This window comes from Larus michahellis, chromosome 1 (assembly GCF_964199755.1).
Source record: "Larus michahellis chromosome 1, bLarMic1.1, whole genome shotgun sequence".
In the NCBI taxonomy this organism is placed as follows: domain Eukaryota; kingdom Metazoa; phylum Chordata; class Aves; order Charadriiformes; family Laridae; genus Larus; species Larus michahellis.
The window spans coordinates 1,973,490-2,099,138 of NC_133896.1; the positions used below are offsets into that span (position 1 = coordinate 1,973,490).

The 125,649-nt window shown below is 52.2% G+C and overlaps 5 protein-coding genes across 14 annotated transcripts in view; 2 read left to right on the forward strand and 3 right to left on the reverse strand.

Moving 5' to 3' along the window:
* The first annotated feature begins 3,236 nt into the window (after positions 1 to 3,236).
* GDI2 (GDP dissociation inhibitor 2) lies at positions 3,237 to 20,076 on the forward strand. Of its 2 annotated transcripts, XR_012585290.1 has the most exons (12): positions 3,297 to 3,487; positions 11,635 to 11,742; positions 12,656 to 12,755; positions 14,012 to 14,146; positions 15,420 to 15,618; positions 15,987 to 16,118; positions 16,690 to 16,789; positions 17,815 to 17,986; positions 18,699 to 18,843; positions 19,090 to 19,144; positions 19,221 to 19,558; positions 19,863 to 20,076. XR_012585290.1 is itself a non-coding variant. In XM_074573177.1 (11 exons), exons 1-11 carry the CDS (start codon positions 3,443 to 3,445, stop codon positions 19,374 to 19,376), a joined length of 1,347 nt encoding a protein of 448 aa, XP_074429278.1. In that variant the 5' UTR covers positions 3,237 to 3,442; the 3' UTR covers positions 19,377 to 20,076. The 2 variants fall into 2 exon arrangements, 1 of the variants encoding a protein (XP_074429278.1); XM_074573177.1 differs by having other exon boundaries at positions 3,237 to 3,487; positions 19,221 to 20,076.
* TASOR2 (transcription activation suppressor family member 2) lies at positions 19,678 to 71,675 on the reverse strand. Of its 7 annotated transcripts, none has more exons than XR_012585289.1 (25): positions 70,806 to 70,981; positions 59,812 to 59,957; positions 57,308 to 57,403; positions 55,658 to 55,730; positions 54,271 to 54,362; positions 53,465 to 53,602; positions 53,216 to 53,340; positions 53,096 to 53,115; positions 52,897 to 52,996; positions 52,039 to 52,139; positions 50,308 to 50,411; positions 48,172 to 48,244; positions 47,985 to 48,059; positions 42,970 to 43,743; positions 41,178 to 41,348; positions 34,667 to 35,591; positions 33,029 to 33,563; positions 27,841 to 31,437; positions 26,839 to 26,967; positions 26,149 to 26,302; positions 25,422 to 25,527; positions 23,193 to 23,374; positions 22,661 to 22,775; positions 22,193 to 22,328; positions 19,678 to 21,174 (listed from the first exon to the last, which is right to left on the reverse strand). XR_012585289.1 is itself a non-coding variant. In XM_074573176.1 (25 exons), exons 4-25 carry the CDS (start codon positions 55,677 to 55,679, stop codon positions 22,325 to 22,327), a joined length of 7,278 nt encoding a protein of 2,425 aa, XP_074429277.1. In that variant the 5' UTR covers positions 55,680 to 55,730; positions 57,308 to 57,403; positions 59,812 to 59,957; positions 71,302 to 71,675; the 3' UTR covers positions 21,526 to 22,324. The 7 variants fall into 7 exon arrangements, 6 of the variants coding, with proteins under 6 accessions (XP_074429277.1, XP_074429274.1, XP_074429275.1 ...); XM_074573176.1 differs by lacking the exons at positions 19,678 to 21,174; positions 70,806 to 70,981 and adding an exon at positions 71,302 to 71,675 and having other exon boundaries at positions 21,526 to 22,328; positions 42,970 to 43,336; positions 43,601 to 43,743; XM_074573173.1 differs by lacking the exon at positions 19,678 to 21,174 and having other exon boundaries at positions 21,526 to 22,328; positions 42,970 to 43,336; positions 43,601 to 43,743.
* Positions 71,676 to 87,070: 15,395 nt separating this feature from the next.
* On the forward strand, positions 87,071 to 101,744 carry ASB13 (ankyrin repeat and SOCS box containing 13). 2 transcript variants are annotated; one of them, XM_074573180.1, is made up of 7 exons: positions 87,071 to 87,180; positions 91,113 to 91,300; positions 92,929 to 93,079; positions 95,229 to 95,363; positions 97,492 to 97,683; positions 99,421 to 99,559; positions 99,946 to 101,744. In XM_074573180.1, the coding sequence occupies exons 1-6, from the start codon at positions 87,138 to 87,140 to the stop codon at positions 99,546 to 99,548; spliced, it is 837 nt and encodes a 278-aa protein (XP_074429281.1). In that variant the 5' UTR covers positions 87,071 to 87,137; the 3' UTR covers positions 99,549 to 99,559; positions 99,946 to 101,744. The 2 variants fall into 2 exon arrangements, with proteins under 2 accessions (XP_074429281.1, XP_074429279.1); XM_074573178.1 differs by having other exon boundaries at positions 99,421 to 101,740.
* An 11,599-nt stretch (positions 101,745 to 113,343) lies between these two features.
* On the reverse strand, positions 113,344 to 113,793 carry LOC141737664 (calmodulin, striated muscle). Its single transcript, XM_074572603.1, has one exon. It carries the CDS (start codon positions 113,791 to 113,793, stop codon positions 113,344 to 113,346), a length of 450 nt encoding a protein of 149 aa, XP_074428704.1.
* A 5,607-nt stretch (positions 113,794 to 119,400) lies between these two features.
* Positions 119,401 to 125,649, reverse strand: part of NET1 (neuroepithelial cell transforming 1) — a 12,000-nt gene continuing 5,751 nt past the window's right edge. For both annotated transcript variants that reach the window (XM_074573181.1, XM_074573182.1), the window contains 8 exons: positions 125,581 to 125,649; positions 124,740 to 124,802; positions 124,205 to 124,301; positions 124,009 to 124,085; positions 123,254 to 123,511; positions 122,830 to 123,000; positions 121,753 to 121,939; positions 119,401 to 121,364 (listed from right to left, as the gene is read on the reverse strand). The exon at positions 125,581 to 125,649 is cut by the window's right edge and continues 99 nt beyond it. In XM_074573181.1, coding sequence (XP_074429282.1) covers positions 120,964 to 121,364; positions 121,753 to 121,939; positions 122,830 to 123,000; positions 123,254 to 123,511; positions 124,009 to 124,085; positions 124,205 to 124,301; positions 124,740 to 124,802; positions 125,581 to 125,649 — 1,323 coding nt within the window. In that variant the 3' untranslated portion in view covers positions 119,401 to 120,963. The remainder of the gene's footprint in view (positions 121,365 to 121,752; positions 121,940 to 122,829; positions 123,001 to 123,253; positions 123,512 to 124,008; positions 124,086 to 124,204; positions 124,302 to 124,739; positions 124,803 to 125,580) is intronic.

Consider the following 125,649-nt stretch of genomic DNA (forward strand, 5'->3'; position numbering starts at 1 on the left):
CCACCCTGTCCCCATCCTCTGTGAGTGATGAGGATTCACTCTTGGGCTGTTGTCTCTCGGCCCTGGTGTCCCAACTAGCTGCTGGTAGGCACGAGTCAAGGTCTTGAGGATCTGCTCACCATGGTGCATCACCACCAGCTGTTTCGCTGTCTCTTCTCCTGCCTTCTGCTGCTTCCACAGCCAGACCTTCCTGCTCATCCTCCATCCAGGTCAGTCTCAATATTCTCACTGTGAGTACATCCGTATGGATGTTGCTCCAGTCCTCCAGCCAACAAGGCTGTCTGTCCCATCCCAAGCTGAGTGTGCGTTGGTGACTTGTCCGATGGAGATTCGTGGTGGTGACTCATGCAGATCACCAGTTGTCCGATGCTCATGGCTGTTGGAGAGGAGGTAGAAAACCTGTACCTGCCGCTTGGGCACCGGAAACAAGCGTCCCTGAAGGGCCCAATGCTGCCACCCGCTCACGGGTGTTTCTGTGCACACCTGGTGCAGATTTGTCCCGGTTCCTGGATAGATAATGTCACCACCTTGCTGCCTGGCTTGCTGCTGGCATTGCTCGCTCCCTGTGTGCTCTCCCACCACTCTGCACCACTGAGCCTTCACCAACACCCTGTAAATGAAGATTTTAATTATATTTTTTCTTACCCAAAAGAATAGTTCCTGTGAATGAACTTGGTGCAAGATGCAGAGCCCAGCTGTGCCCAGGTGAAGCAGGAAACATACAGTCCATTGATGAGCAGCGTTCACCCGCGGCACCTCGGGGCTGGCAGGTCTCATCCCCCCCAGAGGCTCTGCAGCCGTGTTCATCTCTCCAGCTCCTCCAAATATTAAAGCAGTTTGAAAGGATCCGCTCTGCTCTCCGTCTGAACCACCATGGCAGGCTTTTATAGAATCATAGAGTGGTCAGAGGTGGAAAGGACCTTAAAGATCATCCAGTCCCACCCTCTGCCTGGGCAAGGACACCTCCCACCAGCCCAGGGTGCTCCAAGCCCTGTCTAACCTGGCCTTGAACCCCTCCAGGGATGGGGCAGCCACAGCTTCTCTGGGCAACCTGGCCCAGGGGCTCACCACCCTCACAGCCAAGAATTTCTTCCTTAGATATAATGTAAATCTCCCCTCTTTCAGTGTAAAACCCTTCCTCCTCATCCCATGGCTCCCCTCCCTGCTCCAGAGTCCCTCCCCAGCTTTCCTGGAGCCCCTTTAGGGACTGGAAGGGGCTGGAAGGTCTCCCCGGCGCCTTCTCTTCTCCAGGCTGAACCCCCCCAGCTCTCTCAGCCTGTCCCCACAGCAGAGGGGCTCCAGCCCTCCCAGCATCTCCGGGGCCTCCTCTGGCCCCGCTCCAACAGCTCCGTGTCTCTCCTGTGCTGAGGCCCCAGCGCTGGAGGCAGCACTGCAGGGGGGTCTCCCCGAGCGGAGCAGAGGGGCAGAATCCCCCCCTCGCCCTGCTGCCCACGCTGCTGGGGATGCAGCCCAGGCTGCGGGGGGTTTCTGGGCTGCCAGTGCACGTTGCCGGCTCGTGTTGAGCTTCTCGTCCACCAACACCCCCAAGTCCTTCTCCTCAGGGCTGCTCTCCAGCCATTCTCCGTCCAGCCTGGATTTTAGCCGTGTGATGGAGCTTTGCCCGGTTCTCCATCAGCCCCGCCATGTTGCCCTCCACGTTGCGTGTCCTGGTAGATAGGGGGGATGCAGCCGTATGATCAAATTAAGATGTCTTAAGCCCTGCGGGTGTCTAATCCACACTGGTGGCCCTGAGCCATGTAAGCAGCTTTGCCGCTGCCTACGTGCTCCCTCCCCGGCTCGCTCCTCTTCCGTGGGATGCAGATCCACGGGGCGTTAGAACCAGCCGGGAAATTCCTGCCTCGCTTCAAGGAAGCGGTGGGTGGCAGAGACTGGGTAGCGACGAGGATTAAAAAACGCACTCTTAAATCCATAAAAAAGAAAAAAGTTCAAATCTTCTCGAGAACGCGCCGGCTCCTTTGCGTCACTGCTGTGGTTTGGCCATGGACGCGGGGGATTCGCTGCACCCAGCATGATCCTGAAGCAGAGCAAAAACTCTTCTTCGCGTGTTCTGGGGTGAGAAGGGGGAAATGTGAGAGGTGTCATGTGCCAGAAGTGAAATCTGCGTTTGGGAAGTAGAAATACACCATAATTATCCTTGTTTGTGTTGCCGTAATTAACAAAGTGCTGCGCTTAAACGTGGAAAAGCACCGCAGGGGGGTGATGGCTGGGTCCTGCTGCGTGGGCACCATGCGGGGCACCCGTGGGTGCTCTCCTTGCACCCGCTCTCCTTGCACCCTGTGACACCCCAGGGTCCCTTGCACGTGGATGCACACACACTTTGCACACGCATGTGCCCGTTGCACAGGGATGCGAGTTCCCGGTGCGCACCCAACGCACCCTGTGCACACCCGTTGCACAGGCGTGGACATGCGTGTTGCGCACAAGCACGTGCCTGTCACATGCGCACAGCCCGCGGCACAGTCGTGTGCGCGCACAGGGCGCTGGCACACGCGTGCACCCATTGCACGCACGTGTGGCTGCCGTATGGGGGCACGGGGAGGCCACGGGGAGCAGGCACAGGGCTGCCATGGGGTAGGGGACACAGGTGCCATGGGGGGACACCATGGGGAGGGGGCATGGGTGCCACGGGGAGGGGACATGGGTGGCATGGGGGACACCGTGGCCAGGCAGGGGTAGGGTGGGGAAGGGGCATGGGTGGCCAGGGGTGACATGGGGAGGGGGCGTAGGGGACACCATGGCCAGGGGTGGCATAGGGAGGGGACATGGGTGCCATGGAGGACACCGTGGCCAGGGGTGGCGTGGGGAGGGGACATGGGTGCCAGGGGTGGACACCGTGGCCAGGGGTGGCATGGGGAGACACCGTGGCCACGGGTGGCATGGGGGACACTGTGGTCAGGGGTGGCATGGGGAGGGGGAACAGGAGAGGGGACATGGGTGCCATGGGGGGATACCATGGGGAGGGGGCACAGGGAGGGGACGTGGGTGCCATGTGGCCAGGGGTGGCATGGAGAGGGGGGCACCGGAAGGGGACACGGGTGCCATGGGTGCGTGTCCACTGAGGACCCGGAGGGGCAGAGGGAGGAAGGCGGGGGGGGGGAAGCGCGGCGCAGCCCCGCGCATGCGCACCGCGCCCCCACCACGGTGGCAGCGCCGTCGGCCCGGCGCAGCGCCCGCCCCCTCTAGCGACGGCGCTGCGAGCCAATGGCGGGCGGCGCGGGGCGGTGATTGACAGGCGGGCGGGAGGGGCGGGGGCGGTGCGGCTCCGCCCCCTCCCGGCGCGGTCTCCTCACGGCGGCGGCGGCGGCTCCATTTTCTCCCGCTCCCGCGGCCCCGCAGCGCCCGGCTCGCCTCAGCCCCGGCCGGCGGAGAGAGACCCGAGAGACGCCCCCCCGCACCCCGCTCTTCCCTCCCCCGCGCCGCCATGAATGAGGAGTACGACGTGATCGTGCTGGGCACCGGCCTCACGGTGAGGAGGAGCCGCCGCCCGCCCGCTTGGGCCTCGGGCCTGCCGCGGGCGGCCGCCGCCCTGCCGGGCCCCGCCGCACCCCCCGGCCCCCCCTCGGTGCTTGGGTCCCTCCCTATCGCTCACCCCCAGTATCCATCCCCGCTCCCCCCGGGCGCTGGTGTCCTTTTGCCCGTCTATCACCTAATTATCATTAACCCCCCCCCCCGACCTGGGGGCTGCTCCCTTTGCTTCCCCCTCCCGCCTCCCCCCCCCGCCCCGGGCACCCGGGTCCTGGTTCCCTCCTCTGGATGTCGGGATCTGTTCCCCAATATCTCACCCCCCCACGCCCCGCTGGGACCTTGCGGTCCTCTCCCTCATGTGTCACCTCACTATCGTGCCCCCCCCCCTTCCCAGCCCCGTTAGGGTGCCTCGATTCCCGCTTCCCCCCCTAAATATTACCCGGGGGTGCCTGGGTTCTGGTCCCCTGTCCCCCCCTCCCCGCCACCTGCGTCCCTTCCCCCGTCTCTCGTCTAATTATCATAGCACCCCCCATCATTAACACAGACACCACCACCACCACCCCCCCCCCCGGGCATTGATTCTTCCCCACCCCCGGCTCGCCTACTTGCGTCCTTTTCCCCCGTCTCTAACCGCCCCCCCGGGCTGGGTTCTGCTTTTATATGACTACCACGGAGCCCCCTGTTTGGGTGTCCCCCCCGTACCCCCCTCCAGACTCCAGGGGGTGTGGGGGGGGGCCCTCCCTCCGCCGCGCTGCCCGTGGGAGGCCCCAGGAAATGCAGTTGTTTAGCGGAGAGAGGGCGGGGGGGACGAGGGACAATAAAGCGCTAACGGGGATTTATTGCCTGTTTTTTAATTTTATTTATATATTTTTTTTTTTTTTAATTATTTGATTTTTCCCTTCACCCATCCCGAACCTGAGGTGGCTGCAGGTCCATCGAGCCCTTTCCCCGGAGCCCAGCCCGGCTTAGGGTGGAGGCAGACCTGGTTCTTCCCCCCCCACACACACCCCCCTCCTCCTCTCCCCGCTCCGCCTTTGCAGCCTTCGGCTCCATCCAGCCCTGACTGCAGCAGGAGGGGGATGGGGAGGCGGGCGAGCCCTGCACGCCTGTCAAATTTGCCTGATTCCCCCCCCCCCAAATCCCCCCCCCCCAAAAAAAAAAATCTCCTCTCTGGCATTGTCGCTTCCCCATGGTCGTCCCTGAGGAAAGCTGACAGCTGATGGCACTTGGGGGTGCGGCGGAGGGAGGAGGATGAGCCGTCGTGAGGCTTTGTCCTATTGTGGAGGATGCAGCCCGCGCTGCAGGCTGCCGAAAGGGGAGGAAAAAAAAAAATGGCAGTGCTGCTGCCCGTGAGGTTTGCTGGAGGATTTCTCCTGGCTCCTGCCTTCCTTCAAACCGGGGAGATGCCTGGGGCCACTGTTAGCTTATCCGCTGCGGGTTTAATAAGGGCTGAAGGGTGGATTGCAGGTTACAAACGAGAGGCATTGTTTGAAGAAGGGGGGAAGAAAATCCAACATGGTGGAGAGGAGGTTTTCCTTGCTGTTGAATGGCCTTTCCTGCTTTTGTTTCCTGCTGTTAATGGGGAGAGAGATGGCTACACAAAGAGAGATCTTTGGGGCTGGCCGTGAGGGATTTCCCCCACTTCCCCTCTTGATGATAATTGTAAATAGAAATACATGCACTTCCTACTGTGGCTTTGGGGCTGTGATTGACGGGGCTGCCACAGTGGCGAAGGCGTCATGTCTGCTGACAGACTGGGGCACAGCCACTCAAGGCAGATCTGGTTTGTCATCCCCCTGTTTTGAGTATGGGGATAATGGTAACAAAACCAGGATGCGGCACAAAGAAAAATGTGCAAAGTGTGGGAGCGTCTTCCCAGCTGCTGCTGTAGGGTAAACCCAACTTTCCTGGTTGCTTTCATTCCTTTCTCTCAAGGCTGTTCCTTTGAGGTAGCAGGAATGACTTAGGAGGCAAAAACTTCTTCCCTTTGATAGGGAAAGCTGCAGCTTGTCCTAAAAACCTGTCTCTGGCTCACCAAACCAGGGAAACGCACTTCTGGGGAGGTGAAATATAATGAGCTTCTAGTGAAGGGGCCTCCAATAGATCTGAGCTCCATTAAAATGTTAATTTATGCTTTAGAGTGAGCTGTGGTATCAAGTTGGTAAGCACCGTGCTTAATCTCAAACTGACAAATGCCAATGTAAATTTGACAAAAGGCCTCTTGTGAAATCACTTTTAAGACAAGCTAATGCTAATGATCACCAGTTGAGTTAAAAGGAATAAATTATGGCCGTATTTTAAGGTGTGATGACCAAACTCCAGACCCTGAGAGCGTGCAGGAGCGCTTATTTTGCTGCTGATGTGCAGGCTTTACCTCTGAAATACCAATTAGAGCAGGATGGACTTCACCTCAACTTGAGCAGCTGGTGCGGAAAAGCAAGTGAATGGAAACCAGAGGTCCTGGTGCAGCCAGCATGTTCCCGATCCTAAAATGCAAGATTTTGGCTCAACTGTTGTGGCTGGCAAGTAGTGTCAGAGCGGAGCCTGATTCAGGCTGGGCTACAGGACTCTTTCTGCAGTCAGATGAGGCATCAAACTGCAAGCTTGAAGGTTGCTCCTCCAACTTTGGTCTGGTACCAGTGCTGGCAGAGTCAGGCTTCCTGAGGAAAAGGAACTGGAAAACGCGCTGCGTATACACATTGTTTCTTTCCTTTTCCAAAGAGCCTTGAACTGTCGTGAAACTTCAGATGATGTTTTCAACCAGCCTTTTCTTAAAGCTGGCCCTTGCAGAAATGGTGTGTTGGAGTCCCACCAGGCAACTGCTGTAGCTGAGTGAGTTTGTGTCTCCTCTCTTGAAAAGCCTGGCTTGCACCTCAAGTATTGATCTCGATGCTGCCTGAACAAAAGAAGATTAACTGGGGGTCCTGTTTCCTGGGTACTGGACCACTGTGCCACTCTGCCAGGCTACCTGTGGGCTGTGCCCATCTTGTGTCTCGTCCCATGAGAGTTGATGGTTGACTTGTCCCAGTGTTCATCTCTAGGACTTTTACAAAGCCCATAAAATATCTGTAATCCAGACCATCTGGGAGAGGCAGTGAGCAGCTGCTGATCTGGGGGGATTTTTCTTTCTCTTCCCAAAGTGAAAGTTCGGTTGTTGGTTTAAAGAGAAAAAAATAAATCGGCGGAGCCTTTGTAAAAGAGCTGCAAATGCATCTGTCGCAGTGGTTGTTCTGGTTGGGTCTGCAGGGCCACCTCTACGTAAGCACACAAGAGCACGTGTAGAGATACCACTTTTGATTGAGCTGAAATTCGGAACATGAATATTTCAGGTGCTGATCTCTTCTTCAAGCAGTAATGCAAAACTAAGGCAGCTTTAGGACTGGGATTACCGGCACTCAAAATATTTCAGTTTTTCCCTTATGGATGCTAATTGGAGACCCCGTTGCAGTGCCAAGCTTGTAAAGCTTTGTTTTAGCAGTATGGGGAAAAAATAATCCCAGTGCGTTTTTAATCCTGAATTAATGCTGATACGACAGACTCAAACCTAACATGAGGTATAACTAACTCATACGAGAGTGCTACGTTCCTCCCGATCCCTCTGTGCATCGAGCGGTGGTGAAGTGTCAGGCCGTGTGTGGTAACTACAGGGCAGGTATCTGCACAGTGCTGGTGGGTCTGGCTGTCCCAGCACGAGAGCTGGTAGATCTTCTAGCTACCGCATCCTGGAGGTGCTGGTGGAAATGGCTTCTCCAAGTTACTCAAGGTTTAATAGCTTTAAGATCCTTGGCTTAGGCTTGCTAGGTGCATCGTGCATTGCAGATTAGGCAGCATCTTTCTCCAGACTTACTGCACAAACTCGTTTTTAATCTGGTGCAGTAATCGGCAGGCTGGAGAACACCTAGTGTTTTTATTTTCAGACTTGTCTTTTCAGTTCACCTTAATTTATACCTCTCTGGTCTGGAAATGGCTCGGTACTTGTTTACCAGGATGTTCAGGAGTGGAATGTTGTGCCCTCTGACAGGAGTTCGTTCCCTGCTTTCTGTGCTCCAGACAGCCTGGGTTATTTGACGTGAATGTTGGGCATAATTAAACTACCCTGTTCAGCCCCGGTAGATGGACACCATGTTCCTGCTGGGTTTTGTCTCATTGCAGGCGCCAGTGGGTTGAACTAAGCTTCTTACCTGCCAGCTGCCTCACCGCGTTAAAGCTATATAAATCCATTGCAAAGATACACGTTCACTTTCTGTAGGAGCAGAGTAGCCAAGACTGTTTGGTTCAAGATATATTTAATCGTATAGACACAGGCCTTATTACTTAAAGTGCCTAAAAAACATCCAAGTGACTGCGAGGACCAAGTGGAGTGTCGCTGTCCCTTGCATCATCCCCTGGTAGCTGAGGGGATTGCTCAAGTGCCATGAGTAATTGCTTTTGCAAAGTAGAGCTTTGAGCGTTGCTTGCCAGAGTCTGGTGTGGTAGACACGGCCAGCATATGTTAGAGGTGGAATAGCCTGGGCGACGCTAACGAGCTGTGTGTAACTACTTGCACAGCCCTGTCTTTCTAAGAAAGAGCTCTTGCTGTGCCAGAACCCCTTGTTGAAGATGAAGGGATCTTGCTAAATGTTTTGTGTGGAATCCTCCCCTCGGTGCTGTTAGATGGACCGACGCTGGCTCAAGTTTCCATCGGTCTGTCTGAGTCTTTCTGAACTGCCGCCCTACTTGGAGAAAATCCATGTAAAGCGACTTGCTTCCCTCCATTCCTGAAGGCTTCTGTGTGCAGAAGGTCTATTCCTGAGCAGTTTGTGCAAGCGAGGGAAGAGCTGACGGTCTTAAGCAAGCATGGAAATGCCAATACCTCCAAGTTACCTATTATTCCTTTTTTTTTTTTTTTTTTCATGGATTTGTATTGGATGTGCTATCTCCACGTTTCTGGTGCGCCTTGTGCTCTGGTTCTGTGCTCTCCGGCCATTTGAAGCGGCCAAGCAGTGCCGCAGACAACATCAATCGCTGTAAGACTTGCTCTGTCATTCATTCGACAGCACAATGCGACCTCTTGGGAGCCTGTCGTAACCTGAACTGGCTGAAGCGGTGGATTATAGTAGCACAGCGTGACTGTAATTTGCAGGAAGGTTGTGTTCGACCCCAGCTGGATACCTGAAGCTTTCCCTGCTGTGTCTTGGTGCCCCTTTTTGCTGTCAACAGCTGCTCGGTTTTATCCATTTGCACAGGGTTGATGTTTTTAATATGGTCAGAAAGCCACAGATTTGAACTCTGACGCTTCCCCTTCTTTATTTGCAGTCTAAACTGTCTCCAGCCCTTCCCTTATCGGTACAGGCTGTTTGTTTTCCTCGCTCCCTGACCCGAACGACAGAATGACATATCAAGCGGTTCCTAGACGCGGACTAGCGCGCCCGTGGATGGCTCTAGCCAGCGGCCAGCCAGTGCAGCCGTCGAAAGGAATTGCTGAGCTGGGAGGATAAATCTATTGTGCCTCTCGTGTTTTATGACCGTGCTGTTGCCTCATCGGCTGCGAAGGGAAGCGACAGCGAAAAGCCTGCGCGGGATTTCAACACTTGGGGCTCTGCAGGAGCCTGGGTGACATTACAAACCTGTTAAATGAGCCTTGGATAAAATAGTGTCATAATACCTCCACCTCGATGCCCATATCGGTGTTTAATGGGTATGAAATAAGATTGAAAAGGTACTTAAGACCTCTTACATCTTCTGCTGGTACCCAAATTTGCCTAGGGGGGATGCTGCCAGTTTGGACAGGCAACCTGTTGAAGGGATACATGCTAACTGGGAAGTGATGGATGTGCTGCTCTGAGAAGAGAGAGCAAGAAATGCTTTGAAGTTTCCTTGAATGGAGGAAGGAAATCAGCTGACAACCACGGAGCGTAGCTTCTGCAGATTTTACTGTAACTCCATCCCTCCAATTGATACTTATTTTGTTTTGAAATCCTGGTTGGCTTCTTCGTGGCTCAGCTCCAGCATGGACGCTGGCCATCCTCTACCTCCATCTGGCAGAGCTGGTGAGCCAGGGTTTTGGAAGATGTTCCAGGGGGGATAAAATCACAGGACAGAGCAAAGAATCAAAGCAGAGCCCTTATGTAGAGCTCCAGGAATTTGGTTTAACTGAGATCACACTGGCTAGTGGTGATGCATTTGGTGTGATAGTCCCACGTTGCATGTGGTAAATCATTAGTGATTTAACTGACACCATAAAAGCCATCTGTACTTGTGCGGTTCCTCGGCCTTGTAGGGCTTATGGCGCTCTCGAGTAGGGTCTTAACACAGGGTTTGGTGCAGGAGCGTCTGTTGGCAGGGTCTCTGCATGCTTCAGCCTGGCTGGAAAAAGTAGAGGCGTCTTGTAGGACGTGGGAGATCTGGAGTCTGTGGAGGATGGTATGGTGCTGGAAGGAGCAGCTGATGGATCATAGGGAGGTTTTGTGGGAAGTACTGCAGCTAATTCTGTTCACCATCCACGTGATGACCGTCAAACTTTGAAATCACCCACAGCTTGGAGTGGCCCATTCTTGCCACGCACCAGGGAGCAGCTCTAGCTTTGCTCTCTGGGGCCTTGGCTGAAGTGCCTCGCTCTTCCAGCAGAAAAGATTTGCCCATTGCCACCTGGAAGCACCAGAACAGCAAGTCCCAACACCAGCGATCCCTGCCAGCCATCCACGCAGCTACAGGTGTTGGGACACTTTGGAACAAAATAAGCCCCTCCTTTACCGTGGGCGTTGGTTTTTGGCTGGTGAAGTTGAAGATGGTTTTAAAAGCTTCCTTTACACCGAGGATTAACAGAGTTATGATCTGCAAGTCACATAAACGATATACGGTGGGAGACTTCTTGTGTTATTACTGTGGTTTGGCTGAGTTAACCGATACCCATATTGGCCAGTGTTGTCATAACATAGTTTGAAATAAGCCTCCTACACGCTGCAGCAGGGGGGAAGTGACACACGAGGAGAGTCCTGAGCGCTCCGTGGGGCAGGAGGCAGGTGGCGTAAACACAAAGGACCTCACGGAGACACAGGTCTCTCCCAGGAGGACCAAGCTGCTGGTGTTCTTGAATGAACCGCTCCTGGGCGTGAGGATGTGCAGCGGTGGCATCTCTCGGCAGCTGGATGTGGGGTTTTACAGGCTGAATAAAAGATAATGTGAAATGTGGCTGGGAACTACAAATTAGATAATGTTGATGGTGAATGAGAGCCCAGTTGCAGATGTAATTCTGCCTGTGGAGAGAGTTGAGGCAGAGCGGGGAAAAGTCAGTGAAATCTCCACAATAAGCGTGCAAGTATTCAAGGTTTGTTTTTTTTTTTAAGCTCTTTGGCTTGTGAGTGCCAGAGCTGGTGACCGAGTTAGTTGCAACGTTGTGTTTTAATGGGGATTTAGCCGTGCAAGTCTTCAGCTGGTTCTGCAAGCTGCAACTTGTGTCCCTCTGCAATTAGTCTCGGCCTCTTGGTGTTGCGTTCAAACATGGCAGCCGATCTGCTGCTCAAAGTAATCTTGGTGTTTTTAATCTCAGTGAGCACATAGCAAGGATATCCAAGTGTCTACTGAGATGATAAAGCTCCCAAATGGCTTAATTTATTGTTTATGCTTCCTCTGTCCTCTAAGAGTAGCTGTTGACTCTATTGTGTGTCCCAGTGTGGCAAATATCAACGGTTAAGGTTTTGAGGAGACTTAACTGATGTCTCGGTAAGACTTCATGCTCCCGCTGTCACCTATAAATGACAGCGCGGCCTCTCTGTGGACATCCTGAAATTGGTAGCTGGTGGTTTAGGAGTATAGATTTTCCTAATCTAGCCCAAATGCACGAAATTCACAGAAACTTCCTCAGGGGAGCCCTGGTAGGTGGTGGTCGTGTGGTCAAAACATCTTGGTTGGCTTGCCCAGAGCAGACAGCGAACCTAGTAAGGGGTTAATCTGTCTCAAATAAGTCTTTCAGCATGTGTATCTTAATTTTGGAGTGAGGCAACTGGTGTGTTTGTTTTCAAAGGACTGTGCCGGTATGGTACCTTCAGATCCAGGCATGCAGTAGGCTGTCTGAACACGCTCTTTGAGAGAGCATCGCTAGGAAAAGCGGAAGGAGGCTCAAATGCAACTAACATGTCCTTTGCATCCTTTCCTTTCCTCTCTCCGTAGGAATGCATCCTCTCCGGGATTATGTCAGTGAATGGAAAGAAAGTCCTTCACATGGATCGTAACTCTTACTATGGAGGGGAAAGCGCATCCATTACACCCCTGGAGGATGTAAGTACGGAGGCTGACACCCGCCTATTGTGTCCTCCCCAGGCACATAAAAGGGGGCTTTATTTCGAGCTATCCTAGGGGTGGATTCGAAGTAATTACTCTTAAGGGTTTCCTTTGAGTAAGAATGTTTTATGGCACTTCCACAGCAGATAATAGCGGGGAGAGAAACCAGTGTGTATGTTTATACTTGGTAGATAGCACTTGTTTTCTGTAGTTCCCAGCCAAGATTCAAGCACGCAGTGATTGAGCGATGGTTCAGAGGTATAACGCCCGACAGCTAGATGTTAAAACTCTTCGGATAAATCGTTGCTGCTGCACTTGCCGGCAAATGTTGGCCTAAGAAATGCTGCGTGCTCTTTGTGCCTTGACGTTACACTTGGTCCTTGGTCTGCGAGCGCTTCCAGCTAAAAGGCACCATCTCATTGGGTTACTGCTTGCACCCTGCGATTGTGAAGCCCCTAAAGCTGTTAGTTTGGCTGATCAGTTTGATGTCAGGAAATCTCTGCTCTCCTTGCTGCTTAACTGGGTTAAATATTAATATTGGGGGATCTGATTTAAGTATATGGAGGAGCCCACCCTCTCCCGAAGCAGGCATTTTGATCAGATTACCTTTAGCTATGTTAAATGGTATTTCAGTTCAGCAGGTCATAAATTCCCAAGCTTTAAGCCTTGGAGAAAGAAAGACTGAATGAGCAAAATAATACTGTCTGATTCCTACTTTAAGAATTTACTGGATGTGAATTGTGTATTGCATCCAAAGTCAAATTCGAGCTAAAACACTAGCCAAAAGCTTGATGTGAAGAGCTTATGTTCAGCTGGGGGGATGTGGGGGTGGAAAGTGTGTACATGTGTGGGAGAAATTATACCCAGAGATATTTCCTCTAGTATAATAAGTTTTGTATTCTCTCCGAAGCTCTACAAAAGGTTTAATCTACCAGGAACTCCACCAGAATCTATGGGGCGAGGAAGAGACTGGAACGTGGACCTAATTCCAAAATTCCTTATGGCTAACGGTAAGCGATACTGAGCTCCCGAGTCTGCCTCGTAAGCTGGGTTGGTATTCAGTGCTGGGATCGAATAAACAGCCCTTCAGCCATCTCGTCGTGAGCTTGCGGAAGCATTAATCAAAGAGCTGCAGAAAGCTCGCTCGAGCGGATCCACACGCGTTTATGCCAGAAGCACCACAGCTTCTGCTCCGTGACTCCTTCTGGCTGTGGACCTTTCGCACTCGGGAGATGGCTTCAGCTTGGAGCGTGCAGCAGTGGCACATCTGGAGGGTTTGAACGGCCGTTTTCCAGCATCCTCTCTTAAAGCGTTTGTATTTCTAGCCAGAGTTAATGCCATGAATTTGTGGGTTGTTATTCTTCCGTGGCTTAGGAAGAAACTGTTGATTCCATGGTGACTGTTAATTCCCTTTGTTCCTATTTTTGTGGCTTGCAGACTCTCTCATCCCTTATTGATGTTACAAATCCTCATTCTTTAATCTGTGTTCCAGTACTGGGACGGGTCTTCTGGACCAAACCCACTATTGCGGAAGTGCTTATCAATGCAAACGAGTTCAGGCACAACTCATTTTGCCAAATAGCAACCGCTTGCTACTGAAATACCTTGTCCCTGAAGCAGGAGGGGATAGATGTATGGTGTAGTGCCAGTCTTGCTCAAGGTTAATGCGGTGGAAGACTTGATTCCAGTCAAGGTTTGGTCACTTGAGTCTCAGCGCGCACATTGTGGCGTGTTTCTAAGGGACATCATCCCTCTGTGGGGATGTGACAGTGGGTGGGGACAGGTCAGTGGGGGACAGCTCGGCATTAGCTGCGTGCAAGCCAGGGGAAGTTGGTGGGACAGCCAATAGGCAGGCTGTGCTACATCGGAATAGTGAGGATGAGGAGCTGCTGTCACCCAAAGACGTGACCACTTTTGTCATGTTGAGTGTGAATGAACCACAAGGAGCAAAAAGCAGCCGTGTTCTGCAGGGAATTAACATGCTGCGGGATGGCTTTTAGTCAGAGGACTGATGGAAGCTGGAGTAATGACAAGGAAGCTCTTAATTGCCTGTAAGAAAGCCTTAAAACTGCCTGATAATTGCAGTAGTGAGTGTCTGCCGCACCCCGTCTGTTAGACAAAGGTGTAAGAGCTGTGTGGGTTGAACGCGGTGCTGCCGTTGAAGGGTTTGCTGTGTTGGAAGAACTGTCTGCCTTGTGAGAAGCGCTGTTCTCTTGGCTTCTGGCTACAGACCAGCTGGTTGACTTGTGCCAAACTTCTTTTCCAGGTCAGTTGGTAAAGATGCTGCTCTACACAGAAGTCACTCGCTACTTAGACTTCAAGGTGATCGAGGGGAGCTTCGTCTACAAGGGAGGAAAGATCTACAAAGTTCCTTCCACTGAGGCAGAAGCCTTGGCATCCAGTGAGTAGTCGCACCTTGCTTTGTGTCCTCCCGGGGCCACCATCTCTAAACAAAGGCCAGACAGGTCTCTGCCACCCACATCTTGGGATATTCTGTGCTCGTGTAGAAAAGAAATCTGGATGCTCCTCAGGTGGAGCTACTCCATCTCAGTAACAAGCTGTGCTTAGCGTAGGATTCTTCTGCATCTCATTTGACTTCAAATGCCACTTGCAGTGTGAGTCTTGGGCTTCCTGAGCCTTGAGTTACTGTTTTCTTGGAGCTTTCAGATGGAGCCGGTCAAGCTGCCTGTTCTGTGGCTCATCTGGTGAGAATTTGGCTCCAGAGGTTACATTTGGGGCTTATGCTCCCAGCTCTGCCATAAATATTTAATGTTGGGTCCTTGTTGGATGGAATTGCGTGTGTGAAAAATGTTGCGTTTTGTCAGCAGAAAAACTGGAATCACTAATTCCGTCGTGTGGTACCTGGCTTAATCTTAATTGTTGTCTACTTAAATTCCACTCCTCAGATAAAACAACTGATCATTCGTAATAGTGTAGTGAAATACGGTGGGAGCTGGCAGAGGGCTGTCCGTTAGCTTCAGATTCAGGGTGTGTGAGTGGCGTATCAGTCATTCCTTCAGTTTTGGCCCCATTGTTGACCCTGAAGTAGTCTCTTAAGAGACTCATGCTGGCAGAAGTAGGAGGTGCTTTTGGTGCTGTCTCTGCCTTCGTGTTTCATCAAACCCAGTCTTGTTTCTGCAATTTGTAGAAAATTAAAACACATAAATGGTGCCTTGTCCAATCTGGTGTTTGAAATTTTGACCCTCGCAGCACTTGCTGGTTCCTTTGTGAGGCTGCAGGAGAGCCCAGCACCGCTTTGATGGAGCTTTAATCGCCGCTTTTTGACAATGCCAAGTCTGGTAGATACCAAACGCAGGTCTGTGCTTATGGAAGCTCAGGTTGGGCTTTACACCAGGCCAAGTGGAAACTGCTCTCCAGGCTTTCCCCCAGCTGGAAGTAGTGTAGAAGACCGGCCTCCAGCCATGCCTTGAGGAAAATTGGCTGCTCCACCTCTTGAGGTCCGGTGCAGCGGGACAGCTGCCAGTGTGGACCGGTATGGCAGATTTTGGTGTCTCCTGCTTGAACAGAGCGCCTTGGTTAGCCCTCGAGGTCAAATTCCACGTTAGCAAGTGATGTTTGAAACACTCGGTGGTTCTTCCCCGCTTCTGATACACTGGCAATGGAAAAGCCATTTAGTAGCTGTGTGAGTTCTGACAAAAATACCTTGGTTTTAGGCTTAATGGGCTTGTTTGAGAAACGCCGGTTCAGGAAATTCCTAGTCTATGTTGCCAACTTCGATGAGAACGACCCCCGAACTTTTGAAGGCGTTGATCCCAAGAAGACCACCATGCGCGATGTGTATAAGAAGTTTGACCTGGGGCAAGATGTTATAGACTTCACGGGCCATGCCCTCGCGCTCTACAGGACTGACGAGTAAGTCTGGGTTCAGTTGCTCCCCCAGATCAGCTGGGGTGCTGGGCGCGTATCCGGATTGAGGGTGGGACGTCTCGCAGAGCGTGTCTGTCCCCGATGCTGCGTGAATTTTAAAATACCGTGTCCTCTGCTGATGGGGTATTTAAACTTGTGGGTTCTTGGGGTTAATGAAGCATCTCCTTCCTGAATAAACCCCCCTGTGACACTTAAGTGCTTCTAAAAGGGAACTTCCAGGGAATTACTTGCCAGGAGCAGCTGGAGGGTGGAGAAGGAAACTTCACAAGAAGCAAATGTTTTGCTCTCTGTGTCTATCCTGCTGTAAGTCTTGGTCTGTGAAATGTTGCAAATCACGTAACTGCCTTCTCCAGCTATCTAGATCAACCATGCCAAGAAACAATCAACAGGATTAAGCTCTACAGCGAGTCACTGGCTAGATACGGCAAAAGCCCGTACCTTTATCCCCTCTATGGCCTTGGAGAGCTGCCCCAGGGATTTGCAAGGTGAGAACTTGGGTTGGGACTCCAGTGTTTGCTCAATGCAGCTGTAGTACCTGGTGGGGGGGGTCAGATATGTGGAGTCAGTCATCAGGCTTCCAAAAGGTGATGCCGCATAAAAATACTGCGGTCGTTAACAGCTCTCTTGCTGTCTTAATCAAGAAGCAATTCCTCCATGTGAGATTGTTTTTTTCTGGGCTTGTTTACTGCGATTCCTCTTAGCAGTGGTAGTTCGGGGTTTGCGCAGAGATACCATTTGCGGCATCTTGTATATCCAAGAGGTCGGATTTGTCTACATGGTGTAGCCTACAGCACTGTAGGACTGTCTGGGTTGCACCAAGCAGATTCTTTCTAGCCGGATGTAATCGCACCTATGACTTGCTCCAAATACCGGCTGATGCCTCGCAGAAAGAAGAGCAGAGAGCATCTGCTGCCTGCAGGTTTGAGCAGTGTATTTTGAAGAGGTTTAAGTCCAATGTGGGGTTTGCCCAAGTGAAACAGAAACAAGGGGCTGAAAGGGCTGTTAAAAACCAATCGTGCACCTGTGGAACACACTGAAGTGGTTTTACTCTTGCAGGTTAAGTGCTATATACGGAGGCACCTACATGCTGAACAAGCCCATTGAAGAGATTGTGATAGAAAATGGCAAAGTGGTTGGTGTGAAGTCTGAAGGGGAGGTACGGTACCTTCCGATTCTTTCCTTACTCCCCGCTCCCCATCTGGCCTCTCCAAACTGGGGCTGTTGGTCATCGATCTGAACAAATGCAGTAGAAGAACCCTCATCAGGGCCCTCGGACCAAAACTGCTTGGCTGGTGATGTTTTGCCCTGCGCTAGCTCGCTTAAGACACGATGTTTTCCTGGCGAGGAGCACGGCGCAGTGCAGTAGTCCTGCTCCAGGAGCTGGAATGTGGTCTCCATGGGCTGGCAAGGTTGTCTTCTGAATAAATCAGGCTGGCTGAACCGGCGAGGAGCTGTTGCTTGTGTCTGACCTGGGTATGGACTCAGCTCTGCCCTTGACGTTCAGTCTTAGCTGCTCAGGCAGCTGGCACGTGGCTTTTCTGCAGCTTTTTCTCCACCTGGCAATATAGAGCGAGCGAGAGTGCTGCGAGCTGCTTGGAAGCTATAAATGTGCTCCCAACTGGAGCGGGAGCTTCGCAGGACAGCTTAGCGTAGGATAGGTTTGCTGGTAGGGTAATGTGTCCTTCCCGGGTAGGGGATGATGTGTCCTGGCTAGCAGCGGAGGTGATAATCCATGCTACGGACTGATGTGCCCAAGTGCAGGCAGCCTGGAGGCTTCAAATTGCTCAAATAGTAAACTATTACTGTAAAAACGAGTCCTGACGCCAACTGGTCAATTCTTACCTGTTTGGTTCAGCCTTGACCACAGCAAGTTATGGTCCTGGACTGCAAGGACTGGGCTCTGTAGTGGTTAGAGCTTAACGGTGTAGTCAATGACAAGGGGAAGACGTGATTGATCACGCAGCTATACGTAGGCTTAATTTTAAGAGTAACGCACTGAGATTTGGATGGCCCGAGCTGAAGCGTGCTGCTGGCAGGGAGATAAGAACCTGACGCAGGAACAACCACCTTGAATTGCTCTTTCCCCCCCCCCCCCCCCCCCCCAAATTGGCTGGTTCCTCACCTCTGGCTGTGTACGCGCCTCTGCGCAGTGGTCACCTGAGGTCTCTCTTGCCTCTGCAGGTTGCTCGCTGCAAACAGCTCATCTGCGACCCCAGCTACGTCTCGGACCGCGTCACGAAGGTCGGCCAAGTGATTCGGGTAATCTGCATCTTGAGCCACCCGATCAAGAATACAAACGATGCCAACTCCTGCCAGATCATCATTCCACAGAATCAGGTCAACCGAAAATCAGGTGCGTGGAGAGCGGGGAGTGCCGGGGGTGTGCGTGGGTCTCGTCGCGCTTCGGTTGAGGCTGGGTGGTCGTTAAAACGGCCTCGCACCAAACATGTGCTCCCATGGTCCGGTGAGATGTGGATCAAACAGGAAAATGCAGACTGTGGCAGACTTCATGTCCTTGTCCGAAAATCAAGGACAAGATTTTTTTAGGCCCCAGCGAGGCTGTGCTTTAGAGCAGCAGTAGGGCAAGCCGGGGCGGGGGTGGGGGGGCACCTGTGGTCGGAAAACCGTGTGAGGAACCCGCCGAAGGAAGTGCCCCAGCCTGGGAGAAGTGGGTGAGGAGCACAGGGTGGGGACCTGGGAGCGGGGTGAGGGCTCTGTGCCGGAGGGGAAATGCTTCCTCGCCCTCAGACAGAGGGGTGGGCTGGCTGCCGGGGACCCCGCTGGCTTTCGGGAGCCTTCACAGCCCCAGGAAACTGGATTTTGGAGATGGCACGGGGCTGCTCGTGTCCAGGCCCATCAGCCAAGAGACCGAGAGCACGTAGGACTGCAGGGCAAGGACGGAACTCGTTCAAGCGTGGTCTTAAACAAGACAAGAAGTGTCAGGGGAGCAGGAGGAAGCGCATGAGTGTGCAAGTTAGAGGTGGCTTTTTGGATGGGGCAGGCCTGACCCGGGCTGTTGGCTCTCCTGGCGCGTCCTGACCTGCTGCTGTGATGTGCTTCCCCAGACATCTACGTCTGCATGATCTCCTCTGCACACAACGTGGCGGCGCAGGGGAAGTACATCGCCATTGCCAGCACTACTGTGGAAACCGCGGACCCAGAGAAGGAAATCAAGCCGGCCTTGGACCTCTTGGAGCCCATCGAGCAGAAGTAAGGCCTTGACAAGCCCCCTCTGCCCCTTATCTCTCTGCTGCAAGCGTTCGGGCCTGAGGCATGCAGGCAGAGGGGATCTGAAGGTCATTTGGCTGCGCAGAGGTGTTGAAACTCTGGATTTCCTCTGCACCTGCCTATGCGCTGGGCAGAGTCTTTAATTCAACCGTTCTCGCACCCACAGCGGTGCTCTAGAACCATTCTGAAGCTTTATGATTTTTTATTTTTTTTTTCCCCTCCTTCCAGGTTCGTTAGCATCAGTGACCTGTTTGCACCGACCGACTTGGGAACCGAAAGCCAGGTTAGTTCAGGGCCGCGCTCGTGTTTGAGGGGGTGAGGAGAGAGGCTGGGTGTTAAACGGCTGCTGCTCTTTCCAGATCTTCATTTCTCGCACCTACGACGCCACTACTCACTTTGAGACGACGTGCGATGACATCAAAGATATTTATAAGAGGATGATGGGATCAGAGTTTGACTTCGAGGAGATGAAACGCAAGAAAAACGATATCTATGGGGAGGAGGAGCTGCAGTAATGAGAATCTCTAATTAGGAGAAATTTAAATCGGCTAATATGAATATATAAGGAACTTAATGAACACTGTATGAAATTCAATATTGTAAGGCCTGCTTTTGTAATCCCATCTCTGAGAGATTGAAGAGTACTGCACTGGTAATGTTCCCCTTTTGGATATCATGTGTTAATTATTTCATTCTAGTAGGGCTGCTGTCCAGAATCTGGCAAATTACTGACTGATTTAACGACTAACCTCGTAAGCGAAAGGCAGACTGAACCTTTTTTTTTTCTTTTTCTTTTTTTTTTTTTTTTTTTTTTTTGCAGACGTAGATGTTGGTGCAGATTTGAAATAACTCATTGACAGCTGTGTCTTACCTTGTCTTTTTAATCATTTGTAAACATCCTTCACAATTATGTGCTTCTGGTGAGCTAGTAGCCGTGACGGCTGTCACCCAAACCTGATATCAAGGAAAATAGAAACTGAGCACTCCATTATTGTGGACAGCATCCCTAAAGTCTCTTCCCATCAATCTAACTCTGTGGCAAGTTGTATTATGGACAAAGCCCACATCTATTGTAGCAGCAAATGTTGGCTTCGTTCTGGGCACAGAACTTAACCTCCACTTAAGCTTCTAAAACTGTTTACATCGGTTGGGACACAGCTGTGCCTAAGGCTCCTTTGTGTTTTAATCTTAATAAAATTGAGAGAACAAATTACAGAGCAGGCAAGATGTGGAAGTATTTTCTGTACCCCTGGTGGCTTCTCGGATGGACCAAACGGCACTGCGGTATCGGTATGACAGAGCCTGTGCTTCTCGTGTCTCCTGAAGGCTCCAAATGACTTCTGTACTGCGAAGTAAAGCCAAATTCTGGAAACCAGTCCTGTGCTCTGGTCTGATTCACTTCAGTGGTACGAGCAGCACCTCCTTTCTGAGATCCCTTGGATCTCTGCCCGCCTGCCAGGCCTGAAACGTGAGTGGTTGCGGAGCATTTCCTCCTAGAAATAATCGGGCTCAGGCTTCCTTGGTTGGGCTTCCTGGCCCCAGCTGCTCTCGGGGCTGCTTTTTGGCAGGGGAGAAGATGCTGCGGCACGAGGCCTGTCACCGTGCCTCTGGGCGCCAGCCTTCTCGCTCCCTGCAGCCACCCCCTACTGCCTGCATCCAGAAATAGCACTTCCTTGAAGCAGCATGAAATAATTCTTGCTCTTACGGCTCCTCTGCAGGGCACTGATCTCTCTCTCTCGCTCTAAGTGATGCTCCTCTTCGGCGTGAGCCTGAGCCATCCCACGGCACAGATTTTGCAGCCTGCAGCAACCCCGCTGTTGGGGGGGCAGGTGTGGAGCGAGGAGCAGGGCTTGTGTTTATACACAGTGAGGCCAAGGGCCAGAAAAAAAAAAAGAAAAAAAAAAAAAAAAGAGAAAAATGCCTTTGGAACAGCTTTCTCCCAGGCAGGGGCGCTGGTGAAGGCTTCAGCCCTCCCTTCCGCTGTAGCCGTGCTGCTCTTGTGCCGCTGCTGAAGAGGAACCGGGGCTTTGACCACATCTCGTTCATAAACCGGTGCTGGGCTAAGCCTGGCTCCAGCTGCCCCTTTCCTTCCTCCCTCCCTGCGCTTCGGGGCTTTCGGCACTTCCTCTCCCTGGGCCCTGGTTCCAGGAACCGCCTTTCCAGTTGAAGCCGCTGGGAGCCGGGTAGTGGCAGAGCGAGGTGCCCAGCTGTGGCCGGTGAAGTTCTCCCTGGCCTCGCGCTTCCTCTCTTGAGCTGCTTCAGTGCTCGGTGGCAACAAGCTGAGCCTTTTCAGAGGCAAGACAGACCTAACGCCTGTGGAAAAACGGGCTCTTGTCACCCCTCGCTGCTGGGACCTGGTTACTCCTCGGGGAAGGAGGAGGGTGTTCGTCCTGCAGCCCCGCGTCTCCACGAGCCCACCACCGTTAGAGCCAAGCCATCTTGCTTGCTCTTTCCTTCCCTTGTGGGCTTCAACGTGGAGGGTTAGCGCAGAACAAAGCTGGTTTCTGATCTCTGCGTGAGCTGGGAAAGCTGCTCTCCTCCCACCTGCTGCCAGGAGAGGCCGGGGGCTGAGCGGGAACCCCTCTCCAGAGAGCCAGCGGTGGGCGAGATTTAGTTTTTAGATTTTATTACTCAAACTCTCTACAAAAGTCATCCAGCACATAATGTTCTTGCATTCTTTTATTAAAAAAAAAAAAAAAAGAAACGAGGACAACCCTGTCCTCCAGATCCATAGGTAGGGGATCTTACACAGGTCTGAACTGCGGCATTTTGTCGTCGTCCCCCCCCCGGCATGTTTGTCAGAGCTACCATAAATAAAGAGCTTTTTTGTTCCTGGCTCCTGTTGTCTGGCTATTTACAAGACTTTCCACGTGCTGCAACGCGCTCGGGTCCCAGCAGTGAACCGGTACCAAGAGGCAACAGGGGCGACTTGGAACGTAGTGTGGAGCGGCGGCCGCGGGCTCGCTGGCACTCGGGCGACGGTGGCCAACACCTGTTAAAAATGTACACCCACCCCCGCGGCTAACGCAGGCGGCCTGTACAGCGTGTACAGCAACAGCCCCATGGAAAATGCTTTTATCATTGTGGACTCGTACCGTTCCTAACCTTCAAGTAAACGGCTTTTTTTTTTTTTTTTTAAAATCTATTGTTCCTGTTTTTTCCAATGTCAGCTGCACTAAGCACTTGAAAAAAACTCCAATAATTTAAAACTGTGTAACGTTAAAATAACCTCCGTCCTATACGCAAGTCGATGGCAGGGAGTAAATCCCCGGGAGGATTTGCATTAGCCATCGTTAAATAATTTCTACATACATACAGAACTAGAGCCAACCTTCCCCTGCGCACGGCTCCTGTGTGCGGCACCGGGAATCCACTGGGATGTCGGGGCCGTCCCGCAGAGGACCGGGATGCCCAAACCGGCGCCGCGGGGCCCGGGGAGGAGCTGTGCTGCGGTTTCGCTTCGTCACCTGCAACAGAGAGACGCGGCGCAGGTTATTGCTCTGCTCCCCTCCTTGCTCTGGGCAGTGCCGATGTCTGGCGGAGCTTCCCCAGGGCAAGTGCCGGAGTGTTTCCCGTTGCCGGCAGTGCCGAGTGTGGCTCTGCTGAGCACGGGCCATCAGGACGGCTTCAGGAGTCGGCCCTGAGCAGATCCTGCAGCCAGTCCCGGGGAAAGGTCCCCGCTCGGCTGCGGGAGCCGCTGGACTCCAGCTCCCCGCCTGCTGCCCCGCAGACAATCCGGGAGCTGCTCCCAGACTTTTTGGGGGAGAAGGGGTCGATCCCAAGCTCCCCCCCTGCTTACCAGTAGCTTCTTCTAAACGGGGAAGCCACTTTCTGCATCGTCCTAAGGAAGGTGTTGACATCAGCCACGAGGATTCCTTTGCTTTCGAGGACCTCCCTGCTGACGCTGGACTTCTCTGCGAAGGAAGGAGGGGAACCGTAATTCAAGGTTGTTCTGAAACCTACAGAAAATATCCCCAAATCCCACTGCAGTTATCCTGTTTTGCAAATGGGAGCAGATGAACGACGCTGAACAGCCTCAGCCCAGCAAGGCCAGAATTAGAGCGTGACGTAAAGCCATCCGCAGGCTCGAAAAATTGCCGGAATTTAGCAGAGCTCCGAAAAAATCTGTTCGTTTTGCCTTTTACTGCACCGACTTGCAATGAATCAGCTCCCACCTTACCCGCACCTCAAATAAGTGATTCTAGGAGAAATGGGAGCAAAATGGGGTGGGTTTTTTTGTACTTCCTCCATCACCTCCCAGGCCGATTTCGGAAGGTGCTCGTGGGGGTTGAGGGCACCAGCACAGGGCAGCGCCCGGAGCCCGTCCTCACCTGTGAGATACACGGCGAACCTGGCGCTGACGCGCTGAACCTGCAGGTTCAACAAGCAGTTGACGGACTGGGATTCGGGGGAGGACCCGGAGTCGCAGGCGTGGTAATGCAGCACCTCGATGAGATCAGCCCCTTGGCACGATTTGAGGATTAAGCGCTTCTTGCGGGCGTTGGCGTCCACCCTGGTGGGAGAGGGCCAAGGTGAAGTGGCGGAGGGGCTTCACCCCTCTCTCCCCTCCCAGGGAAGGAGCAGGTACGATGGGACCTGCCTTCCCCAGGCGTGTTTCTTTCAGCCTCATGGGTGCTTTTACGCTTGTTACCCTGCACTAAATGGAGACGGCAGGAGCAAGCGTCGCTGTACAGCTCGCACGTGCGGCAAGAAAACAAAATGACCCCTTGCTCCAGGCAGCTCCGACAGACCATGGCTCATGATCCCACCACAGAGTCAAGAGACGCTACACGAGTGCCAGCGATGGAGCATAAGGAAACCACTTGCGGCACAGAATCACAGAATGGTTTGGGTTGGAAGGGACCTTAAAAATCATCCAGTGCCACCCCCTGCCCTGGGCAGGGACACCTCCCACCAGCCCAGGTTGCTCCAAGCCCCGTCCAACCTGGCCTTGAACCCCTCCAGGGATGGGGCAGCCACAGCTTCTCTGGGCAACCTGGGCCAGGGGCTCACCCCCCTCACAGCAAAGGATTTCTTCCTGACTTCTAATAGAAATCTCCCCTCTTCCAGTTTAAAACCCTTCCCCCTCATCCCATGGCTCCCCTCCCTGCTCCAGAGTCCCTCCCCAGCTTTCCTGGAACCCCTTTAGGGACTGGCAGGGGCTGGAAGGTCTCCCCGGCGCCTTCTCTTCTCCAGGCTGAACCCCCCCAGCTCTCTCAGCCTGTCCCCACAGCAGAGGGGCTCCAGCCCTCCCAGCATCTCCGGGGCCTCCTCTGGCCCCGCTCCAACAGCTCCGTGTCCTTCTGCTGTTGGTGGCCCCAGCGCTGGAGGCAGCACTGCAGGGGAGTCTCCCCGAGCGGAGCAGAGGGGGCTGAATCCTCATCCCACAGACTACGATGAAATACCCGACCCTGAGCTTCTGTGACACCTCACCGCTCCCGGACTGAAAACCAGGTCTTCAAACTGATTGCTTTGTGCTATCACCGTGAAGGAGAGGATCTGAGATTTCTCCCCATTTGTAGCTTTTTCTGCTCCGACAGAACAGACCGGTTTCCTCTTTATTCGCAGGTCGTTACTAGAAAGCCATCCCTTGTGGCCCATGGTCTGGCGCTGACAAAGGCAGCCTGCCCCATAAAAACATCCCTCTCTGAGTTCAAACGTGATAAAAGCAGGACATTTCAATGGATACTATGCGCTGCCTTACTTCTCTTTTTCTGATTGCATCATTTAAGTACACGTCGTTGCAAACAACCTCCAATAAGTAGCAAATAGCAACAGGAGAAGTTCTGCTTTTCCCAGCTGGGTTTGATTTTACGCACGCCCCACGACACCCCGGTTCCTCTCCATGTCATAAACTCAGAGCTCCTCATCACTCCCCCAAATCCCACGCGTGATGAGACGGAAAAAAAGAAACGGCAAAGAGACGGCGGGGGCAGAGAGAGCCCCGGGAAGGTGCCCCGAGCTCCCAGGGCGTGTGTGTGCGGGAGCTGGGGTGAGCTGGTGGGAAGGGAGCGTCTACAGGGGCAGCTTTCGGAGTGTGCGGCTCCTCAAATGAGGTTTGTGCCGTTCCTCAAGCCCCTTGGCAGGCTGTTAACGCTCAGAGAGGGCGTCGCTGCCAGCGCGATGGGGGAAACCGCCTTATGGAGATACAGCGGGGTGCACGGAGCAGCTGCCAGAGCTCTGCCTCATCCAGGATCACGTGCAAGACACGTTTCAGGCCATCTGATCCTCTCCAGGTCCCATGTCCTGCTGCTCCATCTCATATAGGTACAAAAAAAGAAAAAAAAAAATCTATGGCACTTTACTTGCTAGCAAGCAAATGCTGGCCTCTGGCCGTTCCAGCCAGCACACGCTCTCTCGCTGATAAGAGAAGTTCTTATTTGACCAAAAATCTTCAAGTTCATCTTGTAAGAGGCCTAAACCCAACAGAGGCACCTAACTCCCCCCGTGTCCCTGCACTGAGAGTAAAAAGGGACACCAAACTCCACCACGGTGGGTACGTCCTTGCTGCGGTGACGAGGACAGCAGGGACAAGGGAGCCGCCACCGCTGAGCCGTTACCTGACGTCTTCTCTGAGCTTCTTGCTCTCCTTGTAGTGAAGGAGCCACTTCCACCTCCCGCTTCTGTTCAGCTTCTCCAGCACCTTCACCACCTCTTTCAGTTGGCCTGGGGAGACAGCAAGAGCCAGAGGGTAACCAAGGGTGGAAGAGGGGGACCTGGGGGTGTCTCTGGCCCAAGCCCTGCTCAAAGTTGGGCCACCTGAGGTTGCCCAGGGCTTTGTCCAGGTGAGGTTTGAATATCTCCAAGGATGGAGACTCACAACCTAGGTTGTGAAACTGGGCTCCTGTCCTGGTGTTTGAACACACTTGCTGTCGATTTTCCCCCCTAATTATCTAAAAAAGAGAAGTGCAACTTGTCCCTGTCACCTCTTGCCCCATCCCGGCGCATCTCCAGGAGCTCTGTGGCTCCGTTTTCTCTGCCCCTTCCCATTAGTGAGCCGAAGACAGCGACAAGGTCTCCCCTTTGCCCTCCCTTCTCCAGGCTGAATGTCCTTGTACAACCCCTCCTCCAGCACCTGACCATCTCGGTGGCCCCTGCTGTACTTGGATGTTTTGGGGAGCCCTGACCTGGACTCACTACCCAGATGAGGTCTCAAATGTCAAATAGAGGGAAAGAATTGCCCCCCGCTAAAGCAGGAGCAGAGGACGCCAACGGCAAGTTTTTGGACGGTGTGGGCAAAACAGCGAACAAAGAACGTCTGCGTGTCTGCATTCAAGCGAGACTCACCCAGCGTTACCGTTTCCAACACCTCCTCGTCCGACACCACGAAGCCACCGGCATGAAACAGCTCCTGGTACGTGTGAGCTGTTACATCTTCGGGGCTGTCCACTCCGGCAAACACCACGTTCGGACACTGCTTTAGCTTCAGCAAGCACGGGACCTGCCCAAGGCAGAGATGCTTTAGCACACGCAGCCGAGTTTCAACAGCATTTGCACCTCTCCGCAACTCACCCCCGCTCCCAGAGACCGGGGGAACCCACCCCCTCCTCTTCTGCATCACCCCGACGCTGGTGTCTCCACCGCCCGACCCCAAAGCCGTGGCCAGCAATACAGGGAGCTACAGGCAGGTTCACTGCAACGTTCACTGGAATCCAGGAGCCAAAGCCCGGCTGAGCCGCTCCGTTACAGAAGATAAGCCCAGCCTGACCCCTTTGGGCTGGGCTACTCCAAGCGATGTTATTTGGTGATCAGAAACGGAGACAGAAGAAAAGCAGAGCTGACAGGCTTCATGTTTTTCAAATAACTTGTTTTTAAAGAGCTCTTCATGAAGCACCGTTCTCCCAGTGAACAGCGCGTCTGCGGAGACTGACAATTAAATCTACAGCTATACGTAGCCTAACATTTCAAATCTTTAAAATGGATCCTGATATTCAAAAATGGTGCTGGGTAGAAAAAAAGGACGGACTCGGGCCTTACGTTGTGGATGTGGGAGGAAATGTCCTTGTTCCTGATGACGACAAGCAGCCTGTCGTCGTCCGCTTCGTGTTTCGCTTCGCAGAATCTCGGAGGTTTGATCTCCACGCAACCGTCTTTCTTCAGCAAGGTCTGAAACGGAAATCGTGTTAAGACGGTTTGTACGGAGACTGTCTTCACAACAGTGGTGCCACGCTCCCGGCACACACGTGTCTGGGGACAAGGAGAGGGGACGGAGACAGCGACCCTAACCAGGCACCCTGGTGTCAAGGGCACCCTAACGGTGTCCCTCTGTCAAAGGCACTGCGCGCTCCGGGCTGGGGCTCCATCCAGAGGGAGAAGCAGCAGCCATTTACCTTAGCTGGCAAAAACCTTTTAGAAAACCACCTTGACCATCTCACCACACCGTGCATCGGGCCTCCTTGCTATTTTGGAGCAGCAAATCTTCCCGTGCAATCACCTTCCTGAAGTTTCCAACCCTTTAAGGAGAGCTCAAGCCAAAGCCACCTCGCGGGGGTTGAGTTTGGGCTGCTCCTGCCTGAATTCCAATTGTTTCGGTCCAGGGGGATGTTGCCAAGTGTTAGGACAAGAAGAAATAGCCTCAAGTTGCACCAGGGGAGGATTAGATTGGATATTAAGAACAAATTCACCGAGAGGGTTGTCAAGCCTTGGAACAGGCTGCCCAGGGCAGTGGTGGAGTCACCATCCCTCCAGATATTTGAAAGACACGTAGACATGGTGCTGAGGGACATGGTTTAGTGGTGGACTTGGCAGTGCTAGGTTTATGGTTGGACTCGATGATCTTAAGGGTCTTTTCCAACCTAAATAATTCTATGATTTCTAATTTCTGGCGGTGATGAAATGGTAGAGGCAGCTCCTGGCATAAGGGAACCACACGCCACCCATCCTGGGTTCAGCAAGCTTGACCTGCCCCTGCTTCTGCTGCCCTCAGCTCTCACCCCAGGGCCACCCGTCCCCGTCCAAGCCGGCAGGACTGGCTGTTACCTTCACTCTTGCAAAGAAAGGGTCCTTGTCCGTCTCCACCAGGTAGAACATGCCGGCGCGGCTGCAGGCCTCCTTGGCCACGCTGCGCAGGCGAAAATGCAGCGTGCTGCACAGGTCGGCGATCATCTCCTCGAAGGCGGCCATCCTCCCAGGGAGGGACGCGCACGTCCACTCGCTCGTGGCCTCCCCGGGCGCTGGGACTGTCCCTCCGCCCTCGCTCCCCGTGTCAGCCCTGCTCAGCATCACCCTGTGGAACTCGGCGTACTCGTCGAGGATGACGGCGATGTCCCCCCGTGAGTCCTTTAGCTTATTACCGTATTTGAGCTTGTTGAGGTGGAAGGGAGCCGCGTGGCCCTGGCTCGCGGTTCGGGATCTGGCCCTGCTCCTCTCGTGGCAGAGGGTGTCCTGCCATGGGGCAGATGGGTCCCCATGCCGGCCGCTCTGCCGGTGCCAGCCGAGCCCGCTCGGCCACGCGTCGGAGGGCAGGATCGTCACCTGCAAAGGGCTCCTGCTCCGCAGGGAGAATGGGGCAGGAGCTTCTCGCCTAGGCAACGTCTCAGACATCACCTGGGGAGAAAAGTCTTTTGGAAAGATGCTTTTGGAGGTAGAAAAGGGTGGTTTCCTATTCCTTAGGATTTGTTTTAGCTTATAACGGAAACGGAGACACTCCATGTCCAAAGTGTGCTGGGTGATTTCCTCAAAACCCCTCCAAGTCCCCATCAGTGACCTTAACAAATGAGACTGCCCCGCACCGTGGCTGCACCTCTTTGAAGACTGCAAATTTTCCATCCTCTCCTGGCACTTTTTAGTGACCACAAAGTTCCGGTAGTCCTTGGCGATCCCCTGGCTGTCCCTAATATTGACGTATGGTGGAACGCGCCTGCTGCTGGCTTCCCCCGGGCCGATCGACCAGCCACGCTCAGCCCGTGAGCCCCCCTCCATGCCCAGGGAGCCCCAGTCCTCACTGCACCCCTCCGTGTGCACCGAGCTCGGAGAGGAGGAGTCGCAGTTAGTCCTTGTGCCTGCAGCATCCACGGATCTCGTGCCGTAGGAACCCGTGGCTGTAAACAGGGACTGTGAAGTCCCCCCGAAACATTCCTGGTCTGAGTCGCCAGAGAAAAACTCAAACAGATCTTCAGAGGTCGAGCCCACACGTCTGTCTCTGCTGGGGAGCTGCTTTGCCCTCGGGAGCAAGTCCGAAATATCCTCAGTGTCACTGAGCTCCAGGCTCTCTCCGGAGATTTCCCTGTGTGCGCATAACGGCAACATCGGGAAGGGGAGAGTGGGGATTTCTCCCTCTCCCACCTCCATGCCGGCATGCTGCAGATCAGCAAACGCATCGGATCCCTCGGCCTCGTGCTTGCTCCGGTTGCACATAAACTGGGGCTCGCACAGAGGCGTGAGCAACTCCCCTGCTGAAAAAGACGCAGGACTGGGAAGAGGGATGCTGCTTCCTCCTTCCGAATCCTCATGCAGGATGGGTTCCTTCTCATGGCTCCCTACCACGTCCCCAGGGCTGGCACACCCGGAGCCGGTGCCCGGTGGCAGTTGTCCCATGCAGCAGGACCTTGGGGCACCGTCCGGGGCCAGACTCACGCTGGGGGAGCACGTCTCAGGGTGCAAACTGAGGACCGAGTCTGGCTCGACGCTGTGCAGAGCTGCCTTGTGGCTGTGAGAAGGAGGCGTCGATCTCGGGCTACCTGGCACAAGCGCATCCGCAGGGGAGCTCTCTGCCGGCTCTGCATAGCAGGGACCTGTGTCTTTTTTCACCTCTTCCGCACATCTGGGCTTTAGGGAACCATCCAGGCTCTCGGCAGCCAACTCTGCAGCACCTACTCGCTTGTAGGGCTTCCCATTTTGGCACAGGACTGACCCCAACTCGCTTTGCTCTAACAAGTGTGGGGGGGGGTTTGCGTCTCCGCCACGGGGGAGAGGGTCCTGCTGGGGGGGAGAAGCAGGAGCCGAGTCTGTGTGGACAGGTGGGGACAGGCCATCTGGGGAGCTCTGCTGCTGCCTGGGGTGCTCCTTCACGGCAGACACTCCCTCTCCCACCGAGGAGGAGGGCTCTGATTCCACGAGGTGATGAAGAGAGGTCTCTGGCTCCTGCAGTGCATTAGCCACCATCGCTGGGTTCCTTTTGTCGCTCCCGGGGAACTTATCTGCGCCGAGGAACACATGATCGCTCTCCCCAGCTTCGGAGCCCCCTGCTAAGGCTGTACAGTCGAAGGCAAAGCCCTGGCCATCACCTGCTCCCCAGGACGCATCCAGCACATCTGCGCGGTTGGCAGGAGGGCTGCTACGCACTTCTTCCACCAAAACCTTGTTCCCTTCTTGGTTTGATTCACCAGCGCTCAGCGAAGTGAGGTCAACATAAACGTCGCCTCCGCACCTTTGGGAAAGGCAGCTGCTCCCTCTCAGGCCACTCTGCGATGGAGACTGGATGCTTGCCATGGTCTCCTGGTCCTCTGGAACAGCCCCTGGATCTGTTGCTCCATCGAGAGATGTCACGCAGGCAGAGCTGGAGTCAGGGGACAAGGCTAGCGACAGTCCCTGGCCACATGGTGACTCGAGGCCAGCTGTGCCAGCAGCTTTGCTCCCAGCAGGCGCCCACCTGTCTGCAGAGGGCGAGCGATCCTTGTCTTTCTGCTCCAAGGCGTCTCGGAGCATCTCTCCAGCAGGTCCCAAGTTGCCTGTAATGCTGCCTGGCTGTGCCCCACACACCAGCCTCGGATCAGATGGTAACGGCAGCATCAACCCGCTGTCACAGGGCGACCCCATATGAGCTGGACTGGCTGCATGCGCCAGACCAACACCATTTGTCTCTGTGTCTGGGGTGGCCAAAGCCTCCCAGGGCTCTTGCAGCGTGTCCAGGCTTGGCGCCATCTCACCAGGGAGCCCCTCAGGGCCAGTCTCAGTCCCAGTCCCATCTGACAGCACTGGCGTTGATCTGCCTGGGCAGGGGGACGCTAAAGCAGCAGGGCTGGGCACAGAGCCCTCTCCAGGAATGTCAAAGTCCTTCAGACATGCCGAATTCACTGGCTTCTGCTCGCTGTGTTCATGCTCCACGTCAGCATCACCGCTTTCGGAAAACGCTGAATCAACAGGCCCCAGGACTGTGCTTTCATATTCAGGGTCCTCTTTCTCTTTTTTTCCCTCCTCCACCTCTTCCTCCTCTTTTTCTGGACGTTCAAAGGGGTCTTGTGATTCCTTCCCTTCCCCACTGGCTCCATCAGGCTTTGCACTTCTGGGATGTGCTTCTAAGGGCATGGAATCACAGGCACGTTGCAGTCCATTGCTGGTGGCCCAGCTGCCGTCCTCACCCTCCGTACAGCGCCCACCGTCTCCCATGCTCTCCCTGTCCTTGGGAGGGCTGGGGCCACCTCCTGACCCTGGTGCCCACCCCCTCTTCTCCTGCTGCTCTCCACGTCCACGCAGCGCACTCGGTGCATCACTCCAGAGAGCTGTACTGGAATTCAGGGCTTGGTTGCAGAGGTTTTCCTTGCTTAGTGCAGCTGGGGGCTTGCCAGCATCACCAAGCTCATCGGAAGGGCTGGGGGCGATCGTAGCGTCCGACAGTCCTTCCTTGGGCGGCTCCTCCTGAAACAAGACAATTCAGAGTTTAATCTTCAAGAGAGGCAAACGCAGGAGCTGAGACACCCGTGCAGGAGGACACGGATATTTTAAACCCTCCAACTTTGTGAGTACAACCATCCCAACAGCAACCAGGGAGATTAGTTTGAGTTTGTCTCTAAAATAAGCCCAGGTTGAATCCCTACCCTGTGTGAGCCGCTGCCATCCCCACTGCAGCCGGCAAGCAGAGTCCCACAGACAGCCAGGGAAAGGTTCTGAAACTTTCTACCTTCTCTACACCATGAAATGGCTTAAAAATAGGCCAACCTGTGTAGGGGCCACCAGCCAGTGCCCAGAAGTAATGTATGCAGCAGCATCCTCTTATTTCTACTGAGTTTATCTGTCCGAGCAAGCTATATGGACACTACGGACAGTGATCCCACATTTCCTCCCAAAGCACTTCTGCCTGCTCCGCAGCACTAAACCCAGGTGGTAAAAAACACTGGGATATTTTTTCCTTCACGCGAAACAGATGCAGCTCTACGGCAGCTGCCTGTTTATTCAGAGCGGCAGTTTTAAAGGAATTATTTTAGTTCAAGAATTCAGGCTTGAAAAATATCAGCCGATAGCCATGTTTTATACTTACCCGAGTACCTCCACTCCTGACCATCTGCAGACCATAGAAACTGTAAAAAATAATTTAAAAAAACCCTACCCGGAATGGAATATTAACTAACTTCAGCAGAGGGGCAAGGGAAATGCTGCGAAGCACTGCACTGCCATCCGTGTGTGGGGAAACCTCTCCGAGCCAGCAAACCTCAGCCCTCCCAAACCAGCAGAGGAAAGGCTGCGCCGTGTCCCCGTCTGGGCTACTGCGACCACGGGCAGGCAAATGTGGTCCACAGGAGGCTTTTGAGGCCGGGTGTCTGGGGTGTTTGCGCTTCCTCTCCTCCCTCAGTTACGTGTAGGTCTGAGACCTCGTCCAAGCTCACACAGCTCACAGCTGAAACCAGAAACAGAGGCCGAGCTCCACACTTTAATTGCTCTAGTTCTTTGGGATTCCTCCCCCTTGGAGAGCATCCATGTTGAGGCCCTGCTCCCTTGGACAGGGATAGATACGGCTCACACCAGAGCCCAGGGATGCCAGCTCAGTCCAGGAGGTTATCCCAACCTGGACTGAGGCCTGAAAGGTTCTTCTTTATGGTGATGCTGAGCACGTCTGAGCACTGGAACAGGCTGCCCAGAGAAGTGGTGGAATCATCATCCCTGGAGGTATTTAAAAGACAGGCAGACGTAGTGCTTTGCAATACGGTTTAGTGATGGCTTTTGTCAGTGTTAGGCTGATGGTTGGACTTGATAATCTGAAAGGTCCCTTCCAATCTAGACAATTCTATGATTCTACGATTCTATGCCTGCATGGCAGTCGCTTGGGGCAGCTGAATGCTGGGGGACATTTCTCTGTCCTGCTTTGGGGACCCCCACTAACCGGCTCTAAGAGAGCTCTATGAGTTGCCACAAGCTCATCTGCTCCACTCCTCTCAGAAGACCCTGCTCCTAATAAGCACAAAATGCATTGTGTGCCCTATAGATTCGCATCACCCAAACCCCAAGTTCTTACCGCAGTGATGGTCGAGACGTCATGCCCACGCTCCTCAGGAACGACTGCCAGCTGCCTGTCTTTCACAGCCAAGCTCTCATCAGCACATTCAGTGAGGGAACGGCTCTCTGGAGAGCTTGTGGAAGAAGGCTCCTCCTCCCCACATGACAGCTCTCCTGAAGAAGACGATACCATACTATCGACAACACCAGGCGTCCCATCAGCGTCAGTCTGAGAGTCTGCAGAGCTCTCCTCTGGGCGGAAACGTCCCTGGCAACCTGTGCTGCGATCCAGAGAGCTGCTGGGAGTCTGGTCAGGGTCTGACCGAGAGTCCGCAGGGCACGTCTCCAACCCAAAACAGTCCTCACCATCATCACTCAGCTCAAGAAAGTCCCCAGTGCTGTTTAATGAGACGTACTTCTTGGGGTTGCTGTGCTCCACCACCTTCCTTGAGCTACTCAGGAGTTTGCTGGGTTTGCTGTAGAAGAGAGCCACCCACATATGAAGTATCAGCTTCATCTCTTCCACATCGTCGGGCAGATCAGGGTCCCAGGGCCTGGAAGGAAAAGCAGACACAGCCTGAAACATCTTCATCCTCCCTCTGGTCAACCAGCACAAGGTAACTCATCTCCTGCTTCATCACGGTGCTAAGTCCCAGTGCAGGGGGGTTGCAAATGCCCCGCTGCAACCACAGATTGCTCAATGCCGTTTCCAGCTGGATGAAAAAAGGGGAAACTCATGGCTGCAAAGGAGGCCTTGTGTTCATGGCTCTAGGTACCAATTCTAGCTGCAGAGACACGGGAATCATAGAACGGTTTGGATTAGGAGGGACTTCTAAACACCACCTAGTCCAACCTCCCTGCCATGGCGGAAGATGCCAGGGACATCTTCCACTAGAACAGATTGCTGAAAGCCCCGTCCAATCTGACCTTGATCACTTCCAACGATGGGGCATCCACAACTTCTCTAGGCAACCTGGGCCAGTGTCACCGCCCTTGGCATAAAACATTTCTTCCTTATGCCCAAACCAAACCTACCCTCTCTCAGGTTAAAACCATTGCCCCTTGTCCCGTCACTACGTGCCCTGGTAAAAAGTCTTTCTGTCTTTCCTATAAGCCCCCTTTATTTACATATCGAAAGGCCACAATAAGGTCTCCCTGGAGCCTTCTCTTCTCCGGGCTGAACCCCCCCAGCTCTCTCAGCCTGTCCCCACAGCAGAGGGGCTCCAGCCCTCCCAGCATCTCCGGGGCCTCCTCTGGCCCCGCTCCAACAGCTCCGTGTCTCTCCTGTGCTGAGGACTCCAAAACTGGATGCAGTACTCCAGGTAGGTTCTCACCAGAGCAGAGAAGAGGGGCAGAATCACCTCCCTTGCCCTGCTGGCCTTCTTTTGATGGATGCTACCCAGGATACGACGGGTGTTCTGGGCTGCCAGCGCACATTGCCGGCTTATCCAATTTTTCACCCACCAGGATTCCCAAGTCCTTCTCCCCAGGGAAGACACACCAGCTTTAACACAGCAAAACTGGGCATCTGAGCATGGGGAAAAGGGCACTTATCAGGCAAAGCAAAGCAAAGAAAGAGCAAAGAAAGCCCCTTCCAAACACGCACCAGACATCCAACAGGAGATGTCCCCTGCAGGCACCTTCCAGACTGACTTACCCATGTAGGGCGCGGATGACAGTTTTCTCCAGGGCATCATTGGTGTACCTGCTGTCCAAATTGAAGAGATACTCTGCCTCCCAACGGCACGTCACCTTCACGGACTCGCCGCAGATGTTCACTGTGTGGGACTTGGCAAAGTTCTCCTTCAGCCTGGGGGACAGCAGGCTGCTCCTGTGCCTCGTCGCCACTGCCTCGAAGGGTTGCTGTGGATGGGTGCTGTTGTGCTGGTGGCGGAAAGGCAGGACTTTCCCAACCAGGGGTCCTGCTCGGGCGTTCCTCGTCCCATTTCTGGAGGGTACCGGTCCAGGGTAAGGGCCACCTCTGGGATACATGTGTTTCTTTGAGTGCTCAGGCATCTGCGAGGCGTACGAGTGCTCGGCAGAGATGGAGTGCTTGTTCACCTCGACAGCTTCTTGAGTCTCTCTTGGAGGCAACGCTTGGGGTTTTGCAGGGCTAGGGCTCGCACTGTTCTTCTTGCTGAAAATCCCAGGGCTTCTCTCCCTGGGAATAGAGGCCAAGTCATTTAAGTCTATTTTTTCAGCAAGAGGAAGCTTCTCGTTCGGTAATGCTTTGCTAGGAGAGGTGGATCCTTTTGCAAGCTTGTCTACCCTGTGGTATTCGTGATCAGAAGCAACACGCAAGGATTTGTGCTTGCGATGACTCTGCTGCTCCTTTGCAGAGTCGCTGGAGGGGCTGCAGGACACAGTGATCATCCCATTGTCCCCGGGGATAAGCAAAGGAATACAAGAACCCAGAGCCAGATCAGCCAGCAAGTTCAAGGCGTGGGACTCATAGTCATTCCCCTTCAGACCAAAACCAAGATCAGCAACTCCGCCTGGGTAAATCTCACTCGTTGGGCTATCCGCGCTGTGGCACTGGGAAGAAACTTCGCTCGGGAGGACAGAGAGTGGCTCCTTCCACTCTGCGTAAGAAAAAACAAAGTCAGAGAATAAATGAAAGCCACAGAGCTCTGCCTCGAGAAGGGGTTCAAAGCAGGCTCTCAGTTTGGCAGGAAAAAAGTGTCTCTCCATCCTGGTTTTGGCTGGGAGAGTTAATTTTCTCCCTAGTAGCTGCTATAGTGCTGTGTTTTGGATTTAGTACGAGAATAATGTTGATAACACACCGCTGGTTTTAGCTGTCGCTAAGTAATGCTTATACTAAGTCAAGAACTTTTCAGGTTCCCCTGCTCGGCCAGTGAGGAGGGGGGAGGCTGGGAGGGAGCACAGCCAGGACAGTTGACCCAAACTGGCCAAGGGGTTATTCCATACCATATGATGTCTTAACTCAGCATCTAAACCAGGGTTGTCGGCAACTGCTGCTTGGGAACAAGCTGGGCATCAGTCAGCGCGTGGTGAGCGACTGCATTATGCATCACTTGTTTTGTATATTCTTTTATCATTATTATTGTTATTATTTTCCCTTCCGTTACGGTCCTATTAAACTGTTTTTATCTCAACCCGCGAATTTTACTTTTTTTTCCCCCCCGATTCCCCCCGAGCGAGGGAGCGGCTGTGCGGTGTTTGACTCTCTGCTGGGTAAACCACAACAGTCCTTTTTGGTGCCCAACACGGGGCTCAAAGGGTTGATATAATGACAGATCTGACCAGAGCATGCTAAAACAAATTTATTATAAGTATTCATTATACCGGTTTAATAGTTGCTGGTCACAATGCTGATTTATTTGCTCTCAGAGTTGTTGTGCTCGTTATCCGAGCTGTGTTGTTGTGGTGGTTTAAGCCCAGTTGGCAGCTAGAACCACGCGGCCACTTGCTCACTCCCCTGAGTTGTGATGGGGGGCAGAATCAGAAGAGCACAAGCGAGGAAAAACCCCTGGGTTGAGATAAAGACAGTTTAATAGGTAAAGCAAAAGCTGCGCACACAAGCAAAGCTGAACAAGGAATTCATTCAGTGCTTCCCATCGGCAGGCCGGTGTTCAGCCATCCCCAGGAAAGCAGGGCTCCATCACGGATAACAGTTACTCGGGAAGATAAACACCACAACTCCGAATGTCCCCCCCCCTTCCTTCATTTTTCCCCAGCTTTATATAGTGAGCATGACATCATATGGCATGGAATATTCCTTTGGTCAGTTGGGGTCAGCTGTCCTGGCTGTGTCTTCTCCCAGCTTCTAGTGACCCCCCCAGTCTACTCACAGGTGGGTTGGCGTGAGGAGCAGAAAAGGCCTTGATTGCTTAGGAACAGTCCAAAACCCCAGTGCGCTATCCCACTACTGCCATCCCAAATCCAAACCACGGCATTACACCAGCTGCTAGCAAAAAAATTTAACTCCACCCCAGCTGAAACCATGACGGTTGTGCAACACCTTACTTGCTCCCTGTTGTGCTGATTATCAGCTCTGGATGGAGGTTATCATTCAGCTGCACTGTGTCACACTGATCGGGAGATTAATCTGGTATTTGTGCTCAGCATCGCCATCATCTCCGTACTCCCGGAGCCATCTAGCGGAAACTATTAATAATTACATTCTTTACCTTTTCTCGGAGAACCAGTCTATGGGGGAGAAGGGCGATACACCTTCCCCTTCTCCTTCAGACAAGTTACAACAGCTCTTGAGAATTTTCAATATCCTTGGGATGTTCAAACCAGCATGTCTCCTGAATGTGTCTCAGATCTTTTCTTCGGGTTAAACAACTATTTAAGAACATCACAGGTCCAGAGGAGGGCCATGAAAATGATCAGAGGGCTGGAGCCCCTCTGCTGTGGGGACAGGCTGAGAGAGTTGGGGCTGTTCAGCCTGGAGAAGAGAAGGCTCCAGGGAGACCTTAGAGCAGCCTTATGGTACCTAAAGGGGACCTATATGAGAGATGGGAAGGGACTCTTGATCAGGGAGTGGAGTGATAGGACAAGGGGTAACCGTTTCAAACTGAAAGAGGGGAGATTTAGATGAGATATTAGGAAGAAATTCTTGGCTGTGAGGGTGCTGAAACCCTGGCCCAGGCTGCCCAGAGAAGTTGTGGATGCCTATTCCCTGGAGGTGTTCAAGGCCAGGTTGGATGGGGCTTTGAACAAGCTGGTCTAGTGGGAGGTGTCCCTGTGCAGGGCAGGGGGTGGAACTGGATGGTCTTTAAGGTCCCTTCCAACCCGAACCATTCTATGATCACCCAGAGATCTACCTTGAGGCTGGACAGTCATAGGCAGCACAGCACATGGGAGAACACAGGCAGGTATCTAGAGAACATCTCACCTCCAATAGTCTGAAACTTCAATCCCAAACAACTATGGGACCCTGATAAAGTAGTACGACGTTTGGAAAAAAACCCAAACGTGCTGTGGCTATTCCAAAGCGGCTAAACCTACTGCACTGTGCTGGACCCTGGCCAGTATCTACCAAACGCTGCTTGAGATTAGGCAGCACCCTCAGGGAGAAGAGAGGGAAAACAACCCCACAGGCACTGCGGCTACTCCAACCCCCGTGACAGGCACTGCAGCTGAACCCAAGAATCAACCCGTCCCAGTATCAGTCACCCCTACACACAAGAAGAAAGGGACAGGAAAGGCAGCTTGTTTAGTAAAGGATGACAAAGCAGGGTCATCATGAGAACAGGAGGAAGAGGCAGAATCACCCTGAGCTGCAAGACACGGGGAAAGATTTCAGCCTTCCTCCAGGTGAGCACGTTATCACCTAGCTGCTCCGATGCTGGGATAACGGGGTCAGTACCTTGGAATTAGAGCACTATCCTGGGCCTCGAAAAGCGAGTCTTGTGGTGACATGGCACCCCGGAAAGGACTGAGGTAGACAATGGGACTCATTTCCAAAAGAAACTCGTAGACACCTGGGCTAAAGCGCACAGCCCTGAGTGGGTATATCACATCCCCCACCATGCACCAGCCGCCAGGAAAATCGAATGATAAAATGGACTGTTAAAGACTACACTGAGAGCAACGGGTGGTGGGACCTTCACACATTGGGATACGCATTTTGCAAAAGCCACCTGGTTAATTAACACTGGAGGATCTACCAATCCAGCTGGCTCTGCCCAATCGAAACTTCCACGTGCTGTAGAAGGGGATAAAGCCCCCACACAAAGACTATGTCAGGGAAGACAGTCTGGGTTAGTCCTGCCTCCGGCAAAGCCAACCCCATCCATGAGATTGCTTTTTGCTCAAGGACCTGGGTGCAGTTGGTGAGTGACGCGGAAGGATGGGGAATTCCGATGTGTACCTCAAGGGGATTTGACTTTAGGCGAGAATAGCCAATAAATTAAATTGCATGATGTTAATTGCTGAATAACCCTGCATGTCATCACTGCTACATTTGCTACACGCCGTTATCAATGGTATCACCCAAACCAATGACGGATGAACTTTGATGAAACTGAGCAAAGCACAGCGGTGATGGAACTAGAACTGGCTTCAGCAACTGGTGCCCACCACCTTCCTGGAGATCAACAGCGTGGTCTACGGGCACGTGCTGCACCAGATACACGAGCTGCAAGCTTCAGGTGCAGCACACAACAATCCAACACCATCTCTCCTGCCCTGAAAGACTGTTATGACAGATGGAGCCCAAAGTCATGGATTAAAGGAAGGCAACAGACATTTTAGAGGAATGGCCCATAGACTAAGGGAATGATATCTCTGTGTGTGTGTATTTTATATATATAACAAAAATATAAAAGACAGGAAAAGTGGTGGTGATTAACTGGAAAATGTAGGATTGGGGGATGACGTAGATGGTATAGAATAAGGGGCAGGTAAATGTCCGGCTTTCAGCTGGGATAGAATTAATTTTCACAAGAAGCTGGGAGGGGGCACAGCCAGGACAGCTGATCTAAACTAGCCAAAGAGATATTTGGGGGTGCTGGCAAGTGGGGGGCAAAGACTGCTGCTCAGGAAGGGGCTGTGCATCGGGTTCTGGGTGGTGAGCAACTGCACTGTGTATCACTCGCTTTGTATATTATTTTATCAACATTATTGTTATTCTTTTTCTTTTCCTTTGCTGTTTTATTAAACTGTCTTTATCCCAACCCATGAGTTTCACCTCTTTCTTCTGATCCTCCTCCCCATCCTACTGGGGGGAGGGAGGAGAGGAGTGAGTGAGCGGCTGCACGGTACTTAGTTAATGGCTGGGGCTAAACCACAACACACAGTTAAAAAGATAAAAACCCCTAAAACACAGAGAAAACCCACCCTGTCCTCATGCTTCTCACTGCACATCCTCTCAAGAGCCCACGCAGAAACGTGGAGGCTCCCAAAGGCAGCCAGAGCATAGCAAGTAAGTGCTGATTTAGTTTTCAAGTGTTAAAAATGCCCCTCACCATGGCTCAAGGCCCATATTCTTAAGAACAGTATGAGTCACTACACAAGGTTAATGCCTTCTACTGAAAACCAGCACAAAAATCTCTCTTCAAGTAAAGCCTTATAAATCACATCTGTGCTAAAGTCCTACGTGTTTCATTTAACGTCCTTGAGAACCGCATAGTAAGACACGTAAATTGTGTATTTCTTACGGCTAAACACTTTTCTTTTGCATTTTTGGCAGATCCTGGCATTCAGCAGCACCCATCTGACATCCTGCCCCTGCGAGAGCACTGGCCAGATCCACTCCGGGAACCCCCACGTGACAGGGGCAACAAGGGGCGGCGTTCAATACACAAACGCTGATGGAAGTGCCACGTTTCAGGAACACGTGGCAGTAAAAGACCAAGAAGAATGGATAAACTGAGCTGAGGTGGCTAAACCAGTCTTCAAAGCCTCCACCTCCCCCAGAAAGAGGGAAAAGAAAGACCAGAGACAGATCTGAAAAAGGATATCAAAGCACGAGAGTGTGAAAACATGGCAAATTAACAGAAAATTACTCTCTTGTTCCACCATTTATTTTGGCACCGAAATAGTGGTTCTCAGTTTAACACAAGACTCCCAGCCAGCACCTGCAGACGCTACACTCAGGGCTGCCTCTTAAATCCGCCGCAGGCTGTCTGCGAAGGCTGCAAGAATTCGACTCTTTTTAAAATGACCTGATTTACAACATAATGGTCTAAAAATCTAGGCAGACCCTGGCTACGAGCAGAGGTTACAGTGCTCTGTCCATGAGCTGCCTCAGTGCAGTTTCAGAGCTCAGCAGTTAAAAAAAAAAAAAAATAATCAAAAAAAAAAATCAGGCTTTTTAAACTATCCCAGCAGTTTGCCAAGGACGCGAACCGAAGGCTTAGGAAAGGACGCAGAAGAGAACCTGTGTGGTTCGTACATCCTGTAACTGTGATTTTCACGGTCGCCTTCGTGTTTTACGCTACTGTGCGTAACTGTATGCCTGCAGGCCGTGGGGCAGCAGCACTCAGACCCCAATCCAGACCCTCTAAATGCTGTAAGGCCCTTTGGCTTCTGCTAAACATGCTGTTGCTATCACCTGGTCATGACCTGACCGTGATGTTTGATGGCTCGGCTTTTAAAGGAAAGATTTCCACAGGGAACAGCACTCTCACCACTTTCTGCTGGCTTTTTGGCTTGAGGGTTTGATGGGCTATTAGCCACACTTTTTAGCATCTTACTTTTCATTGGCTTCGTGACGGTCTCAGCAACAGGAACCTTTTTCATGTCTGGGTTCTTCAGCGTCTTTGCTCTCTTTGCTTCCAAGCCGGCATCGTCGGGAGCTGAGGTTTCCTTCTGAACAGATTCAGACTGTGTTTTGTGCACAAATTCCGCAGACAGGACCTCCGCACCTGGGACAGGGAAGAGGGAGTGCATTTCTTTTGGTTTGAGACATATTCGGATTAAAAAGGAGCAACTGCAGAATAGCCAGTTAAGGAACGTGGAAGGACTGCTTTAGAAGTGATTGGCAGCAGCAGAGTAGTCTCCAATGACTTGATTTATGCATCTGGTCTTATAAACGGGTTTGCTACTGATGTGAGCAATCAGTAAGCAGTTATTAAAAATTAAGCATCACTTCTTAAGCTCATTAAAAGCCTGCTTTCATGACCTAGAATAGGTGTTCTCCAGGGATAAGTCACTCTAATTCCTACCTGGCACACTTGCACCCTGAGGGCGTTTATTTACCTCTTCAAGAAGCACCCAAGAACCTCTCCCAGATCCATCAGCAATGCCACCCAGGCCTGAGGCTACGTGCCCCGGGACAGAGCTTGATGGACGACGACTCAGAGCTGACTTCAGCCCACAGCGGACTTCAGCCCACACACAGCCCACAGCCCACAGTGCTGTGCCACCCTCTGTGCTGCCCATTGCCAGTCACTGCTGCTACCTGTGATGTGTGCGAACACCAGGGGAGGTCACCGAGCATGACACTGCCTTCGCAGGCAGGTGGATTCTTTGGATGTTTTCAACCACGTTTTGTCACCAAGGTTGGGATTCATCTCAACCCACTTCGAGTGTCTCTACAAATCAGGTGGAGGATTAGGCTGGCTCAAAAGGACAGGCTTAGTCTATCCTCCGCAGTGAGACAGGAGCCTTCAGAGGACAATTTATGCCATCGAGACACCACACATGAGCGGCTCGGGCTAGATACCAGCTCTCAGCAGAGTAAATTGGGTGTGATCAATCTCATGCTTCCCATTTCTTCAAGGTCACAACAAGAAAGTTGACTCAGTGTGACCACGTAGAGTGGCTGGTTATCTAGGCAGCCTGTAGTGACCATGGCTTGGGCAACTGCTCCTTGCCTGACCCATCAACAGCCTGTGGACAAGGGGTGCAATAACCATGACCTGGCTGATGTCCACGTGCACAGCCGCCCATAAGCAAAGGTAGGCAACAGCATGGCCCACTGCACGGGGTTTCAGGCACCTTCACTGAAATTCCCTGTCATAGTCCTGGGCTCCTTCCCAGGCTGAAGGACAGACCACAAATACATCACCACAGACCTATCTGGATGCTCTCAGTAGGTGTCTCTTTGCTCTGGGCACCTGGGGAGATGATGTCTACGACTATCTGAAAGGAGGTTGTAGAGAGGTGGGGGTCGGTCTTTTCTCCCAGGTAACAGGCGATAGGACAAGAGGGAACAGCCTCGAGTTGCACCAGGGGAGGTTTGGACGGGATAGGAGGAAAAACTTTTAAACTGAAGGAGTTATTAAGCATTGGAACGGGCTGCCCAGAGAAGTGGTTGAGGCACCATCCTGGGAGGTATTTAAAAGACGGGTAGACGTGGTGCTTAGAGATATGGTTTAGTGATGGTTTTTGTCAGAGTTAGGTTGATGGTTGGACTCCATCACTTCCAACCAAGGCAATTCTGTGATTCTATGGCGAGGGACATGGCTCCTAGTGAACCCCAAGTATCCCAGCGGATACCCTGGAGAAGCTGGAGAAAGTCACTCCCATTTATATAGCACTTACCTCTTTTCCTTCTGTGTGGAAACTGCAAATTGGCTAATTTAAGCATGGGCTCATTGGAATTGGCTGTGAGCCCTGGCTTTTTAGGAAAAGAGAGAGACATGTTGATTTTCTTCTTCTTGGTTGCTTTCCTGTTCCTTCCGCTGTCCCCGATCTTGGGGGGTGACCTGGTGCTGGTCCCAACGTCTCGGCAGGATTTCCTCCTGCTCTGCTGCACCCATAGCTTGCTGGCTGAGTTGACGTCTTTTGTGGGCGCTTCACCACCCTGGTCCAGCCCCACAGTGGGCTTTGGGTTTTCACTTTTCGCTGCTGTGTTGGGGGGAAGAGGGTCCGGTGGGACAGCTGAAGAGAAGTCCGCTTTACAATTAGCCTGTGAATCGCAGCAAAGAGACTGAACAGGACCAGTCAAACATCCTACGGCAGCCGACGTTTCCAGAGTATAGCTGCTGGGATCGGAGAAATAACACTGCAGCTGGGACAAGGACTGCTCTGACCGTTTTTTGAAGGGATTAGTACATTCATCCTCGGTTAGTGAGAGGAGAGAAGGAAGGGGAACTTCGCTGGTTTGGCCAGCGGCAGGCTGTGGGTTTTGATCAAGCTTGGTGTATTCCTGGAGGTGCTGTTTGATACGTACGCTGGTACTGACTGCGTCCCCCCACGAAGAACTGGTGGCTTTCTGTAAGGCATAACGAAGTCCAGGCAAAACTGAGGCTATTTTTAATGAGACGTCACTATTGTCACTATCTTCCCTTTCATCTTTTGGATCGTGCTTTTCAACTGCGAAAGGAAAAAAAAAAATAATAGAATTTTATAAAAATAATTAAAAAAAAGGATTAAGTTCCCCAAGTCACCTCACTGTTACACGCTAAGAAAACATGAAAGCTATGAAAAAGCCCCAGAAACCAACTGTGGGAAAGCAACGGAAGATTGGCGAGGAGGACTGTAAATACAGGCGAGTGACTCGCACCTGGGGTACTGGAAAACACGTATAGCACACTAATTGTTATTCAGTCTCAGGCGCTTGGAAGAAAGACACTTAGATAACAGAAGTCTGTGATGGACTCAGGGACACCTTCTCTAGCCGCTTGAGAATCCTGGCCTGTTGCTGAAGAAGATCAAAGCACGGTGGGAAAATTATGGCTGTTTGAACCTTATAAATACCAACAGGAACAGGGAGTCTGCACCCGCTCTTGCTAACATGGACTCTCTCTTGTGCCGCGGTGCCCGCGGTCCCTGCTTGCGTGCCTCTGCCTGGGTGTCGCTTTGGAGATTCCTCGGTCTGCAAGGTATCGAGATTAAATTTGTTCTTAGCCTTTCATCCGTGGTGCGCAGTTGTTCCTGCGTCCTGCCTGCAACGGCTCACACACCAGCCTACAAAAAGCTAGCCCCAGGGGCAACGTACTCGTTTGACGGATGCCTGTAACTGCTGAATGTATAAAAAGAATTGCACATGGGAGTCAAAAGTGGATTAAACTAAGATGAATGACCGCTGTTGTATCAACTAGCCCCATTCCACAGGAAATTATATGCTGAGATCGCACACATAGTGGTCTAAGTCCCTTCGCTCCAGCAATTCTTGATAGATCCAACCTTTAGGACAGTCAGAGCTCTGAAAATACATGCTTTTTGTTGTGTTTTTTTTTTAAATCTGTTTAAGTTTAGGACCATCCATGCAGGGTGTTTAGGCTAGCACCGTTTTCAGATCACTTGTGTTGTTTGTGTCCTTGTTCAGATGCAACTTCCAGCAGCTCGATCTCTACCTGCTGCCAGCGTGGGTGGACACACTTGACATGGAGACACATCGGTGCTCTGGAGTGGGATGCGGAACACAGACTTACCCGAGCAGACCCGGGGACCATATAAATAAATAACGTGAACCCCTGGGTGATTTTCTAAAGCTGGAGGACTGATCCTAATGAAAACAGCTGGTGTTCCCGTTTTCAGCCAGACCAACGCACGGTGTACCTAACCACCATGTACAGTGCACAGCACCATAGAAGTTTAGCCCCCCATAGGGATCAATATGAACAAATCCCCAGGCTTGAGGGTCGCCATGGAAGACATCACTGTGGAAGTAGACTCTGCTTGGCGTAGCAGCATCCTCTCAGTGTCTGGAAATGCCTGGAAAGCCCGCGTGATGTGCGGAGCCGGTCGCGGAGCTCCCTTTGCACACAGGCCAGACTAATCTGGCTTCATCCACTGCAATCCAGCCGTTCGATGCTGGCGTTCTGCACCCTCAGGCTTGGCCCATCTGCATGTTACGATCCAGCTCTGAGGTTTCTTTTGGCTGCAGGGCCAGGCTGACAACCCCAGTGCCCTTCCCCGTCACTTCTCTTCCCAGCAAGGCAAAGGCGTTTCTCTTTCCCTCCCAGCTGTGCAATTTTCTTCGCCTATTGGCCCTGCCTTGCACTGGCAATGCTGGTCCTTGTTACCGGCAAGCCCAGGCATCCCCGTGAGCCACCTCCCAGCCGCCTGCCTCCGCCGCTGGCTCAGGAACGCTGCGGCACGTCTGCACAGCGGGCTTGTTACGCCTGCCCTACATTCCTTCCGACGGCTGTCTGGACAGGAAGGGAACAGATTCAGAGGCAGCTTTTTTCGAAATGGGAAATATTATTCATGCTTTGAGTCTGGGCTGAACCACTTCAAATGCGTCCGTCCTTCACCCTCCTTTTCTCTTTGCATCTCCCTTGCCATCTTGGGTGACCATTCCTTTTCAAACCCAAATCCCTGCTCTGCTTTTCTTCATAAAAAGGAGAAGCCCTAAAGCAAAAAGGGTTTCTAACCTCAGTGCAAAGAGGTCTCTGACCCAAGGGACAGTCGGGGCTGGCTGGGGTAACATCGCTCACACAGGCAGAAAGGGACAGCACGTGCAGGAGTCCCGCTGGCACCAGAGCGAGGACATCTGTAAGCCATCAACATCCAGATCATGTCACATAACAGTGTGGAGCGTTTGCTCAACGTTATCCTCTCTCCCTGCCTCTTTGCTTCGCTGCCAGCTACTCTCCGGTTGCCCAGGCTTTGCGTCCTCTTTAGCATCAACACCAGCCACTGGCAACATCTGCTACAGCCCCAAACCTTCCTACAAACTGGCTGCTTGCACCCTCTTCGCTCCAGGACGTTCCTTACGCCTGTGCCCTCTCCTGTCTCCACCACCTTCTTCCACAGTAACCCTCTTCGAGATAAATACCTCCTTGCCCTTTTCCCTCCCTCCCCCAGCACACAGTGCTTGCAGTCAGCCTTGCAGGAATAGATCCCTCTGCTCTGGAGGGTATTTTCTGCCTGTTGTTGGGCTGGTCAGAACAATATCTGGGTGCTCAGTTCCCACCTCCAGTCTGGTCTCCAGGCTTTCTTTCCCTTCACCTCACCCACCTTCAGGCCCTGGCTTCAGGTGTCACAGCAACAACCTGATCCCAGGTTTGACCTGGCACTTTGGGTCTTCAGGAGGAGCCCGGATCTCTCCTACGCCTAGAAAAGAAACTAGAAAAGTTGCCACTCTAACACAGCCAGACTGTCTGACTGAATTCAGTCAAAAGACATTTGCACCCCACGCTGCCGAGATACCATCACATCTTCACCCGACTTACAAGCCCACTTCATATGCAGATCCTGAAGGAGAAAGTTTATAGCTGGAAGTTAAACACCAACAAGGACAAAGCAATCCATGCTCGGATGTGCTGGTAGTTCCTGTTGGCTCTTCTGCCGATTTTATCTTCCGGGGAGGGGAGATGGGAATGTCCTGTGCAGCTCCGTCAGCAATGCCAGCCATCGCTCACACAAGACGTGGACTGAAATACCGGCATGTGCTGCCATAAACAGTCTCTTGGCTTGTCCCTGGGATGACTCAACAAAAAGCAAGCCAGAAGTTACGCAGAGCAAGAGGCCCCTGTTTATATGTTGCTCGGGGATCTGCAAGGCTAGAAGTATTCCTGGTGGAGTGGATGCGATGAGAGCTGCGCGGATGAAGCCCTGCAGAGGAGGCAGAGCAGTAACTTTCTTTGTGTGCGCAAGAGGAAATTGTAGGGTGAATATTTCCACATAGACGGTGCAGAATAAAGCCAGCCGATACAGAGAAAGTCTGAGGCAAATGCAACAGATGTTGAAGCTTGTTCTTATTTCAGGATGCGCGTGTTCAAACTGTGCAATCTTTATTTTCTCTTATTTCGTGCCTGTGTTTGTTCTGCGTGAAAAGCAGCACGTTTTGGGGCTGCAGACAGCCTGGATTCACCTCCCACGTCCCAGAGCTGTGACTCACCTTGATGGCAGCAAAGCAGCACCGTAGTTCTGCCCAACACCAGCTCCCTGCCTGCCTGCCTCCCTCCCTCCCCTGTTGAGCACCCTGACCGGTCGTCACGGCTCCTCCACCAGCACTTACAGATCCCACAGCAGAGAAGTCACACAACACAGCTGAGTCTCCAAACCCTTGCTGCTCTTCAGGGAGCAATGCCCCTTTCTCCATCTCTCCTCGCCCTGCCCACACCTTTCACAGAGCCCATTTCACTTGTTATCTCAGCAGAAAACAATTCACTTATTTTTTTTTAGGGCAGGCTGTTTTCCTGCTGGTTTAGCAAATCACATCAGCTCCGTGCGGGATCCAGCAAATGCCATGTGCCGTTCTGCTCCCTGAGCACAGCTCCAGAGCACTTTTAAGGACATAAACCGGGGTCTGCAGGAGTCAGATTCCTATGCACACACATAAGACAGTTCAGGGAGTGGATGCTGCTGAAAACCAACTGAGAGGGAGAAGAGTGATTATTTTTCACTCACGTCAGCTTCTTGCAAAGGGACAAGGATGCACAGTGACAGAGACATGCGGACCTGGTTTAGCTCAGCTAAAAACGCAGCATAGCTAGAGAGTTGAGACTTTTCTCTCCTCTTTTAACACCCTTCGTGCTAAAGCTGTAGGTGGTTCTGAGCAGAGACATCAGTTTTTGAAGAAGAACGTGTCCGTGAGGACCTCCTGGTAAGGATCCCACACCCAAAACACGGTGTCCAAAGCCAGCAAAAGGGAACCTCCCTACCTCTCAGGCACACCGACCGGGACGAGGTGAACAGAAACAGGGCCAGGAGGCTGACGGGCTCCTTGGGGTCAAACCCTATGAGAGAAAAGCAACAGGCTTTGTTCAGACTGAGGGTGCCCACCCCTCCATTTCTAAAACAGAGCAGGATGTTTAAGCAGATATTGGTTTCTACGTAGCCATGTCTTACCATCATCTCGTGCCAAGGCAGAGGACGTGAGGAGGATAAGGAATCCTTGATCTTGTAAATATTTGATGATTGCCTACAACAAACAGATAGGAAGTTCGAGCAACCACTCCCTTTCCTCCTTAGCACACTTTACATCAACTGTCAACACAACTGTCAACAAGCCCTGATTGCTGGTGGTGTGCCAACGCCACCAGCTCACTCCCTGTTGAGGAGGACACTGCTCGTTTCATACCGTTTGGGTCAACTGGGACCTGTAACCACGAGCGCTTCATTTATGTTATTATTCAGCGCTCAAATTCCTCCCATCTGATTCCTTAAAAATAAACATGCTTAGCCAAACTATCTGTAATTAATGAACAAGATTAATAATTTTAGCCCCTTCAGTTCAAAAGCTTCTGGGTATCTCAGCCAGCAATTGCTTTCCGCAGCCCAAAGGGAAGGTTTTCCCAGCTGGAAAAGCAAAGCTGGACACCAACATCTGACTGTTCCAGCCACACGCCTGACTGAAGCCCAGGCCATGCAGCTTGCTTATTAGCAGCATCATCATCAATGAACACGTGAAAAAAAAATCTGCTGAGTCTAAGCGACGCCTGCGACTGTCTCAGAGCTGGATGACTGCATGTCTAAGAGGCACTTATCGAGGCTTTTCTTGTGTTTGGGTGTTGCGTGATGCCTCATTGCAGAGCTTGGCTTGGACTGCCTTTCCCTCTGTGGGGACACCCATTTGGATCTCTTTCTTCCATGCAGACACATCTTTTCCAGAAACCTACAGGAACTGAATAACCCTAGGGCTTCTAATGCTCCGTGAAACTTCACTGATCCCATTCAGTAAATTCAGACATAACAGAGGATTGGATTAACGCCTACAGCCTCGTTTCTCCAGGACAACAGAACAACTTTGGAAATGCTGAACAATTTCAGTGTAATATTCACTATTCAGAACAGTATCTCCTTGCTTCGGTTGTCTCAAGCCAGCGGAAGGGGTAAGAGCCAGCACCTCTGCTGCATAAATCCAGCTCAATGGAACAGCTGTGGTTTCTTACCGACAAGACAATTTTCAGGCAGGTGATTGTCTTTGCTATCCCCCCTTTTTTCCCTTCTATTGTTGTTACCAATAAAAGATAGTTAAATCAATATTTTAGGCAGTCCGAGTGCTTTTCTTACGGGGACCCACAACAAACACTTGCTCTGTTAACGTTACATATGGGAAAGCTGCACATCGGTGGGCAGCTCTTCAACAGTGCCGCACAGCGAGAGCGCTTCCAGGCAGTTCATGGGCCGCTGCCAGCTTACAGTGAAGGGAGGACGTGCCCATCCAGCTGCGAGTTTGCGGCCATGAATTTACAACCCTGAATCTATAGGAAGCATCAGATGTGAGAGAGCAACCAGCAGCAGCAAAGCCAAACCCAACTGAACCACAAATCCCAGCAGAGACGCAGGTGCGGAGCTCCACAGGGGTGAGGTTTGTCCCCTTGGAGTCACAAGGGGACGTGACAATCTCACCGGGAACAAAAAGACCCTGTGTGCTGGAAAAAAAAGCCTTATCGGATAATATACTGCAAGGGAAATCTCCCTTTAAAAAAAGGATAAATCTCAACACCTTCAGAGCTACCAGAAGCCCAACTGTGAGTATGTAGCAGAGCAGGGGATATTTTTCAGCCACAAGGGAGAAAGGCAGGCACGCGACAGCTTATGCCTTTTGCTTAGCAACTATCATTTTGGCATTGGGGGACTTGGCTTCTGCTTTCTCAATATATAAGATCCCCTTGCAGTCCTTGTCCACCACGCTGTTTGCAATGCAAGGGGGGAAAATCATTAATAAAGACAATAAAATAATCCCATCTGGCATAAACATAGCTAAAGAAGAGGTTTTGCCTGGTCTAATGCTTTCTGCTCAGCAGGGCGTGCTCACCCTAGGAATCAGTTCCCAGCGCATAGTGGGTAATCTTCAGTTAACAATTTATATACAGAAAGGCTATGTTTGAGAATAAGAACGCAGGAAAATAATACTTAAAGCAGGGAAATTAATTCCCTTTTGCTTTAGATCAGAATCTGTGAATAACGTTAGCAAAAGTTTCGAGACATCATTTAAAAGGCCACTTTCCTCCCAGAAAGACAATATCTTAAAATACTTACCAAGTCATTTTCCTTTAGATTTTCTACTAACTGGTCCATTTTATATTGATCCTTATTTGATATTTCTACTTCATACAGACTGAAGTAAACACCCTGAAAGCAGACTGCAGACACAAGAGAGAATTTGATGTTGAAATAGTGCCTCTTGCATGAACTCCAAACAAACAAGTGCTCCAGGAATCTGGAGGAATCTCCAGCAATCTACCAGGAAGATGGGTGTGGAATTGGTGGAAGCACTGGGTTCAAAAAAAAGAAACTTAGCAAGATTTCCTAACCTATACATTCATACCACAGTGAGTTTCCTCTTCAACCCGTGGTTCACAGGAGATGGTTCCTATCTTATCACTGCAGCTAACAATGCTGTGTGCTTTGACAGAGACGGGGAGTCTTTCCGAGGGAAATACCTCATTGTAACACGCCATAATCTCCCCTGCTATGGAATATCCTTATTCTGCGCTCTGATCTCCAAGGGAGTTTAACAAAGGCAAGATCTCGGTCCCACATTATCCCTCCTGAATCCCACAGCAAAATTCTTCTGTTCAAGTATTTCCTCTCTTTCACCAGCCAACTGGAAGACTGTGGCTCCACAGCACCTTCCTCAAGTGTCGCTGTGGCCTCCCCCGACTTCTCCTGCCTCCTCCTCTGCCCTGGCACTATCCTGTTTCCACCTGCACGGTGAGCTGAATGCTAACCCCCAAAACAGGCTGGCTGTCAGCCGGTCCAATCGATGCCCCGACCTGGCTCAACAGAGCTGATACACAGATGGGAGGCGACGCTGCAGCAGCCCACATTTATTTTGGTGCAAGATGACATGGAGACACACCTGGAGCTTCTGCAAATCCCATCCAGAGTTCTCCATGTGCAACCTGGGGTATACGTCAGTAACTGCGTTTACGTTGCATCGCATAGCCGCTCACAGCCATAACCTGAGAGCTGTCAGGCTCATCAAAACTCTCAACTAAAAAGCAATCAGTAGTATGAACCCCGCAGCGTAATTAGACACAGGTCCCCTCCTCCCCACCCTGACCAGGACAGAGAGTGGTTGACTGCAGGCAAGCAGGGTCTCTTCGCACCGCTAAGAGGACAGCAGAGCCCTTCTCCCTTCCCCAAATCTGTGCCTTTATTTGCCGATTGCTGAGTATTCCCTGCCTCTCCCCCAAGGTTTCCGGAGTCCTCTCCCCTCTCATGCTGCCGTTCCCTGTCACTGTCAGTCCTGCTGAAGTGACAAGTAGGCTACCCGTGATGCAAAGCTACTGCAAGCAGCTACAGCTTTTTCAGCTTTGTCTGGCAGTTACCCTCATCCACCCAGATGCAGGAGACACGGGGTCAGACCCCAGGAGGTGGAGTGTCCCTCACCTGGTAGGGAGATCACGTGAGAAGGGGAGGGAAAGTTTGTCTCCTTGCATTTGCTCTCAGTTGCACCACGTCTGGCACCTTGCAGGATGGGAGCCCAGGACTCAAAACAGTCTCCCACCCTGTTCTGTCCCAGGAATGGGCTGATTAAAGGGCTGCTTTGGGAAAAGGATTATATCACACCAGGAGACCACACGAAGTGTGGCCAAGAAAACATCCCTGTGCTGCGTTGGCATTTTTCCTCACTTATCTGCAATCCGCCACCCTTCAAGACAGGATCCAGCGCTTTGTGGAACCGAGCTCTGACCCCCCCACGGCAATTCCTTTGGCACAGCACAAGCAGATGGTACTCGTCACATCTGCAGGTTTTGCACTCACCTTCATTCTCAATGTAATTTCTTTTTCCAAACGCAGCTTCTGGTAGCTTTTTCTTCAAGTCGGACAAACCCATGACATGGTTAATGTCCAGGTTGGGAGGCCTGCGGGGATAAAGCAGCAGACGGTGAGATCACAAGCACAAAAGGTTCCCAGAATTAAGCACAGCAAAAGAGCCCTGGTTGCCCTGTCACTGTGAAACCAGAGAAAGCAGTTCTGGAGAAGGCTGGAGAAGGCACAGCTTGCCTAGCAATTAGCTAATTTGACGATCGGGTTTGGAAACACCTCCAAACGCTGATATTGGTGGCTGTGTTACTCTCTGTCACTGGCTTTTTCGCATTGCTGGCTGCTGGTTGGCTTCTGACTACTATAGATTTTAAATATCTCCTTTTTTTTGGAGCGCTAGTTACCTCAATAATTTATTTGTCATCGTGCCGATCTGTAAACAGAACTGGCTGATCGTACACGCACCACCAGGAAGCCCATTTTTCACAAGGGGAAAAATCCCACGCAGGAATAACTGATTTGGAATAAACATCCCAAAGCAGTTAACAAAAAAAAAAAGAGATGACAAAATACAGCTGCTCCCAGCTGCCTGGGGCCAGGGCCTGATCTCGTGTCCTCATCCAGCTGTTGCTGTGACACTCCACCGCTTGCTGCCCAACGCCATTTTCCTGACACCGATGTTTGCCCCGACAGCGCAAGAAGGTGCTGATCAATGAAGGGATGGGGCAGGAGAGATAAAACTGGCTTTCGCTGGTACATAGACACCCAAAGGTGATCCCAAAACGACTTGCAAGAGTGACTATAATGCTACACACTCCACAAACTGCACAGAAAGAAGAGAAAGCGGCAACTTACAGCTGGGCTGGAATCGTGGAGCTGTATGGGGTCCTCAGGGCGATGTTGCACAAGAGCTGGCCCCGGATGGAGAGCTGCCCCCTCCACGGACAGTACAATGCTACAGGCAAAAGGGAGAACGGCTCAGGGAAAGCAGAAGAGGAGGGCAAACAGAGAAAGGTACATTTATAAAACAAAAACAACCACCAGATGCTCCTACCTTTGTGATTAAGCTCAGGTCTAGAGAAAAGGGAGAAAAAGAGGAATATTTAGCAATGGGAAGAATTAAAACAGCCCCCAAAAGCGACTGGGTATTTTAAAACAACAGCGAGTTGCTTACAGGCTCTCTATAGCTAAGACGGGCATTTCCTTCGGCTCCCTGTACTGGCAAGCGATGATTATGTATGGGCAGATCTGCCTGGGCCGCTCGGCAGTGCTGCCATCGGACACTTCGTACACGTAATACTGGGGTGAGAAAGGAAACAGATGAAAAAACAAGGTGAGGAATGAGCGAGGCACCCAGGCCAGCGCTGATTTCCCCTGCAGCCTACACGTGAGCCGTCTGCACCGTCCTGTTCCAAACCTATACCTGGCTCTGCTCGAAGGCCTGGCAGTGGCTGGTCTTTGATGGTGTGTTGTTTCTGCTCACGGCGACGTGGCAGTCATAGCCAGGAGATGGGCAGGTGTAGCTGGTTGTGTAATTTTCAGATACCACCTTGACCTTCCCCTGTGTCGGACAATTTACAGGAAAAAAGAAGAAAGAAAAAGAAGAATACACATAATTGTTCACAGAAACTTATTTTAAAAGACTCCCGAATCCTCCTTTTCCCCATAGAGAGCGCTGCTGGCAGCCCCACGTTCCCCACCACTTGAGAGGGGGTTGTGCGTGTTTGTGTCTTTCCAAACACAAGGGCCTGACTTGGCCAAGTTCGGCACAGCAGACAAATCTGCACTGCTCAGGAGAGTGAACGGGAGCAGCGTGTTTTCAGTGCCAGCGACAGAGCAGGACACAGCAGGGAGGGGAGAAAGGGGCCCACAGCGGCACCATGGAGGAACAGAATGGGGCCGTGATCTGAGCCACCTTAGGGCTTCCCCCTCAAACCCCCAAAAAGCCTGAGAGCTCAGGTGACCCTATGGGGAATTTCTGTTGTCACCAGTGGAATTTGGAAGGTCCTCTGCATTCTCTGCTGCCCTGCAGGCCACCAGTCAAGCCCAGTCGGATCTCTTGCTTTCTAGCCTAACAGATCCCACAGCCAGAAATCCCGATGAGCTCTCAACAGCGCTGATTTTACACCCCACCACAGTTATAGGCATCAATGTCATCTTTAAAACTACCTGCACTGTATAGTGGCTTCTGAAAATCATCCCACATCAAAAGAAACACTTGCATTTTACCTTAATTAGCTTAAAAATGACAATATAGCCTGATTTTCCATGATACCAGGGTCTTGGATGAAGACAGTCCGCATACTTGGAAATATAAACCCCTGTGAAAACAAAGCAATGCAAGATAACATGAATCATCTCTCGAGTAAAGCTGATTGCAAAACAACTCTTTTCCTTTTATTGACTGCTGGCATGGAACAGCATTATATGTTTCAGGGTCAACTCCAGGAAGGGAGTTAACTTGGGTTTCTCCTGGGAGAAGTAGCCCAGCTAACATCAGTTTTGCCCACACACTACATGAAAACATATCGAGCAAGAGCTTGTCTCTTATAGAAAGATCTGATGAAGGCCTTCCAGGTCAGACCGCAAGTGGGGCAGGTACTTTGCTCAATTTGGAATCACGCAAAGACAACGTGGATGTTTATACGTGGGGAACACACGTTGCAGGGGCATGACAGCAGGCCCATGGCATGGCATAGACCCTCCCAGGCCGCTTCCTTTGCCTTTATGAGCCTTCACTGTCCCAGAAACCAAGATAAACCCTCCACCTTGTGGCAAGGCCCACTCTGACGTGGCTTATTCCCAGCCTTTCTCCATGCCCAAATCACATGTTGATTTATTGTGGGGTGGGGGAGTTGGGTCTTTACTCCTGCTTTGTATTTGTAGACTAGACGGGTAGAGAAGTAAATGAGGGGAAAACAAGGACTGGGCAGGGGAAGGGCTACGAAGAGACACACCATAATATTCATCTTAGTCCATCAGGACTAAGATATACACCCAGATAAATAACAAGTTCTTGCTTGGTTTTGCATTCACTGCCATTAACTGTTCAATAATTAGGTGTCTTGGCCTGCAAAGACTCGTGGGATGAGCACTGGGACGCGTTCTGCTTCTGGCAGCAGGTTTTCTTTGAGTAACGTGTCCTGCGCTGCACGTCTTGAGGCCCCAGACCTCTGGGCAAGGAACAAGCACAGACTGAAAGGGGCTTTGACGCGTCACGATCTGCTCTGGTTATTAACAAGACCGGTGGCAAAAGCTCAGCAAACAGACTCTGAAGCGCAACCCAGTGGGGAGAGCTGCCAAAAAGCCGCTTTGGTGACAAAGGTTGTTATTAACAAGGGAGAAAAAGCCTGAAATGGAGAGGTGAAGAGACGATAACATTCCCTGGGGAAGATCCCATCCTCATCTGGTTGAGGGAGCAGAAGGAAAACACTGCTGCTTGCTCGATCCAAACAAATGCCGTTTCCCATGTAAGAAACACGGGCGTTTCTGTGGATCTTTGCAGTAAATAACAAGGCAGTACCAGGAGTCTGTCTGGGCTTTTCCTTTTGTTTTTAAAGGAGTCGATATCCCCAGAAGAGTAAACAGGTCTCTTGGTCCTCTGAATCAATCTTACCTTTTGCTGGGTCACCGAGCATGGAAATAGAACTGCTGTTTACACGGAGGCCTGTCTGACACACCTCTTTTGCCTTCAAAAGAAGAGACAGCCTCTTTTAGCACCTATTTTCAAAGATAAGGGATACGGCTACTGAAATCTGTAGCACGACAGCTGACAAAATACTTGCAACAGGAAACATGCTGCAAGTCAATTACAGATTGTTACAGTCCCAAAACACCCGCGGTATAAACAAAACCGAACACAACGTCCACAGAAAGAACCCAGAGGAAGAAAATTTGTCGTTTCAGACACTAACTACTTGTACTTATCAAGCGTTGTTACAAACACCTCCGTGGAAGCAAAAGCTTAGAAAAATTTGGAAAAAATCCAGCATCTCCAGAAATCACTGCAAGCGCAAGGCTGGACTTTGCACTTTCTTTATCCGCATGGACAATTTGTGGAAAAATAAATGTAACTGGGCTGGCATGAATGCAAGGGACATTTGCTACTCTGTGCTCACTCCCCCATAGGCACAATTACTTCCTTGGGAGCATCTCATCAGCTTTGATTTAATCCATGCTGAAAGCAGATTCATCAAAGTGTGCAAAGTCCAAATACATATTGTTCAAAGAGTGACAACAGACGAAGTTTGGACTCGTTGTGGGTGAGAAATACAAGCAAACCAGCCAAACCATAGTCAGTCCCTTTACAAGCAACACGGGGCACTCATCACACCTAACTTCTGCCTCTAAAAGGCAAGAGCCTAGCTTAGACTAGACAGCTGGACTTCTCTGAACAACAGAGGTAGAGGCACCTCCAGAGAGTGATTTTAGCCCAAGGATTTTAGATGCCTGCATTAAACAAGGTCCAGCTGTCCTCTGGAGAGCTGCTTCTTTCCTAGGGTCTGTACAAGGAGCTCAGTCACTTGGCAAAGGCTGTACTAAATTTCAAACAGCCAAAATGAAGCGGGACAATTCCCGCACCTAAACTGAGCCTGGAAGTGGTTTATTTTGCCGTAGCGCAATCCAAACTGAACAGAACTAAACTGCATTCAGGCTACTCGCATCCTGAACAAAACCACCTCTACAGTGATTTAGCATGGCATCATTAAGTCACGTTACAAGTGAATTCCCACTAGATTTCCCGAACATCCTTGTGTAGACAAACTCTTCTCACAAAATGAAAAGCATCCCTGTGAAAAACGGGCAGGAATAACTTTCCCAATAGCTGTGTCAAGCTCTCTCTCCATGTAGCTGGCAAAGCCAACAGAACTTGCCCAAAACCACCTGACAAACTCCTGTCTTCTGTCACAAAGGCACTTTTTTCTTCTGAGAGTACCTGAAAGGTTTCACCTGTCTGAACTTCACCATAAATCCACTGGGACAAAGGGAGATTCTTTCTATCTCCCTGCAGAGGGCAAAGGAGGCAGCCAAATCTCAAATAGTAATTGACTGGAGAGATGCAAATTAAGATCCATCACTAAAGCCTCCCAGAAGCAGCTTTCAGAACTTGCTCTGGACTATTTATACAGCAGTAATTGCACTGGTAACCGGGGTACAGAGAGCCAGGACACTTCAGTCAACAGATCTGCTGGGCTTTGGTGGGACGGAGCACACGTGCAGACACTTGGCATCAAACTTCTTAAACTGAATAAACATTTCAGGTTACCTCTTCTTCATTATCAAACAGGAGAAATGCAAAGGTCTCCTCCAGCTCCTCCTGGCTGTACCCGGCGGCTTCCTTTGCTTGGGCAAAAGCTTTGAGCTGCAGAAGACACAACAACACTTTGTTCTAGTCTGTTCATGCCAGAGCCAAGTGACGGGTGTTCATGGTGTGAGGACACTGGTTCTCTTTAATATCTTTATCAATGATCTGGATGAAGGGATCGAATGCACCCTCAGTAAGTTCGCAGATGACACTAAGCTGGGCGGGCGTGTTGATCTGCTTGAGGGTAGGTTGGCTCTGCAGAGGGATCTGGACAGGCTGGACCGATGGGCTGAGACCAATGGTATGAGGTTCAACAAGGCCAAATGCCAGGTCCTGCACTTGGGTCACAACAACCCCATGCAGCGCTACAGGATTGGGGCAGAGTGGCTCGAAAGCAGCTCGACAGAAAAGGACTTGGGAGTGTTGGTTGACAGCCGGCTGAATATGAGCCAGCAGTGTGCCCAGGTGGCCAAGAAGGCCAACAGCATCCTAGCCTGTATCAGGAATAGTGTGGTGAGCCGGACTAGGGAAGTGATCATCCCCCTGTACTCGGCACTGGTGAGGCCCCACCTCGAGTACTGCGTTCAGTTTTGGGCCCCTCGCTACAAGAGGGACATTGAGGTGTTGGAGCGTGTCCAGAGAAGGGCTACAAAGCTGGTGAGGGGTCTGGAGGACAAACCTTATGAGGAACGACTGAGGGAGCTGGGGTTGTTTAGCCTGGAGAAGAGGAGGCTGAGGGGAGACCTTATCACCCTCTACCTGAAAGGAGGTTGTAGAGAGATGGGGGCTGACCTCTTCTCCCTGGTGACAAGTGATAGGACGAGGGGAAACGGGTTCAAGTTACGTCAGGGGAGGTTTAGATTAGATATTAGGAGACATTTTTTCACTGAAAGGGTTATTAAACATTGGAATAGGCTGCCCAGGGAGGTGGTGGATTCACCATCCCTGGAGGTGTTTAAAAAAAGGGTAGATGGGGCACTTAGGGACATGGTTTAGAAGTGGCTCTTGTCAGGGTAGGCTAAAGGCTGGACTCGATGATCTTAAAGGTCCCTTCCAACCTCAACAATTCTATGATTCTATGACAGTGTGTCCCAAGTACCTCCAGTCGTGGTCAGTACGGGGCAGCTGGCAGCACATCATTCCCTCCCCAGGCATGTGTACACCACAAGACCCCCAGTCCATGCATCTGTCTGTCCATCTGAATCTGTCTTTGATCCCAGCAGAACATGTTCAATGTCCTCCAAGGGACAGCAGGGACATCCAGCCCCACAGTGTCACTCTGCTCATCCCAGGGAAGTCCAGCCTTATTCCACCTTGCCCTGCTTGCCACGCACCATCAGCTACTGGGGAGCTTGTTTCTCTGAGCAGCATGTGGGCTGGTGGAGTGTCACATTTAGTAGCCAACCATGACCATCAGAAGACATGGAGAAGATGCCTACAAAGGGGAGGGGCTTGGAAGCACGTCTCTTTTTCTCTCTTCACTGAGCAGGGCAGCCTAGACTATTTGACTAGAGGGCAGGTGCTATTATGAGTCTACAGCTCAGAGGGTTTGGCTACAGCCAAATAACACAGTACTCCAATTTCTATTGTCTGATAATTAAAGCAGAGCATATTCCCAGCACAGACAGGAAGAACATCATGGGAGCAAACAGAGCTGGATCTGAGTCCATGATGTTTTAGGGCTTTAATAAAAGAAGCTGTAGAAGGATGGGATTTTTTTTAAATAGGGTTAGAAGACAAGAAAACAACAATCTCATCACTGCTTTTGCTTATTTTGGCTTTAGAACTCACAGGCAAATCAACAAATGACTTGATATCTCCTTTTCCAGTTTGTTTTAATCCAGCTCCACAGTGACCATCCCAGATTTAGGCAGCCAAAATGCCTAAGCCCTATTTAATTCATGACAACAAGCAGACTGGTCATCTCCAGTCCCCAGAGGAGACAGCCTGCCGTCCGTGCCGCTGACAGTGGGACTGTAGGGATGAGGCATTTTAAAAGTGGTTTTGTACAGGCCCCGGTCAGCTGGAGAAAGGGAAACGGGGTTAAAACTGGTGCCTGCACAGGTACGAGGGCAGACAAAAGAAACACAACTTGGAAATCTGCCTTGCTCTGAATCAGCAGAAGTGCAATAACATTAAAGCTCTCCTGCTAGGTATCAAACCAGGACTTCAACCTGCCCCAAAGGCCTGCTCCAGGAATTGCTGTTAAATGTTTGGCAACATTGGCTGAAAGGACATTTTATCCCTAATCAGATTGGGAGGAAAGGCAGGCAAGAAAGCAAAGAAAAGGCTCCCTCCAGTCAGGAACTGCAAACGGGGCTCTAAGAGGCAGAAAGATCAGCCATGTGCTGCAAAGGAAAGACAGACTTGCCAATAAACCAGCATTCACAGACGTCTGCAGCTCCCAAAGAAATGCCACCCCTTCCCGAGCTGCCAGCAACACCCTGCTCCCCCGCCGGCCTTACCTCACTTAGAAAAACATCGTTTTCCACCAGAATTGCTTGGCTGTACTGAAAACCGTCCTGAGATGTAGAGTCCAAGTAGGAGCTCTGCAGCACCGAAACCGCTGTCTCCAAAAGGGAACTTGACTCTTCTGCCTCTGGATGAAAACCTGGAGGAAGAAAGCGAAAAGCAGGTGCAAATATTAACTCTGGGCACCCCCAGATGAGTAGGGGGCCTCAGCAGAGGCGGGTGGCAGCTGAGGGTGATTCGCCACACACGGGCCTCATTTATCAAGCCCAGATCTCCATGGAACTCCGTGGCTCCCACTGGGAGCAGCAGCTCCCCTCCAGCCACGCAACCCCCGAGTCTTTGTCCGCAAGTTAAACCACCCTTCGGCAGGAAGAATACGAGCTTCCTTGTAAGCACTTAAAGTTTTTCCCTTAAAAGAAATTGTTAGCGACTGCTAGGAGCAAAGCCTGGTGGTAAATTAACTTTACGCTCTCTGAGCGGGTCAGAGTTTTCTCTTCTGCTAAAAAGTTACTTAGATTCACTGCAATCTCCTTTAGGGTGTGAGAGTTGATGTCTGCACGCAGGGAAAAGTCTCGGTGCATGCCCAGTTTCTCGGCGTTATTTGTTTTACTACAAAGATCCTCAGGTCTTGAGCGAACGCGGTTTTTCAATACCACGAGAGCAAACCTCAAACTCAGATTCAAAGCCTCAACGGGCAGAGCTTTCTTGAAGCCGAAATTCTCTCGACATCTCCAAAGGAAAACATCTCAGTAAAACGCTTCCCAGCAGCATCCCACCAAGAAGAGGTCCCAAAGCAGTTGACAAATTAAATACTGACACAGAAACAAAGGAAAGCCCTGCGGTACTTGTGCTCTTGCAGCTGTTAAAATCCAAATATTAAATAAAGCAGCCACTTAGAAACACAGGAAATACTGGGCTCAGTCTCTGTTGCACATTTAAAAACCTTTACCTTTATTACTGGTGGTGATTCATGAGCTATGAGATTTCAAATCCCCAGCTGAGTTTGCAACATAGACATATTGAAAAGGTTTATTTCTTCTGACCCATTAACTTTAGAAAACAAAGCAGTCATCAATAAGGAAGGAAATGTACAACCACTGAACTCCACGTGAAGAGCAGGTTTTGCACGCTGGCCTCTGTTTAAGAAAAACCTCACCGAAATTTTGAGGACAAATAGGTAAGTTCTCATTTTTAACCTCTAAAGCAGAAAGGCCCACGTTCCTTTGGCGATGAGCAAGATAGGATCTGTTGTCACCCTGCAACCTACTTGGGGTTTTGACTCCTATTTTTAAAGACCAAGTTTTAATTGTCTTTTTTCTTTTCCTCCCCTCAATTAAAAAGAAGAAAAGACACGATCATTCCCTATGTCACAAATCTTGTTATTCCTCTCAAATTACTCCAGGCCAAAGAAGGACCTAATATAAAGAACAGGAAAAATACCAGTTCAAATTGCACGTATTGTACTCATTTAGCTACACTGCTCTCAGCCAGTTGAGCCAGTTTGCACTACGGGGCTTAACAGGGGAAGGGAGACAGCGTCTGCTTTGTGCCAAGCAAAAGACAAATCCGGACACGGCAAAGAACGGGGGGATCTAAAAACGGTTCTAAGAAAAGCCCATATGGTGGGAATGGAAATTGGGAGCACAGAAAGGGGAAGTCTTTAAAGGTACTTTCGCCTCTCTCAATCCCGCTCTGGGGGTGCCCTCTTGTATTCACTTTTTTAAACCTCCCACTTTCAGGTGATGCCTCTCTGATCACTAGAAGCAGTAAAAAAAGCAGGTGAACACAACTTGGCTCTCGTGCACACAAAACTTAAAAATAAAGAGGTCTTCCAGCTCGCTCTCTCAGTATTACTGTTTTATCTCTTTGAACCTAATGAGGATAGGAAGGGATGTTAAGTTTGCTCACTTTTTTTCCTCACGTGTCTTTCATTTTGCTTTGTGTCTCTCGCATCCTGTGGGTCTCAAAGAAGCAGTCAGGGAGTTCAGATTCCCCACAGAAATCAGATCAGGGAATTACATCCCAGCTTAGAGTTCTGCTGAGCGTGAGAGACACCGAGTTGACAAAGAGAGATTACGGGATTAAAAACCCCACTGGCTGCAGAACATATATTGAGGGTGCAGAGTGTTAAATCAGCAAAAGCACTGGATATTCAGTATCTTTCAGGGGTAAAAGCTACGAGCTTTAAAAAAAAAAAAAAAGCCTGGGAAGCTCTTGGAAATGCAACATAAACAGCAATTTTGCAGGTAACTCTAACATTTGTTCTTCCCTACAAATTCAGCTGCAGCGTAAAAATGATAGTCTAAAAAGGGGGGGGTGGGGGGAAAAATTGCCATAGTAATACATAAATACATGAGACGAAACAATCATAGAGCGTGACCCCGAGTCCAGCAGCTTGCTGTGACCCTCAGCTCCCCTTTCAGATCCGTTCCCACCCTAAGGAAGGGTCTGCACTCACACAAATACATAGAAAACCCTGACACATCCAGGTTTCGCTTGCAGAAGCAGAAGGCCCTTGACAGTCTCTGCGCACGCTGCGAGGAGGCAAAAGTGAAAGCGCCTAAACCAGAAGTAAAAGTGAAAGTGGCTGTTCCCCTCTGAGCAAAGCTGTGCCACTACCACCACGCAGCATCCTGAAAACGGGACTGACTTCCCACAGGGGGCTGGTGGGACAGCAGAGACGTGTTGTGGGACTGATGGCTGGAGAAGAGCTGGAGAAACCCAGCACCGCCCTGCACCAGCAGGGCCCAGCTGAATCCATGCCGGGGTTGTCCATGCTCTGAAATCCCTGGGGAGGGGATTCACAGCCTGTCCTGGTGATTTCCAACCCTGACAGCACGGGAGGAAAAACCAGTCGCCTTTGCAGCTATTAACATCAGTTGCCAACGCTGCAAGTAAGGCTGATCTTTCCCTCGTGCTGCGGCTGTGCAGAAGTCATACCCCAAGAGCCTTGCATTCCTTGGAAGGCTGCTAACCTACCGCTTCCTCCTCCTTTTCTAGACTGAAAGCCAGCTCCTTTGACCTTTCCTCCCTGATCACGCCTGCAAACGTCTCAATGTACTCCATTTTGTCCTCTGCAAAGCGCTGGCTAAGGCCAGCCTGCGTGGACGTGCCCCACTGGCAGACACGCACGGCCCATACGCCTCCCGGGAGCTGCACCCCTTTGCTCCCCTTTCCAATTCCGGGCTCCTGCAGGTGCTGGATGCCTGTCAGGAGGGACAGCCAAGGCCAAGAGACACATAATTCCCAAAAAACAGGATCCTCTGTTGGCTCATCCATTTTCATGTGACCTCTGGATGGCCTCACCACGCAGAGACTTCCAAAGTCAGCCCAGGAGGAAAACCCACGGCTTTCGAAACACTTACTTGTACAGGCTTCTACAGAGAAACAGGTTTGCTTTTCTTCACAGTCTTTCTTTTTGGTTTTTGTTTTTTTTTTTTACCTTAAAATTTTAGTAGCACTTGCTGCAGACACTTGAATGCTGTCAAATCTCCACAAGTCTGCAATTTAGCGTGGTCAATACACACTGAACACAGCCACGCTGCTCACCTACGGGGCTTCTGACCTGTCCCTCGGCACAGCTGCTCCTGCGCGGTCCCTTCCCACAGCCCTTCTCCATCTTGCCCCTCTTCACCCAGGATTTCCCCCATTTTCCTGGCTTGGTCCCATCGTTAGTATAAGCTGTAACAACAGGCGTCACTGGCAGTGTCAGTTCCGGCATCACCACATGCCACTTTGTGCCATCAACAGTTCATGTTCTACCAGCATGATCCTTAAGATCATCCTCCCAACTTCTTCGGCTGTGCTGAAGTCCACTTTCTCTCTTCTTTTTACAATCTCCCATCCTGATTTTGCTGCTCTCACTCTTTTGCTTTCTAATAATTTCTAGCACGCAGTAATTATTACGACAATTATATGAACTGTCCCTTTTAACTCGGCATTGTAAAACCCACAGTACTACACGCTTGACCAGCTATTTACCTGCAAATCTCCTTTACTGCAGCCAGCCCTGGGGCCCTCAGCACGGGAGAGACACGGAGCTGTTGGAGCGGGGCCAGAGGAGGCCCCGGAGATGCTGGGAGGGCTGGAGCCCCTCTGCTGTGGGGACAGGCTGAGAGAGCTGGGGGGGTTCAGCCTGGAGAAGAGAAGGCTCCGGGAAGACCTTCCAGCCCCTTCCAGTCCCTAATGGGGCTCCAGGAAAGATGGGGACAAACTTTTTAGCAGGGCCTGGTGCAACAGGACAAGGGGTAATGGCTTTAAACTAAAAGAGGGGAGATTCAGACTAGATATAAGGAAGAAATTTTTTACAATGCGGGTGGTGAAACACTGGCCCAGGTTGCCCAGAGAAGTGGTAGATAACCTATCCCTGGACACATTCAAGGTCAGGTTGGACGGGGCTCTGAACTTCTCTGTAGTTGAAGATGTCCCTGCTCATGGCAGGGGAGGTTGGACTAGATGGCCTTTTAATGGGACCTTCCAACCCAAACTATTCGATGGATGGTTCTATGATTCTTTTAGCTACAGCCTGCTGATGGAGCAGGTGACCTGGTAAACATACTGACAAAGAAGGATGTCTCTTTGTCCAGGAGGCCTGAGACATCCCTGATAAGCTCAGTCAAAAACCTCCTTGATGGGGAGCAGTTGGCAGGACAAAGAAACTGAGATAAGGACCTGACCTTCCATGGAAGCAGATGTCAGCAACAACTACTTTGGGAACTGACGTCCTATGCCCACTTCAGTATCTACACCAAAGAAGTACAAAAAGTAACTCACTACCTACCCAAAATGAGCTTCTCTGCAAGAACTTCCATGTACGAGATCTCCCAGGCAGACCAGACCCTCACCAGGGCCACCTGGCTGACTCAGGACTTGGTGACACGGATCATCTTTGAAGTCACCGATTGGCCCCACTCCTGGGAGCAGTTTGGCGAGTGCCACATTGGTGACACCTCACATAATATATTTATAGCTGCACACATAGGTAAAGGGTCATTAAGTATATACTTGCTTTGCTAGCTACAATTCTGTAATAACTTGTAATATACAGATATTTGCTTTGCTCTTGTTATACATATATACACACACACACTCGCTTTCCTAGTATAGTGACTTGTGTATATTTATATACATATATATTTGTTTTTACTAATAGCAGTTTTGTAGCAATTTGTAATAAAGAAATTCTCAGAAACCCAGAACCTCGGTGTCCTTCTGTACTGCAGAATCCCGAGAACCCCACGGTCACGATCTTTACCGACGTGCGAGTCGGGTCACCCACGCCAAGTCGTGACCATGACCTGTTATAAAAGGTGGGCTGCACAAGTCTTGGCTCATTACTGCTGAAGCACAGAAGTCCCTTTCCTCTTTCGGTTTAAACCAAACACTGAGCTAAATTAAGCCAAACAAAGCCCCAAATCACCATCTCCCACAAATGTCTAGGAGCAGGAAGGTGTCACGCCTGCAAAGTAACAAGATGTTGACTACAGCGCGGATGCTTCTCACTGTTGTGAAGTATTTCCAGTTAACGACGTGATGTAAACTAAGCTTACATTTACTCTCCAGGAGGAATCAGGCAAGGAGATGTAGCACAGACCACTCACACGGTTAGCTGATATTAGATGTATTTACAAACTGATCACCAAGGCAGACCCCAGAGACCGCACAGCACAGCACGGCAGAGCTACCCTCCCCATGGCGCAGGTGTCCTATGCCCACGGAGACCGGTCCAGGGCATGGTTAGCATGGCACCGAAGCAGAAAATTATTTGCCTTGGCATATTCAAGCCTCTCAGGGGTTCTCTTGTGTTTTAGTGTGGGTTCTCCAAAGCCTTTCGATCTCAAGATACACTCTCCTACACCAGACAAGTGCCTTGTTCCTTGCTGCTCCTGCTGTTATCACCTACTTCTACAGCTTTGCTACTTCCCAGCATCTTTTTCTTTCACTTTCTCGCCTTTTCCGTTCCCGTTTCTTCCACTTGGAGACACAGACAACTATTCTAACCTTGTATTTGTCAGGCTGCTAATAAGCACAGCTTGCTGAACCCACCATGAGGTAACGGATCTGATCTAAGCCATGTACAACAAAGCCAACACAGCCGGGATATTACGTGTACCAGAGGCAGATGTTGGGCATGGGATGGGTTACCAGGGCAGGCTTGTGCTCATGGTCCAGCCAAAATAAGACAGCTGGCTTAAACGGGGCTGATGGAGGCACCCGTTTGCAGAGACGAGGAGCGAGTCTGCTGGCAAATGAAAGGGGAAAAGCCTTCCCACCAGGGATGGAAAAGGCAGCACAGGACTGTCTGGCAGAGGCAGGAAGGGCTCTGATAACAAGCAGCGTTTTCTGTAGCTCTCACCATGGGTTACTGCAGACCAGTTCAAAGATCAACTGGACAGATTTGCGGGGAAAACATTCCATTGAATACAAGGATTCCAGCTCTTCCCCAGGAAGCCCCTGAGCCACAAACCTGCACAGTTGACAGGAGTTTTCAGAGAAAGAGCGCTGTACCTTTGTCCTGTTCACATGCTTTTCCCTAAGCAGCCACGATGGGACATGAATCAGCACAAGGTTTTAGCCCTAGTCCAATGTGCGTGGAGCCAGGCCGACACCAGATGATGGATGTGCAGTGCCACATTAGCACGACCGTGGTAGGAAGCATCTCTTTCTCTATGCGGTGCTTTCATGGGCAAGACCAGAAACTTCTTGAGTCAATTATCCTGCAACTGCTACAGGCTTCCTGCAAGTAAATCATTGTAACAGATCATTACAAACCACCTCTCTGCAGCAGATGTTTCCTCGTACTCTCAGAAAGAGAGCGGTTGGCTCACGTGGAGGTTCAAGAGCTCTTGTAACTGTGGAGCTATTTTCCCCCAGGAAAACTGAGCATTCAAATTGACGGGCAGGGGGGAAATTCTGGATGGCATGGCTCTCTAACCTGTGCAATTAGCTGAAAAAAGTACACAGGCTGATGCAGCTCCACTCTCCTAAATTAACATCCTTGGCCTTAAACCCGGGAGTTGTGTCCCTATTTGGGGTGAGATGGTATCTTTTGCAATCTCCTGGTTTGATGTATTTAAAACACTCTTCTGTAGTGAGACAAGGTGATTGCTGCTAAGCTGAAAAACCCAGGTGCTGGATTGTATTTTAAATTACCTCTGGGATCAGGTAGCCCGTGAATGCAGATATCTAGGCTGCAGGAGCTTTTGTAATGCTTTTCATCTCGATATCAGAGACTGACAGTATTTATTTAGATCACTTTTAGGAGTCAGGCAATGCAGGGAACCCCTGGCACCTTCTCAAGAGAGCTACCACTCTGCCCAGAGGACAGGCAACCGTTACACAGACAGCTGCACTTCAGCTCTGACAACACAGATTTAATCTGAGCCGCACCTGAATGCATCTGCTTGGCTGGGGAGAAAACATTATTAATTTCCTCACAGGTAGAGAAGGTTATGTTCCTACACTACGTAAAAAACCCCTGTGTCATAAGACATTTCAACAAACCTGGTTGTTTCAAACTGTGCCCCAAATTCCTACCCAGAGAAGGCAGACCCAACAAGACCACACATAACTACGTAGGCAGCAAGTGAGCTGGATTTGCTTGGTCTTGGGGAGAAAAGCTAAGGAGATCTGACTGCAGCCCACAACTCCCTGATGGAGAGTCACAGAGATGATGGAGCCTCTCTTGTGGCACCAGCAGATGGAAAAATTAAGGGGAAACACCTCAAGTTGCACCTTGAGAGGTTCAGACTGGATGAGAGGATGAAATTTTTCTCCTGGAGCGTGATGCAGCCTTAGGCCAGGTCGCAGAGAGGTGGGAGTCCCCATCCTTGGCTGGGCAAAGCCACAGCTGCCCCACTCTGATACTGGTGAAAAAATTCTACTCAGAGTAGGAGTTCTACACCATAGAAACCTTCCAGGCAATATTTCATTGATTTTATAGCTTCCCTCCTGTTACTTTCAGCTCCTCATGTAATCAAGGATGTGATTATTAAAGGTTTTCCCTCATTAATTCACTGCACGGGCAGTTGTGGCTGCCCTTCATCTCATCAGGTGCTCCTCAAAGCCCCATCCTCCCATAGCTCCCCTCTTGTATCATCTTATACAGGGTTGCCACCTGTTGTGGATTCACTCAGCTGCAGGTGTCTGCATTGACTCTTCCCAAATGTAGCACCAGCACAGGCATTTTAGCACTTCGACAACTAAAGAAAACCCTTTCTTTGCAAAACCAGCCAGCCAAGTGATTCTCCCTGCTATTGCAGTAGCCCGATGGCCTAAGACAGTCACACTTGACGTGCTTTGACCTCGTGGGAGAGCGTAGACTCGTGCACAGCAAACTAAAACCCCGCTGATGAGAGGCTTGCCTTCGCTAGGTTTATGTTTCACGGATCCCTTGCATGCAGCCCACAGATGGTAGATTGAAACTCACACCTTAAACCCAGCCAACCACACAGCGCCCGCAGAGAAACATCCAGCCCTCCCAAGAAACATCAGCCTGCCGCCTCGTGAGCTGGAGTTTGCCTGCTGCTTCCCAAAACCCCGAAAAATCAGCAATTGGGGGTGTCCTAGATCTAAAGTCCATGCACCATCAAGGCGACTGCACGCACTGCAGCAATGTCCAGGGTCTCCTGACACACAGGCAGCCTTGCGAGAGCACCAGCAACGCTTCACGTGTTAAAAACAACCTCCCCAAGGCAAAGCTCCCCCATTTGGGAAACAAAAAAAACACAAACCAAAAAAAACAAACAACTTTGCAGATGGAGAAAGTGGGCATACAGTTCCCCTGCCTGAAATCCTGCAGCTCCATTCCTCCAGGCTGCTGGTTACTTACTCCTTTTGCCTTTGAGCAATCCTGAAAACCTCCCAAACAGGGATATATCCTTCCTTAGGCTTGTTCTGTCGCGTTACTTTTGCTCTTACTACAGATGCTCTCCTTTCAGCATTGACTTTCTTTCCCCCGTCTACTTGTTCTGCTTGATAAGGCAATGGAGCTCTAACCACATGCTTTCTGTGGACCCTTTGACCACGGAAATTACCAAGACACACTTATAGTTTCAAATAAAAACAGAACCAAAGCCAAGTACCAAAATCCCCACACGCGCTGACTCCAAACACCCCATCAGAACTAGTGGGTAGTTATTTCATCATCATCCCCCCTCCCCCCCAAAAAAGACAAACTGTGCAAAACCAGATTTTACCCAAAATAATAAACATTTCACTTCCTTGTCTCAAAGCGATTCTAACCACAAATAAGCAGCTGGTCACTTTGGCAGGTGCCAGAGTGACCGATAAACATATTTCATGTAATAAAACCAGCCCATTCCACCACAGTTGTAATCCCATACGCATTTCGGTGGGTGGCTACAGTGACCTATGCAAACCCTTGCCCCGATGTTCCTTCTCTTCCCCTCCTGGCACAGCTGGGGTTGTGTAATGACAAAAATCAGCAAACTGCAGCAGAAAATAAAGTAAAAGAGGCTATTTTTAATCCAGATAGGTTCAGCAATCTGGATTGCTGCACGGCTCCACAGAGAGTTACACCAACACAGCTTGAAGTCAGACAGGATTCGGATGCTAGGGGGTAGTGGAGGTGAGTATCTGGGAATGGGGAACACAAGCTAGCTCCGCTACTGCCAAAAATGCCAGGTTTAACAGGAACACTAAAAATAGACCAAACTAGTATGCAAAACCAGTTTCAGAGCCGAGTAATACAGTCTCTGGTCCTAGGCGAGTACTTACACCTCTTATCAGAGCAGATAGGGAATCCGCCAGCAAAAATATTTTTCTATTGGAAAACAGCAATTTCCGTGAAATCGTTTTCTTGATCACACACACTATATCTAAAAATTCGTTCAAGTGCAGACCAGTAATTTCCAGACTCAACCACAGGCCAGCTAGTGCCAGCATAGCCCTATGTTTGTCTCGCTGTTCATTACCAGTTCGTTACCTCCTACAAGCACCGTAACGAGATCTATGGAGCAGCACTATGAAAAATCCACGTTGACTAAACACTTGGGGTAAAACCATGAGGCAAACGTTCTGACTTGAATCCCCCACAAAACAGAGCTTCACCCAGTGTCTCCTGCATCCACAATGAGCACCAAACTGCCGGGCTACTGATTCTTCTGGGCCAGGCAGGCTTTCTTGCACATCTTTTGGAAAAAACAAACAAACAAACAAAAAAACCCAACAAAACACCTTTGTTCCCATGTTTTACAACTATTTCCATGCCATCCATGCTCCTGCTTGCTTCATCTATCCCAGATTATCCCCCCGTAAGGAATGCAGACCTACAGCTCGGCAAGCCCTGCTCCTACCCAAGCCTCTGTGGGACAATTTGTTTGAGGACAACCTCAGAGCAGAACTGTGTGGGACCCGAAAAAAAAAAAAAAACCCAAACCCACACATTTTTCCCCCTTCTCTAAGGCCAATTTCCAGCCCCGTAGGGCAGTGCAGTTGCTCCAAAGGGGGAGCAAAGAGGCCTTCCAGCCTTCAGCTCCCCATGCCGGTCCCCGGACGGGAGCAGCACGCAGCCCATCTGTTTGTATTTCCATATCCCGCTCCTGAAGGACACCTGCATTGAGCAGCACGGCTCCCCAAGGACAGACCAAAGGTGTGTGTGCGTCCACAAAACGGCGGCTTTCCCAGATGCACATGGTCAGCTACCGGGAGCCTGGAAAAGCCAACGTGTCACTGGCGAGCCAGCCAAAATTAAATAACATTTTAGAAAAAAAAAAAAAAAAAAGCTGCTTTCTAGGTTATCGAAGGCCGCAAGGCAGGTGCCTCCAGCCCTGGCCGGGGGGCTGCTCCCCCTCACCCGGCGAGGAGCGGGTCCTCATGGAGCCTGGCAGCCCCGGCTCTGGGGGCAAAGCGGGGCAAAGCGGGGCAAAGCCGGCTTCGGCCTCTCCTCCCTAGACGAAGGGTGGGATGGAGCCGGCCGCCCTCCCCACGTCTCGGTCACCGCCCGCCCTCCCCCGGCCCCGCTCACCCGTGCCCGGCCCGCCGGTCTCCTCGGCCCGCCGCTCCCCCATGGCCGAGCCTCCTTCCTCGCCGTTCCCCGCCGCGCCGGCCCTCACACCGCCCACATGCCGCCCGGCCCGGCCCTCGGCGCGGCTCCGCTCCCGGCGGGGCCCCGGGAGGGTGCGGCGCTACCGGGCCGGGCGGGCCGGCAGGCTCAGGCGACGCGGGGCGGGCGAACAGCAGACCGCCGCCATCCGCCGGCCCCAGGAAGTGAAAAGGGCGCCGCGGAGGGACGGAGGCGGGTGGGTTGGGCGGGAAGGCAGGGCCGGGGGCAGGGCGGCGGTAGCAGCTTGGGGGGGGCGGGGGGGGGGGACACGGAAAAAAACAGAAAGTGAAAACTGAACCGGAAAGAGAGCGCGGCCGCGCCCGCCGCTTTCCTCTTCCCGCGGGTCACCGCCGCGCCGGCACCGGCCTGCGGCCGCCCTGCCCGCCCTCCCCTCAGCGCCATCTGCCTCATCCCTCACCTCAGGGTTTTCCCCGGCCCCTTGGTTTGGATCTTCCCGCAGCCCCTTCCCCTCATCTCCGCGGCGGCTGGCTTCGGTTCTTCCCTCACCCCCTTCCGTGATAACCTCAGCCCCCCGGCCCCTTTCCTCATAGAATCACAGAGTGGGTCGGGTTGGAAGGAACCTTAAAGCCCATCCAGTTGCAACCCCCCTGCCCTGGGCAGGGACACCTCCCACCAGCCCAGGTTGTTCCAAGCCCCGTCCAACCTGGCCTTGAACCCCTCCAGGGATGGGGCAGCCACAGCTTCTCTGGGCAACCTGGGCCAGGGGTTCACCCCCCTCACAGCAAACAATTTCTTCCCAATATCTCATCCCAATCTCCCCTCTTTCAGTGTAAAACCCTTCCCCCTCGTCCCATGGCTCCCCTCCCTGAGCCAGAGTCCCTCCCCAGCTTTCCTGGAGCCCCTTTAGGGACTGGAAGGGGCTGGAAGGTCTCCCCGGCGCCTTCTCTTCTCCAGGCTGAACCGCCCCAGCTCTCTCAGCCTGTCCCCAGAGCAGAGGGGCTCCAGCCCTCCCAGCATCTCCGGCGCCTCCTCTGGCCCCGCTCCAACAGCTCCGTGTCTCTCCTGTGCCGAGGCCCCAGCGCTGGAGGCAGCACTGCAGGGGGGTCTCCCCGAGCGGAGCAGAGGGGCAGAATCCCCCCCTCGCCCTGCTGCCCACGCTGCTGGGGATGCAGCCCAGGCTGCAGGGGGTTTCTGGGCTGCCAGCGCACGTTGCCGGCTCGTGTTGAGCTTCTCGTCCACCAACACCCCCAAGTCCTTCTCCTCAGGGCTGCTCTCCAGCCATTCTCTGCCCAGCCTGGATTTGTGCTTGGGATTGCCCCCACCCACGTGCAGGACCTTGCACTTGGCCTGGTTGAATTTCCTGAGGTTTGCATGGGCCTACCTCTCCAGCCTGTCCCCCTTGCCCCTTGTAGGCTGCCCTCATGGCCCCTCATGGGTTGGCTCCAAGCTGGCTATTGGCTGTGACACCTTTTTAGAGGAACATGCCCTAATTCATCCGAAGCATTTCACTGGTGTTTCCTTGTTAGCTCCTAATGCATCAGCAGTCCCTGGATCTTCTCTGTTGCTCAGAACTCCACCCCCTTTCCCCACTAATTCTAGTTTAAAGCTCTCCGTACAACTCTGGCCAGCTTGGTGGTGAAAACTGTCTTGCCCAACTTGGTCAGGCAAATACCATAATTCGTCTCCTCCTTTCTAAACCACTTCCTCTGACTGGGAGGATAGAGGAGAACACCACTTGCGATCCAGATCCTTTTAACGTTGCTCCAAGGGACATATAGTCTCTTTTGATGGTTCTGAGTTGCCTCCTCGCAGTATGGTCGGACCCTACGTGGGACAGTAGGAGTGGTTGATCATTTTTTGGGTTCACCAGGCTCAGCAGCCTCTCAGGGATGTCGTGAATGCAGCAAATAGTCAATGTTGCAATAGACGTTGGAGCAGGGAACAGGGTGATCTGGGCTTGCCCAACCTCTTATGCAAGGGGTTGTGTGAACACAGCGTGCCAGATTACGGGTCAACGGTTGTGTTCCACGAATGTCCGTTTGGCTGTGCTGGGAACTGAGTCTGGTGGGTGCTTGGAGGGGAGCCCCCCTGGGACTTCAGGTACTTTTGGCAATAAGATCCCTGGTGCTGTGTCCGCACAGCGACGCGCATCGTGGACACGCTGTGCCGTCACCCAGCTGAGTTAATAAGTTGATGGAGAGGCCGATTACCCGATCCTCGCTGGTGTTTGCACAGCCCGTTTGGGTCTCTCTGTGCTCAGCTCCCCAGCGCCCAGGCTCTGGTTTAGCTCTGCTGATGGGGTCAGGGGTATTTTCACGTGCTGGGGTAGTCATAGCCTTAGCAGGAAAGACTGGCAAACGAAGGAAAAAAGGAGAAAAACCAATGAGATGACAACGTGACAGCGCACTTATAAGTCACTTATTACTCAAAGCAATGCCGCAGGTCAGAAACGCGCCGTTACAGATATTCCACCCATTCTAAGAATTTGATACCGCAGCAGCAGAGAGTGCAAAGTGCTACTACCCAGTGAAAAAAACAAAGGAAAAGACACAGGAAAGAGGAAGTGATTTTTCTGGTGTCCCCCAGTCAGTAGGGGCAGTGTTGATACAGTCTTGTGCTCTGACCGCGTAGCAGTGTATCTCCGATTTGCCTGGTTTTTCTAGCTCCTGCTGGCATATTCAAAGACTGGAATTCTTGCTGGTGTTGCTGGTCTTAAACACAACGCGCCTAGGAGTAATAAAAAAGGCTTTCCGTGGTTCCCATGCCTTAGTACTCGGGTGAGGTGAGACGGAAATATCCGCGGGGTCAGTGTTACAGAATCAGAGAATGGCAGGGGTTGGAAGGGATCTTCAGAGATCATCTCGTCCAACCCTGTGCCAAAGCAGGTTGGACAGGAATGTGTCCAGGTGGTTTGGAAGATCTCCAGAGACGGAGACTCCAGAGCCTCTCTGGGCAGCCTGTGCCAGGGCTCTGCCACCCTCAAAGTAAAGAAGTTTTTCCTTATGTTTAGGTGGAACTTCCTACGTTCGAGTTTGTGCTTGTTATTTCTTGTCCTGTCACTGGGCATCACTGAGAAGAGTCTGGCCCCATCCTCTTGCCCCCCGCCCTTTAGCTATTGATGAGCATTGATGAGATCCCCTCTCAGTCTTCTCTTCTCCAGGCTAAACAGCCCCAGGGCTCTCAGCCTTTCATCAGCACAGAGATGCTCCAGTCCCCTCATCATCTTTGTAGCCTCCGCTGGACTCTCTCCAGCAGTTCCCTGTCCTTCTTGAAGCAGGGAGCCCAGAACTGGACACAGGACTCCTGATGTGGCCTCACCAGGGCAGAGCAGAGGGGCAGGATGACCTCCCTTGACCTGCTGGCCACGCTCTTTTTAATGCACCCCAGGAGACCATTGGCCTTCTTGGCTACAAGGTCACATTGCTGCCTCATGAGCAACTTGTCCACCAGGACTCCCAGGTAGGTCCCTCTCTGCAGAGCTGCTCTCCAGCAGGTCACCCCCAACCTGTCCTGGTGCATGGGGTTATTCCTCCCTGGAAGAAGTGCAGCACCCTACACTTGCCCTTGTTGAATTTCATTAGGTTCCTCACCGCCCAACTCTCCAGCCTGTCCAGGTCTCGTTATATGGCAGCACAGCCTTCCGGTGTGTCAGCCACCCCTCCCAGCTTTGTATCATCAGCAAATTTGCTGAGGGTACACTCTGTCCCCTCACGCGGGTCGTTGATGGATATATTGAACATTATATGTTGTCCCTGGTTGCCCTGTGAGGGTGGAAGAGGAACCGTGTGCCTCATCCTATGAGACAGGAGAAGGGCTCTGAGCTTCTGCGGCAGCTGCGAGGAAGAGCAGATCCGCAGTCAGAGCGCCCGGGTTTCCACCTCGAGCGTGACCATTCAGCCGCCACCTCAATGAAACACAAGTATTTTAGTATTAGGAATTATTTCTGATGAAGAAACGTAGGATTTCTGGTGAGACTTCTTTCTAAGTGATCTGTTCCTATTTCATCTATTAGAAAAACATGGAATTCGAGGGAAATTCGTCATCGTTTTTCTGGGGAGAGTAACAGGAGCCTCTGGAGGTCAGACTATTTCTAACTGGAGTTTCTGTGTTGCTGTTTGCTGCCTTTTTGGGTGGTGGCATGCATGGTCTGTGCAAGAGGGAGAGCCCATGATCTAACTGTGGTGGGGACCTAGTTCCTGGCAATACTCTTATTTTGGCTTCTTTGAAAGAATGACTCATAAAGTTCTGGCATACTGGCAAGTCTAAAATAAAGAAGCAGTCATTTGAATATCTATTTCCTCTTTTATTCAGAAAAAAAAAATGAATGATGCCTGCAGACGCTGTCAGTCACTCTGAAATAGAAAATAGTTCCAATGAAATGAATCAACTGGGAGGTGGAAGCAGCAGTTCCTGAAAAAAGACAGTGTCCTCCTGCTGAAAGACGACACACAGCGTTAAAGCAAATAATTAGGTTTGAGATCTTTATTGACTGTGTGGGGCAGCATCACGAGGCCCAGCTGCTGCTTGAAGTCTACAAACACAGTCTGAAAATGACAGATGGCAAAGGACCTGCAGGTTCTCTCCCCTTGTCCTGCCATGTGTGAATCATGGGACAACAGATGACACAGAAATACGTGGAAACACTGAGTTTCTCCTATTTCCTTATAATCATAGAATCATAGAATGGTTCGGGTTAGAAGGGACCTTAAAGATCGTCTAGTTTCAACCCCCCTGCCCTGGGCAGGGACACCTCCCACCAGCCCAGGTTGCTCCAAGCCCCGTCCAACCTGGCCTTGAACCCCTCCAGGGATGGGGCAGCCACAGCTTCTCTGGGCAACCTGGTCCAGGGGCTCAACCCCCTCACAGCAAAGGATTTCTTCCTAATATCTCATCCCAATCTCCCCTCTTTCAGTTTAAAACCCTTCCCCCTCGTCCCGTGGCTCCCCTCCCTGCTCCAGAGTCCCTCCCCAGCTTTCCTGGAGCCCCTTTAGGGACTGGAAGGGGCTGGAAGGTCTCCCCGCAGCCTTCCCTTCTCCAGGCTGAACCCTCCAGCTCTGTCAGCCTGTCCTCATGGCAGAGGGGCTCCAGCCCTCCGGTTGTCTTCATGGTCCTCCACGAGACCCGCTCCAACAGCTCCATGTCCTTCTTGTGCTGAGGACTCCAGAGCTGGACGCAGTACTCCAGGTGGGGTGTCACCAGAGCAGAGGGGGAGAATCACCTCATACTTCTTCTGATGCAGCCCAGGCTGCAGGGGGTTTCTGGGCTGCCAGCGCACGTTGCCGGCTCATGTTGAGCTTCTCATCCACCAACACCCCCAAGTCCTTCTCCTCAGGGCTGCTCTCAAGCCATAACATGTGGCACGAGAGATTGGTTTGGTTTTCCCTTGGTTTCCTAAGGAAATGAGGCTTGTGATCACACAATTTTTGTCTGTCTGGCTCTTCCATTAACTTTTGAAGCCATTAGCTAGTTTCAGCCCAATTGGACAACGAGGTAGTGGTTTCAGATTCCTTTCTACAATTTTCTAGAAAATCAGTGGTCTGCTGGAGGACCGTCTTCCTCTCCTGCTTGTGAGAACATCTAAAGGGTAAACTGCCCCCTTAGCTGCTGCGAGGGAGTCCAAGTGGGAGGAGGTCACCAGTGGATCAAGGTAATTTTGAATAAATGTTTGCATTTGTGTAGACCTCAAAGCCAAAACATGAAGCCCATGGCTGGCTGATGCCCAGCATGATTGTTCTTTCATCGGCATGGCTGTCGGGACAGATTAAAGCAGGTCTAAAAGGTAAAATGCAAGCACATGGAAATATGGATGCCTTTTGGAGGGTGCTGAAAACCCCGGTGTTCCTCTGCTGCGGAGACTTTGGACAGACATGTCCAGAAGGGAGAGGGGCAACTGCAGAAACCAAGAGGAACCACAGGCAAGGGGGCTTCAGCAGGGAGAAGAGGCAAGATGGGCTTCTGTCACAGCGGGATCCTAGCATGGTTTTATGTCAAGACGGAGTTTCCCTTCCCAGGCAGTGCTTCCAGGAATGAAGCAGAGCATCAGGACTGTCCTGACTGATCTTTTTGTACAAGTCTGCAGCAAGAAATTGCCTGGTTTTGAACAGAAACCAGCCTGAACCAGAAGGCTCCTTAGATGCTGCATCACCAGGCCAATCTGGAGACAGGCCCCAGCATCTGTTTGAGGAACTTCTGATGTGTGGTGGTACAATATTAAGTTCAGAGCCATTTGTCTTGGAAAGTGTTGGCTCAGGACCTTACTGAAAGAGAGAGGGGAAAGAGAACTTGTGGGTTTGTTTGACCTCTTTGGTAGCCTGTTATGTTTGGTTACTGAATGGGATCACCTGGCCAAACTGGATTCAGAGCACAAAAGGCGAGATGTAGGGAGTTGTCATTGGACTCAGCTCCCTCTTGCCTTGGCAGATGTTTATTGATCCTTATCTATGCAGAGATGACTTGGGGGGAGCTGTGGAAATGGCTCGGCCCGGGGTGGTCTCAACATTATAATAAGAACCCACTGCATTACAATGAGAACACGAGAACGGAAACCCGAATGGTGCCTTTAACAAACAAAACGCCCTAAGTCACCGTCCCATCCCACCGCTATTCAGTGAGTGTGACACCAGACATCACAAAATAAACGTTGCTACCTAAGGGGCCATCAAACCACCAGAGATAACCATCCCAGATAGTGCAATCCATTCAGGCACAATCCTGCCCAGTCATTGAAACAGGATATTTAAGTCCCAAGTTTTGGGAAGCAAAATGGGGAGTCTTCCAAAGATACAGCTGGCCCGTAGGAGATTCTTCCCCCCCTTGTCCAGGACGCTGTGCAAGGTAGTTTCCCGGGACCGAGTGGCCTTACCAGAGAAAGAGGGAAAGTGATTTAATAACATAGGTATGGTTTCTAGCATGCTCTAAAATCGTGATTTCTGCACTCGCTTAAGGTATTCATATCTAGCACGCTGGTGGTTTGTTTTGTTACTTTTGGGGATCACTCGTTAGGTGGTAATAGTGTATTCTGTGAACTGTTTTTGGTTTGTTTTTTTTTTTTCCCTTAAATTGCAATAGTGCATTCTTCCATTCTATCCATAAAGACTTGCAATAGTGGCGTATCAGACCTCGGAGTGAAGTCCAAATAAATTGTTAATTTGAACCTCTCAGTGAAGTCTTTCTCTCCACCACAGTTACTCCTGCTGGTATGCCCAGAAGAACTGTAGAGCTCTCTTTGAAGGTGTCATGGTCAGACAATGGAAAGTTTATGTAAAGACTTAGAATCATAGAATCATAGAATTGTCAGGGTTGGAAGGGACCTTAAAGATCATCCAGTTCCAACCCCCCTGCCATGGGCAGGGACACCTCCCACTAGATCAGGTTGCTCAGAGCCCCATCCAGCCTGGCCTTGAACACCTCCAGGGATGGGGCTTCCACCACCTCTCTGGGCAACCTGTTCCAGTGCCTCACCACCCTCATGGTGAAGAACTTCTTCCTAACGTCCAGTCTGAATTGACCCCTCTCTAGTTTTAATCCATTCCCTCTAGTCCTACCATTACCCGACATCCTAAAAAGTCCCTCCCCAGCTTTCTTGTAGGCCCCCTTAAGATACTGGTAGGCCACTATAAGGTCTTCTCGGAGCCTTCTTTTCTCCAGACTGAACAACCCCAACTCTCTCAGTCTGTCCTCATAGGAGAGGTGCTCCAGCCCTCTGATCATCCTCGTGGCCCTTCTCTGGACACGTTCCAGCACGTCCACATCTCTCTTGTAGCAGGGGCTCCAGAACTGGACGCAGTGCTCCAGGTGGGGTCTCACAAGGGTGGAGTAGAGGGGGAGAATCACCTCCCTCGACCTGCTGGCCACCCTTCTCCTGATGCAGCCCAGGATACGATTGGCTTTCTGGGCTGCTAGTGCACGCTGATGGCTCATGTTGAGCCTCTCGTCCACCAGCCCCCCCAAGTCCTTTTCTTCAGGGCTGCTCTCCAGCCAGTCACTGCCCAGCCCATATCGGTGCTTGGGATTGCCCCGACCCAGATGGAGGACCTTGCACTTGGTCTTGTTGAACTTCACGAGGCTGGCATGGGCCCACCTCTCCAGCCTGTCAGGGTCCGTCTGGATGGCATCCCTTCCCTCCAGCGTGTCAGCCGCCCCACACAGCTTGGTGTCGTCAGCAAACTTGCTGAGGGTGCACTCAATGCCACCGTCCATGTCGCTGATGAAGATGGCTTAAGGAATGGGTTCAAGCTGCAACAGGGGAGGTTTAGGCTGGGCATTAGGAAAAAATTTTTCACAGAAAGAGTGGTCAGACACTGGAATAGGCTGCCCAGGGAGGTGGTGGAGTCACCGTCCCTGAATGTGTTTAAGTAGTTTAGATGTGGTGTTGGGGGATAGGGTGTAGGAGAGAACTTTGTAGAGTGGGGTTGGTGGTTGGACTCGATGATCCCAAGGGTCTTTTCCAACCTAAATGATTCTATGATTCTATGATTCTATGTTAAACAAGACTGGTCCCAGTACTGATCCTTGAGGGACTCCACTTGTCACTGGCCTCCACTTGGACATGGACCCATTGACAGCCACTCTTTGGGTGTGGCCATCAAGCCAGTTCTTTATCCACTGAATTGTCCATCCATCAAACCCATATTTTATCAGCTTGGAGATCAGGATGTCATGTGGGGCAGTGTCAAATGCTTTGCTCAGGTCCAGGTAAATGACATCAGTTGTTCTGCCCTTGTCTATTGATGTTGTGACCTTCTCATAGAAGGCCACCAGGTTTGTCAGGCACGATTTGCCCTTGGTGAAGCCATGTTGATTGTACCCAATCACCTCTTCATTATTCTTCTGCCTCAGCAGTGCCTCCAGGAGGATCTGCTCCATAATCTTACCAGGCACGGAGGTGAGACTGACTGGCCTCTAGTTCCCTGGTTCCTCCTTCTTTCCCTTTTTGAAAATGGGGATTATGCTTCCCCTTTTCCAGTCAGTGGGGACCTCACCAGACTGCCATGACTTTTGGAATATAATAGAGAGCAGTTTAGGAACCTCATCCACCCGTTCCTTCAGTACCCGTGGGTGTATCCCATCGGGTCCCATGGACTTGTTCACTTTCAGGTTCATCAGATGGTCACGAACCTGATCTTCACTTAGGATGGGCAGTTCTGTCTGACCCCTGCCATTATCTTCTGTGACTCCGGGAGTGTGGCTGGAGCCCTTGCCAGTGAAGACTGAGGAAAAGAACTCGTTGAGGACCTCGGCCTTCTCCACATCACTTGTCACCAGTTCTCCCGTTTCCTTTCTGAGGGGGCCCACACCTTCCCTAGTCTTCTTCTTACCATTAATGTACCTATAGAAATTTTTGCTGGGCTCCTAAGAATAAGCCTGGACTTCTGGGCTCCTCAGAAGGGGTGGGAGCAGGCAGCTGGCTCAGGAATGGCTGCTCCTCAGCACCACGAAGGTTGAGCCCTTTTGGTTTAATCCAGGTGGACAGAAAGAGGTTTGTTCTCACTCATGTCTGCTCTGCTCCTTTTTCTGTCAAGGAAGATCAAACCAAAGAGCAAGGAAGTGCCTGAAGTGCAAAGTCAGGAGCTTCTTGACCCAAAGGTCTACTTTATTCTACAACACCGTCAAGGTGTATGTTGTCTCCCATAAATCTGTCTTGTCACATCCTTCACTCGACTCAAGCAAAACTCATGATCTTGCAGCAAGACAACAAAATTTTGCCCCATCTTTCAAGAATAGGGGAAAGTCTTCAAAAATATCACAGCAAATACCATCTTCAGCTCTACACAGATGCAGGAATCCTCCAGCACGATATTATGTGTGTGGTTTCTCTGAGATAGTTTCTCTCGTGCTTTCCAAGTCTGCGGGTGACGGACAGACTGTGATTAACTGCTGAGGATTATTCCTCCCAGAGAAACACCTGATTGAGTCTTCTCCCTCAAAATCTTCCCTCTAACCTTCCCAGCATATGCTTATCTGGATAGGCCAGCACATTTTCCAAGCCTACCGGTCCATCAAGAGTCTTCCATCTCTTTGAGGAAATCCCAAATAACTCTTGGCTTCACGACGTGCCCATTAGTGACATGCTTTTTCTCGTGTTTGTTGGAAAAATGTGTTGTCTTTTCATTGCCGTTGAACTCTGGTGTTTGCTGACGGTGTATTCATGCAGCGTACACCTCCCGCGGTAAAGCACAATTAAGATTTTCGTTTTCAGGTTTGACTTATTCTTGTGTTTGGTTTGGGGTTTGTTTTTTTTTTTGGCTACTTTGGTATCTTGCAGCTTCCCAAGAAACCAACTTTTTGTTGGAGTTGTGATGACAAACATTTAAATAAGCTCTAGTGGCACTGGGGAATCAGCACTCAAGTTGTTAAAACAACCAACCAACCCCCGACAAAAGCCTCTAACAAAACCCAGCTTGTTTTCTGGTGTTTTCATAACGGTGTTAAAACCACCCACCGCACTGGCAGCTACAAGGTCCGCTCAGGAAATGAGTCAAAGACGACAAGAACGTGACAAAGTACAGATGAGCATTTTCAGTGGTGAGCAAGTGATTTTTTTATTTTTTTTTTCAAGTCTCTCTGCCATTTCCCCCCCCCCCCCAATTTTTTTTAAATCATTAGTGAGGCAGTTATTCAAAAGTAACAGCTGTGCTGCTTACCCTATATTTTTGCAATGTAAACCTGACAATCTCTGAAGATAGAGTCTAAACATTAATTATTAGTTCTTACCGGGCACAAGAGTGGAGCCAAGAGGTACAACCTCTTTCTATAACCAAAATGTTACTGTTTGATCGTGTCAAAACAAGACTGTGCGTACGATACCACGCAGATCTCCTAAACAGAGTAACTTTTTCTTCTCTTGCAGTAATCAGTCCTGTAGTAATTAAATGGAGGGAGCATTTGCAATTGAGCTGATACCGGCTTATGTGAGGCGAGAGTTGGTCGTACCACTCGTATTTCAGACTATCTGCAGATGCGGGCACGTGATCCTGTTCAGCTCAGTGATATTCACAGTGGATTATGTTCTTATAGTTGGAAATGTAGATTGTACCCGTGATCGTCCTCCACAACCGCTTCTTTCCCACTTTGACTGTGCTATTTCCAACCTCTAACCTATCTCCTTCCGTGGAATCCTGCATTCTCCCTACAGAAGAGCCAGGTGAGGCTGAAGGGGTGCTGGCTGGTCTCAGAGAACAACTTCTCTCCTGCTGTGGGCCACATCAGCCCATTCAGTGATGCTTCATCCCCTCCATCAGGAGATACACGGAGCTGTTGGAGCGGGGCCAGAGGAGGCCCCGGAGATGCTGGGAGGGCTGGAGCCCCTCTGCTGTGGGGACAGGCTGAGAGAGCTGGGGGGGTTCAGCCTGGAGAAGAGAAGGCGCCGGGGAGACCTTCCAGCCCCTTCCAGTCCCTAAAGGGGCTCCAGGAAAGATGGGGAGGGACTCTGGATCAGGGAGGGGGATCCTCCCATCCCATCCCATGGGACGAGGGGGAAGGGTTTTAAACGGAAAGAGGGAGATTTAGATGAGATCTGAGGCAGAAATTCTTGGCTGTGAGGGGGGTGAGCCCCTGGCCCAGGTTGCCCAGAGAAGCTGTGGCTGCCCCATCCCTGGAGGGGTTCAAGGCCAGGTTGGACGGGGCTTGGAGCAACCTGGGCTGGTGGGAGGTGTCCCTGCCCAGGGCAGGGGGTGGCACTGGGTGGCCTTTAAGGTCCCTTCCAACTCTAACCATTCTGTGATTCTATGTTCTAAATCAGTAATATCCATACTTTCCAGGGGAGAGAACTGAGGCAGTGAGTGCTTTGCTGGAGGCCAGATAAGGAATTGCATACGGTTAAAATGCAATCGTTCTTAGCCTTCTGCTTTCAGGTGTTGTGTATCTAGGGATAGGTTTTGAAATAGGAACAGTAACTCCTGACCTTATCAAACTGAGGCAGACACCGCATTTATCTCTTCATATTATTGCCTGTATCATAATTTCGTTATCTACAGCTGATTAACACCAAGCACTCTCTGAACCGCAGCTGACATTATATGCAGATCCGTGGAGATTTCCATCTCTACCTGGCGCTACCTGCTATTCTCCTGCACTAAGACGATGAATTTATCCACTTAAATTCATCCCTGGACCCACCTTGGGGCAAGAGGTGAGAGAATTTATGCGGTTTTCCGAGATCACTTCCAGCCCTGTCCTCTGTGTTCCTGTTAGGGTGTTGGGACACCAGCTCTTTGCACCTGCGAACAGGGAACGGGAACCCTGAAAAATGTAAAAAACCAGTTCTCTCGTCCTGCCTTTGAGGTTGGCATGAAGGGCTGCAACATACGGACATAAAAGATAATATTTCACATTTTGAGAGGTCCCATCCTGGGCTAATCCTCGTACTGTTTCAGTTACAGGCTGTAGCAATTTTAGTTTTTATCAAGTTAGTGAAAGAAAGACTTGATTTTCTTACTACGTGAAAGTGGCAGCAGGTCCACCACTGTGCTGACCAGAAGTTTCCCACTGGAGTTATTTGACTGCATCTTCCTGCAATGGAAAATTCATTTCCTTCAAAATTAATATTTTCAGGAGAAAAATGTCCACTGCTGGAAAACATTGATTTTTTCCCTCAAAGCGGGGAACAAGCACGGGGGGGGATTTCTATTTTAGAAGCACGGTCACTGCGGAATAGTAAGAAGCAATAGAGTTTTACTTTTTTTTTTTTCCTCCTAAAAACGTAATTTTAGTTTTTTCTAAAAAGATATATGGTTTCATCCTTTATCGTGCTGTGGGTGAAGGGGGAAGCAGGTGTTCTTCAGCTGGCTGTGTACCTTCGAGCACAGCTCCCAACCACCTGAGAAACGCAGGTGCGAATGCCAAACCGGGGGGGGGGGGGGTGTGTGTGTGTGCGCGTAAAATGAAAAACCACGACGAGAATTCCTCCAAATGTCTGGCAGGAAGGCGAAGCGAAGGAATCCTGCGGAATCTCTCCTCGGAGGAGCAGCTCTCCTCGGAGGAGCAGCTCTCCTCGTGGATCTGCTCCCGCGGAGACTGTTTGGGGCGAGGGGGATTATTTTTGGTCCCTTGGTTTTAATCCATTTCTTATGTCTCCTTGCTTACTTCCTCCAGCAATTTGGGAAGAACGGCGGGGCAAGACCGCGAGACTGGGAACGTAATAAAAGTAGGATACACAAGAAAGCCGCCTCTTTCAAGACCTGGATGTCAAGGAGAAAGGTTAATAACAACTATCGCGTGGCAGTTGTCCAAGCTGCTGGCAGCTGTTGGCAAAGCTTGGCTCCGCTACCGGAATCAAGGCGTCAGCGTTTGGAGCGCGTGGCACCTTTTCGAGAGTTCAAGAAGCGCGGATTCGAGTGGCGTTTCTCAAAACCAGCACCCAAATTTACCTCCTTGCCCAGGCAGGTGCCAATCCACGGGTCTGGTTTCTCTTCGGGTGAGGCAAAACAAACACACAGGCACCAAAGTCCTCGTAAATATCAGCTGCCTAAAGAATCTGTTGGGAATTAGGACAGTTTTGTGTTTCTGGGTGCGACTACGGGAGTGTGGAGCAGGAGGGGGAACGTGGCACGCAGGGGAAGAAAATCCAGGGATGAACAGCAGATAACTGCACAGCCTGGGTTCTTCCTCCTCATTTCTAATGCAAAGGACGGTAATTTAGAGGAGGAGGAGGAGGGGCAGGTGGAAGATGAAGTCTGTGTATTACCCGGCTCTTTAATTTCAGTCCTAGGTGATAAAATGGGAGAAACAGAGGAGGATGTGGAAGATTTTAGGGCAGTCGCTGATATTTATGTTCACATTCTGAGCGTGATATGCTCACATTTGCCTCCTGTCTCCTGCGGTTTGGTCGCTGTGGCTTCTCTCCCACTCCCTGGCCCTGGGTGACTGATTAGCAGTTTATTGATAAGATGCAGTTGCTGCCCAGGGCTCTGAGGAAAATCATAGAATCACAGAATGGTTTGGGTTGGAAGGGACCTTTCAAGGTCATGTAGTTCCAACCCCCTGCCCTGGGCAGGGACACCTCCCACCAGCCCAGGTTGCTCCAAGCCCCGTCCAACCTGGCCTTGAACCCCTCCAGGGATGGGGCAGCCACAGCTTCTCCGGGCACCCTGGCCCAGGGGCTCACCACCCTCACAGCAAAGGATTTCTTCCCAATATCTCATCCCAATCTCCCCTCTTCCAGTGTAAAACCCTTCCCCCTCGTCCCATGGCTCCCCTCCCTGAGCCAGAGTCCCTCCCCAGCTTTCCTGGAGCCCCTTTAGGGACTGGAAGGGGCTGGAAGGTCTCCCCCTGGAGCCTTCTCTTCTCCAGGCTGAACCCCCCCAGCTCTCTCAGCCTGTCCCCACAGCAGAGGGGCTCCAGCCCTCCCAGCATCTCCGGGGCCTCCTCTGGCCCCGCTCCAACAGCTCCGTGTCTCTCCTGTGCCGAGGCCCCAGCGCTGGAGGCAGCACTGCAGGGGGGTCTCCCTGAGCGGAGCAGAGGGGCAGAATCCCCCCCTCACCCTGCTGCCCACGCTGCTGGGGATGCAGCCCAGGCTGCGGGGGGTTTCTGGGCTGCCAGCGCACGTTGCCAGCTCATGTTGAGCTTCTCATCCACCAACACCCCCAAGTCCTTCTCCTCAGGGCTGCTCTCCAGCCATTCTCTGCCCAACCCTGAGCACCAGCTTCCCCGGCCCTTCCTCCCCACAAAACGTCCAGTGTCCCCACTTCACCCTCCCAGCATCTCCCCGTGTCCCACACCAATTTCACGGGCTCCTCCAGCCTCCCCTACCCCTGTCAACATCCCAGTCTCTTCTCTCCCCAGTGCCACCATTATCCCCTCCCTACACACACACACCAGTGACCCCAGTACCCCTTCCCACACCCCAATTCCCCCAAACAACACTTCCCCATGTACACCAGTACCTCTTCCCCACACACCAGTGCCCCAAATGCCACCTGCCCACACACACCAGTGCCCCAGTACGCCTCCTGCGCACACCAGTGCTCCTAATAACCTCCCACCATACACCAGTACCCTCCTCTCCATATACACCAGTGCCTCCAGCCCCTGCAAACACCAGTGTCCCCAGTACCCATTCTCCCCATACAGCGGTGTCACCAGTACCTGTTCCCTGCAAAAACCAGTACCCCCAGAACTCTGTCCCCACATACATCAGTGGCCCCACTACCCGCTCCCTACCCGTTCCTCCACCAGTACCCCCAGTCCTCCCTCCCCCATACACCAGTATTCCCAGTAACCCCATTCCCCCTTCCCCCCATATCCCAATACCCTCAGTACCTGCTCCCTACACACACCAGTACCCCCAATACCCCTCCCCCCTGCAGTATGCCCACTACCCCCCCCACCAGTACCCCCAGTACCCCCTCCCTGCACACACCAGCACACACAATACCACGTCCTCCCCTGACCAGTACCCCCTCCTCACCCACACCAGTGCCCCCAGTACCCCCTCTCTACATACACCAGTGCCCCCAGTACCCCCTCCTCACCCACACCAGTGCCTCCAGCATGCCCTCTCTACATACACCAGTGCCCCCAGTACCCCTTCTCCCCTGCACCAGTGCTCCCAGTAGCCCCTCCCTGTATACACCAGTGCCCCCAGTACTCCCTCTCCCCTGCACCAGTGTCCCCAGTACCCCCTGTACTCCTTTCATATACACACCAGTGCCCCCAGTACCTCCTCTCTCCTGCCCCAGTGCCCCCAGTACCCACTCCCTATCCGTACCAGTGCCCCCTTCCTTCCACCCCAGTGCCCCCTCCATATCCACACCAGTGCCTCCAGTACCCCTTCTCCCCCGCACCAGTGCCCCCAGTACTCCCTCTCTACGCACACCAGTGCCCCCAGTACCCCCTCTCTATACACACCAGTACCCCCTCGCTTCCACCCCAGTACCCCCTGTACTCCCTCCATATGCACACCAGTGCCCCCAGTACCCCCTCCCTATCCACACCAGTGCCCCCAGTACTCCCTCCCTCCCACCCCAATACCACCAGTGCCCCCTCCCTATCCACACCAGTGCCCCCAGTACCCCCTTCTCCCCCACACCAGTGCCCCCAGTACCCCCTCCCTACACACATCAGTGCCCCCAGTACCCCCTCCCCATCCACACCAGTGCCCCCAGTACCCCTTCTCCCCCGCACCAGTGCCCCCAGTACTCCCCCGTCCCTCCCCAGTGCCTCCCCGGCTCCGCCCGGGCACTACAACTCCCGGCGGCCGCCGCGGCCGGGGCCGGTAGCCCGGAGGCGGGGCGGAGCGGCGGAGACCGGAGCCGGCGGCCGCTCCAGCGCTGCCGGAGCCGGCGGGCCCGGGCCATGGCGAGCGCCGCCAGCAGCGGCTCCCTGCGGGGCGAGATCAGTGCGTGGGGGGCGGCGGGGCGCCGGTGCGGTGCGGGGCGGGGCGGGGCGGGGCGGGTCTGCTACGGGAGGGGACGAGGGCCGGGGGGGCGTCGTGTTTTGGGGGCGGGCAGGGTGACTTCGGGGCAGGCAGCATGGTTTTGGGGGCGGGCAGGGTGGTTTAGAGGTGGGCAGGGTGACTTCGGGGTGGGCAGCATGGTTTTGGGGGCGGGCAGGATGTTTTGGGGATGGGCAGAATGGCTTTTTGGTGGGCAGGATGGTTTAGGGGCGGGCAGGGTGGGTTTGGGGATAGGCAGGATGGGTTTGGGGATGGGCAGAATGGCTTTTTGGTGGGCAGGATGGTTTAGGGGCGGGCAGGATGGTTTTGGCGATGGGCAGGGTGGGTTTGGGGATAGGCAGGATGGTTTTGGGGACGGGCAGGGTGGTTTAGAGGCGGGCAGGGTGGGTTTGGGGATGGGCAGGGTGACTTCGGGGTGGGCAGCATGGTTTTGGGGGCGGGCAGGATGTTTTGGGGATGGGCAGAATGGCTTTTTGGTGGGCAGGATGGTTTAGGGGCGGGCAGGATGGTTTTGGCGATGGGCAGGGTGGGTTTGGGGATAGGCAGGATGGTTTTGGGGACGGGCAGGGTGGTTTAGAGGTGGGCAGGGTGGGTTTGGGGATGGGCAGGGTGACTTCGGGGTGGGCAGCATGGTTTTGGGGGCGGGCAGGATGTTTTGGGGATGGGCAGAATGGCTTTTTGCTGGGCAGGATGGTTTTGGCGATGGGCAGGGTGGGTTTGGGGATAGGCAGGATGGGTTTGGGGATGGGCAGGATGGGTTTGGGGATGGGCAGAATGGCTTTTTGGCGAGCAGGATGGTTTAGGGGCAGGCAGGGTGGTTTAGAGGTGGGCACGATGGTTTTGGGGGTGGGCAGGGTGCTTTAGGGTGGGCAGCACGGTTTGGGGGTGGGCAGGTGGCTTTGGGGTGCACAGGATGGTTTGGGGATGGGCAGAATGGCTTTTGGGTGGGCAAGATGGTTTTGGGGATGGGCAGGATGGTTTAGAGGTGGGCAGGGTGGTTTGGGGGATGGTCAGGGTGGCTTTGGGGCAGGCAGCATGGTTTTGGGGGCAGGCATGGTGGTTTGGGGGTGGGCAGCATGGTTTTGGGGGTGGGCAGCATGGTTTGGGTACAGGTCGGTTGGTTTAGAGGTGGGCAGGATGGTTTAGAGGCGGACAGGACGGTTTTGGGAATGGGCAGGGTGGTTTTGGGGGTGGGCAGGGTGTTTCTGGGGGCGAGTGGCCTCTCCCGAGGAAAGGGATAAGAGGAAGGTGAGGATGCTCTTGGGAGAGCCCCTGCTTCTGGGCATGGGGAATCATCATTGTCCCTCCACGAACTAACGTGCAGGCGGGATCCGAAAAGACGTTGGGGAGCTGGAGGAGAGGGGATGGCTCCTTCCTCGGAGGGAGATGGCAGGTGGGAGCCATGCAACACCCTGGAGGGCCCAAACCCTGCCTCCCACCAGCGGCTGCCAGCGGGGCCGGAGGTGACAGAGCTGCTTGCGCAGCTGCTGAGAAATCCTGTCCCTGGGACGGGGGACGCAGCAGCTGGAGCGGTGGGCTGGGACGGGCAGCCTGCCCTGCCGAGGGACCGCAGCAAAGGCCATAGGCGATGCAGGGCTGTGCTGGGCGGCTGGTTCCCCCAGTAGGGATGCTCTCTAGTGGCATCAGGAACCGGCCGCGTTCCCGTGTTGGCGAAGCGGAGCCCTAAGTCTTGAACGTGCAGATTTCAAAAGTCTGGCCCCCGCCTTGTGGTCACCCTCCTGCTCCGTAACGGCGGGTGCCGCTGGCTTGAGGTGGATGTGGGAGCCCCATCCACGGGGACCGACGATGTTCTCTCTCACGTGAGCCACGTAAGGAGTTGTGGAGAACAAATTTGAGGAGCCTGCACTTTGCAGGTTTGGGGTTTGGTTTTTTTTTTTAGAATGTGTGATGGGCCTTTAATGAAATGCTGCTGGGGCTTGTTCTTCTTCCCCATCCCGTTGGTGGCAAAGTGATGCTGCTCGGTGGCTGGCAGTTCGAGGGCTCCATCCTCATTTGAACTTCTTGCTTCTCCTGACATATACTGTGAGAAGCTCCAGTAAAGGAATAACATCCTCCCTGGGAATATTGGCAAAGGGAACGAAGATCTAACAAGCAGATAAAAGAGCCTGAACGTACCCTGTGCTGTGAAAATGCCGGTACTCGTGATTCCTTTTCAGGGGGTGATTTCTGTCCACCGTCCACCTCGGCATCGTGGTGTTCTTTGGGTCAGCTCCATCTTTTATAACCACTGGCTTGTGTTGGCGTTTACTGCTTTGCGCTGGTAAATAAAATGCCGCGTTTAGGGATGGAGAGAAGGCTGATCAGTCCAACTGAAATACATGACAAGGCGTTTATTTTTTAAAAAATAAGGCAAATCATCCTTTTTCTCCCACTCCACAGACATGGGTGCCTGCCTTGGAATGAGGGTCTTACGGAAGTGTATTCAAAGGAGAGGAACTATGGCTGCGACATCTGTTTTGCTGATGGTTTTTAGTATTGATCTGTTTGCAGGCAGATACTGCTCCTGTAAACCCCGCTTTCGCAGGGTGCCGAGGCCCCTGTTTTTAAACAGAGAAGATGCATTTTTCTTGCGGAAGGTTGCGTGAAAAGGCGTGGGGCTGTTCTTGAAACTCGTTGCTTCCTTGAAAGCAAAACGCACCTGAAAGGAGAGGATATGGCTGTTGGTGCTGGGAAGCTAAGCCCAGACTTGCCCCCTGTGAGCGTAGATGCTGAGCGAAGGCGTCGAAGCCAGAAACTTAGTTTTCAAAGGTCCGATGACCTTTTGGGAGGACAGTTTTTAGGTGGCCTGAGTTGCTTTCTGGAGGCATCCCATTTCCAGTGATTTTTAGGTGCAGCCAGGAGGGACAGTCCTCCTAACGTTAAGTGGTTAAGAGCTCGCTGGGATGAATCTGGACCTAACAACCTCTGGACCTGCCTCCTTGGTCCTTGTGGCCAAGAAGGCCAATGGCATCCTGGGGGGCATCATGAAGAGTGTGGCCAGCAGGTGGAGGGAGGTCATCCTCCCCCTCTGCTCTGCCCTGGGGAGGCCACACCTGGAGTGCTGTGTCCAGTTCTGGGCTCCCCGGTTCCAGAAGGACAGGGAACTACTGGAGAGGGGACAGCACAGGGCCACCAAGATGATGAGGGGACTGGAACACCTCTCTTATGAAGAAAGGCTGAGGGATTTGGGTCTCTTCAGCCTGGAAAAAAGACGACTGAGGGGGGATCTTATCAACACTTATAAATCCTTCAAGGGTGGGTGTCAGGAGGATGGGGCCAGGCTCTTCTCAGTGGTGCCCGGGGACAGGACAAGAGGGAACGGGCACAAACTTGGGCATAGGACGTTCCATCTCAACATGAGGAGGAACTTCTTTGCTGTGAGGGTGGCAGAGCCCTGGCACAGGCTGCCCAGAGAGGTGGGGGAGTCTCCGTCTCTGGAGACATCCCAAACCCGCCTGGACGCGTTCCTGTGCCACCTGCTGTGGGTGACCCTGCTCCGGCAGGGGGTTGGACTGGATGATCTCCAGAGGTCCCTTCCAACCCTACCATTCTGTGATTCTGTGAATGCTGCTGGGGTTTGTACTTGGGTAAAGTTTTGAGCAAGTACAGCAAAGCGTTTCAGAAACTGTAAGGGACCATTAGGAACAGTCCCTGCCAGGGCAGCGGTCAACGGGGAACCCACAAACACAAAGCACCCAGTTTAAAATCCCGTGCTGAGTCGGGGGCACGGTGAGGAATGAGCTTCTTATACCCAGTTGTCTCTTCTAGCTGCCAGCCCGTGTTCCCCGACTGCTTTTCTCCAGCACGGAGAGACTCATTTGCTCCGCGCGCGTGATTTTATTAATTTACTTATTTATTTATTCTTTCCTCTCTAGGCTTCTGGGCCGATCGAACGCCGGTTCACGAAGCAGCCAGGCGGGGAGAAATCCTGCAGCTGCAGCAGCTGATAGAGAGCGGCGCCTGCGTCAACGCCGTCACCTACGACTCCATCACCCCCTTGCACGAGGCGAGCCTGCGAGGGCAAACGCAGTGTGTCAAGCTCCTGCTGGCTGCGGGGGCCCAGGTATGTTTCCGGGACTGATCCAGCTGGGCACATCATCTTGATGTCTGGAGTTATTTCTGGGATCTGGATTCTCCCCGTCCAGCTCTAGGCTCTTCTTCACCACCCTGGGCTTTCTTGACAGTCAGCAGAGGATGGCAGGCCTCTTCAGAGGGTGTTTGAGCTTGATGAGAACTTAAAAAGCTGCCTGGAAGTGTTTTTTCTCTCTGTCTCTCCCCCTCTTTCCTCATTGACAATCAACAGAGCCCGGAGGGGACTAGAAATCTAATTTCGATGACTCAAATATCTAAAGCTAGCTGGGTTGAGTCAAGGGGCCAGGAGGGGAGCAGAAGACATGTAGCTTCCAGCGGGGATTTATATTTATTCATTTTTTTTCTTCTTGTATTTATTTAATTTTATTATGGAAACAAAAATCAGTCTTTGGATATAGCTAGCGCCAACTGTCTTCAAGGGCTTGTGACTTCTCAAGGCTGAAGACAGCCGTCGGCAGAGCAAAGCTGGTGGAGCGGAGCACACGTGCGCTCCGTGGTCCTTCTCAGTGCAAAGGCGGCCAGCTTGGCTGAGTCCCCTGATGAAACTGGGCTTTGCGCTAAGGCAGAGAGGAGTTCCGTTGTGTTACGCGGCCGCAACGCTTGTGAACTCCAGCAGGAAAGCGGTAGAAAAATATAACATGGAAATAACAGCCTACACTTAGAATCATAGAATCGCCTTGGTTAGAAGAGACCTTTCGTTTCACAGAATCACAGAATGGTAGGGGTTGGAAGGGACCTCTGGAGATCATCCCGTCCAACCCCCTGCCGGAGCAGGGTCACCCAGAGCAGGTGGCACAGGAACGTGTCCAGGCGGATTTTGAATGTCTCCAGAGACGGAGACTCCACCACCTCTCTGGGCAGCCTGTGCCAGGGCTCTGCCACCCTCACAGCAAAGAAGTTCCTCCTCATGTTTAGGTGTAACTCCCTATGCTCAAGTTTGTGCCCATTACCCCTTGTCCTGTCCCCGGGCACCACTGAAAAGAGCCTGGCCCCATCTTCCTGACACCCACCCTTGAAGGATTTATAAGTGTTGATAAGATCCCCCCTCAGCCGTCTTTTTTCCAGGCTGAAGAGACCCAAATCCCTCAGCCTTTCTTCATAAGAGAGGTGTTCCAGTCCCCTCATCATCTTGGTGGCCCTTTGCTGTCCCCTCTCCAGCAGTTCCCTGTCCTTGAACCGGGGAGCCTGGTTCGGATCATTGAGTCCAACCATCAATCCAACACTGACAAAAACCACCACTAAACCATATCTCTAAGCGCCACGTCTACTCGTCTTTTAAATCCCTCCAGGGACGGTGCCTCAACCACTTCCCTGGGCAGCCTGTTCCAAGGCTTAATCACCCTTTCAGTGTAAAAATTTTTCCGAATATCCAGTCTAAACCTCCCCTGGCGCAACTTGAGGCTGTTTCCTCTTGTGACTTCAATGTACATCTGTGCCCTGAGAGTGACGGCGACAGCGCAAGCCAGGTTGCTGGTAGTCGCAACCAACTCATTCCTGAATATTTCTTTCCCAGAATACTTCTAGGGTTAAAACAAGTAAAAACGTAGGCAAGGGGGTCTTGCCTGCGGGTGCCTAACGTTTTATTTTTCTGCCCTGAAGGTGGATGCCAGGAATATCGACGGCAGCACTCCGCTCTGCGACGCCTGCGCCTCGGGCAGCATCGAGTGCGTGAAAGTGCTGCTGTCGCACGGCGCCAAGGTGAACCCCCCCCTTTACACCGCCTCCCCTCTCCACGAAGCCTGCATGAATGGTAAGCCCGCACGGTCTTATCTTTGCACGGTTATGTGTAGATTGGGAAAAAAAACCAACAAACCAACAATAAAAGCAGCTGCCAAGTGTCTTAAATCGACCATAAGCTGTCGTTGCTCATCAGACCGTTACAGCTTGCGAATATTTCATCTTTACGTGGGCACACCTCCTGTTGATCGCAGAACGCAAAGTGCTGTGTTATCGGGTGAATAAAGCCATCCCTTGTGTTGGCTGCTTTTATCCCAGGTGAAAGACGTGGGACAAGATGTTTGGCAGATAAACTGCCAGCTTCTTGATGCTCTGTTAGAAAACCTTGAGCCGAACCAGTGGCTGCGCTCTTGCGAGCAGGGGGGTGTTTGCGTTTTTTCCCTCTGATCCAAGTTGAGATGGGACAAATTGTGGAAAGAGCCCTGGGAGTCCTGGTGGACAACAGGATGACCATGAGCCAGCCATGTGGCCTCGTGGCCAAGAAGGCCAATGGCATCCTGGGGGGCATCAAGAAGAGTGTGGCCGGCAGGTGGAGGGAGGTCATCCTCCCCCTCTGCTCTGCCCTGGGGAGGCCACACCTGGAGTGCTGTGTCCAGTTCTGGGCTCCCCGGTTCCAGAAGGACAGGGAACTGCTGGAGAGGGGACAGCAAAGGGCCACCAAGATGCTGAGGGGACTGGAACACCTCTCTGATGAAGAAAGGCTGAGGGATTTGGGTCTCTTCAGTCTGGAAAAAAAGACGGCTGAGGGGGGATCTTATCAACACTTATAAATCCTTAAAGGGTGGGTGTCAGGAGGATGGGGCCAGGCTCTTTTCAGTGGTGCCCGGGGACAGGACAAGAGGTAACGGGCACAAACTTGAGCATAGGAAGTTCCATCCCAATATGAGGAGGAACTTCTTTGCTGTGAGGGTGGCAGAGCCCTGGCACAGGCTGCCCAGAGAGGTGGTGGAGTCTCCGTCTCTGGAGACATTCCAAACCCGCCTGGACGCGTTCCTGTGCCACCTGCTCTGGGTGACCCTGCTCCGGCAGGGGGTTGGACGGGATGATCTCCAGAGGTCCCTTCCAGCCCTATGATTCCATGATTCTGTGATTCTAAATTGCTCTAATTAAGGCACGAGACCGTTTTAACCAGGTCGTCCTGTCCCAGACCCCTCCTGGTTGTTCAAAGCTGCTGGAGGAGGCTGTCAGGAGGGAAGAAAGTGCCGGGGACTGTTGGGCAACGTTGCTGCCTGCTCTGCTCCTTGTCCCTCTCACGGCCTTTTCCAGCTGGAGGGTCTGTCGAGGGGATAAAAGAAAACTTCAGGGGCCAAAATAATATCCCAGCTGGTGTGTGCCAGCCCCTTTCTGCTCCCCCCGTCCTCTACTCAAGCCTCTTCTGGACATTTGGATCTGGGTTACGGAGCAGGAGCAAGTGACAGCAGCAGAGGGGTTTTACGTGTAATTCCTCCCTTGAGCTTCCACTTGCAGGGATGCAACACTGGGAAAGCCTGAATGTGAGAGCGGCAATGTGCCCGTTAGATGATTGTGACCGAATTTCTTAATCATTTTGTGCCTCAGTTTCCTCTTTGTAAGGTGTAATACCTCCTCTCTCCTCCCCTTCGCTGTTTTTATGATATGCTGTGCTGGACAGTTTCCCTTCGACGACGAAGGCGGTGGCAGACAGCAGTTTTGACAAACAGGTGGTTACTTAAATCCGTAGCTGCGAGCTCTTGCTTAGCTTTTCCTCGTTAAGCCTTTTTTCCTAAGGCTGGATGATGATGACTGCCCGCTTCCTGTTACCTTGTATTGTCGGCATTGGAGAAAGGAGAGGTGGAATGGTCTTGAAGGTGATCTGATGCACCCAGGGGAGGATTAGCAACGCAAGCAGCTCCACCAACAGCGGGCGATTTAGTGCAAACCCTTGAATTCGGGTTTGTTTGACCTGACTCCCCGCGAGACCTGTTAGCTCTAGCTCAGCGCCGTGGAGATGTGACTCTATTTCTCGTGTCCTGGTCTCGGTTTCGGTCCCGCAGTGCGTTGCGTTGACTCACAAGCGTTTCTATTTTGCAGCCAGCACCCCGAATACTAAAGGGGCTGTTTGTGCCTCAAGCGGATCTCAGCAGGCCGTCTGCTCCCGTTTGAGCTGGATTCTTTCTTTTGACTCGCATCTTCCCTTTCTAAAGGTAGCTCGGAGTGCGTGCAGCTCCTCATCGACGTCGGTGCCAACTTGGAGGCTCACGACTGCCATTTCGGGACGCCCCTCCACGTGGCCTGTGCCAGGGAGCATCTGGACTGTGCAAAGTTGCTGCTCAAGGCAGGTATGGCAGCCGCGGGGTTTGCTGCTGGGCGGGCAGGGGACGGCGGTGTCTGCGCGCAGCGTTTCCCTCGGTGCTCCGCAGCGGTGATCCCATCGAAGAGCTTATTCATTCGCAGCACAGTCATAGAATCATGGAACGGTTTGGGTTGGAAGGGAACTTTAAAGGTCATCTAGTCCAACCTCCCCTGCCATGAGCAGGGACATCTTCAACTAGACCAGGTTGCTCAGAGCCCCGTCCAACCTGACCATGAATGTTTCCAGGGATGGGGCATCTACCACCCCTCTGGGCAACCTGGGCCAGTGCCTCACCACCCTCAGCGTAAAATATTTCTTCCTAATATCTCATCTAAATCTCCCCTCTTTTAGTTTAAAGCCTATCGCTACAGGCCCTGCTAAAATTTGCGCCCATCTTTCCTGTAGGCCCCCTTTACATACTGCAAGGCTCCAGTAAGGTCTGCCTGAAGCCTTCCCTTCTCCAGGCTGAACCCCCCCGCAACTCTCTCAGCCTGAATATAGATGACAAAGGTGAAAGGTTTTGTCTTCTCGTGAGCAAAGCTTAACGCATAAGCATTTTTTCGGCCTATGCCTGTCAATATCCAGTTTGTGACGTTCCCATCCTCTTATTTTAATAAATTCAGAACTCTCCAGCCCCCTAGAGCCAAGTTGCAACTTCTTTCCAAAAGTGGTACCAACTGGTGTGCGTGCGTTCAGCTTTGGTAGCACCGTCGCATGGTTTCGGGTGGGTGTTAGGGAGAGACGTTCGGGTTTGATGTTGTGCAGAAAACCAGAGATGAAGTCCCTTCATACCTCAGGGAGATCTGGTTGGTGTTACGCCCAGATGAGTTCGCTGGACGTTCAAAGTCCACGTTCTGTGCTCCAGGTTTCACATCCCAGTTTTCTTGCTGCTGACTTTGGGGGAATTTGGATTTAGACTTCTTGGCTTTGCCTGTGCTTACCGGGAGGGGTGGGGATTTGCTTCATTGAACATTAGTTGTCTGAAAACGACACATCTAAGCTAGTTTCTTTCCAGTGGCTCCCCTTCCCTGTCTTGGGCCCCCATTAATTGATTCCCCAAAAATGCCTGTTTCTCCCTGGTAATTGTAAGGGCAGTTCAGTGGGGGCTACACGTATCTAAAAGCCAGTTGTTGGAATTCAGTGAGGTTCATCTCACCTCTGCTGAACAGGTCACTTGATAAAATGCAAGCAGTTGTGGGGGGATTGGAAGGACTTTTGGCTGTCAGCTTATAAAAGCCGAACTTTCTTGGCAAAAATATCTGTAACTAAGACTTGATCCCGCAGTACCGGCTCATGGTGAGCTGCAGCACCCTGTGGGTCTGGCGTATTTCGGTCAAAACAGTTGACAAAGATGTCACTGTTTGAGTGGGAGCGCTCCATTGAGATGACTGGGAATGGCTTTTTGCTGGCTTTGGACAGCACAGGTTCAGGAAGCAATTCTGAACTTCACGCTCAGCAGCCTGTTTACCCAGTAACGCGGGCTAAAATCCTTTCCCTGCAAGAAAAACGTAAACCCAGAGAATCATAGAGTCATAGAATGGTTTTAGTTGGAAAGGACCTTAAAGACCATCTAGTTCCAACCCCCTGCCCTGGGCAGGGACACCTCCCACCAGTCCAGGTTGCTCCAAGCCCCGTCCAACCTGGCCTTGAACCCCTCCAGGGATGGGGCAGCCACAGCTTCTCTGGGCAACCTGGCCCAGGGGCTCACCTCCCTCACAGCCAAGAATTTCTTCCCGATATCTCATCCCAATCTCCCCTCTTCCAGTTTAAAACCCTTCCCCCTCGTCCCATGGCTCCCCTCCCTGCTCCAGAATCCCTCCCCAGCTTTCCTGGAGCCCCTTTAGGGACTGGAAGGGGCTGGAAGGTCTCCCCGGCGCCTTCTCTTCTCCAGGCTGAACCCCCCCAGCTCTCTCAGCCCGTCCTCACAGCAAGAAAACTCTTGCGTTGCCAGCACTGAGAACTTGTTCAGCAGTTTGGTTTCCTGTTTGTGCTGTTTTGTTTGGATCGTGTTCCAGCTGCTCGTGTGTGTTTTAACAGCAGCTTTTTTCTCCACTCCTTACGTTTGGGTCATGTAAGGCTTTCGTGAATGGGTTTGTTTTTCTTTCTGGCCTCAGGGGCAAATGTGAATGCTGCTAAACTTCACGAGACAGCCCTCCACCACGCGGCAAAAGTGAAAAACGTAGATCTGGTGGAGATGCTGATTGAGTTTGGAGGAAACATTTACGCGAGGGACAACCGAGGAAAGAAACCATCGGATTACACCTGGAGCAGCAGTCCCACAGCAAAATGCTTTGAGTACTACGAAAGTAAGTGAGATATGATCCCCTGCCCCAGGAATTCAGTGACTGCCAGCTCCATTGCACCAGATCTCCATTCTTGGTCCACTTTGTAAATCCCTGATCATCTTCCTGTGAAGGTATAGAGCTCTCGGTGGCAAATGTATGGCAGCTGGCCGTAGGCTAGCACTGCGTAATTGTGGTTGAAAGCCAGTGGTAAGATGGTCCAAATCATGCCCTCATGGAATTCAGGTCCCTCTTGTGTGTCAGCATCAGCATTTACGCTTTGATGCATTAAGTCAGGTCAAGGAAATCGCCCAGTTGAAAACTCATTTTATTTGGGGCAGGGAACGCATTAAACTTCAGCTGCGCTGGCTGCCTGATTTTGGAGGAGACACTTGACTGAGGTTTGAGGGCGGCTTTGAATCAATCTTTGTCTTGGTTACCCTTAGTGGACCTCAGAGGAGTAATTCACAGGCCCTTCTGAGCATGCTCAACACCACTGCATTAGATGATCCTAAAAGTCACAGAGTCATAGGATGGTTTGGGTTGGAAGGGACCTTTGAAGATCATCTAGTCCAACCTTGCCTTTCACTCAATCAGGACACCTCCCACCAGCCCAGGTTGCTCCAAGCCCCGTCCAACCTGGCCTTGAACCCCTCCAGGGATGGGGCAGCCACAGCTTCTCTGGGCAACCTGGCCCAGGGGCTCACCCCCATCACCATAAAAAAAATTTGTCCCTATAGAAAGAAAAATTTCTTCGTTATAGACGACTGAAGTATTTTCTGGCTTCGCAATCCTTTGTGTGGTGAGCATTTTACAGCCCCTTCTCCCTCTGCCTTCTTTCCCTGGGGCAGTCTCTCCTCTGAGTTATTCCTTGCTCGCTTTTCCGAGAGGGCAGCGAATGGCGCTGGTCTGGCTGCAGCTGAGCTGCCCGAAGAGATTGGATCCTACGTGCCCGTAGACACTCCTTGTATCTCACCAGAGTTTACTGCGCCCTCAGCCCAGCTGGCAGGACTGCAGGTGTTTTTGCTTTTCAACACAGACTGTTGTAACAGTCCGGCGATAGCTTTAGTGTTTTGTTTTGGTTTTTTTTTTTTCCCTCTTGATTTGTATCATTAAATTCGGGACTAGGTCCAGGAGAGATGCAGATCTTGGAGGCTGGTGGTTGCCGAGGCTTTGGGGTAGGGATAGCAGCTTCTTAGGAATGACTGCTTCCAGAGCAACGTGCCCGGTTGTCACTCTACGTCTACGCATGAGCATGGACACCCAGCGTCGCGGCTGCAGGCTGGCTGGAAGGAGCTTGGCGAGTTTTCTTGGAGCTCTCAGCAGAGGGCTGAGCGAGAAGGGTTAACGCAGTCCTTAGCTGGAGGAACGGAGCGGTAGAGAAGGGTTGGAAGTAGGTTTTGTTCCTATATACAGTGTTGCCGAGGCTTAGTACAGCATCATCCTCAGAGCAGGTGATCCAGTGGGCACCCTTGGGCTTCAGGGGATGCAGGCGAGGAAGGGAGCTGGGAGAAGCGCCCTGCAGCTGTGCTTGGGATTTCTGGTGGGATTTGCATCGGGAGAGAGCGCTCCCATGGCTCTGCAGTGCCTTCCTTGGGCCTGGGTGCTGCGGGAGGTCGAGCGCTCGTAAGCGGAGCCAGGCTTGCGATCACGGTGGGGGCGATGGCGGGGGTCACCCTCCCGGGAGGTCTCCGCTCTACGGGAAGATCAGCCGTCCGCCGAGCCGCAGCCCTAACTTTGGGTCCTCTTTTCTTGTTTTAGAAACGCCTCTGAGTTTGTCGCAGCTCTGCCGAGTTACGGTGAGGAAAGCCGCCGGGCAGCGAGCGCTGGAGAAGATTGCCAAGCTAAATATTCCTCCGCGATTAATCCAGTACCTGTCCTACAACTGACGGGGGCGAAGGTGACCGGAAAGGATGATATCTTTAGCTCCCACAGTATGAAGTATATGTCTCTTTCTCTTCTACCTCCCCCCAAGAAACTAATTGTAATTTAAGCAAACCGGTGTAAATAGTATTTATGAGGCAGCGCTTCCTCTTCTCCACGGGCAAAGACAGGCTCAGGCAACGTGTAGCACTGGCTCGAAGTTGTAACCTCGGCTGGGGGGATCTGTTAGACTGTCACCGCGTTCGAGGCTGGGGCGCTCGCTCTTTCAGCAGGATTAATCTTGCCTAATTTTACCTGTCTCGGGCCTAAAGGCATCTCTGCGCGTGATCTCTCCCGCCTCCCTTTGCAGTCAGTGAAGAGAAAGAGATAATTCCGGCGCGTGATTCATCTGTCCTGTTTTAGATGCCAGTGCTGGGACGGTACGGTGTGCCTCGGGAGCGCCTGTCTCCGCTGACTGCAAAGGGATTTAGAGGCGATACCCTCGGCTATGGACGTCCGTGCCCCTGCAGGGAGGGTGCTGGATCCCACCTCTGTGTTAATAACTCCAGTGATGGCTGCCTAATGCCAAGGGACAAGGCTTGGGAGACCTGCGCGTTCTAGCTGGCGGCAAAGGAAGTCCCCGGCAATCTCAGGACTAATTAGAGGCGCCGCAACCGGTTCCTGACTTTCCGTGAGCATCAGCGCTCCTTGGCTCGACACCAGCGGTGAGGACAAACTGCTGCCAGATCAGGGTTGACTTTGCCCGCGCTCCTTCCTCGCTGAAGGGGAGCCAGCTCTTACCGTAGCGTTCCTCTAGGGTATCACCGTGTCTAATTTCCAAGCCCACGCAGGAAGCAGGTCTCTCTGCACGTCCAAGGCTGCTTCCCTCCAGATGGCTGGTCCCAAAGGATATTTTTCCACTTGCTCTGAGCCGCCGTGGCCACTCTGGTGGTTTTATGTGCAATAAGTGACAGAGCTGCTGCCCGGCGGTGCCTGAAGCACGGCGAGGGCATTTCCCCGGTGTAGTGGTGCGCCAGATCCCTGCGGCGTGTAATCGCACGCGAAAGGCAATAGGAGGGCTGGGCTCTGCCTTGGGTTTTGAGATTTTTTTGTTTCCCCCTTTTGATTCCTCTCTCGATGCTGGATCCTCTCCAGAGGTTGGCAGCGGGAGCCAGCCCCGAGCCCGCGCGCTCCTGAGCGTCGTGCTCAAATCAGCTTCAGCAGGCGCGACTGCGGCTTTGTCCTTCCGTGATTTAAACCTTCGGGGTGACATTTGGATGAGCGGAGCCAAAATTGTCGTCTGCCTTCCAGATGAGACATGACGTGTCGTCTGCAGGCAGTAACCTACAGGATACGCGGTACTAAGAGCTCCCCGATGCCCCCACGGCAGGTCTTAGCGCTGCGAGGGGAGCAAATTCCTCCTCGGAATGGCAGCAAATGTTACAAAATCCGCTGTCGGACGTGGCATGGAGCTAACTCGGGGCTCTCAGCATCCTTCAGGCTGTGAACTAACGCTTGAGGGCAAACGGTCGCTTGCCTGCTGCCTGCAAGGTCCCATGTCCTGTGTCCCCCCCCGCCCCAGCCAGCACCATGGGGCTCAGCCTTGGGAGGGGGAAAAAGCACAGGGTCAAAGAGCTGAGGTGGAACTGAATGCACTTTAATGGCATTCCAGCCATAAACCAGCAAACCGCTTTGTTTTTTAATTTTTCGTTAGGTTTGTTCCCCCACCCTTTGTTGTTTTTTGGTGTTTTTGTTTTTTTTTTTCCTGTGCCGTGTATCCTATAAAACAGGACAGAAACATTTTTGAGATCCTGCTCTTTGGGGGATTGTCTATTATTCTGATTTTTTTTTTTTTTTTTTTTTTTTTTTTGTGTTTAAACGATCAGAAATGTGAAATTGCCAAGGAGCTCCGGGAAGCCCCGGAGATGTTTATTGCGGGATTCCTCCCTGTGATTGATAGGATAAAGGTTTTGTATTGTGTCTCTGTAGAAAAGCTTCCTCTGCCCAGCGTGCATGTCCTTAGAGATAAATACATATTAGGAAACTGCACCTTTTGGTAATTTGGGGTGAAAACCTTCCCTCTGGGTTCAAATTGTTAGGTTGCTTTTTTAACATTGCCTCAGCTGGTGAAATAACGAAATGGTAAAGTCCCAAGTTTCCAGTGTGAAAACAAAAGACTCCTCGAACAGCCGAGAATAAATTTACAAGTTCCTGTTTACGTCATCTTTATTTTTTCCCTCTCTTTCAAGTCACCTCCCTGGTAGGTCCTAAAGTGTGGTTATTTTTTTTTTTCAATCTATCATCTCTTTTAAGAGGTCTTGCTGATCAATGCGTGCATCCAGGAGGGACTTACTGAGAGAGCTGAACATCTCCTATTTGGTGGCGATAGCCAGAGCCGTTCGGTAGCGGTATCCTTAAGACATCCACATGTTACAGCTGTATCTGGAGGGAAAGGTGTTCCAGGAAAGTCCTTTGAGACCCAATGAGGTAGAAAACGCCACCTGAGTCGTTCCCTGGTGTGCTGCGGGTGGCCGGGTCACGCCACGGCTGTTGATGTCCAGATGGGTGTTCACTTGCGCGTTTCTGGGTTTCCAACCTACGAGTGAAAATTGAGATGGAGACTCTTTTTAGTCTTTTATCCAACCCGTCGAGCCCTCCCTTCTCTTCATCCCGCAGGGATGTCTCAGCTGGTTGCGAAGCCCCTTCTGAGCTATCAGGTTTTACAGCTCAGAGGAAAGGCCAAGCAGACGCCAAATTAAACCGATGCGATGTTTTGGCTTCCCTTAATATCTCAGACTGCACTTTTTGCGGCAGTTAGCAGTTACTGCATGAGTAGCGGCGTCATCCTTGCCACAGCTATGGTCTGGAGAGTTTAGGAATCACTGCGGCCGTCTCAAATTAAGATGAAAATTAGACGCTTTGGGGATTAACCTTGCCCTAACAGGGTGGCAGGGGGTTACGCTGGGTGTCAGATTTGGATGAGGGTCTCTCCTGGCCCGTGAATCGCTGAGAGAACCTCCACTTACTAATACGAGAGGCCGCGGCAGGGCATCGGAGAGCCATCCCCAGCGCTCCGCTTCTGCCAACCCATCGCTCCGTGCCGCCCTGCTTGATGTGAGCCGCGGGAGTGGACGATTTGGGATGGCCCTCAAGACATCCCAGAGGCTGTGGGTGTGCTCTCCTGTATCCCACGAAGCCGTACCCGTCTCTCGTTGCACCATCACGTCGCAGGTGTGGGTTGGGAAAGGCAGTTGTGGCTGCCCCCAAGAGATTCCTCCTCCGGTTATTTTCGCACTGGTTGTTTTATTTCTTATGTGTATAAGAAAGGTCTGAAGAGGACCTTATCTTCTGGAAGTTTTATGCATCTCGCCTGAGTGCAGCCTCTGGCCACGTAGGGTTGACTTCTCTCAGTTATGGGTTAAAAAAACGTGGAGATCCCAAGCACCCAAGTCACGCTTAGTTTATGGGAACTGGCTGCTTTTGCTGTTTCGGTGGCAAGTGAAGGACCCATGGGTTTGTAAAGAGTCTGGGGATTGTTGGGAATGAAAGAGGCTGGCTGAATCACGGGTGTTATTAAGTGAAACTCCTCGGCTGACTCTGCTTGGGTTACACCCTCTGCTTTATTTTTATGTCAGGTTCTGGCTATTATTTGACTTCCTTCACCCTCTAATCCAAATGTCAAATCAGGGCGTGAATCCAACGCAAACCAACCCAAACCCACCAGGCCAGTCCTGCTTTCACCCGTCCCCTTCCTTGGGCTCCCCAGTCTGCAAACCCAGTTGAGTGTTTCAGGCCACCTCCCCTCTCTTGTGGGTTTCTCCTTCCTGCGCCACCAGCTTTGCTACGGATCCAGCAGCATGGGGAGCCATCTGGAATAACCCCACTGCTTCGGAGAAGCCCAGGTGAGAACAGGGCTTTGCTTTCATCCGTGAAAATCATCTTCTGGACAGTCAGCCTTGCTCCTGGGCGCTCCCAGTTGCTGCTGGCCGGGCTTCTTAAGATCGGCTTGCAAGCGGGAAGCTTGATCCTAGCAGCTTTTCTCCAACCATGTGAAGTTTGTCCAGAAAAAACAAGGTGTGACTGAAGCCCATGCATTGGAAGAAAGCCTCCCGGTGCTGAAGACTTAACTCCTTGTAACGCCGGCAGCCGTTACTTTGCCCGGAGGAGGCGGAGAGGAGCCACCCTTCCCCTCCGTGCGTGAAGGAAGGATTTGCGCCATTGGTTGCAACTTTCCGAGTCTCGGCGTAGAGAAGCAGCGGAGAAGGGAAAACTTCAAGCACAAACAGCGTTAGTTTTTGGTTTTTTTTTTTTATTTTTTAGTATCTTCAGGGGACTTTGTACAAGAGATCGAACCCCAAGAGCTGCCCTAACCTTAGCGAGCAGCAAACAAAGACCTCGGTGTCCTCTGGAAGGTGGCACCTGAAGATGAGTAACGCGGTGGTTGCATCACGTTTAAGGCAAGCATGAGCATGAAGTCTCTGTTCTACCTCTTGATTTAAAAAAAAGAACATCTCCAAACGCTGAAAACCTTGAGTGTTTACCTGAGCCTTCACACACCCCGTTCATCACTTCCCTCCTTTCTTCAGGGGAAGATGCGATCTTGCAGGGACTTGCAAGAAGATGACCTGTCCCGTACGCTTGAGCGGGAGCAGATAGGTGTCAACCGGGTTGGGGGGGTCTCTGCTGACTTGCGCTTGCTTGAGGTCCAGCCTCGGGCAGCTCGGAGTTGGTGAACGTCCTGCTCCCTGGCCTGGGGGCAGCTGGCACACCGGTTGTTTTGAAATCGGGTTTTTTGAGGCTGAGATTGTTATTTTCAAACTTAAAACCTAAATCCATAGCAAGGTAGCAAAGCACAAGGGAGGGGGAAAAAAAAACCCTACTGATTTCCGAGGACCTCTGGAAACCTTGACTACTTCTACGTGGGGCACGTTTAGGTTTGTCTGTGCTGTTAGTTAACTCCAGGCTCTCCTCCCTGCGTGCCACCAGGATAAAAAAACCTCATGGGTCCTGCAAAAAACCCCAGACCGACTCATTTCTTCACCCCACAGCGTAGATGGGGCTTGTGCTTCGGTGTGTGCCCTGTAAGTGGGATACCCTGGTGCTTCTCTGGGTTTAGGCGCCAAGACGCTGGGCTCAGAAAGCGTTGACCTCTGTTTGGAAAGAGTACAGCGTGCTATGAAGATGCTATTTGTATTTATACCTGGTTGTCTGATGTTTTAATGGTTTCTAGCACATCGTGACGGTAAGATTTAGGCAGGTGCAAACGGGCTGGAGTGTTATTTCATGATTAAAATTCGCTCTGAAAGGTTTCGTCTGTGCTTGACTGTGTCTCTTCCATAGATGGCTGTGGGGTCCGCGTGGGAGCCCTGCCAGCTCCCCTCGCCTCGTCAGCCTCATCCCTAATTGATGCTGCAGGCAGGACCGTGGCTTTATGGACCTGTGCAACCAGCTGAAATTACCCTCCTGAGGATGAACCAGCCTGGTTGGCCACATCCAAAGGTTGCCCAGAGAAGCTGTGGCTGCCCCATCCCTGGAGGGGTTCAAGGCCAGGTTGGACGGGGCTTGGAGCAACCTGCGCTGGTGGGAGGTGTCCCTGCCCAGGGCAGGGGTTGGCACTGGATGATCTTTAAGGTCCCTTCCAACCCAAACCATTCCATGCGTCTATGAATTATAGCCAATGGCTCAATGTCCAAGTGGAGACCAGTAATGAGTGATGTCCCTCAAGGGTCTATACTGGGACCAATAATATTTAATATCTTCATCAACAATGTAGACAGTGGGATTGAGTGCACCCTCAGCAAGTTTACAGGTGACATCAAGCTGAGAGATTTACTAGAGGGAAGAGATGCCATCCCAGGGGGACCCTGACAGGCTTAAGGAGGCCCATGCAGAGCTCATAAAGCTGAACAAGGTCCTGCCTCTGGGCCAATCCCCACTGTCAGTAGGGATGACTGAGAAGAGCCCTGTGGATGAGGACGTGGGGGTGTTGGTGGTCGAGAAGCTCAACATGAGCCGGCAACGTGCACTGGCAGCCCAGAAACCCCCCGCAGCCTGGGCTGCATCCCCAGCAGCGTGGGCAGCAGGGCGAGGGGGGGATTCTGCCCCTCTGCTCCGCTCGGGGAGACCCCCCTGCAGTGCTGCCTCCAGCGCTGGGGCCTCGGCACAGGAGAGACACGGAGCTGTTGGAGCGGGGCCAGAGGAGGCCCCGGAGATGCTGGGAGGGCTGGAGCCCCTCTGCTGTGGGGACAGGCTGAGAGAGCTGGGGGGGTTCAGCCTGGAGAAGAGAAGGCGCCGGGGAGACCTTCCAGCCCCTGCCAGTCCCTAAAGGGGCTCCAGGAAAGCTGGGGAGGGACTCTGGCTCAGGGAGGGGAGCCATGGGACGAGGGGGAAGGGTTTTCCACTGGAAGAGGGGAGATTGGGATGAGATACTAGGAAGAGATTCTTTGCTGTGAGGGTGGTGAGCCCCTGGGCCAGGTTGCCCAGAGAAGCTGTGGCTGCCCCATCCCTGGAGGGGTTCAAGGCCAGGTTGGACGGGGCTTGGAGCAACCTGGGCTGGTGGGAGGTGTCCCTGCCCAGGGCAGGGGGTTGGAACTACATGACCTTGAAAGGTCCCTTCCAACCCAAACCATTCTGTGACTCTATAGAAATAGGCTGGTTTTTTTTATAGTGGTCACAGGTTTTTCGGGACATGGCAGCTGAGATTTTGAGAGGACGTGGAAACGCTAAGAAATAAGCGCCCCCCCACCCCCCCCACCCCCCCCACCCCCCCCAAAAAAGTTTTAGTCCTTGTTTCCCAGGGATGCTTCCCGCATCCAGCTGAAACGTGGGCAGAAGGGCTTGGGCTGGGGAAGCCTCTTCCCCCCGGGCAGCTCGGGAAGGGGTTGGGGGAAATCCTGAGTCCTGGAAGAAAAGGGAGGCTGGAAGCAATATCCCAGAGGAATTGGGAGGAAGGAGATGCTGTCCCACCAGCCAGATCCTTCTCCTGGAGGAGGAGCCGATCGGGGTGGGGAAAAGCTGCCTGTGGGTTTTGGGGGTGATGGTTTGGGCTGGGGGGAGGAATCGCCACCGATTTGCCATGGGGGTGTGTGTGAAAAGCTTCAAAAATCCGCAGGTTTTTGTTGCCGCTGGGGTTACGGGGAGCCTCTTCCCGCCGCGGTGCCGCTTGGCGGTGCTGCTCCCCCCGGTAAGAGCAGCCAAAACTCCCCAGGGAGTGGGAAATACTCAACCGGCCGGGGCTGCACCGGCCACGTTTTTGCAGGAGAAAGACAAATCCTGGAAGAGCTTTGAAAAAAAATCTGCTCCCCGAAACAAGCCCGGGCGGTTTTCCGTGGGCGGGCGGCGAAGGAATCACGGGTCCCCCGGAGCCAAGATGCTCTTTTATTCCGCCAAAGCTCTTAAATCTGCAAACCACGGGCCCCGTTTCGCCTGTATTTGTTTTTTTTTTTATTATTATTATTATTATTATTATTTTATTTTTTTCCCATATCCTGGGTAAAAATAAATAGCAACGACAAATCACGTCCGGGCGATTCGATTCCTACATCCTGGCTTCAATTCTCAGCGTCGCAAGAAGCTTTTTCGCGTTCCCCAGATCTGTCAGTAAATAAAATTCCCTCTGCTCTGGGCTCAGGGGGCGGTGGGCTGCGTTGGTTTTTTGTTGGTTTGTTTGTTGTTTTTTTTGTTTTTTAAGGAGAAAAACGGGAATGGAGGGGAAGTTGTGGAAACGCAGCCCGGCTGGGGGGAGAGGGGGAGCGGGGGGCAGGTTGTGCCTCCCTGGGTGGGATGAAAATAGGGCAAAAACAACAAAAAAAAATGGGGACGGAGGGACTGCAGAGCAGTTATTTCTTTATTTTGGCTTTGCCTGGGCTCATTTTTTTTTTGGGGGGGGGACAACACGACATCTCTTCTTGCAAGGGCTGATTTGGGCCTAGCGTGGATCAAAGTGGGAAATTAAGGGTGGTTTTTTTAGGATATAAAGAAGGGAAGGCGCTGGGCTCTAAAGCTGTGGAGGTGGGTGGGTTTTATTGTGTATCTCTGCGGGGGGGGGGGGGGGGTGTGTGATTTATAGAACTACAGCACCATCCTCCTGCCTAGCCCGGGGGGAGAAAAGAGGGGAAAAGGCCCCAAAATCTCCTCGGGCTGGGACGCGGGGGGCTGCGGTTACGTGGGGCTGCCGGCACGCCGGGCCGCGTGCGTGGTGGCTGAGGTCATGGCGCTATTAATTTCCCGTTAAAAGCCCCCCCGACTGCTCCGGGAGCTGCAGGGATGGAAAATGAAGCAGCTCCGATTGCGGCTGCTGCAGTTAACCCCTGCAGGGATGTCTGACTTTTTTTTTTTTTTTTTTTTTTTTTTGGTGTGGAGAGAGCCAAATCCCACGGTGCCAACGATAGACTACACCCCTTGAAGGTCGATGGTGAGCACCTTGGCCACCCTATGGCTGCTGTAGGGTCTCATCCGGCTCCTGGAGGGGCTCAGAGTCCCCTGAAATGTCTGGAAAACTCTCCCGGCGCCTGCAAAGACCTCGACTGATTTAATCCCCCGCCAGCCGAGCGGGCTGGAGCCACATCTGCCCACCCTTCGGTGCTGGAAACCCAGCCATCACCGAGCACCCGGGGGCCATCGGTTGGTTGCATTTCACCCTCAATGCTCCCCCCGGCTCCCAGGGGCTGAAGCTGGGGGCTTATTTTGGTAACTCGAACTTGGGCAACCCCTGGGCTGTGGAAAGGGGAGAGAGGAGCCTTGTGAAATGCCGCGGCAGCTGGGGGATCCCAGCGTCCCCATGAAGAGCCCCAAGCGTCTTCGTGAAATCCCTTGGTGCTTTATGTTGAGCCTTGGGAATGCCGGGGAAGCGAGATGGGGGTGCCGGGGAGGTCTCCCCCCCTCCTCCTTGCAGCTGGGCACAGGGCTCATCTCATGCCCCAACAACCTACCTGGCATTTGCAGAGCATGGGGACCCCTGTCCTGGTCCCCTTTCCTGGTCACACTTGTCCCCAGCTCGTGGTTGTTCTGGTCCCCTCTTCTTGTCCCACTTGTCTCCTGCTCCTACTTATCCTCAGCCCAAAGACTTGTCCTTGTCTCCGGGTCCTGCTTGCCCTTGTCCCCTGGTCCCTTCTCCTGGTCCAACTCCATCTCTTGATCCCACTTGTCCTTGTCCCCTGGTCCCACTGGTCCCTTCTCCTGGTCCATCTCCAACTCTTAGTCCCACTTGTCCTTGTCCCCTGGTCCCACTGGTCCCTTCTCCTGGTCCATCTCCAACTCTTAGTCCCACTTGTCCCCTGGTTTCACTTGTCCCCATCTCCTGCTCCCATTTGTTCCATCTTTTGGCCACATTTTTCCTCTTTCCTGGTTCTTCTTGTCCCCAGCTCCTGGTCCCACTGGTCCCATCTCTTGGTCACACTTCTCCCCAACTTCTGGTCTCGTTTGTTTTCCTCTCCTGGTCTTGTTGGTCTTGTGGTACCATTCATCCCCTCGCCTTCTCCTACTCATCCCCATCTCCCTGTCCCGCTTGTCCCCTCTCCTTGTCCCAATTGTCCCTTCCCCAGCCTTGCTCTCTGGGGCAGCAGAGGCAGTTTTGGCATAGACCTGGCAGGATTCAGTGCAGACTTTTGGGGCCAGAGCCTTTCCCCATCAGGGGAAGCCCCACGCAGCCCCCCAGACCCCCTTGCTGGATGCCCTGGCAAGCGCAGCCAAGAGGGGAACGCGATTTTGGCCGGGCTGTGAGCTGAGTCCAAGGAAACTCGTGTCATGCAAAGCAGCTCAGTGCCTTGGATGCTGTTGGGCATCTGCATCATGGTGGCACCCAAAGTCCCACGTGGGACAGAGGGGCTAATACCAAAAAAAAAAAGGAGGTAAACCCAACCACTCAGGTCCCCAAATTGGGCACTTTGCCCCCAAGCAATGTCCCATCTGGTGCGACCTCGGGCTCAGCCCTGGATTTGGCACCAAATTGCTCCATTCAACATCATCTTGGCCATCCCTGGGCACCCGTCGCCCATCCTGTCCCATGCCCCTTGCCCGGTCATGGGCCAATTTGTGTTTGATTTGTTTTTTTTTTAATTTCCCGCCCGTGCAGTGCTTTCTCCTTTCACAAACGACCTGAAAGTGGAAAACCAGCGAGAGAAAAAAGCACTTTAAAACACGTTAAAAACCACCCCTGAGAAATGAAACAGCTTCCTGCCAGACTAAACATTGGAGAGATGTACTCCCAAATGTACCCCCCAAAAAAGGGTTTTTTTTTTAAGTTTTGTTTAGTTATTTATTCCCCTGGGCAGATCCTGGCTTGCTGAACCCAACCCAGCCCTCCTCCGCGGCATCCCCTCACCCCTTGCCCCACCAGCCCGGATCAACCCCGCTTCAAAAATCCTTTTTTTCCCCATTTTTTTTCACGGCAGGCGGGTGTCGAGGGGCCTCCCCTTCCCGCGGGCAGCGACATTTCCCAGGCGATACGTCATGTTTGCTTAAGAGTTATTGCCGGGGAGGAGGCAGGGAGCTGCGGGCCCGGGGTCGGCAAGAAGGGGGGGAAAAAATGGGGAAAATGGGGAAAAAAATCCTGCCCATCTTTTCAACATCCTTTGGGAGGGCTCAGAAAAACTCCTTGGTCCCCCTTGAAGGGGGTCTCAGTATTTTTTCCCCAATGTTCAATTGATGTGTTTTTAAAGCCCAGTTGTTGAAATGTTGTTAAAATGACGTGTTTTGCTAAAAAAAAAAAAAAAGGGAACGGGGAGAATATGTGACTGATTCAGCAGCGCTGGAGTAGAAGCCGCTCCGGTCCTTCATGGTGGGTGATGCTGGGGAGGGGTGCCATTAGCTGCTTTTCTCCTAAAACCCATAATTTTGGGTAAACAGGGTCCAGGTGAAGCAGAACCGTGAGCAGGGGGAGGGGAGCGATGGGGGGGGTTACACCCCTGTTTGCGGGTGGTGCTGATGCTGGAGCCCTCGGTGGGTTTTTGTCGGAAAGGCTGGAGGAAAATACATGGAAAGGTGGTGGAAGATTGTTTGCCAGTGGTGGAAGTGGGATCAGCTGCTGCAGCCTGGATCCAGGAGATCCCCCCGAAGTCCCATCCCAAGGGATCCTCCAGGGCCTATCCTGCAGGAACCTTCATGTCCCATCCTAGATGATCCCTATGTCCCATCCTAGATGATACTCACATCCCATCTTAGATGAACCCCCAGGTTCCACCCCAGACTATCCCCCAAGTCCCAACCCAGGCGGTCCGCCATTGTCCAACCCAAGTGGTCCCTCATTTGCCACCTCATATGGCCTGCCCCATCAGGTCTCATCTTAGATGATCTCCTAGATCCCAGCCTAGATGATCTCCTAGGTCCAACTGCAGGTGATCCTCCAAGCCCCATCCTAACTGATCCCCGGTGTGTTGTCCCAGGGGACACTTCTTCCCTCTCCAGGTCCCATTTTAAATGATCCTCCCAGGTCTTTTCTCAAGGGATCTCCCAGGCTTCATCTGAGATAATCGCCCAAGCTCCATTGTAGATGGTTCCCCACATCCTTTCCCAGGTGACAACTCCCCCAGATCCCATCTTAGATGACCCCCAGGTCTTATCCTAAGAGATCCTCCAGGTCCCAGCCTAGATGATGTCCCAGGACCCATCCCAGGTGACCCCTACCCCAGGTCCCACCCTGCGATCTTCATCCCCAGGTGCAGGAGACCATCCTGATCAGCTTTTGGGGTGAAAATGCCTGGTCTCTCTTCCTTGACACCCCACGGTCTCCCCTTTCCACCCTGCAGGGACTCCTCCACCTCCCAGGCACGGAGTCCATCGCCTGTACCTGCTCAATTAATTTAATCATTAATCAACGCCGCATTCAAACTGCCCCGTGAGTCATGGATCTGCCCCACGTGGGGGAAGGCAGCGTGCAAGCTCCAGGATGGATCCTGCACACCCCATCAGCTCCTCCACCTCCCGTGGGGCAATTTGGGCCTCGAAACTTGGATTTGGGAAGCAAAATCCCCTCCCTTGGCCATGCTGAAGCAAACAAGACCCTCCCATCCATCCGTCTGTCCATCCTGAGTGATGCCGGCGGAAACCTTCCCTCCGTGCTCCCGAGCATCAAATTGAGGGAGAAATGGGCAAACCCACAAACGAACATTCTTTTCCGGGCCGGTGCCGCTGCTGCCGGGGCTGCGGGGCCGGTGTTTCTGGCGGGGGTCCAGCCTCCCGCTAAAGACCATTGGTAAGAAAAACCAGCTCAGGATAAGTGGCGTGAAAAAAAAATACTCCGGTAATTAAACAACCCCAGAATAGAAGGAGAAAAGGTCAAGCCTAAAAATACAGGGTATGGTTTTGCGCTGAATATGTGGCGTTAATAAATAATCGTGTTTTCGGGAAGGTCTAATTTTAGCGTCTCGGGTACAATAGCCTGGAGTGACCCCTCCGCTTGTCTTGATCTGGATGGATTTGGAGGATTTTTTGGGCTGGCTTTGCCCTGCTCGTGTCCCCCCCGCGGGGCCGCGGGGCAGGTGGGGTGCGCGAGCGAGAGGGCAGTGCGTGGTGAAGGCGCCGGGTGCCGGGCTGGGATGGAGCGAGCGTGGGCGTGCTCAGCCCCGCCGGCCGGCGTGCAGGCACCAGCCCGGTTTTCCCAGCGTCGGGAAAACAACCGGGATTGCCAAAGATCCCAGCCCCAAGGATGGGCTGGAGGTTGGGGGGGTGAAGTCCTCGTGGTGACCTGAACATCCCCAGAGCTGTGATGTCGCCGTGAAACAGCCATACCCTGCTCATGCCACCTCCCTGTTTGCTCGTTGGTGACTGGGCATTAATAAGACCCATTATAATTAATTTTTCTTCAACCCCCTGCCATGTAGGGGATCACCCCGGCCCGGGGCGGGAGTGATGCTGCAATCGGGTTTCACCCTCTTTGTGGGGAAACTGAGTCACGGAGAACATGACGGGGTGGATTACGGCCAGGAAAGGTGAATCCCGCTCCACTTATCTTTGGGATGAGGATTAGGGCTAAATCCATCTCCTTTTAGATGGGGAGGAGAAAAGGGCCCCCAACACCCTGGCAGACCCTAAAAGCCATGGAGATTTGGGGTGAGGATGGCCACAACGGGGTGGGGCTGTGGCTGGAGGGTGCCCAGCACCCATGAGGGGCATTTTTCCAGCTTGTAGGGAAGAAGAATGGGGGGAAAGAGGATGGGGGTGATGCGGGGCTTCACCCTGACCAGGATACGCCCATGTCGGTGATTTTGGGAGGCTTGTTTTATAACAGGGACCCCAAAGAGAAGCTGAAGGAAGCACTGGCAGCCATGGGGGGACATTTCTTTATTGGACTCGGTGCAGTGCTGGGGGACATGTGGTGGCCACCAGCACCTCTACGGACATGAGAGGTGCATCTCGTGGGGGGCAGCGGGGAGGGACTCCCCGTGTCCATCTGCAACCCAAGCCCCATCCTGCCAGGTGGGACGCCCGCATCCGACGCAGACACTGGCTGGTGATGTTCCATCTGGGATAAAAGAGGATTTTTCCAGCCTGGGATGGTGGAGAGAAGGCGGTAGGGGATGGAGGGGCTGGGGGACCACCACAACCTCTGTTCCCTACAAAGAAATGAAGGAAAAATTTTTAAAAAAGCACCATGAACTTCATTTTCGCAATCTCCAGCAAGAGTTGCTGGGCAAGAGATGGTCGGGATGGGGGAAATGCAAGATTCGGGATGGGGGAAATGCAAGATTTGGGGTGGCCATTTCAATGGGTGGGGTGGACCCCGTGGTCCGGGACTTTCCATGCACGTGGGGTTGGGCGCGAAGCTGCATCCCAGCGAGTTACCTGTGGGGATGGGGTTGGAGATGGGTAGTATGTGTGGGGGGGTCACTTCTCCGTCATCATCCTCACGAACTCCTCATAGTTGACCTGCCCGTCGTTGTTGCAGTCGGCCTCCTTGATCATCTCGTCCACCTCCTCGTCCGTCAGCTTCTCGCCCAGGTTGGTCATGACGTGCCGCAGCTCTGCCGCACTGATGTAGCCGTTGCCATCCTTATCAAAGACCCGGAAAGCCTCGCGGATCTCTTCCTCGCTGTCCGTGTCCCTCATCTTCCTCGCCATCAGCGAGAGGAACTCGGGGAAATCGATGGTGCCGCTGCCGTCGGCGTCCACCTCCCCCACCATGTCCTGCAGCTCCGCTTCGGTGGGGTTTTGCCCTAACGAACGCATGACGGTGCCCAATTCCTTTGTGGTGATGCAACCGTCTCCATCCCGGTCAAAAAGGGAAAAAGCCTCCTTGAATTCGGCGATCTTCTCCTCCGACAGCCGCTCAGCCATGGCGCTCCCCGCTCGCACACGGCTCTGCCCCGGCACGTCGCGGCGCCGGCGGGGAGGCGCGGATGGGGCCTCCTCCCTCCAACCTGCCTCTCCCCAGAGGAGGAGGAGGAGGAGGAGGAGGAAGAGGAGGAGGAGGCAGGAGCTGGGGCACGTGGGAGAGACCGAGCTACGGGTTCAGCTGGACCCTGGTGGAGCAGGCAGGGCAGTTTCAGGGTGCTGGAGAAGGGTGACCACCTTGGGCCACCCCAGCTGCTGTCCCACTTGCCCTGCCAGTGGCATTTTGTGGGGCCGGCTCCTGATGAACCTCTAATTAAGGAATTTGTGCTGCAGCTTGCAGAAAAGTGGTGGTTTTGAGGCGCTGGAGGAAGGAGGGTGATACACACTATTTTGGGATATTTTAATGCAATTTTGGTGGGGTTTGGAGCTGTGCAAAGCCCTCCAGCCCTTTACTGGGGGGGCTGAGAGGGGACCCCCCCAGTCTCCCCAGCTCCAGGACCATCCTGGTGATGCTGGCGAATGTCAAACCTGCCGAGGGAGGGTTCCCTTCTGCAGGTCCAGGCAGAGCCTGGCTGCCCGGAGCCGGTGTGCTCCGCGCTGACGGAGACCTGAATCAGCTGTGATGCCTCTTCCGGGCTCCCTGGGAATGGCCCCGCAGCCCCCGGGGCAGCTGACGTGGTGGTGCATCAGGTGAGAGGTGTCATGAGTCCTGCCCCGGTTAGTCAGGGGTTAACGCCTGGGGCTGAGTGAGGGTTAACCATGCTGTAATGGCCTGCTTTCATTTTTACTCATCTCTTACAGCAGGGAGTACAGCGGGGTTGCGAGGGAAATGACAATGAGGGCTATTTCTCTGTCCATCTACCCATCCGTCCATCCGTCCGTCAATCCATCCGTCCATCCCTCCATCCATCCATCCATCCATCCATCCATCCATCCATTTATTTATCTGTTTATCCACTCATGCATTTATCTGCCCATCCATACTACTATCTGTCCGTCCTACTATCCGTCAGTCCACCCATCCCTCCATCCCTCCATCCATTTGTCTGTTCATCCATTCATACTCGTATCTACCCATCCATCCATCCATCCATAAACTCAACCAATTTATCATCCATCCATCCATCCATCCATCCATCCATCCACCCACCCAGCCACCCAACCATCCATCTGTAAATCCATCTACCCTCCTAACCACATTACTATCCATCCATCCATCCATCCATCCATCCATCCATCCATCCATCCATCCATCCCTCCCTCCCTCCATCCCTCCATCCCTCCACCCACGTGTGCATCCTTGTGTCCATCCACCCGACCACATTATCATCCACTCATCCATCTGTCCATTTCCCGATACATCCAGTTGCCCAACCATCCATCCAGTCAACTATCCATCTGTCCCTCCAACCATCCATCCACGCATCTGTCCATCCATCCGTTCATTCACATTGCCATCCATCTACCTCTCCCTCCAACCATCCATCCCTCTTTCCTATGCGCCCATAGCAGCCCAGTGACCTTCCCCAGCTGGGCCAAGGAGCTCATGGACCAGATGATCAGGCGCAAGGAAAAGATACTTTGACTTTCTTGGCTACAAGAAAATGGTGCCAGTTTGCCCCAGTTTAACCCAGTGAGGAATTAGAGCTGTGGGATTTGCAGGAAGGTCACAAAACAGAAGCCAACCCATGGGACAATTGAGGAATGAATGGGAAATGGGGCCTCCAGGTGGGACAAAATCTGGGAGGGGATCACCGTCTCGAGGAAAACCTCATCTGGAAAGAACTCCGGGCATGTAAATCACCGCAGTTGCAGGGAGGACTCGGCCCAGCCGTGCCGGGAACCTGTCTGGCGAGAGGCACGGCACTACTCGCCCTGCGAGCGCGTTTCGGGGAGGGGAGGGGAGGTCCCGGCAGCTCCTCTTGTGCAATGAGCTGCTCCCTAATTGTCTGTCTAATTGCCTTCTCTTGCTCTTCTGCTCCAGATTTAATAAGATGGAATCAAAATTGCTGTGAAAAAGCCCCGGGCAGCCAAGCAGGGAGCCAAGAGGAGGGGGAGCTGGCTCGAACCCAGCTGGGAGAGGCAAACACCAACAAATAAACGAGTGTTTTCGAAGCCCGGGAGGATTAAGGTGCTTGTTCAAGCTGTGGGGAGAGTTGTTTGAGCTCCAAAATGAAGGTGGGCTGGGTGGGGGTACCCTGGGTCGCTTTGTTGAGGAGGAAGGGGTTGCTCCATCCTGGGTGTTCCTTGGTGCTGAGCGAAGCTGGAAGCTGCTGAGGGGGTTGTTTCCCCATTGCCTCCCAATTGCCAGCACCCATCACCAGCATTCATGATCTCCCCATCATGAGCACCTATCACCTCCCCACGACCAGTACCCATTGTCAGCACCCATGACCTTCCCATCACCAGCACCCATCACCTTCTCATTACCTCCCCATGACCAGCACCCATGACCACCACCCATCACCTCCCCATCACCAGCACCCATTACCTTCTCATCACCTCCCCATGACCACCACCCATCACCTCCCCATCACCAGCACCCATTACCTTCTCATCACCTCCCCGTGACCACCACCCATCACCAGCACCCATCACCTCCCCATCACCAGCACCCATCACCCTCTCATTACCTCCCCATGACCAGCACCGATCACCTCCCCATGACCAGCACCCGTGACCTCCCCATCACCTGTCACCAGCACCCATCATGTCCCCATGACCAGCACCCATCAATTCCTCATTGCGCTCCCATCACCAGCACCCATCACCTCCCCATCACCTCCCCATCACCAGCACCCATTGCCTCCCACGTTTCCAGCAGTTTTTAGGAGAAGGTCAAGCCAACCCTTATTTTGACTGTGCTTAACTGCACCCTCATTAGCATGGCAGGATAATTAACCTCATCAAACTGCCTGCTGGCCCATAAAATCCCGCAGTTTGTGGCCGAGTCCTATTTATGGCATCCGAGATGGGCTGTGGGGTAGGATGGGAAAGTGGTGAGGCCACCACGGTGGGAGGCAGAGCACGCAGCCGCTGGCTCGTGGGCATTCTGGCAGCTGGTTTCCCTGGGATGTCTCCAACCGGAGCTGGAGGGGTCAATGCTTTGATGGAGGGTGCAAGTGGCCGATGTTAAAGCCTCACGTGGTGGAGCGGGGCCAGAGGAGGCCCCGGAGATGCTGGGAGGGCTGGAGCCCCTCTGCTGTGGGGACAGACTGAGAGAGCTGGGGGGGTTCAGCCTGGAGAAGAGAAGGCGCCGGGGAGACCTTCCAGCCCCTTCCAGTCCCTAAAGGGGCTCCAGGAAAGCTGGGGAGGGACTCTGGCTCAGGGAGGGAGCCACGGGACGAGGAGGAAGGGTTTTACACTGAAAGAGGGGAGATTGGGATGAGACCTCAGGAAGAAATTCTTTGCTGTGAGGGGGGTGAGCCCCTGGCCCAGGTTGCCCAGAGAAGCTGTGGCTGCCCCATCCCTGGAGGGGTTCAAGGCCAGGTTGGACGGGGCTTGGAGCAACCTGGGCTGGTGGGAGGTGTCCCTGCCCAGGGCAGGGGTGGGACTGGATGGGCTTTAAGGTCCTTTCCAACCCGAACCATTCTGTGATCCTATGGTTTTCCAGGTGTCAGTGCCCCGCTCGACCTCAGCGTCTGGCTTCGAGCCCTTCGACCCAGGTAACATCTAGAAAAAACCCCACCCCAGCCCAGACGGTTAACAGCAGGCAGTTGGATTACCCTGAGCCTGCGCGGCGTGTAACGCCAGCCCAGATGTGCGCAGATGTGCGCGGCGACGTCTGGGTTTGCGTTTGCAGACGAGGCGGCGGCGGGAGGGAGTGAGGGGGAGGCTGACGAATCCGTGGAAAAAGAGAAAGTTGGATGGGGAGAGGGAAACCGCTTCGGCGGGGAAACCTCCGCAGGGCCCCGTGCCCCCGTGCGAGCCCAGACGCGCTGAGGCCACCCGGTCCCGCGAGCGTCCGTGGGGATGGGGAGGAACCTCCGCGAAGCCCAGCATGAATTGCGTGGGAGGTTTAATGTGGAAAATGGGATTTTGGAGAGGCTGAGCTTGGGCACGATTCCGCAGCGGCTGCGGGGAGGGTCCCCGGGGGATGGCGAGAGGTTGGGTGTAGAATTTGGTGGTTTGTGTTTTATTTTAAGCATGGTTTTAATGGAGGTTTCCAAAGTCGAGGGGGGGTGTCTGCAGGGCAGCTCAGAAAATCAGGCTTTTCTAGCCCAAGCGAAGGGACCCCAGTCCCAGATGTCACCGGGCTGGAGGAGGGAGGTTGGGATGGGGGTGCCGGGGAGATGCTCAGGAGAGGGATGTGACCTGCTCTGCCCAGGTCTCACCTGTAAACCAGGTGAGTAAACCAACGTAGCGCCTGAGCTGGGTGGATCCCCCAAGGTAAATACGGGGCTGGGGAGCTGCTTGCCGAAGGTGGACGTGCCCACGTGGCCGCTGGGGCACGGACACCTTCCCTTTTGCTGGCCCCAGTGGGGACATCACGTCATCCAGGGTGGCTGAGGATGCAGGGACACAGTGCCTGCCCCGCTTCCCCCTCTGCCTTTGGGTGTCTCACCCCGCTGTGTCCCGGGGTCCCCCCGTACATGGGCTGGGGGCGGGGGGGTGGTGTCTTGGCTCAGGGGCGAGGAGAGGGCTGGCCAGGACCCACCGGAGCTCAGCGCAGGAGGAAACCAGGAAAGCCCGGCTTGTTTAGTCTAGCAAAGCCAGGGCGGTCTGCACATTCCTGCCGGAGGGACGGCGCGGGGATAGGAACCACCGGGAGGCAGGGGGAGAATTTACTTTTAAAGGGAAATTAAGTTCTTGGCTAATTTGCCGACTGTTGGCCAGAGAATGAGGAGACGAAGGTTCAGCCCCAGCCCGACGTGTGGGAGGATGAGCCGGCTCTCTGCGGGATCTCCTCGCTGTGGAGGAAGAGCTGTGTGTCCCAATAGCTCATTAATGCCTTTTTTTTTTTTTTTTTAAATGTCAAAAAGAGCCTTTTTTCCCTGTTTCTCCCTGCTTGCCTCCTCTGGATCAGAACTCAGCTTCCCAGGTCACAGCTCATCCCAAGCCGTGCCCTCCCTTGGAGGAAGCGGCCCCGGCAGAGGGGACTGTGCCTCAGCAGGGTCCCCCCTTCTGCTTCTGAAGGTTCCCCCAGGAGATTTCGAAATATTTGCTAAACAGGTAGTCTTTTGGTTCTGCGGGGCGGTTTCTCTTCTGTAGGAAGGAGGTTTCAGTGCCTCAGGAGGACAAGGAGTATCCGCCTCTGCTCCCTTTTCCCCCAGAAAGGGCGGGGAGTGATGCAAGCGCTGGGGTGAGTCACGCAGCTGTGCCCCGTTTTACAGCGGCGCCCGTCGCAGACAAGAGGGCGGTGGCCACCGCTGGGTCCCAGGAAGCCCAGGGGGCTGTGAACCACCGGCTCGTGTCCTGCCTGGCCACAGCGGCGCGAAGCGGAACCGTGACACAAAAAGGGTTTGGAATAAAGCCCCGGCTTCCTCCGTCCTTTCTCCCAAGCTGGGTGGGCTTGGAGAAGTGCAGGTACGTGCTCACCTGCGGCCATCCTGGACGTGGACGAGCGTGTCCCCCCCAGGCAGTGACCCCGATGAGGCAGGCAAGAGGCCGTCAGGAATTTAGTTTTATTTGGCACTCGGAACTGTACAATACATTTACAGAGAACCACACGTTTGAGTCTATGTACACCCTCTTCCCGTTGCCACCATTACTGGCCACACACGTGACAGGCAATAACCCTCTACACCCGTTAGGGCTTCTCAAGCGGGGAACGCTCGAGGACAGGTGTGGTGGGATCGCTTGCTCGCCCCACCATCCCCAGTCCAATGGCAGGAACAACCTGCTGGCTTTGCTCAAAGCTGTCACCGCTTTGTTTCCTCCACCGCATCGCAACGCGGTTACCGCGCTGGCATCTCTCACACGACTCTTTGGACCACTAGAACATGGCAGTGTCGCCATTACGAGTATGTACAACCGCTACCTCCTCCCTCCTTACGCCTCATCAGCTTCAAACGCTTTCTTCTCTCTACCTTTCTACAACATGCAATAAACCCCCTGGTTGCCTCCAGTCCTGCCTCCCCGCGGAAGGCGTTTCATTTCCAAAAGGCAACATTAACAAGAAAAATCTACCTTTGCTCCCTGCTACTCCCCCTCTATCTGCTGCTCCTCTTCCCTCCCCAAAACCCTTTACGACGTGCCTAAAACCTTCCTAAACCAAAACGTTCCTAATCCCCCGCTACCGACGCAGTTCTCTGACAGTAGTGCGGAGCGCGCGCGAGCCGTTGACGTGGCTGACGTCGAGCGTCTCCTGCCAGCCGATGGCTCGCCCGCGCCCCGCAGAACTGTGGAGTGACACGTGAGAAACAGTCCGTACACGCACACCTCAGAAGGATCAAGTACTCAAAAAAGAAATGCCAAGTCTGAACAACAATGACATACAAAAGTAAAAAAAGAAAAAAGAAAAAAGAAAGAAAAAACCAAAAAAAAAAACCCCCAAAGTTGAAACAAAACAACTAATAAAAAAATTAAATATCTGGCAGGTTACAAGAGTGAAAATGAGGAATGTACAAAGGAGACAGTAAGATGAAAGATTCCAGTAGGTAAAATTGAGAACCTGTTGAACCTGGGGTCTGTTTTGTTATTTTTCTTCTTAACATGAGAAGTTGCCTGGACTCTGATAACCACACACTGTACAAGAGAAGAAGAAAACATGAATTCAAGTTTCGAGTCTCGCAGTGTTGATCCAAACCCCCTGCCAAGGGAGGTGCCCCCAGGCTCGTGGTGACGGCCCAAACTTCTGCTTTAGCTTTACTGGTTTCCAGCCTCAAACACCGCGCGTGGAAACCTTTCAGAAGCCAAAGTGCGCTCCTCAAACCTGTCGTGAGCACTCAAAAGCACGAAGGCTTCTGAATCACTCACTAAGAGCGCTAAAACCAGGCTCAAAGTGGCCACATTTGTAAAAACAGACTCCAGTTCAACAGTGTTAACTGTATACCAGTAGCTGCCATTACAACAACAACAAAAAAAAAAACAAACCCCAAACAAAAAAATATTCCGTTCAGTAGAGTGAACCCGATCATGCTCACATTACAAGAAAAATGTACAAATTATTTATAAATAAACAGTCTTGCACCAGGATGGCGCTGGGCTCCTTTTTTTTTTTTTTTTTTTCTTTTACACCAGCGTTTCTTTCCGCTTGCCACTTAGCTGCTTCTCCCGCGTTTTTCTGTGCCCGGATGACGTTCGGTGTGTTTTCATCCCCTTGGCTTCCTCCGAGTCCAGGATGGAGCCGCACTCGGACGTGCTTTCGTCCAGCTCCATCTCGGTTATGCCAGACATGGCCGATTGCCTCTTCTGGGCTTTGATGTTGGGCGCGGAGGGGTTGTTCTCCTCGGCCTCTTCGCTCAGCTCCGGCAGCTCCTTCAGCTCGGCAGCAGCAGCAGTTCGCTGGAAGGGAGCGATGGCGGTTCGGATGCAATTAACCCATTGCTGCTTGTGGAAGACATCGTTGGCCTGCAGCGTGTGGGACTGGCCAGGGGAGGGATCTTGAAAACGAACTCGGAAGATATTTTTAGCTGGAGATAAACATAGGAAAAAGCAGATCAGTTCCTAGCTCAATATTGAGAGATTCCATTGCCAGACAAGCGACCTGGCTTGCCCTGCTCTGCTCCGGGGAAAGCTTTCAAAACCCCACCAAACCCCCCGCCGCCGCCGTCCCAAGCCCCACAATGCAGCATGGACAGGCTGAAATGGATTTTTATTTCTCATGTGAGCACCAGCTGCAAAGTTCATGGCCGCCAAATATAAAACTGCAAAGCCCAGCAGTGACAGTTTAAAGGTGGATGTTAACGCAGATCACGTGTCTGCTCTCCTCAAGGAACCTCAGTCCACAGAGATCTACGCCCAGGTGTAATCTCTCCTCACCAAGAGATTCCCAGGCAGATGAGCTGGTTTGCTCCCTACCTTTATCGGAATTGCCAAAAGCTCCTCGGAAGGAGCCTCCCATTTTCACATCGCCATCCTGCAGGTCTTCGAGGAGCAGCTCCTGGACGGGGATGGGTTGCCTGTACACTTGGTAGGCCTGACGCTCATTGCGAGTGACCGGCCGGGTCAAAACCAGGATGTCTTGGAAGAGGAAAACGTAAAGTTTCTGAAAGGGAAAACACATTTGAATATGAGCAAATATGTACCGTGTGTATTCAAAACGGTTACACATCCTCTGGGATTCAAGGCCACGTTATCTGAAGTTTCGCTCACATTAACTTTCTGAGAGTTTCCTGTTACAGCAACGTAAGGCCCTGGCAGCGGTGGCCCAGACCACAATTACATCAACAGGTTTTATTGTTTTAATGACCCTTAAAAAGTGAATTATGGCATACAGGTGGCAAGAACAGGACTATTAGAAGCAATATCTTGTCTTTCATACAAAATGCTTCATGTATACAGAAGTGTAATGGCCGAATTAAACAAAAAACCTCCTCAACCAACCAAAAAAATAAAGAAAACGGAAAAAGAGTTGATGTTTGAAACAGGGTTACTCCTGGAAGCCAGAACAAAAGGCAGCAAACCCTTGGGTACAGCAGGGTCTTTCAGCACTGCTGCAGCGAGAGATAAACTTCTGGCAGTTCAGCTCAAAGCCAAACAGGCTTTTGCAGGAACACTTTTGTTTGGAAGAGCTGTGCGCCAGCGCTCATAATGGGGAATGTCAGGGCACCTGAAAGTAAACAGCCGGCAGGAAATCCCTTTTGATGGAGTGCTTGGGCACAGAGCACGCTTTCTATGGTAATTTCTGTGCTAATTATTTTCCAGCTTCGGAAGGCCAATTGTAAAGCTGTCAGCAGGAAACTTTCCCTTACACCCTGAAACGCAGACTGCCATCAGGTGCTTTCTCTTCTGCTTTTTAAATTTAGCTAATTGTCTAAAGTAAGCCTAAGGATGGAAGGGCTCCTGGTCCTGCTATGACAGACAAACGGTTTTAACTACCTCTCAGGGAAGGTTTCCAAACTTGACAATTAATTACCATGAACATGAGGGACTTACATGTCCGTTTTTATTCTTTAGCTCCCCGTGGCACAGTAAAGCTTTGCTGCCTTCAATCCTCGGGTCCTTCTGCTTCTCATCCAGGTACTCCAGCTTGTCAATGTAATACTGGCACTCCGACTCCCCCTTCTTCAGGTTGATGTCAGAGAGGACTCCTTGGATTATAGATATCTATAAACCAAAACATTGACAAATGATTAAATAGTGACCTCTGCTTGTATATCTTCCCTTTAAGCGCTACTTAAGGACTACAGATGATGGAATCCATATGGACCCATGTCTCACTTGCTTTCACAAAGGGTTACAGATGTGTCCACTGAGAAAACCGCCCCATGAAGTTGCCGAGGTTTTAAGAAAGCCTTCTGGAGCTCCAGAATGACATGCTTATGTCAGAGCAACAATCACAAAAATTACTATTACTTACGGCTTCTTCCAGAATCTGGATATCGGGATGGTCTTTGGGAGTGTGCCTCAGGATCTCTTTTAGGAGCAGTGGGTATTTGACCAGCCGACTTCGAGGAATGTCCAAGAAGCTCCAGAGGTCTAGCTTGCGGCTGAAAGGAGACTCAAGGCAGCGCTGAAGGAAGTCCTGCACTCTCCGGTCCTGCTTCTTCTGATCCAGAAGCGCTTTGGCTGCCAGCTGATTGCTACAGTAACCTTTGTAGGCATGGAGTCGCGGTAACTGCAGGGGAACAGAACAATATTCAGGAGTCAAATTCCGTCTAGGAAAAGCATATCGCATTAACGTGTCAGACTTGAGGAGTTCTACTTCCCTTAGCGCTGTATTTTGCCCAATAAAAAAGAGCTAACAGACTATCTTGTATATGTAGCTAGTCTTTTGTGAGGAGAACAAGGGCATCCTGCATGCAACGCCTTTGAAGTTGAGATGTTTGAGATTAACAGCGATAACACTATTGAAATCACATCAGTGACAAAGAGTCCAGAAGATATAGACATTTTAAACATAAATCAGCAAGTAATTGCAGTCACACTAGTGTAAGTCTCCAGGGTGAAATCGTGGCCCATTACGGCTGACAGAGTCCCATTGTTTTCAGTGTAGCCAGGATTTCCGTTTCAATCTTTCGCTCAAGGCCACAAAAGCCCACAGCTTTTCGGCTTCTAGCTTTAAACACTCTTTAAGCACATTGTTAGCCTGCTATCTCTAAGTTATGTACTCACCCACTTGACAAGAATGGGCCCAATCTGCTCCACTGTTCCATCTGGTTTTGTTGCTTCTCCTAAACTTGCCAACAAGTCTGGAATCGAAACACAAAAATAGAAATTGCAACAATGCCCCAGTACACTGTTCAAATGTGAGAAAGCACAGAGTTCCTCTTGTCAGCACATTATGTGAAAATGCTCCGGTTGCTCTTACCTTCGTGCAGAGGAATGTAAGAATCCAAGTCCCCAAATATGTGGGTGAGTTCCTCCTCAGACATGATAGAGAGTTTCAGCATGGGATCGTGATAGGCCTGTCAAAGAACGCCAATATTAAAATATATTCAAATCTCCCTAGCCTAGATGCTGACAATTTGAATATGAGGGGATGTATCACATGCAGGACAGATATGAAGCGAAGCCAACAGAAACAGTAACATTGACTTTTAATGGTAAAAGATTCATCTCTATACGAAGGTATCAAGGCCTTCAAATGGAAGGGACTTCGCTGTCTGAACTGTTCTCCTCTGGGAGAGGGATTCCCCAACCAGCTCTGTAGGACTGCAAAGCACAATCGTTTTTTGGCTGGGTTTGTTGCACTCAAACCAGCACTGTATGACCACTCACGTCAGCTTTCCAGGCCAGCTGTGGATTCTGGGCCTCATAAAGCTGATATGTAACGATTGCAGGTGAAAGAAACTTCATTATTATCTGTAATATGATTACTGACTGCAGGAAAAGAACTCACTCACCTTTCTGGCCAGCTTCAGGTCTTCAATTAGGTCCTGCTCTCCCCTGGACATTTCATATATTGCCTGTGAGGAAGGGAATAAAGCATGGAGAGTCATTTTTAATCCCAGTCTTCGTCCAAAAGAGCCTTTCAGCTCACATAATGCACATCCTGTCTCTGCAGCTTGAATGGTTTTGCCATCTGACTCACTGTATGCCACCTGGGCATGACAACTTCAAGTAAATCTGCCGGCTTTCCCAGCTCCGAGAAAGCAACATGACTTACAACTGTGTGAAAGCTGTGACGCTCGTGCACAAGCCAAATTAAATATTAGCGCCTTTTAAATCACTGCTTTTACACAGGCAAGTACGAAAAAAACAAAACCCAGAAAACCACAGAGGTCAAATCCCAGGCGTCTTTAGTCAGCTTCTGTGTTGTCATTAGAAGATTTGTCTACGAACTACAGGAAAAAGGCAAGCCAAGGCCTTGCCATTTGGCTTTCAACCAATTGTCAAGAGCTTTAAGAGAAAGACAGCTGGCTTTACAAGGAACCCGACTTTGGGTCTGCTGCAAAGCAACCAGTGTGGCTGGATCTCGAATTTCAGAAATGCTGAGCACCCCCACGGAAAGAGTTTGGCATCTCTGAAGAGTCAAACTGGGGAGATGAACTCCCTAGTGACTGAAGAGAGAGAAGCCTACCTTTTCCCATGCCTAATGCAGAAATAAATCTAGTGGTTTAGAAATGAAGGTGCACAGGATGACACAGTCACCCACAGATGCTTGTTACTCCTTTCCCCGCCAAGGAAACAGCCCAAGCCAAGGCCTCTGCTGTGTTTCCCAACCCTGTTTAACGGGCAGCCTACCTCCTGGCGCTTAATTTCTTTGGTGCTCAGGGACTCTTTCATGTTGACATCTAACATCTCAGACCAAAG

Excerpts from the sequence above, each read along its gene's own strand:
- GDI2 (XM_074573177.1), top strand. The coding sequence starts at position 3,443 with ATGAATGAGGAGTACGACGTGATCGTGCTGGGCACCGGCCTCACG. Across the intron at positions 11,743-12,655 it reads CCATTACACCCCTGGAGGAT|CTCTACAAAAGGTTTAATCT; the intron begins GTAAGTACGGAG and ends TTCTCTCCGAAG. Across the intron at positions 12,756-14,011 it reads AAAATTCCTTATGGCTAACG|GTCAGTTGGTAAAGATGCTG; the intron begins GTAAGCGATACT and ends CTTCTTTTCCAG.
- TASOR2 (XM_074573171.1), bottom strand. The coding sequence starts at position 70,848 with ATGGGGGAGCGGCGGGCCGAGGAGACCGGCGGGCCGGGCACGG. Across the intron at positions 53,603-54,270 it reads TCATTTTTAAGCTAATTAAG|GGGAAGGTCAAGGTGGTATC; the intron begins GTAAAATGCAAG and ends TGTCCGACACAG. Across the intron at positions 48,060-48,171 it reads TGCCTTGGCACGAGATGATG|GGTTTGACCCCAAGGAGCCC; the intron begins GTAAGACATGGC and ends TTTCTCTCATAG.
- ASB13 (XM_074573180.1), top strand. The coding sequence starts at position 87,138 with ATGGCGAGCGCCGCCAGCAGCGGCTCCCTGCGGGGCGAGATCA. Across the intron at positions 93,080-95,228 it reads CCACGAAGCCTGCATGAATG|GTAGCTCGGAGTGCGTGCAG; the intron begins GTAAGCCCGCAC and ends CCCTTTCTAAAG. Across the intron at positions 97,684-99,420 it reads ATGCTTTGAGTACTACGAAA|AAACGCCTCTGAGTTTGTCG; the intron begins GTAAGTGAGATA and ends TTCTTGTTTTAG.
- LOC141737664 (XM_074572603.1), bottom strand. The coding sequence starts at position 113,793 with ATGGCTGAGCGGCTGTCGGAGGAGAAGATCGCCGAATTCAAGGAGGCT.